Genomic DNA, 119,113 nt, shown 5'->3' on the forward strand with positions numbered 1-119,113 from the left:
AATAGCACTGCATAGAACAACGGATGGAATAATCTCCGCCAGCGGCGTAGCGTGGGTTGTCAGCACCCGGGGCAAGGCAAGTAATTTGCGCCCCCTAACCCGTGGATTTGCGCCCCCTAACCCGTGGATTTGCGCCCCCTAACCTGTGGATTTGCGCCCCCTAACCCGTGGATTTGCCCTAACCCCAGATGTTGCACCTGGTGCGGCCGGCACCCCCTGCACCCCCCACGCTACGCCACTGATCTCCGCCCACTTTTGCCATACCTGCAGAGTGTGCTTCAAGCAAGGGTTTAAAAACCAAGCTATCCAATTTAATATTTCCTTCTTTAAATGGTATGGCTCAAAGATGCATAAGGCCTTCACTTGCACATTCCATTAGTTTGCCTAAATAATTGCAAAGGCATATGATGCAGGCGGTTGAAAAAGCCCCATTTCTACATTTTTACATAGTTTATACACTGTGTGTATGCGCGCGCTTGCGTGCGCGCTTGTGTGTGTGTGTTGTTGTTGTTGTTTAGTCATTTAGTCGTGTCCAACTCTTCGTGACCCCATGGACCAGAGCACGCCAGGCACCTCTGTCCTCCACTACCTCCCGCAGTTTGGTCAAACTCATGCTGGTAACCTTGAAAACACTATCCAACCATCTCGTCCTCTGTCGCCCCCTTCTCCTTGTGCCCTCCATCTTTCCCAGCAACAGTGTCTTCTCCAGGGAGTCTTCTCTTCTCATGAGGTGGCCAAAGTACTGGAGCCTCAGCTTCACAATCTGTCCTTCCAGTGAGCACTCAGGGCTGATTTCCTTAAGAATGGATGCGTTTGATCTTCTTGCAGTCCATGGGACTCTCAAGAGTCTCCTCCAGCACCATAATTCAAAAGCATCAATTCTTCGGCGATCAGCCTTCTTTATGGTCCAGCTCTCACTTCCATACATCACTACTGGGAAAGTAGTGTGTGTGTAAGGTAAGTTAAACCTGGTGAGAGATTCATTTATATAGAGGCCAGGGTAGGTTTATTTTGCTCCATCTTTGTAAATCTTTTAAAATACCGTATTTTTCCCTCCTAAAAAGTAAGGGGAAATGTGTGTGCATCTTATGGAGCGAATACAGGCTGCGCAGCTATCACAGAAGCCAGAACACCAAGAGGGATTGCTGCTTTCACTGCGCAGTGATCCCTCTTGCTGTTCTGGCTTCTGAGATTCAGAATATTTTTTTTACAGTGGTGCCTCGCAAGACGAAATTAATTCGTTCTGCAAGTTTTTTCTTCTTGCGAGTTTTTCGTCTTGCGAAGCACGGTTTCCCATAGGAATGCATTGAAAATCAATTAATGCATTCCTATGGAAACCGCTTGCCAGGCTGGCGGTGCGGAGAAGGGCTTTTCTCCCCACCACAAGCCTTCAGGACAGGTACAGGAACAGAGGGGAAGGCGCGCAGCGCTTTTCCTCTGTTCCCGGGGCTTGCGTGGGAGGAGGGTTTTTCCTCCCCACCGCCAACATTCAGAACAGCATTCTGAATGTTGGCGGTGGGAAGGAAAACCCTTCTCCCACCCCAAGTCTTCAGGACAGGCTTCCGAAGCCAGGGGCGGGAGGTGGTGTCCCCGCCCCACTGCCCGGCTTCGGAGCATCCTTTCGAAGCCGGGCGGCGGGAGGCGGTGTCCCCGCCCCACCGCCCGGCTTCGGAGCATCCTTCCGAAGCCGGGCGGCGGGAGGAGGTCTTCCTGCCCCACCGCCCGGCTTCAGAGCATCCTTCCGAAGCCGGGCGGCGGGAGGAGGTGTCCCCCCCCCCCCGCCGCCCGGCTTCGGAGCATCCTTCTGAAGCCGGGCGGCGGGAGGAGGTGTCCCCGCCCCGCCGCCAGCCTTCGGAGGAGGTCCGAGGACAGTGGGGAAGATGCGCTGCGCTTCCCCGCTGTCCCGGAGATTTCCCTATGGGCTTTCGTCTTGCAAAGGAAGCCCATAGGGAAATTCGTTTTGCGAAGCGCCTCCAAAACGGAAAACCCTTTCGTCTAGCGGGTTTTCCGTCTTGCGAGGCATTCATCTTGCGGGGCACCACTGTATTGTTTTCCTCCTCCAAAAACTAGGTGCGTCTTGTGGTCTGGTGTGTCTTATATAGCGAAAAATACGGTACTCTTTAAAAAATGGTTTGTAATGAAGTTTTTTTAAAAAAATAATTATTTTTTTAGAGGACCACACCCAAATTTTTATATTTTGGGATGTGAATTGTAAAAGAACAGTAGAATGTATTTTAAAACGAGAAAAGAAAATCACATGGTGCAGCCTTTCCAGAGCTGGACCACGTCAAAGTACCACTGGGAGACAGATTAGGAGAGTATTCCATGTTAAAAAGATGCAGCACACAGGAAAACAGCATAATCAGGAAAACATTCAGACTTCTGTGACCTAAATCTGCATTCTAACAATTGCATCCATATTATGTGAATTTTATGAGAATGTCGGTTGGCTTTAAAAAGACATTTAAAAGGACTCTAGGAATATACTAAAAAGTAGAGAGATCACCTTGCCAACAAAGGTCCGTATAGTAAAAGATATGGTTTTCCCAGTAGTGATGTATGGAAGTGAGAGCTGGACCATAAAGAAGGCTGATCGCCGAAGAATTGATGCTTTTGAATTATGGTGCTGGAGGAGACAATTGAGAGTCCCATGGACTGCAAAAAGATGAAACCTATCCATTCTGATGGAAATCAGCCCTGCGTGCTCGCTGGAAGGACAGATCCTGAAGCTGAGGCTCCAATACTTTGGCCACCTCATGAGAAGAAAAGACTCCCTGGAGAAGACCCTGATATTGGGAAAGATTGAGGGCACAAGGAGAAGGGGACGACAGAGGACGAGATGGTTGGACAGTGTTCTCGAAGCTACCAGTATGAGTTTGACCAAAGTGTGGGAGGCAGTGGAAGACAGGAGTGCCTGGCGTGCTCTGGTCCATGGGGTTACAAAGAGTCGGACACGACTAAACGACTAAACAACAACAACAGGAATATACTAGCATAGTAATACCCAAGCTGTGTGTTGTGGGAGAACTGCCAGCGTACTGCAAGAAACAGACTAAATCACTGAAGTGTTCCTGTGAGTGCAAAGTACAGGCACACCTCATTTTATTGTGCTTCGCAGATATTGCTCCTCACAAGGAGCCCGGCTGCTTGCAGGGGAAGAAAGCCCCTCGCTGCCCCTGCCTCTCTTCTGGCCACGGGAGTGGATCTGGCTAGGGCTGCAGCCGGGTACAGTACAGTGTAAATATAACTTTTATATATGCGCTGGGAAACAAAACAAATAATTAAATAATGGTTGTGACATTCGCTTTACTGCAGTGGCCTGGAACTGAACCAGCAATATCTCCGAGGTAGGCCTGTACAGTGGTACCTCTGGATACGAACGGGATCCGTTCTGGAGCCCCGTTCGCATCCAGAAGCAAATGTGACTAGCAACGGCACGTCTGTGCATGCGCGCGTTGCTTTTCGCTGCTTCTGCGCATGTGCGTGACGTCATTTTGAGTGTCTGCGCATGCGCAAGCAGCAAAACCTGGAAGTAACGCATTCCGTTACTTCTGGGTTGCCGCTGAGCGCAACTTGAACGCGCTCAACCCGAAGCGCATTCAACCCGAGGTATGACTGTACTTGCATGCAGAGAAGAAGGTATCAGGCAATAACAGTGGTACCTCGGGTTGCATACGCTTCAGGTTACATACGCTTCAGGTTACACACTCCGCTAACCCAGAAATAGTGCTTCAGGTTAAGAACTTTGCTTCAGGATAAGAACAGAAATTGTGCTCTGGTGGCGCGGCAGCAGCAGGAGGCCCCATTAGCTAAAGTGCTGCTTCAGGTTAAGAACAGTTTCAGGTTAAGAACAAACCTCTGGAACAAATTAAGTACTTAACCTGAGGTACCACTGTATACCACATCTCTGCTTCGGGTCTGATGGGATGATTCAGTTACAGTGGTACCTCGCAAGACGAATGCCTCGCAAGACAAAAAACTCGCTAGACGAAAGGGTTCTTTGTTTTTTGAGCTGCTTCGCAAGACGATTTTCCCTATGGGCTTGCTTCGCAAGACGGAAACGTCTTGCAAGTTTGTTTCCTTTTTTTTAACACCGTTAATACAGTTGCGACTTGACTCTTCGAGGAGCAACTCATAGCACGCGGTGTGGTAGCCTTTTTTGAGGTTTTTGAAGACTTTGGTGATTTTTGAAGCTTTTCCAAAACTTTCCCGACACCGTGCTCCGCAAGACGACAAAACTCGCGGAACGAATTAATTTCGTCTTGCGAGGCACCACTGTACTCTTAATGCTGAGGTGCAGCAAAAATTTCCACCACATTGAGAAGATGTATATTTTAAAGCATCCTGCATTTCTTCACGGGTCTCTGCATTGGGCTTGCCTTTCTCTGGTCGGGAGGGAAACTCAGAAAATCGACTCGCACTGAAACCCAGGGAGTCAGCTCCACTATGTGTGGGTAATTCTTATTCTCACACTGAAAGTAAACCTTTTTTATTTTTTATCCAAATAATATTTATTATTTTCAGTAAATAAACATAGTAAAGAAAGAAAAGATTAACAATAATAAAGACAAACAAAAAAGAAAAGAAAAAGGAAAAAAGAACAAAGATACATACAACATATTACCACTTAATTAATTAAAATTAAGTACCATCCATCTTCATAAACATAGTATTTGACTTCCTCGAATCTCTTCCATCCGAATTTCTTAGTAATTATATGTAGCAGTTTCCAATATCAGTGTTTCAAAAGACCACATCACAGTCCTAATCATATTACATGACTTTCCTTATCGTACATTTTCTTATTTATAAATTTAATTCCATTTTAATCCTTGGCCTAATTGTTTCTTTCAAGTGATTACATATCTATCTATCATCTATCTATCTATCTATCTATCTATCTATCTATCTATCTATCTATCTATCATCTATCTATATCTATCTATCTATCTATCTATCTATCTATCATCTATCTATCATCTATCATCTATCTCTATCTATCATCTATCTATCTATCTATCTATCTATCTATCTATCATCTATCTATTTATCTATCATCTATCTATCTATCTATCTATCTATCTATCTATCTATCTATCATCTATCTATCTATCTATCTATCTATCTATCTATCTATCTATCTATCTATTCATCTATATCTATCATCTATCTATCTATCTATCTATCTATCTATCTATCTATCTATCATCTATCTCTATCTATCTATCATCTATCTATCTATCTATCATCTATCTATCGATCATCTATCTATCTATCTATCTATCTATCTATCTATCTATCTATCTATCATCTATCTATCATCTATCTATCTATCTATCTATCATCTATCTATCTATCTATCTATCTATCTATCTATCTATCTATCATCTATCTCTATCATCTATCTATCTATCTATCTATCTATCTATCTATCTATCTATCTATCATCTATCTATCTATCTAACATATTTTTAATATGTAATATTTAATATTTATTTAATATTTATTCAAGTACTCTTTAAATTTCTTCCAGTCTTCTTGATGTTCCTCTTCTTTCTGGTCGCGGATTCTCCCGGTGAGATCAGCCAGCTCCATACATTCCACCATCTTCATCTGCCATTCTTCTACCATTGGTACCGTATTTTTCACTCCATAGGGCGCACCGCCCCATAGGACGCACCTTGTTTTTTTGGGGGGGGATATAATGAAAAACATTTTTTCCCCCCGCGAAGCCTGGGAATGCAGGCAGTTCTGCACAACCCTCGGGAGACTGGCGCGACTTCGCGCCGGGCTCCCGAGGGTTGCGCAGAGCTGCGCAAAGCCTGGGAATGCAGGCAGCTCTGCGCAACCCTTGGGAGACCAGTGCGAAGTTGCGCCGGTCTCCCAAGGGTTGCGCAGAGCTTCCTGAAGCCTGGAGAGTGAGAGGGGTCGGTGCGCACCAATCCCTCTTGCTCTCCAGGCTTCAGCGAAAGCCTGCATTCACCCCATAGGACGCACACATATTTCCCCTTCATTTTTAGAGGGGGGAAAGTGCGTCCTATAGGGCGAAAAATACGGTAGTTCTTGTGTTTTCCATTTTTTTTGCTAATAAAATCCTTGCAGCAGTTGTGGCATACGAAAGTAAACCTTTTTTAGGTATGAAGTGGGCCTCTAATTTTAATCCATTAAAAATAAAACGGCTACCTGTCGGAAGCTTGGGAGCCCCTGGGCTAAAGCGTTTCTGAGGTGTCTCAGGTCTGACAACACGAACAGGTTAATGCTAAAATATTGATCACGACACAACACATGGCTTGGAATTAAGGATTCTTCTTCTGAGTATTCGTCCGAATTAATTAGGCCAAATGGGCAAAGAGAGGAGTTTGCTTTTCCAAGCCCTTCTTCCTAGCAATCCTAAAGCAACAGCAGGAAACTGTCTCAACAAAACGATGGCTGCCTTCCATCTCGGGGTCACATTCTTCTCTTCCTCTGGGACCAAACTGAGGCCTCCTGCTGCTACTGTTTCACTGACCCCCTAATACTGAGAACTAGCGTTGCCTGTTTTGTGCATGACATCAGTCGACACAAGGGAGCTGCGGAGAAATTATCAAATTTGGCTTCTTGTGCAAAATGGAATAGGGAAATAAGGAAGTTGAAACATCTTGCAATTCTTTAGCTGTGTCTAATCCCTGGGTTTTTTCCTAATGGGATTATGTTTAACTTCCGCTGTTAAATTCTGATGGCCCTTAGAGTGATTCAAGCTAAAAATCCAAAATGCAACCATGGCTTTACATATTCAGTTCAGGGGAAATTGACATGGTCATATTTGCTATCACCTTAGGGACGCGGATGGCGCTGTGTATTAAACCACAGAGCCTAGGGCTTGCCGATCAGAAGGTCGGCAGTTCGAATCCCCGTGACAGGGTGAGCTCCCGTTGCTTGGTCCCTGCTCCTGCCCACCTAGCAGTTTGAAAGCACGTCAAAGTGCAAGTAGATAAATAGGTACCACTGTGGCGGGAAGGTAAACAGTGTTTCCATGTGCTGCTCTGGTTCGCCAGAAGCGGCTTAGTCATGCTGGCCACATGACCCGGAAGCTCCCTCGGCCAGTAAAGCGAGATGAGCACCGCAACCCCAGAGTCGATCACGACTGGACCTAATGGTCAGGGGTCCCTTTACCTGTAGTGACCACAGCTAGATGGTTCAAATAGATTGATTATCAGCACCAGATGAGTTCTTTTTAATTGATAGATTTATTAGATTTATAGCTGGTTTTTTTAAGAGGCATATCATGGTAAAGTAACAAACATTACACAGGGATAAAAACAAAAGAAAAATGTAAACTTTTCAATCTCTCAAAAAAATTAAAATCAAATTATCATATTTGTGAGCATCCTTTTTCCCTAAACACATATGAAGATGTGAAGCTCTCTGGCTTCACATGATCATTTTTGAGCTTCAGTGGGTGATCAAAGCATTTTTTAAAGCAAATATATGCTGTATGTTTGCATGCGAAAAAGGGATTTGAACAGCTTTCAGCCCAAAGCAATAAGAGAGGTTATAAGAAGCCCCCCACCCCACAGTAGCCATATTTGAAGGGCAATTTATAACGGCATCATGTTTGTGTGCAGTGCTGAAACAAATAAGCTGCCTTGTCTATTCCAGACGCCCTTCTTAGGCAACTGGTATCTGTTTACACGTAGTCTTACAAATGAAGCAAAACAATTATATTAATATAATGCATATTAATATGCATATTATTTGCATATTGTATTATGCATATTGTCTTATTTATATGATGTTAGCCACTCTGAGCCTGGCTTTGGCTGGGGAGAGCAGGATACAAATAAAATTTATTATTATTATTATTATTATTATTATTATTATTATTATTATTATTAGGGATTTTCTTCCTGGTGGGATATTTGAAATTTCTTTCTGCTTGGATTCCACAATCCTGCCATCATATCCATCCATATCATTATATTATCATTATATTAATATTATATTATTTAAAGTATTATTGTTGCTGTTGTTGGGCCAGTCTTGACAGACTCTAGGGTTGTGTGCCCATCTCACTCTATAGGCCGGGAGCCAGCGCTGTCCGCAGACACTTCCGGGTCACGTGGCCAGTGTGACAAAGCCGCATCTGGTGAGCCAGCACAGCACACGGAAACGCCGTTTACCTTCCCGCTAGTAAGCCGTCCCTATTTATCTACTTGCACCCGAGGGTGCTTTCGAACTGCTAGGTTGGCAGGCGCTGGGACCGAGCAACGGGAGCGCACCCCGCCGCGGGGATTCGAACCGCCGACCATGTGATCGGCAAGTCCTAGGCACTGAGGTTTTACCCACAGCGCCACCCGCGTGCCTAAAACATACCTACATTACTCTATATAATACCTACCTATACTATACATATCAACATACCTACACACCTACCCCACACGGACACCCACCAAGTGACTTGACTTTCCGCTGTTCTTGTTACGCTACTTTATTTTTCCAACTAGCTTAAATGCATTTTATTATTTCTTTAATCTCTTCTTTTATCTTAACTTTACTCTTCTTTCACTCTAATCATTTTCTGGATTCACTCAGTATTTGTCAGAAATTCTACTTTTCCCACATAAATTTTGATGTATTCCTTAAAGGTAGCCCACCGCTTATTCACTTTTTGTACCATATCTCATCTTATCCTCCCTGTTAGTTCGGCAATATGGAAGTATTCCATCATTTTAGATAACCAGTCTGTTTTAGTTGGAACACTGCTGCTGTTCCAATTTTTGGCAATCAATAACCTTGCTGCCATAGTTGCATACATAAATATTGGTCTGACCGTAACTAAGTGAAAGGACCTAGAGAAGGGACAGAAACTTAAGTGTAGTGGCTGATTCCTGAGTAACTGAAGTTTAAGAAAAGCTGTGCTGTACATACTACTGTGTTTAAGCCCGCGACCTCTTTATATTTGGTTTAAGTAATAAGTTAACTTCTACCTGAAAGAACGCACCTCCTGACCCAACGTTGTTTCACCAACCTCTTTTTGTAAATAAAACCTTTATTGTTCAACTCCTGCCTGAGACTCCCTGAATCAAAGTTTCCCTCACACATGACCCCCACCAGATAGACTGTGGTAAATTGTGAGCATTCCTTTAACTGGCGCACCATGAGGTGGATCCGCTATACAGTGGTGCCCCGCAAGACGAATGCCTCGCAAGACGGAAAACCCGCTAGACGAAAGGGTTTTCCGTTTTGGAGGTGCTTCGCAAGACGAATTTCCCTATGGGCTTGCTTCGCAAGACGAAAATGTCTTGCGAGTCTTGTCATTTTTTCCCCGCTCCCCCCCCTTTCTAAGCCGCTAAGCTGCTAATAGCCTTTTAGCAGCTCAGCCGCTAAGCCTTTAATAGTCGCTAAGCCGCTAAACCGCTAATAGCGCTAATCCGCTTAGCCGCTAATGGGGTTGCTTCGCAAGACGAAAAAACCGCTAGACGAAGAGAATGGCGGATTCTTTTCGTCTTGCGAGGCACCACTGTATATTTTTAATTGGGAACAGTTAGCGGGGTGAGTCCGCTGCACCCACCTTGGAAAGTTGACCAAAAGGGAATGCTGCCCTCAGGCTGAAAAGGTTCCTCACTCTGATACAAAGCCGGTCAGGACTTATTGATGAGTCTTTATAGATGAGCCGCATTTTCTGCTTATGGCATATCAAGTTCCAGCTTTCAGGGTCTTTTTGCTGGAGCACATATCCTCAAAAACAAGTTCAGGTTTAGTCTCCCATGGCCCCAGCTTCTCTGAGGAGTGATGCAAGTGATCCATTATGTCCCACTGCATTTAGCATGCCTATCAATTGGGTGGCGCAAGGTGGTGCTGTGGTCTCAACCACTGAGCCTCTTGGGTTTGCCGATCAGAAGGTCGGCGGTTCGAATCCCTGCGATGGGGTGAGCTCCCATTGCTCGGTCCCTGCTCCTGCCAACCTAGCAGTCTGAAAGCATGCCAGTGCAAGTAGATAAATAGGTACGGCTCCGGTGGGAAGGTAAACGGCGTTTCCATGCACTGCTCTGGTTTGCTAGAAGCGGCTTAGTCATGCTGGCCACATGACCCGGAAGCTGTACACTGGCTCCCTCGGCCAGTAAAGCGAGATGAGCACCGCAATCCCAGAGTCATCCACGACTGGACTTAATGATCAGGGATCCCTTTACCTTTACCTTTACTATTGGGGTATCAATTTGTAGCAGAGAAGGCTGGAAGCACTGGCATTTCATGAGAAAAAAAAGGATTCACATTTGCAGCTTCAGGCTACAATCCTATACGCACCTCCCTGAGAGTACCGTAAGTCCCATTACTCTTCTGAGGGGCTTTCTTCTGAGTAGACATCTACATATGTTAACAGCTGTGACTACTTTGCTACAATGCATTTCAAAATAAGAAAGGGAAAGCCAGCTTTGTTTCCTGTTAACGGGAAAAAGAAAATCCCAAAATAACTATTATGGAAAGTCCATTCAATTAAGACAGCTGTGTGTGCATCAGAGGACCAATACTATTTTCTACTGTTATTTGTTACAAATGTTCATGACTCATGTGCTGGGCTTTGCTAGTTGTGAGCTATGCATCACTATCTTATGCTTGTTGCGTTTAATACCCTGCAGAACTCGACAGCCCTTTCCCATTCCTTCATAAGATGCTAACCTCAGTTACTATTCTGCTCTTCATTATGCTGGATAAAGAAATTAATTTCTTTTTCTTTCTTTCTTTCTTTTCCCATTCTTTATGATCACACTTTCATCCAGGGATGTCAAATAACTTACAAACAAACAAAAATCATTCAGTCAAAAATCTAACAATAACATGCATCAAAATCCTCCTCCTATTAGTTATATATAACAATATATACTTTTGTCCCTACTCATTTATACTCCCCCCCACTTCCTCCCTCCTCTTTAAGCCCTCCCCCCAAAACTTGTTCTCTCTTCAGATCTTTAACCATGTGCACAGATTATTCATTCTAATTTGGACGCTTGGGTTGGCTCCCCCCCCCCATGCTATCCAGTTCCTATAACTTGTCCATTTATTCAAAATCTTTTGACATTTGTTTTCCCATGTATCTTCCATCATTACCTGTTCAAATATATCAGATTGTATATATTCAAAAACATAGTCATTCCATTGTTCCATTGTCCGTTTTTCCTTTCCTTTCCATCCTAATGCAATAACAAGCATACCAGCTAAGATCATAATTTTATACCAATCTTGCTCTTTTCTTTCTATTTTACTATTCCTCAGTATTCCTGAGATAAGCATTTCTCTATTGACTTCTATCTTAATCTTCTATCTACATCAGAGATAACCTTTATAATCTTTTGCCAATATTCCTTTACACAAATACACTCCCACCACATATGTGCAGATACCCCTAACTCTTTACCACAATGCCAGCACTTAGGGCTCAGGATAAAGAAATTAAATAAGCTCACCCAACATGCTCAAAACAGGGGAAACAGTTCCAGGGTATAGAGAAGGGTGAAGCAGTGCATTGTTAAATATGAAAATCTAGCAGAAGATGCCTATGAACAGTATCAATATGAGATTTTGTGGAATCCTTGGTAGCGAGTTGTGACATTTGAGGATAAAGTTGATGTCATGATTTGGGCTCCATAGTTAGTCCATGGAGTCAGTGTCAGCTCCCTGGGTTCCACAAAATTCCCCATGAAGGCGCCCGGCACCATTTAAGCGAGGGCCATACATTGCTGAATGGCACCCACAGCCTTGGGCAGCCATGGCTGCGGAGCCAAGCTGGCCCTCCTGCATGGAGTCCAGCTTTGTTGATTTTGTGTGACTTGTGTTCTTCACTTTTGCCTGTCATGACTTAAATCTAGTGGGGAAGGGACATTTGGTTGGGTGCAGGATGGCCACAGATTTCTGTAAAGGAATTATAAAATTGACTACTCCTGAAGAAACATAACCTGGACAACCATAATCTTAACCATAGATCTATTGCCAATAGATCTGGGCTAGATATTCAAAAGAGTGTTGGTCGGACCATGGTCAACTCCACTTTTAAGGAGGAAACAGATTTTGATCAAGTTGCAGGCTTGGTTTTGGGATCAAAGCTGCCTAGGGAAGGTTTTTGATGAAAGAGAGATGGAAAGATGTGAGCCTGCTGATTCCAGAGGACCTCTCAGCAGCTTTCAGTACCATTAACCACCATATTCCCTTGAATATGCACTCTGATGGAGATGTGGGAGGCAACACTTGGAGGGTCAGCTTCAGAAGGTGATGCTGTGGGCTACTGCTGGACTGTAATCCAGTAACAGCCTGGATGAGGGTGAACAAACTTGACATTCAAGCCAGACCAGCTGGGAATACAATTGGTGGGTGATTCAATCAACTGGTGCCATAACCCCTAACCCTGGAAACCACAGTGTGCAACCACAGGAAGCAACTTCCTCAGGGGCACAACCATTGATTCAGAGGATCCACCACCCTCAGATTTGGAGGATGAGTCCTTCCACCTCCTCAGCCTTGAAGAAACCTCACATTGCAAAATCATGTCAAAACCATTTAATAACCCAGCTAGCGCTTCCAGGGAAGTGAAGCTGGAGTCAACCACACTACGGGTCTCGTCAGCCTATGTGCAGCTTCAGTTGGCTTTACTTGGAGCTGTCCAAGGTCTTGTTCTTGCCTGACCTCTGCCTAAGGCAGCATCTGATTGGACTTGCCTTGATTTGCCTTCACTTGCCATGACTTGACTGTGTTCCCTGTGACCTGGCTGTATGTGCCTTGCCTTGCCTTGCTTTCACTGGACAAAACCTGCTTCTCCTGAGCCTCAACTGTCCAAAGTTGAGTGGTATTCAACCTGTTATAAAAGGGCCAAATGGAGGTCCAAGTGGCTCCTGTGGCTTAAAGTGCCCTTTTGCATACAGCTTTTGCTGATACTGGGACGCGGGGTGGCACTGGGACGCAGGGTGGCGCTGTGGGTTAAACCACAGAGCCTAGGACTTGCCGATCAGAAGGTCAGCGGTTCGAATCCCTGCGACGGGGTGAGCTCCCGTTGCTCGGTCCCTGCTCCTCCCAACCTAGCAGTTCGAAAGCACGTCAAAGTGCAAGCAGATAAATAGGTACCGCTCCGGCGGGAAGGTAAACGGCGTTTCCATGCGCTGCTCTGGTTCACCAGAAGCGGCTTAGTCATGCTGGCCACATGACCCGGAAGCTGTACGCCGGCTCCCTCGGCCAGTAAAGTGAGATGAGCGCCGCAACCCCAGAGTCGGTCACGACTGGACCTAATGCTCAGGGGTCCCTTTACCTTTACCTTTGCTGATACACCAGCTGTGCCCATACCGGGGTGGCTATTGTTTGGCCTTAGTTGTCCGTGGCACTTAGCATATGGCAACTTATTGTCCATGCGACTGCTTTTAAGGAGGTCTGGACTACAGATGTACCAAAACAGGAATGAATAATTGACTGGGGCCCTTTCTGGCCACAATTTGAAAGTGCTGATTTTAACCTTTAATGCCTGTAATGTCTGGGGCCAGTTTTCCAAAAATATTGCCTTCTCCCATATATATCCTACTGTCCCAACCAAGTGTAATAAGGAAATTGAAAGTTGCATGCTGCATATTGTTGTTTTTGTTAATGCATTTAATTATTAAAGGTACCCCTGACCATTAGGTCCAGTCATGACCGACTCTGGGGTTGTGGCACTCATCTCGCTTTATTGGCCAAGGGAGCTGGCGTACAGCTTCTGGGTCATGTGGCCAGCATGACTAAGTGGCTTCTGGCAAACCAGGGCAGCGCACGGAAACGCCGTTTACCTTCCCGCCGGAGCGGTACCTATTTATCTACTTGAACTTTGACGTGCTTTTGAATTGCTAGGTTGGCCGGAGCAGGGACCGAGCAACAGGAGCTCACCCCGTCACGGGGATTCGAACTGCCAGCCTTCTGATTGGCAAGTCCTAGGCTCTGTGGTTGAACCCACAGTGCCACCCGCGTCCCTTGCATTAATATCCTGTTCCCTGTAAGCCACTCAGTGGTCAAACATGGCCTGCAGGGGGACGGGCAGGTAATGATCTGGCCCACCAGCTGCCTTCTGCCCCACACAGTATTCAGTATTCAACATGTATCTCTCTTTGGCTGAAACCAGATATGACACCAGCCGCCTTTGGCATTCAAAACACATGATTGTGCGAGGCAGGAGAGAGGGACTGCATACACTCAAATGTAAGGTTCTACCCTTAGGCAGGAAGAACCTTCTGCAAAAATATAAGATGGGGGACACCTGGCTTTCCAGTAGTACATATGAAAAGGATCAAGGGATCTTAGTAGACCACAAGTTTAACATGAGTCAATAGTGTGATGCAGCAGCAAAAAAAGCTAATGCTATTCTAGGCTGCATCAACAGAACTATAGTGTTCAGATGAAGGGAACTGATAGCACTGCTCTATTCTGCCTTCGTCAGACCCCATCTGGAGTACTGCATCCAGTTCTGGGCACCACAATTTAAGGAACGTCTCGCCAGAGTGGTGCATGCTCTAGTTATCTTCTTCTTGGACTAGTGCAATGCGCTCTACGTGGGGCTACCTTTGAAGGTGACCCAGAAACTAATCCAGAATGTGGCAGCTAGACAGGTGACTGGGAGTAGCCACCGAGATCATATAACACCGGTCCTGAAAGATTTTCATTGGCTCCCAGTATGTTTCCGAACACAATTCAAAGTGTTGGTGCTGACCTTTAAATCCCTAAACGGCCTCGGTCCTGTATACCTGAAGGAGCGTCTCCACCCCCATCATCCAGCCCGGACACTAAGGTCCAGCACCGAGGGCCTTCTGGCAGTTCCCTCGCTGCAAGAAGTGAGGTTACAGGGAACCAGGCAGAGGGCTTTCTCAGTAGTGGCACCTGCCCTGTGGAGCGCCCTTCCAGCAGATATCAAGGCAATAAACAACTATTTTAATTTTAAAAGACACCTGAAGGTGGCCCTGTTTAGGGAAGTTTTTAATGTCTGACGCTGTACTGTTTTTGATATTTGGTTGGAAGCTGCCCAGAGTGTCTGGGGAGACCCAGTCAGATGGGCAGGGTATAAATAAATTATTATTATTATTATTATTATTATTATTATTATTATTATTATGTTGACAAGCTGGAACATGTACAGAGGAGGGCAACCAAAATGATCAAAGCTGTGGAAACAAAGCCTTATGAGGAACGGTTGAAAGTGCTGGCTATGTTTAGCTTGGAAAAGAGGAGACTGAGAGGAGATATGATCTCTATCTTGAAATATCTGAAGGGCTGTCACATGGAAGATGGAGCAAGCTTATTTTCTCCTGCTCTGGAGAGTTGGACCTATAGCAATGGCTTCAAGTTACAAGAAAGGAGATTCTGACTAAGAAGAATGAATCTTTATTTGCGTCAGCCATTGGCCATAGCAATAAAACAACAATACGATATACAAAGAATAAAAAGTCAATTATATAAAATAAATTTTAAGGTTTCGAATCAATAGTCAAATAGTAGATCTTATTCTGATTGCCCCAGCTATAAACCTTGCAAGATTCTGACTAAACATCAGGAAGAACTTTCTGACAGTAAGAGCTGTTTGACAGTGGAACAGACTCCCACAAGAGGTGGTGAATGTTAGTTTCTGTTTGCCACTGAGCAGCTGCTTTGGAGTCACAAGGCTCTGTTTACATTCCAGAGACATTCCAGGCTGTTGGAAGTCTCACGGAAGGAGGGAGACGGATGCGACGTTACTGTTTTCCTGTTCCCTTGTTCCTCAGTTGCTCTCTGCTCTCACAGGGAGAGAATGTATTTTCCTTTGCTGTCTGCGTAGCTTAGAAATAAAGCATAACATGTAGCCATAAATCTCATCACTTCCGCGTGCTGTTTTGGATTCTCTGCTGAATGGAATGTGCCTGAGGCCTCATCAAAGGCTCAGGTCGTTAATTATCGTTGGGAGGGCGATTCCGGAGGAAGATGAGCTTTATCAGCTTGGCCGAGCAGAGTGACAGTGGACTCTCCTTCCTTGGAGATTTTAAAGCAAAGGTTGGATGGCCACCTGCCATGGGTGATCTAGCTGAGATTCCTGCACTGCAGGGGGTTGGACTAGATCAGTGTTCCCCAACCTTGGGCCTCCAGCTGTTTTTGGACTACAGTTCCCATCATCCCTGACCACTGGTCTTGCTAGCTAGGGATTATGGGAGTTGTAGTCCAAAAACAGCTGGAGGCCCAAGGTTGGGGAACACTGGACTAGATGACCCTCAGGTTTCCTTCCAACTCCACAATTTTAGGATTCACCCTGCAGCAGCCACTTCCCAAGGCTGCCTACACATCTGGGAGCATGTCAGCAGTGGGGCAGCCTGCCTAGGTTGTCCCTGTGAGCTAGAGCGCTGAGGGGAGGGCCAGGCTAGGCATGTTGGTCGGCTGCCCTGCTGCAGATGGTGGTTGGGCAAGATTGGGGACGGGCTGCCATGAGGTGAGCAAGCATGGCCTGCTCTCCTGCCTCATGTGACAATTCTTGCAATTTTGAATGCCGAATAAAGCTACTGAGTTGTAACTTTCCTGCAGTGCTTTCCTATTTAAGCAAAAGGAGGTTTGGACCTTGTGGGTGGAAGAACAGCCAGGGTAGGAGTGCGAGAAAGCGAGTCGGCTGTAGCTGTCCTTGCTTGCCGTTTCCCCACGCAAAACAGCGTCTGCCCAAAGCTGCTTTCGGTGAGAAAATGGTCCGAGGGAAACAGCGAAGCACCCCTTCCCCCACCCTCTCAGTTGTTCTTCCACTCAAACTAGCGACTTTCTAAGGCTACTTTTGGAATCTGTTTGGGGTTCTTAAAAATAGCAACAAAACTGTGAGGGGGGGAAAGATGCATGTAACAGCATGCCATGTCCAGTTTGGTCCTAATTCAAGCTCTTAAAAATCCCAGCATTCCATCCAGGGATCAGATTCTTTTTGAGATTAAAAACTGGCAACCATAAATACGCCTCACCAACAGTGGTAAAACGGCAGGGAAACTGTTTTCCATATAATAACTTTAAACAGCTGGAAGAGCAGGGCATGGGCATGTTCTTGGCACCTGTAGGAATGTAGAAAGATGCCCGGCACTGAGTCAGGCCATTTATCCAACTGGTTCATGGACAGGTCTGTAGAGCATGAGACTCTTAATCTCACATTGGGCAAAAGATTTCTGCGTTGCAGGGGGTTGGACTAGACCAGGGGTCTGCAACCTTTAAGACAAAAAGAGCCACTTGGACCAGTTTCCGAAGGAAAAAAACTGGGAGCCGCAAAACTCGTCATTATAAAAATAATGTTTTTGTCACTTTTTTATTATTTCTTTGTTTGACCCCTCAGAATTACTCCTCCTCATAGAAATAAATGTTAAATTAACAAGTTACCTTTTTGTGTGTGTGTGTTCTTCACTCCCCTTTTGTATGTGTGTGTTCTTCACTCCCCTATGAATGCTAAGGGCTCTGAAATTGAAATGAAGGGGTTTCTAGCGATTAAGATAAATAGATTACAAAGGGAAGGACAAAGGTTGAAACACGAATAATTAATGATCTTGCTGAACTAATCTCTAAAATAGAATACAAGAAGGGAAGGTGGGGGGAAGTAAAGAGAAGAAGGTACTGAAAGTTACTAATATGAAAGAGAGCTCTTTTTAATGCCAATTTTGTATTTTTCTTTTTTCTTTTTTGATGTTTGTTGTATGAATTTTTCTTTTTTCTGTTTTTCTGTTTGGATTTTTGATGTTGGTTGTTCGTTTTTCTTGATGATTGTTGATTTTTTTTTTGTTGGTTGTTAATTTTTGGAAAATTTCAATAAAATATTATTAAAAAAACAAAACAGTGACCAGCGTACATGCCCCCTTTCAATGCAGTGACCAGCGTACATGCCCCTTACAATGTAGCGGGTGGGCGAGCGGGAAGGTGACGTTGGGATGGTGTGTGACTAACACACGCACCACCCCCATGCGACATCACAGCCAGTACAGCGCCCGCCACAGTGGGGAGTGTCGGGGCGCACAATGCGCCTCCTCCCCTCGCTAGTATCCGCCCCGGAGCCACGGCAAAGGTGTAAAAGAGCCACATGCGGCTCTGGAGCCACGGGTTGCAGACCCCTGGACTAGATGGCCCTCATGGTCCCTTCCAACTCGCTTTCCAGAGTTTCAGAGAGTGGCCTCTCCAGCTATATCTGCCCCACAGCCCTTCCCTTGCAGCTACAGCTCTTTTTGTTGTTATTCCCCAATAAACTTATTTTTAGCCGGTTACCTGTAAATGATCTTGGAGAATGGCTTACCTTCCTGGGAAACTCTGTCTGCTGAGTAAATGAACTTTGTCTAACTAGCTTCCTGATAGGAGATAAATTCATGCATATACCACTACTTCTAACATGGAGATTAATTGTTGTGCCAGGAAAATAAGTGGCCTAATTTTCTTGCTGCTTGAAATTGGGATCCTCGGCTCTTTGAATCATATGATATTTTTAGGCCCATTGATAAACTTGCTCTTTCCGCTGTATGCACTTTTCAAGGCAGCGAAAGCAGCTATCTCTTAACAGGGAGACTGAGTGAGCAGGGAGAGCTCAGAGTTTTTACCAATCTTCAGGGGTGTGATTGAACTGGCAGACACCACAACTGAGGATCTCAGATTTGGATTATTATTGAATGCAAGTGCCAAGAACCTCAAATCTATTTCTTAGGCAGAATGCAGCTAATTTGGGATTTGAGGGGATGTATCCATCCCTACTGAGTTAAAGTAGTGGAAAGTTCAAACCCTGTATTTGTTTTCAGTACTAAGATTCCACACTGCAACGTATGTAATAAGAATGCATGAAAACATCCCTGAACAAATGCAAAGTACATTTGCCTCGCCACTAAATAATCACGAAAAAAAAGATGAGAAAGGTCTCTTAGGTTAGAGGATTAGAGTTCCTAGGCAGACTTGACCCAGGTATATCTTCAACTAAAAATTAACCATGGAATGTGGTTGGATACCTCCATGGAGCAATTATCCCTGGTTAATATTCAAAGACCAACAAAGGTCCGTATAGTTAAAGCCATGGTTTTCCCAGTAGTGATGTATGGAAGTGAGAGCTGGACCATAAAGAAGGCTGATCGCCGAAGAATTGATGCTTTTGAATTATGGTGCTGGAGGAGACTCTTGAGAGTCACATGGACTGCAAGAAGATCAAATGCATCCATTCTTAAGGAAATCAGACCTGAGTGCTCACTGGAAGGACAGATCGTGAAGTTGAGGCTCCAATACTTTGGCCACCTCATGAGAAGAGAAGACTCCCTGGAAAAGACCCTGATGTTGGGAAAGATGGAGGGCACAAGGAGAAGGGGACGACAGAGGACGAGATGGTTGGATAGTGTTCTCGAAGCTACAAACATGAGTTTGACCAAACTGCAGGAGGCAGTGGAAGACAGGAGTGCCTGGCGTGCTCTGGTCCATGGGGTCACGAAGAGTCGGACACGACTAAACGACTAAACAACAACAACAATATTCAAAGGTTCATCGCTAACTTACTATTTTTCATTTTTTACTTTTAAGCTTCTGCAACGGTTTCTATTTCTTCTGTCAGTGTTTGAGAGCCATCCTTCAAACTGATGATGATTGAAGAGCCAAAAAACTGTTCCTGAACTATTCTCTGCTCCTCTCCTCTCCTTCCCCAATCAGTCACAATCATCACACTTTTCTCCTGTTTGTTCATCATTCAGCAGCCCCCTTCTCATGAAAGAATTTCCATTGCAGCTGTTTTGCCTGCTTGTCTGTATCGGTGCCAACCGCCATGGAAACACAACAGACTTGTTTAACTTGTACTCATAACATGCTCACAACACCCAGATCGTTCCCCACTTTTCAGTTTCTATGCAATATTTCAACCACAAAGCGGTGCTATTGTGAAAGCTAACAATTACCAAAAAGAGAATTGTGATTAGTCTTGTAAGCATCAGGGCTACGTATATATGAACCCAAATAGTTTCATTCTAGCCAACCATTCACCACCTCAACACTTCAGACACCTAGTGTTACATTGCGACATTGCCACATCACATTATTTCGACAACGTTTAATTACCAATTAATTTAAATACTTGGTGGTGTCCATTTTCCTAACCTCAAATTCTCACTATCTGATCCTCTGTCATTCGGAAGCCATGCTGTTTATATTTCCAGCTGGTTCCATATCAGGGAGAATCTCTGGCAACTGCCCTCAAGATTTATATTTATACTATTTCTCCTGTATGTCCTCATCTTAAGCCATAGGATTTATATATATATATATAGGATACACAATCAGATGACAGTGTACCAAAATCAATGGCTATAACAGAAGATGTGGAAGATATTTCTTTCAATTCACTATCCAGGAAAAAAATTGAAATGCAAACAAAAGCCCACTAAATTTCAGGGAAAGAAGAATGGAGAGATGGCAAGTTTTTGTCGTTTTCTTAAAGCAACTCCCCACCTACATTAAATCCACCAACTCTTATCTGCCCTCAGAAGGGGAAAGATGAACACTGCTTTGTACATCAGTTTCATGGTCATTGGAGGCTAGGTCACCTATTATGAGGAGTTGTGGGCAATTATTGCTCTCACTGCAGCAGCGCCAAGACTAGCACTTTACTCTTCCCCCCAGAAGTCAACGACAACTATTCAATTTTATGGGTGAATTTGAAACAGGTGCATCTAGGGACTCCATGTGTGGAAGCAATGATTCTTCACCATCAACTTTGTTGGACTGGTCATGTTGTGAGGATGCCTGATCATTGTCTTCCAAAGCAGTTACTCTATTCTGAACTTAAAAATGGAAAGCGTAATGCTGGTGGTCAACAAAAGAGGTTTAAAGACTGCCTCGAGGCAAATCTTAAAAAATGTAGTATAAACACCCACAACGGGGAAGCACTGGCCTGCGAGAGCTCCAGTTGGAGAACAGCCTTTACCAAAGGCATCATGGACTTTGAAGAAAACTCGAACTCAGAACGCAAGGGAGAAACGTGCTAAGAGGAAGGCACACTTGGCACATCCACACCGTGATCGACTCCCGCCCGGAAACCAATGTCCCCACTGTGGAAGGATGTGTGGGTCCAGAATTTGGCCTCCACAGTCACTTACGGACTCATTGTTAAAACCGTGTTTATGGAAGACAATCTTATTCGGCTACGAGTGATCACCAAAGAAGAAGCAGCAGCATACTAAACAAGCAGCCTGCCCTGAGTTACCCAAACAGTGGAGTCTGCTCCTATCTTTAGATCCCTGTCCTGCCCACCCCCCCAAATTCTTGCAATTGATTTTTTTAGCATCTTATTAAAATGTTGGTCTTGCTTCAAATATTTCTGCAGCTTGCAAAGCAATCTTTCAAAATGCTGTAGACCCACACCTTTCAAAACTGTTTGTAAAACAAAATAACACGAAAGATTCTTAGTGAGAGGAACTTTTGGGAGGAACCCAAGCAGTAAGGCATTTCTTTTCATTTATAGCCCAGGAAACAGGAAACACGGGTTGTCTCCCTTTTGCAGAGTTGTGAAGAGAGACCCTGCCTCCCCCACCCCCACCCAGGGATGCATATTTGGCAAGATTAGGTGTTGCGTCTCAAATTACAAGGCGTTGATCGCAGGAGGCCACAGGCACCAGTGGAGAATGGCAGGAACCTTTCCAGTTGCGAACAATGCAAGTTGCTGGGAGCCAGCCTCTCTGCAGGCTCATTGATTTGGGGGCTTCTCTTTACTGCCTTCCCTTATGCTTGGACTGAGATTGCACAGGTGGCCACAGTTTCCCAGGCTGTGAGCACGTGCCGAATGGCTAACCCTTTGGCTGTTCATATTTCCCAGGACAAGAGCTGCTTTTAATTCTAGCATTTTCTGCAGGAGTGAGCTGTTGCGAGCATTACATTTTTGCTCCAAGCGAACCATATATATTTTTTTAAAAAAAGTTGTTATTAATATTATTATTATTATGACTACATTCTGGATGGAAGATGCAAAGTGTTGAGTGGATAAATTTCCGTACAGACTGGAGGATAAGCAGAGAACGACAGAAGAATAAGTTTACTTAAGAAGCATCGGCGAAGGAAGATTTCCTCCTCCGTGAAAGTCAACCCAAGCGGTGAAAATGATGATGATGATGAGGCAGGTACAATGTGTAAAAATATGGAGCGTAAACATTAATTCATTAATAGGGGAATATATATATATATATATATACTAGATATATGCATGATTTATTATATGTGTGTGCAATTTCTGATTGATATATGAATTATATTCAGTGTGTGTTTTGCAAAGTCTCAAAGATGGTGATTGTCAGAGTGTGACCTTCATTTTCAAAGGACATTTGTCACACCTTGGGCTGTAGAAATGAGAAATAACTCTTGTGACAGAGTCATTTCTGACACTGGGCATCCTAAAACCTTAAGGATGAACCAACATTCACCTGTTTGATATCCATCTGAGGGGGGGGGGGGTGCTGAGAAGCTGGGGCTGCACATGAAGCAGACTGGACTGATATAATGCTCAGCAGTAGAATGAGCTACGGTGTCATGCTACAGATTTGGGGTGGCATTTTCAAATGTTCCCTATATAAAAAATTTCCCTGACAATAGAAAACTGGCATAAAGCTTTTAGCCCAGATGTTTGCCTGCTGTGCTGGTGTTTGTTTCCATGGTGTTTGTAGCATAGGGAAACAATAATAATAATTAAAAAAAGTCCTCCATCTGAACTGGTGGAGTCCTTTTTACCATCTCATAATCCCCTGCATGTGCAGATGTGAACAACCACCTAAGCGAAACTATTTTAAGCCTAAACAAAAAAATTCCTTCCAGTAGCACCTTAAAGACCAACTAAGTTAGGTCTTTAAGGTGCTACTGGAAGGAATTTTTTTGTTTTGACTATCGCAGACCAACACGGCTACCTATCTGTATTTTAAGCCTGTTGCTTATGAAAAGTGCAAAAGTATAGGCAAGGAAATTAAACGGAAGGGGAGACAGAAAAGATCTACTGACAGTTTGCTTAGACAATATATTATTGCAATAGCCATAGCACTCTCAGTGTACTTGAAAGGGTAGAGATAAGACTAAAAGACTGATCTCTCTCATGAGGAGTCTACAATCTAAATGGTAAAGAAATGGATAAAAGTTTTTCATGGAAGAAGGAAGGAAAGTATGCTGATCCACATTATTCTGTAAGGATGCAAAGCGCACAAACTTTCTGTAGCATCAACATTTGGGTGGGAAAGTTTGCTCAGAACAAATCGTCCTCTGTGACCTCAAAGATGTTGGTTGTAACTTGCTCTTCACGTTCTATTTTAATCTGGCTGAGGAAAGAGCACGCGCACACACACACACACTCACACTCTCATACCCGATGATTTAAGCATGTATAAATTTAGAGGGAGAATTAAAGAGGCATGCAAGCTAAAATTACCATCTCCATTCTTAGTGAGCTAGTGAGATAAATTCAAGGGAAAATGAGGTGCAAAGTGGCCTTTGCTATTGATGCTGAGGAATTCACTCCTTTTGCACACACCATTTTCATAATGGGTTCACCTACATATGAAACCTTGAACATTTGCCTAGTTTTGGTGAAATATGTATTAGTAGAATTCATTTGACTTATAGGCATTAACAAAAGGAGAAAAAGCAAGCCACCAGAAGCTGAAATCTGATTTGTAAGAGAGAGTGAGAAATTTCCAGTATTCCTCTCACCCCTCACCCCCAATATTTTGAATGCCTTTATATGATATGTACAGAATCTACCAATTTGCAGCCTCCCTGTGCATTTTTGTAGATGCAGGTAAGTCACTGTCAATATAGAGATGTTAAGGCTGCAATCCTATACCCACTAAAATGGACCCAAACTCCATTTAATCTGATGGGACCGTTTTGAGTAGACGTGGTATAGGACTGTTAGTGGCATCTCTTCTGAAAATTAACAGTGCAAATCTAAGCATGCCTACTGAGAATTCGGTAGGGCTTTCTGCCAGGTAAACGGGCTCAGGATTGCAGCCTCAACGCTTGAAAGCCATGCTAATAATTCCAGGCTGCAGTGCAAGTCAGTTCCGGGTAGCCTTGCACGCGCGGGAGATGGGCCTCTAGGCTGCCATCCTGCACGCACTTACCTAGGTGCAAGTCTCCTGGGACACAGTGGGGATTGCTTCCGAGGAAACGCACCGCACGTTTTCCCCCCGGCTCATGCCAACTCCACTTCCCATCCTTGTAAAACATGCCAGTCGAGGGCTTGAAATTACTTTTAATGCCCGGGAGCGCAAGAGGAGCATCCAAATGCTGCCCCTCCCTCCCTCCGTCCCCAAAAGCAGCCTGAGAAAGAAAACTTCGCCCCGAGAGTTTCTTGCTAGGGGCCGGCGCCGGAGGAGTGCGCGGCAGCCAAGGGGTTAAGGCGGCGAGCCATCTGGCGGAGCGGGTTTCTTATAGCCGCGCAGATTCAGGTTCGCGGGCGCAGAGGTTGCAGCTCGTCTCTCGGCTCGGAGCCGTGCAAGTTGCGGGGGGGCCCCTGCTGCTGCTGCTGCTGCTGCTGCCGGCGGGCGAGCGAGCACGCCTCTCCAAGGGCCGGATCCTGCGCAGCCAGCTCGCTCTCTTCATGTCGGCTTCCCTGCAAACGGCCCCGCGGATGCCATGCTCACTTCTGCCACGGTAAGGGGACGGGGGTCGCGGGAGGGAGGGAGGGAGGCGAGGAGGGGGTCGAAACACCCCCCCCCATCCCATCCCCTCGGCCCGATGAGGTTGGGCCTCCCTCGGGCACGGGGCTTGCCTACTCGCGAGTAAAAGCCACGCCGGACTCGCAGTGTCCGCGCGCGGGGCTGCCCAGGTTGGGGAGCTGGGTCCTCTTCCGAGGGAAAGCGGGATGTACGCGAGGAAGTCTGGGGGGGGGTCCCCTGGATTCCCCCCCCCCCAGCTTTGGAGGAGACCTCGAGCAAGCTCGGTTCCTAACAAAAGCAGGCGGGGAAGGAAGACGCGCGCGGGGGATTCCCCCCCCGGCCACCCCCCTCCCCGTCTCTGTTACTCCAGGTAACTCCGATTCCCGCGGCCCCTTCCAGGTGTGGGTCGTCTCCTCCCTCCCCTTTCTCGAAGGCGGGGACACCCCCCCCCAAAAAAAAAACAGTCCCGCGTGGCGCAAATCATTCTCCTCTCCGGGAAATCAAAGGCAGGCTTTGCGCGGCCGCGGGTCGGCGGAGTGCGCCCCGTCCTGTGCGCGGGTGCGGAGGGGGAAGAGCCCCCCGTCGGGGCGCCCAAGGGAAAGCGCGCGAGAGGAGCCTCCGCCTTCCTCCTCCTCCTCCTCCTGCAAAGTCGTCGAGTTTCTCGGGAGCTTCTTCGGGAGACGCTCAGCCCGATGGCTTGCGGGCAGGGAGAGGCGGCGAGAGGCGAGCGCAATCCTGACATGGTTTGGATACTTTTCAGATCCAGCCCTTTAATCCTCCCCGTTAAAATAAAACTAGGAAAGGGCGAAAGTTGGTCTGGATCTCGAAATAGCCGCGAGATGGAGAGAAGAGCGGGGAGACTGGGGGGGACGGGACGGACAGACGGACGGCAGGATTTGGGTTTGAATGAAGTTTGCTGGCGGGCGGCTTCCTCGGTCACTTTGCGCGCAGCTATTTGGAGAGGCGAGCAGGATTCCCCGCGCCTGCGAAGCGGAGCCTGCGCGCTGCGCCCGCGAGCTCCCTCGCGGTATAGCAGGGGCGAGGCGCGTGCGGGAGAGTCGGACTCGATGGAGGATCTTAGGTAGGCTGTATCTCCAGAGAAGTCTTTCACACACCCCCCACCGCCCCCAGCATCCAGGCAGTTGGGGAGACCACGTGCGTGCAAGAAAATGCAAGCTTTGCGAAAACAATTTTTTAAAACAAACACACACATTCCAGGGATCCAGCTGCATTGTTGCAAAACCACAATAATGCAACGTAATCTGCAATCTCTAAACACGCCTCTTAGGGAAGAAGCGGCAATTTGGAAGGGCAGTAAACCCTTTTATAGCCTGAAGTATTTCAGGATATGTGTGTATGTGTTTCTGTATGTTGAATCTCTTCCCCGCCCCCCCTAGAAATAAAATCAAAATTCTCTGCGCATTAAAAAAAAATGGCACACCTGGGAAAAGATTAGGCTGAATCCTGTTCCCTCACCTGCTCCTTTTCTCTCTCTCTCCCACACACGTTTTTGTGTGTGTACAGGTCTGGTTTTCTTGTTTCTGGCAAGCTTTTGCTTCCTGTCTGGAGCGGTGCTGTCCCGACTCCTGGAGTCTACTGACCTCATTATCATTATACTACCTGCAGAAAGTAAATAAGGTTGGGTTGTGGTGTCTGCCCCAGCTGATGGTAGCCTAAAGTCAGGAAGACAGTGGCAGGAAACTACAGGTGGAACCCAGATTCTTGCTGTAGTTGGGGCTGGCATGGAAGCAAAGTGAAATTGGAGAGGTATGGTGCAAATCTGGTCTAGAGCATAGCTGTCAACTTACAGATTTGAAAATATGGGACCAGCAGCCTCGAAAATAAGGGACCAGCAGCCAAAATAAGGGATCAACAATTTGATAAAATACATATTTTGTTGCATGCAAATGGCTTTAGATACCTATTAGGTCCATAAATCACCATATAGCATATATTCAACACAAAAAAACCAGCAACAATTTGTTGTTGACAAAGGACAGCTGGACATAGAAAGGGCCCCATTACCTTCTGTAGCTTATTTAAGGGACATCATCAATAAGGGACAGCAGCGGGACATGGCGCTGGGATAAGGGACTGTCCCGCCAAATAAGGGACGCTTGACAGCTATGGTCTGGAGGTTAAAGTGAGCAGGTGTGCTCACTGGCATCCAACATACAGGAGGGACACACTTTCAGACTCGAATGTTTTGACACTGCTGAGAATGCTACCAAGGGAGGTTGTGGCACTTCCAAGAGGTTCTTGCGCGGAGCGTATCTTAATGTCCCTCCTTAATGTTCAGTGCGAAGACAAGCCACAGTTGTGTGCTAATGAGGGACAGCTTTCCCTGGGCATTAGTTCTGAGAGCAGGAGGGAAGGTGGGGGTGTGGGAAGGCTAGGATACGGAGGAAGGGTGGTCTTCTTTGTAGTAAAAGCACTTAAAAGATCTGTGCAAATTTCCCTTAGGCGTGGGGAACGAACAATGAAAGGAATGGTCCACACTTGTAAGTGGAAGAAAACATTGAATGGAAAGAGAAGGTAAAGGCAACTGGGGAACAAAGGTTGCTCGCGTGATATATAGTGTTAGGTTCTAGTACTGAAAAGACCTTTTTTTATTTATAAACACTTACTCGCTAATCCTTTGTTCCCCACTAATATGCAGAATAATCTCCCCTTGTTCCTTGAGTATGCTCTGGAAGCATATAAACCGGTTATTATCCTGATTGCATTTCAACAGTGTGGTTAAAGCAGGTATGAGTTAATACTTTCTGTGGCTGCATACGCATAGTAACATTTAGATATTAACTTGAATTTTAAGTTTCTTGGGTGTATGTAGCTATATATGCACACAATAATATAAATATGCAAATAATAAAAGTTATTTATTACTATGTAAATAATATGACAGCTTTTAGTAGCCACCAAAAAGAAAGCCTTCAAGACCCGATTTATGCTTACAGAAAAGCCCAGTGTAGCCTTCTGGGACTGCAGCACTCTCTCTCTCTCTCTCTCTCTCTCTCTCTGTGTGTGTGTGTTTGTAGCCCCAACTCCACACAAAGCTAGTAAAAAAGAAAAAGACTGCACTAGATAAATTGACAGACTGTCATGTCTCCCTGACATACCATTAGTTTTCCAGAAGCAGGACATTATTTTGGACGTAGGGAAACGTTCATTCTTGTGATTCTCTCACTTAAGTTCTGAAGTGGCATAGTCTTGGGAGGATCTGGAATTCTGAAGTGGCATAGTCTTTTTCCTGAAGATCTGGAAAACCCTGGGGGAAAAGTGTCATGGTACCTTGGAAAATAGCAGGCATATTGTGTTCTTTCATGCAGTGACCTATTTCATCAGGTAATCCCATTATATTGAAATTGCAGTGAATTGATTTGCAGACTTGCGTTGGGGTTTGCTGGAGGATAAAACCAGGCAAGGAATAATATTGAAGTTAGAGGCCTGCAATGCACCTCACTGCTAATCCTAATGGCAACATTGCTATATCAGTCTGAGAGCCCTTGTAGTATGGTGTCTAAAGACTTGAATGGCAGAGACCTGGGTCCAAATTTCCAGTTGGCTACCAAGCTTACTGGATGACCGTAGGTAGGTTGCTATTTCTCAGGCTAACCTACCTCATGAAGGGACGCGGGTGGCACTGTGGGTAAAAGCCTCAGCGCCTAGGGCTTGCCGATCGAAAGGTCGGCGGTTCGAATCCCCGCGGCGGGGTGCGCTCCCATTGTTCGGTCCCAGCGCCTGCCAACCTAGCAGTTCGAAAGCACCCCCGGGTGCAAGTAGATAAATAGGGACCGCTTACTAGCGAGAAGGTAAACGGTGTTCCGTGTGCGGCTCTGGCTCGCCAGAGCAGCGATGTCACGCTGGCCACGTGACCCGGAAGTGTCTCCAGACAGCACTGGCCCCCGGCCTCTTGAGTGAGATGGGCGCACAACCCTAGAGTCTGTCAAGACTGGCCCGTACGGGCAGGGGTACCTTTACCTTTACCTTTAACCTACCTCATAATATTGTTATACAGTCATACCTCAGGTTACAAACACTCTGGGTTGCACGTTTTTGGGTTGTGGACCGCGCCAAACCTGGAAGTACCGGAAGGGGTTACTTCCAGGTTTTGGCGCATGCGCAGAAGCGCCGAATTGCATCACGCGCATGCGCAGACGCGGCGCTTCAGGCTGCGAACGCTGTGGGTTGCGAACGCGCCTCCCGCATGGATCACGTTTGCAACCAGAGGTATGATTGTAATGGATTCTCTGGAGAAATGATGGACAAGAGGCTGTTTGCAGGTGACCTGTGTTCAGAGGGACACACAAGGCTGCAAATGGCATTGTGTTGTAAGATGCTTGTGGTAATAATACAGGGCATAAGAAAAGTATATGGTGGTACCGTAGTTGATATCTGAGGATATAGGCCAGCTGCAGTTGCTTGTAGAGATGGTGAATTCTGGCAAAGTGTGGCAATAGAACAAGGAATAATGTATTGCTTCACCATGGAAGTATCTTTTAATATATTTGCGAAGGAAGTTTGTTTGGTGATAAACAATCACTAGTACTGGAGAAGAACAAAGGGCCAAATGGAAACTTGGACTGGTATTTAATAAGGGAGAAAACATGAGGTAAACTGGCTATGATGTCAGAATATTTTCCCATCATAATGTGAAGGTAGAGAAAACTGTGATGTTTAAGTGCAAAGAACTGCCTTGAGGGAACAGACTGTCCATGTAGTTGAGCATTCTGTTTCTAACACTGACCAGTCAGATGCTTCAAGGAAGATGATTGCCATTTTACCCCCTGCATTTGGTACTCAAAAGAAGGCCACTGCTTCTCAACATGGAGATTCAGAGTTAGGTATCAGAGTTGTCAATGAAAGTTGCATCTTCCGTGAATTTTGTCCAGTTCTTTTTGTAAAGCCATTCAAAGCAGAAGTCATCTGTCTGACAGTTAAGATGGCAAGGAACCATGTTCCCAACAGGATCACTAGTGTGGGAAGAAGCCATCGTCGTAGATCATCATAGAATTGTAGAGTTGCAAGGGACCCTGAGAGTCATCTAGTCCAACCTTCTGCATCTGGTCCACAGCAATTCCTTGGTGGGCTCAAGTTACCAAGTTTCTGGTTAACAGCCAGACACACTGACCCATTGCGCCACAGAGATCTGAATGGAAGCAGCTTGTACGCTGTTGTTGGTAACATATGAATTGCCCCAAATTTTTCATGACAGATTTGTGTGAGTGATAAAGTAGAATATTAAAATTTCACTGCAGTGTGCTTCATTGAGCATTTAACACATCTGACATCTGTATACAAAATAGCTCAAAGAAGTGATTTGTGTGTTGGACTAGGACTGGGGAGACACAGTTCAGATTTCCACTGGCCAGTGATGCTCACAGGGTGTGAGTATGAGTCTGTAACTCTCTCTGGCAGCTTCATCTAACTCACAGGGTTGTTGTGAAGATAAACTATAGAGGTAGGGACAACCATGTATGCTGCATACAAACATAATACAGTGGTACCTCGGGTTACATATGCTTCAGGTTACATACGCTTCAGGTTACAGACTCCACTAACCCAGAAATAGTGCTTCAGGTTAAGAACTTTGCTTCAGGATGAGAACAGAAATTGTGCTTCAGCGGTGCGGCGGCAGCAGCAGGAGGCCCCATTAGCTAAAGCGGTGCTTCAGGTTAAGAACAGTTTCAGGTTAAGTACGGACCTCCGGAACGAATTAAGTACTTAACCCGAGGTACCACTGTAAAAACAAATTAGGCATTTGGTAGCCTGGGTAGTAGATGGTGAACTAGAAGCTAATAGCTAGACATTATATTTACTATCTCAGCCAGCTGAAATTGGAGGGACAGGAATGTTTTGTAGGCAAAAGGAGTCAAATTTCATGGAAAGATGCACAAAGCCCACTTGAGAAGTTTTGCTCATCCTGTTAAAATGCTCCAGGCTCCCCTCAAAATCCCTTCAGTTGCTTTGCTTGAATCCAGCCCCTGCAGTTCATATCAGAACTTGCTTCATTGGCAGCCATAGTTTTCTATACAGGAGGAGCAGGTACTGGGTTTGAGGCACGAAGCTAAGGCAGTAATAACTGAAGGGTCTGGCCTAAAGGTCTGCCGCCATCTTGCATATATCCACTGTGCTGCTGGTCAGAATGGGGAGCCCCAGAACAGCATTGACCCTCACTCTCCTTGCAGTGATGTTGTCCCAAGGGAGCCATGGTATTCTGTGAGGCAGCTTGCGTTGCAGCTGACTGGTGCAGTGGAGTCCCAGAAGCATCCTCACTTTCCCAAAAGCGCTTGAGCTTGGATTGAATGGAAGAGAGAGCAGGACATTAAGAGACAGTATTACGTGAGCTGTCTTGAAGATGCAAGGAGAATGCCTGCCTATTTCCAGGGTGGGGTGAGGTTGGGGCAGAGCATAATACTGTAAGAGTTCACCATGTGTTATCAGGAACAAGAATCCAAACCACCCAAGTGAAAATGTGCAACTCTGTTTTCTTGATTTTGTTGTTTAGTCGTGTCCGACTCTTTGTGACCCCATGGACCAGAGCACACCAGGCACTCCTGTCTTCCACTGCCTCCCGCAGTTTAGTCAAACTCATGTTGGTAGCTTCGAGAACACTGTCCAACCATCTCGTCCTCTGTCGTCCCCTTCTCCTTGTGCCCTCCATCTTTCCCAACATCAGGTTCTTTTCCAGGGAGTCTTCTCTTCTCATGAGGTGGCCAAAGTATTGGAGCCTCAGCTTCAGGATCTGTCCTTCCAGTGAGCACTCAGGGCTGATTTCCTTCAAAATGGATAGGTTTGATCTTCTTGCAGTCCATGGGACTCTCAAGAGTCTCCTCCAGCACCAGAATTCAAAAGCATCAATTCTTTGGTGATCAGCCTTCTTTATGGTCCAATTAACCTGCAGATTTATGCTTGGAACCTGCTAGTTCAGACCAGCGTGGCGTTATTAACAACAGACCACTCAATAGGCTGCTGGGAGAGATTCACAATGTATTTTGAGGGCAAAATTCCCCAGATCTGTGCCAATCTGGAAGCCACAGCTAATTGATGTCCTTGGAGCACTGACTAGTTATAGTCTGTGGTATCAGTTTCGGTTGTTGCGGATGCTTGCAGAAGTAAGGTCATATAGAAGCCCTTTTGATCCCTTCCCATAATGGTAGATGAAATCTAGTAGGGATTGATTGATTGATTGATTGATTGAATGGATGGGTCTGTGGTTTAGTTCAGGCATAGCAAACTTGGCCCTTCAGATGTTTTGGGACTACAGTTCCCATCATCCCTGACCACTGGTCCTGGGCATGATGGGAGTTGTAGTCCCAAAACATCTTGGAGGGCCGAGTTTGCCTCTGCCTGGTTTAGTTAATGCCTTTCTACAGGAGGGATTTATGCCCACCCCTCCCTGGGCCCAGAGGTTTTAGAAAACTACTACCCAGTCTTTAATATTCCCTTTCTGGGTAAAATGAGGGGGTGAGTGGTGGGCAGCCAGCTGCAGGTGTGCATGGAGAAAACAGTTTATCCAGACTCATCATCACCTGGTTTCAGGCCTAGTTTTAGCACCAAAACAGCCTTGGTTACCCTAGTCGATGACCTTTATTGGAAGAGAGATGCAGGGAGTGGAATCCTGTTGGTTTCCCTTGATATCTCAGCAACTTTTGTCACCATTGACAGTGGAATGACGCAGGTGGTTGGGAGTTTTGAGGCATGATGCAATAGTGGTTCCACTCCTACCAGCCCCATCCCTACAGGAAAGTAGCTCAAGGGGCATGGCCAGATGATAATGGTTCCTTTGGAGGAATTCTACCAAAACCCACATCTGCAAGGGGCCCCAGATGCTTAGCTTTTTAAATATATAATTTAAGTCTCTAACACCACTTTGAGGTTTTTTACAATCACGTGAAAGAATAAATAACACCCCAGCCCCCAAATCATGTCCACTTGCTGTCATGGTTGGTAATGTCAACTTCTCCTGTAAGCAGGCAGGTGAGAGGACAAAGTAGTCTGTATAATGAAAGCTTCTTACTCCTTCCTTCCCACCCCACCACCCGCTTAAAGCAGGAGCCTGGAGCTGCTTCAGATAGCACTTTTGCCAAGCGCTTTCAGAGAGCCCCATTGCTCAGATGAGAGTGCGTAGATTGTCTTAAAGAGCTTTGCAGAAGCACTCTTTGAAGCAGCCTCCCTTCTTGAGCAATGTTTACAAACAGTGATTTTGCAAAGGGCTTTCAGACAGCCCCCTGCACTCCTGCTCGTGTTTGAAGCTCCAGAGGCTCACATAGGGGTGCGAGCCCTGTCTAACTTTGAAGGAACTGCAGGTTCACAAGCGCCCAAAAGCCAGCTGGAAAACCTGCACAAGGGATTTTGAGAGGTGGGCGGGGCCTCCCACCTGTCAAATTTGGCCTGAGAGGCCAGTCCTGATAAGGATCTGGTCTGTGGAGCCAAAAAGAATCCCCACCCCTGTTATAAAACAAAATGTGCAGGCAGCTATGTGATGAGTCAACCTGGCTGTTCCCCACCCACCTCTTTCGGTGCTTTCGGCCAATGAGTGAAAGCAGAGTTGTGATTGACAAGTGAGTTGTTTAGACACTGGGCTATAGGAATCCCTCCCTGGGGCGCTAGAGAGTTGCTCTTTCTTCCTTCCTTTTAGTGCATTCTTCTTTCCTGCTTCCAATTCCTTTTATTATACTTGGAAAATCTGTAGTTTGTCCTCCCTCCTTTGCTAGAAACCAAGATTTGCCTTTCCTGTGGTGGGCTTGTCTGAAATCAGGTGCTCACTAGAAGCTATTTTCTGCAGAAACTACTGCACATTAAGTACGGACGGATGTTAAAGAACCTCCCCACTCAAAAGCAAATCAAAGTGTAAACTATCTGCCAGAGGTTTATACATGTTCCCTGTTGTGCAGGAGCTAAAGTTCAGGCGCTCATTAAGAATTCAATGTGTAAAATAAAATAAAAACATTTTATAGCATTTAAAAATCCTGATAATGATCTCCCCTTAATGGTTTTGCTCCACAAGTACCCTTGCCTGGCAGGGATGTGTTCTTGAACGATGATAATGACTCTAACTTGCCCATATGGAGATGGGTAAATATGTCTGGTCTGGGTTTCAGAAACCTTTGAAACCTTTGTCCTTTATATATGTATATAAAGGTAACGGGACCCCTGGCAGTTAAGTCCAGTTGCAAACGACTCTGGGGTTGCGGCGCTCAACTTGTTTTACAGGCCGAGGGAGATGATGTTTGTCCGCTCTGCAGACAGTTTTTCCGGGTCATGTGGCCAGCATGACTAAGCTGCTTCTGGCAAACCAGAGCAGCGCACGGAAACGCCGTTTACCTTCCCGCCAAAGTGGTACCTATTAATCTACTTGCACTTTATAGCGTGCTTTTGAACTGCTAGGTTGGCAGGAGCAGGGACCGAGCAACGGGAGCTCACGCCGTCATGGGGATTCGAACTGCTGACCTTTTGATCGCCAAGCCCAAGGCTAAGTGGTTTAGACTAAGGTGCCACCTGCGTTCCAGTATAGGTATATAGGTACTGTACAAATGTAAGACTCACACCTGTTGCTCTGCCCAGTTTTGCCTTTGGTTCCACTTACCCCAGACACAGGTGGCGCTGTGGGTTAAACCACTGAGCCTAGGACTTGCCGATCAGAAGGCTGGCGGTTCGAATCCCCGTGATGGGGTGAGCTCCCGTTGCTCAGTCCCTGCTCCTGCCAACCTAGCAGTTCGAAAGAATGAAATGCAAGTAGATAAATAGGTACTGCTCCGGCGGGAAGGTAAACGGCATTTCCGTGCACTGCTCTGGTTTGCCAGAAGCAGCTTAGTCATGCTGGCCACATGACCCGGAAGCTGTATGCTAGCTCCCTCGGCCAATAAAGCGAGACGAGGGCCACAACTGGACCTAATGGTCAGGGGTCTCTTTACCTTTACCCCTGACACGTGATTCCCCTCAACTGGAAGGTTGGTCATGCAGGAATGCAGTCCTCAGGCAGAGAAAAATGTCCCATATCCCAGTAAGGTCTGGAGGTTCCATAAGGAACTACAGGACCGGGATAATATGGGGACATCTCTGCTAGTCCCAGACACTTCATCATCCCCACATGGATTTGGCCCTGAGAGATCGAGGGAAAGCTGGGCTCCTTTAGGGTAGAAGCATCTGCTTGGCTTCCAGTTTTCCAGCTTTGTGGAAAGAATTGGCTTGAGCCAACATGAGAGACGCTTAACGCTCATCTTAAATTGGCAGTGTTTTTTGTTCGTTGGGTTTCTTAGTTGTTTTTTAAGGAAATTTATGGAAATACTTGGCTTTGTTTAGTGTGTGGGGGGAGGAGCTTAGGTTAGGTGGGGTGTTTTGGGGTACAGATTTTATTGTGTAGTTTCCAAATTTGCTTGTATGCCTCAAATGTTTGGTGAGCCACTGCCCCGCCCCCCCCCCGGCTATCCTATTCCCAAAGGAGTAGGCATTGCACTCAGCATCCAATAAGTGCTCTCTCTCTCTCCCTCCAAAGATTGTAATCCTGGAGAAGAAGAAAAAATCAAATATTAATCTGTGATTGTGCCGCCTTATTTTGTCAATAGTTTCCACCCACCCTTGATAAGGTCTACAATGTGTATCACTTAGAAAGCTATTATTCTTCAGATTGTGCAGTAGGGTTGGGAAAGACTGGGTGGTAAACAAATCTCAAGTTCATATTTCTTTTGCCATGTGCTCACAAGGTGACATTGGAGGGACGCGGGTGGCGCTGTGGGTAAAAGCCTCAGCGCCTAGGGCTTGCCGATCGAAAGGTCAGCGGTTCGAATCCCCGCGGCGGGGTGCGCTCCCGTTGCTCGGTCCCAGCGCCTGCCAACCTAGCAGTTTGAAAGCACCCCCGGGTGCAAGTAGATAAATAGGGACCGCATACCAGCAGGAAGGTAAACGGCGTTCCGTGTGCTGCGCTGGCTCGCCAGATGCAGCTTGTCACGCTGGCCACGTGACCCGGAAGTGTCTCCGGACAGCGCTGGCCCCTGGCCTCTTAAGTGAGATGGGCGCACAACCCCAGAGTCTGTCAAGACTGGCCCGTACGGGCAGGGGTACCTTTACCTTTACACAAGGTGACATTAGGCATGTTACCACTCCTTCGGCCTCAGTCCTACATCTGCAGGGTTTTGTAAGTATTGACGCCGCCGTGTGAAGTGCTTTGGATGGTCTAGGGAAGTTTTTAATGGTTGATGTTGTAATGTATTTTTAGCCTTCTGCTGGAAGCCGCCCATAGTGGCTGGGGAAACCCAGCTAGATGGGCAGGGTAGAAATAATAAATTATTATTATTAAAATATTAGATATCATTATTGGTCTGGACAGTTGTTTTTTCTCCTTATGAGACGCTCTTCTTGGTTTTATTTCCTACCGGCAAAACAGCATTTTGGTTAGTCATTTTAGATCTGGAAATAGTTCAATGTGCCAAATAGCATACAGGATTGCATCCTGAAACTTCGCTGTAAATTAAATTCATTTGCTTGCCTGTTAATCAGAATTAACCACTTCCTTAGTGCCGTCAAAATACCTACCTTTGGTATGTGCTTTCGTCTTAAGTTTTTTTTAAATTTTTGGTAAGTCTTGGTCTATATTTTGTCAGCTCTGTCCAGTCATTAGGTCTCCTGATGCGCAGCAAATGCGTAGAGGGAATGCAGGGGCACAGATGCTGTCCTTGCCACAAACATTCCCACTGGCTCCACTTCAGATCTCTGCATCCTGAATGTGAAGACCTGAAGGGGTATTCTAATCACTGAAGATGTTCAGAATCCCTCCTTAGACCTTTGTGCTGAACATGCAAAGATCGGGAGTGGAGCAGGCAAGGCTGTGGCCTCTCCTGATTTATGTGATCTTTAAATACCGTATTTTTTGCTCTATAAGACTCACTTTTTCCCTCCTAAAAAGTAAGGGGAAATGTTTGTGCATCTTATGGAGCGAATGCAGGCTGCGCAGCTATCCCAGAAGCCAGAACAGCAAGAGGGATTGCTGCTTTCACTGCGCAGCGATCCCTCTTGCTGTTCTGGCTTCTGAGATTCAGAATATTTTTTTTCTTGTTTTCCCCCTCCAAAAACTAGGTGTGTCTTGTGGTCTGGTGCGTCTTATAGAGCGAAAAATATGGTACAAGTAGACCTAATGGCTAAGTAGGTCTTTTTCTCAGAGCAACAGAATTTAGTTTGACTTTCTTCTTTGTGGTGTACTAAAGGGCTCTATTTTTGAAGCAACCCACAATTCTAGGCTAGGTAAAATGGTCGGACTGTTCTTCCCTAGAGCACTTTAGTGTTGCTGGAGCATGCCTAGCCCATAATTTGACCAGGATGGTCTCCTCGTCTCCACCAGGAGCCGTGAGTTGAGTATTGTGGGCCAAGGTAAGGTTAAACAGGTGCCCTCACTACTACTGAAGGCTTAAAAAAATTTCCAGCAGGCATACTGATTTTAATAGTTTTATAAATAATTTTGTATTAGTTTTTACACATATTTTCCAGCATAACATCCTTTTAAACATCCTTTTGAATTTTTTGGCTATCACAGCCTGAGACTTTCTTCAACCTCGACTGATGGTTTTCTAAAGTCTTTCTAATTATGCGTTTTGTTACTACAGTTATTGCTATAAACTCAAATTTCCAATACATCTATTCTTAATTCTCTTCACAATAATTTATAAATTACTCCTTACAAAACTTCTTTTAACCCTACAAACGATGTCAATTGCTTACAATTGCTTTCCAGATATGTTGAAAACTTCTTCGATTCCTTTAGGAAAGTCTGGTCCTGCTGGTTCCGAATTTTCCCTGTTTTTAATAGTTTTAACTCATTTCTGTTTTCATTGCATTCTTGTGTACTACTTAGCAGTGTTAGATATAAGCTAGGTGCCAAATGGGTCCTTAAACCAGGGTTAAAGTCGCCAAAACGCAATGTCTAGTTGCCATTTTTGGGCAAGACGGCTTTAAGTTTTATTTTCCAAATGATGGACTGACTGATTATCAGACAGCATATATGTGGACTGTCACTGGATAAAGTGACTTTTCTTCTTGAAGTTCTCAAAGTTCTTAACCTAGCCCAAGGTTGTCACTTAAGCTAGATGTTTAGGTGATAACTTTGAGCTAGGTTAAGAACTTGGAGAACTTAAAGAAGAAAAAGTCACTTTATCAAGTAAAAGTCCACATATATACTGTCTGATTCCTGCCTCTTTTTCTTAATGCTTCTCCCACTGTGGTCTATGATTAAATGATTTTTGCAGGTTTTTGTGGTGCTTCAAATACATATATTGGGGGGTAATTATGACTCTAGCATACTACCTTGAACTCTTGTTGTCGTAAAGGTAAAGGGACCCCTGACCATTAGGTCCAGTCGTGACCAACTCTTGGGTTGCGGCGCTCACCTCGCTTTATTGGCCGAGGGAGCCGGCGTACAGCTTCTGGGTCATGTGGCCAGCATGACTAAGCCGCTTCTGGTGAACCAGAGCAGCGCACAGAAACGCCGTTTACCTTCCCGCTGGAGCGGTACCTATTTATCTACTTGCACTTTGATGTGCTTTCGAACTGCTAGGTTGGCAGGAGCAGGGACCGAGCAACGAGAGCTCACCCCGTCATGGGGATTCAAACCACCGACCTTCTGATCGGCAAGTCCTACGCTCTGTGGTTTAACCCACAGCGCCACCCACGCCCCTTGTTGTCTTACCCACCGACAAAACGTCGCATGTAAGCTGTTTTTAAAAAAATCGAATTTAAAGTTAGAAAGATAGATACTGCGCATATTAACAATTCTGTCTCCAGCCTTAGCTCTAATGTTAAAAAATGCTGTTACTGTTAATAGCTATTCCCTGGGGCAGGGGGCAGATGTTGAGAGAGTGGAGGGACGAGAATATTGCAAAATTCCTCAGGGGTCGTTCCACATCAAATCAACGCAAAAAACAAGGGTTTCGTCACCCGCCATCCTGAAGGGCACATCGCCCCTCCCTTGACTCCTGGCCCGTAGAGCCCCTAGACAGTGGAATTTGCTGAGAAGGAGACCCATAAAACTGCAAAGAAGTCTTCTTCTCATCCCAAGGCTGGGGTCACATGTATCACATTGCAGCAGAGGTGGGGGACCTATTGCAAGCCGAGGGCCACATTCTCTCTTGACCACTGGGGGAACCTGCCAATGGGAAGGTAGCCAAGACAAAAGTAAGACATGGTTAAAGGTAAAGGCACCCCTGACCATTAGGTCCAGTCGTGGCCGACACTGGGGTTGTGGCGCTCATCTCGCTTTACTGGCCGAGGGAGCCGGCGTACAGCTTCCGGGTCATGTGGCCAGCATGACTAAGCCACTTCTGGCGAACCAGAGCAGCGCACGGAAACGCCGTTTGCCTTCCCACTGGAGCGGTACCTATTTATCTACTTGCACTTTGACGTGCTTTCGAACTGCTAGGTTGGCAGGAGCAGGGCCCGAGCAACGGGAGCTCATTCCGTCGTGGGGATTCGAACCGCTGACCTTCTGATCAGCAAGCCCTAGGCTCAGTGGTTTAACCCACAGCACCACCTGCATCCCATAAGACATGGTTACCCACCCACAAACCATGTGCACCCACACATGTGCGCAAATGTGCACTCGCTCTCCCCACCCAGCACTTCGGGTTGAAAAACATATTTCACATTTTGAAGCCTACTTGCTCACGTGGTGGCATGTGATCTTCCTGGAGCTTGCAGCTGGGGAAGGAGGGTTATTCCTTCCCCCTCCAGCTGCACTTTCCAGGAAGAACATTCCACCCACCCCCACAATTAGGCGTGAACAAATTAGGCTCCGGGAACCAGCGGATGACTTCCCCCCCCAAGCCTAATTGCAGTATGAGGGCAGTTTCGGGGTGTGTGCACGCAGCGAAGCGGGAGGGGAAGGTGAACATTTGCTTCAATATCTTGAGGAGCAGATCATAGAATCATTGACCTGGAGAGCTGGAGGAATTTCAGCTAAAGCATCCATGAAAGATGACCATCCAACCTCTGCTTAAGAACCTCCAAGGAAGGAGAATCCACAATCTCTCGAGGGAGTCTGTTGCAATGTCAAAACAGCTCTTCCTCTCAGAAAGTTCTTCCTGATGTTTAGCCAGAATCTCCTTTCTTGTAACATGAATCCATTGATTCAGGTCCTAGCAGGAGAAAACAAGCTTGGTCCATCTTCTTGCTGTGAGCTAGACGGGAAGGTGTCATGGGCCACATTCAAGCTGTGGACCAGTGGTTTCTCTGCATTTCAATAAGCATGACAGTACTACATCTGCGGCTTGTACGTGTGGCAAATGTGTTTTGGTAGAAGGTAATTAATATATGCGTATTACTAAACATGCTCTTTTTTTTGCAACTCTTAATTATTTCAGCATTTGTTATTAGATTTCCACCCACTATCACTGCTGAAATCAATGAGCATTTGTTTAATCAACAGTGGTCTTGTTACTTCATGTAGCTTACTAGTTATCCTAAACAGTTTATTTCCTACATTGGTGTTTACTATTTTGCAACAGTTCTCCACTCTGGTTATCCATGTTTTTGGTTCCAAGTTATTCAGTAACCATCTATTTTTTCCTTATAAGCCATTCCGTCTTGGTTTCTCTTCTAGGAAATGCCTGCAATTTACATTTATAAAAAGTCAACATTTAAGCATTGCACTTACAATATCCCATCTTTATTGTGCATCAGCAATGGTCTGTTGAGCACATTGGGCAAAATCCATTTGGAAGTTGTTCTGTGCAAGATTTGTTGAAATGAACAGCAGCTGCACAAGAGGCCGGGTTCAGCAATATATATTTCTAGAATGTTTAAATTTTGTTGCTTTTGATTTTATGTCGTTTGGATATTGCTTAACTGATATAATGATAGACTGCTTTGAGAGCTTCCTAAAAAGCAGGGACAAAATCTTGCTAGGTAAATATGCAATGTTGGAGAACTTTGTGAGGGATCCAGTCTATTAAGATACTTTGAACAGTAAATAGATTTGCAACTTTCAGTTCAGATGGCACCTGTGCATTTATCATAACATACAGTTTGAGCCAGAGGTTTGTTCCCTCCAAACCATTTTCACATTACAAACTCATTTCTAGTATTCATTTCCCAGAATCATATCCAGGATGACTATTCACCACTACCCCCCCCCTTTTTTTGCCATACCGCCGTACAGATTTTGCCTGCTTGTGTTTTACATTATTTTCTCTCATATGTATTTGTTTGGAATTTTTTCCAGCCTAAAATGTTTGATTTTTAGCCATATTTTTTTAACCTTCCCTGATCCGTTTGTCTTGTTGTTCTTCTGGTTATTGCCCTATTGTTTACGGCGTGTCCCAGATTAATGCCGTCTGTAAGTTTTAGCTATGTTCCATTGACCCTCGTCACATTGAAATAATTCAGGATCTTGTTAAAACAAATACCAGTGGAACTTCTGATACTTGTGGTAGACCCCCAACCACTCTCCCTGCCTTGGTACCTTATTGTTTTTCATTACTGTGAATGCTTTAGTGCTGCCCATCATTTGAGTGCTGAGTGGGTGGGTGGATGGGTGCCTTGCAGCATTAGAGAAATTGTGTCTGCTGTTGCATTTGTCTGAAAGCTGCATTTTATTACTTTAACAGCTTCTATGCACCCACATTGCCTCCTCTTCCCTCCAGACAAACGCTGTTGTAAACTGAGATCATTTTTTCTTGCCTTTGGGTATGGTCATGTCATTTCCCCCTTTTTGAATTCCTCCACCAGCTCCCAGTTCCCCTCTACTGCCTCAGACCTCATGCCACAAGCTTGTAATAGTTCAGGCTTCTATGCTTGGCGCAGATGTTAACACCTCTGTATCTTTGTAAGCCTTTAGAAATGGCTGTCCCCTTTGTTGCTCTGTTGCCCATGTGTGCAGTGGGTCTGTTCTATAAAATGTCCTCTTTCAGTTTCGGAAAGTATGTTTTGAAAGGTGGTGTATAAGTAAATAACTTTACCTTTTTTTTTTTTTTAATTTTTCAAACTTAGTACTTTGCCATCATGACCTAGTGGGCTTTGAGTAGATTTCTTGCCTAGAAAGGTGGTGTGTGTGTGTGTGTGTGTGTGTGTGTGTGTGTGTGTGTATGTACACACGTACGGTGGCTCACAACACTTCATCCCTATATAGCATTATCAAGAGACTCAAGATAGGATGAAACTGTAATTGTACTGCAGACATTGCATTGCAGAGGATTGGACTAAATGGTCCTGGAGGTCCCTTTCAACTCTACAGTTTTGTGATTCTGTAATTCTATGAACAGGATAACTTTTTGGATAACGCTAAATAGCTGGATCCACTTCAGTCTGGGTTCAGGATTGGTTTCAGGACTGAATCAGCCTTGGTGGCTCTGGTGAGTGTCCTTCATTCAGAGAGGGATGAGGAATTGTGACCTATTACTCTTTCTCATTCTCTCAATGGTCTTTGACCATGGAATAATAATAATAATAATAATAATAGTAATAAATGTTTATTTATACCCCACCCTTCCCGGTTTAAAAACTGGGCTCAGGGCGGCTAACAGCAAATATAAAACATTGATTAAAATGCAACTTTAAAACAGCATAAAACAGCATAAAATACAACATAAAATACAGCATCAATATCAATAAAATTCAAAAATTCAGGGGCCATTTTGGGGGAAAACCCCCAAATCCCAGTCTGTAGACATCAAATGATCACCAGGGCTAACTGGCCAATTTGGTCCTACTAGGGCCAGCAAGGAGACCAGGGAAGAATTTAAATGTGGGGTCCCAGAAAGGGTTTCGTCATAGAAGAGGGAAGGGAAAAGGGAATAGAGGACCAGGCTAATTCAAATAGCTCTGGAATAGCTCGGTCTTACAGGCCCTGCGGAAGGAGATCAAGTCCTGCAGGGCCCTAGTCTTGTGGGACAGAGCATTCCACCAGGTTGGAGCCGTCACTGAAAAAGCCCTGGCCCTGGTGGAGGATAGTCTGGCTTCCTTAGGGCCCGGGACCTTTAAGCTATTATTATTCATGGACCTTAGGGTCCTCTGCGGGACATACCAGGAGAGGTGGTCCCGTAAATACGAGGGTCCTAGGTGTTCTCCTGGATTGCCTGGGTGAAGGCTCAGCATTCTGGTGGTTCTGTTCTTACAATTGAATCTAGACAAGAGGACTAGTGGAGTGTTGTGTTCCCCATGGCATTTGTGCCATGATGTTCCACAAGCACCATTTCATCCCCAATGCCATAAAGCCCATTGGGAGTGGTCCTTAGGAGTTTTCTAGACTTAGGAGTCTGTTTCTCCATAACATCTGAACCAGGAGTGGTTGCAAGCTGTTGACCAGTGCCTCACTGCTGTGGCAAACCCTTATGCACCATATTGATCACCACGATTATCTGGAAGGGTGCTGCCAGCTGTCCCCCATGTCACAGCAGCCCAACTGGCCTCAACTGGAAGCCAGGCAGTTAGCATTGATGGTCCCATGTTGTGGAGCACTCTTCCAGCAGAGGTTTGGCAGGCTACTGACTTTCACATGTCTCTTGAAGACCTCTTATGTTGATGGGACTATGCAGCTCTTTAAATATTATTTTTGTTGGTGCTGTGTGCTTTTTTCTTTATGTGCTGTGAATGTGATATTTTACGTAAGTTAGTAGTATGTTAATACTTCTGTTGATAATAAAATTAACAAGTCTTTCCTAGAGTTGGAAGGGACCCTGAGAATCATCTAGCGCAATGCAGGAATATACAGCTGTCCCATATGGGGATTGAACCTGCAACCTTGGTGTTATTAGCACCATGTTCTAACCAACTGAGCTATCCAGGCTGAGCTTAGTTGATTGCATTCCTGCAAGTGTAGGGAAGCCCATGGTCCCTCAGACATTGCTGGAAAACAGCCCCCTTCCCCCCTGACTGAGGCTGATAGTACAATACAGTGGTACCTTGGGTTACATACGCTTCAGGTTACACTCTCTGCTAACCGAGAAATAGTGCTTCAGGTTAAGAACTTTGCTTCAGGATAAGAACAGAAATCGGGCACCGGTGGCACGGCGGCAGCAGGAAGCCCCATTAGCTAAAGTGGTGCTTCAGGTTAAGAACAGTTTCAGCTTAAGAACGGACCTCTGGAATGAATTAAGTACTTAACCCGAGGTACCACTGTAGTTACAGCCCAGCAGCTGGAGGGCTTTAATGTCTTCCTCACTTGTAAGCCACACTCGTGTTCAATATTCAACCTGCTATGTTGTTTTCGTTCCGCTTTTTAAAAGCTGGTGTCGGACTGGTGCTATTTTTGCGGAGGTGATTGCAGTGTGAACAATATGCCACGGTTACCTTTGAAAATGGGAGTGGTGGTGGTAGCTGGATGGACCAGTTTGGTGATGTTCCTTTTTGCCTTTAGGGGGAGAAGCAGCTCTGGGAAGCAGGCGACTTTCCCCCCCGTTTCTCAGCCGGCCATTTAAATGGTCAGCCCTTTATTTTGAAAACAGTCTTCCTTATTTCTGACCCTTGCATGTAAGCACTAAGGCGAGCAACTGCAAGGACTTGAAAAATGTGTGACGTGTGCATAGCCATGCAGAACTTTGGAGAAGGCTCAGGCGGGACTCTCAGAGATCAAGTTGTGCCATGGAGACACCGGGAGATGGTTTGTGTGTTTGGAGGACCCAGAAGAACAGAGTTCAAGAGCAAGCCCCAGACCTCAGTATCTCATGCCACTGCAGTATAAGGGGGAAGGGAGAGGCTGTTCCTGGGAGAGGCTGTAGTGACACCAACTTCACAATTCCCTGTGGAGGGAACCACCTGCACAGGTGTCCATGGTCACCTGTGTTTATATGAGGGAAGGAGAGAAGGTGTGGAACCACATCACCCTTCTTCAGCGTTCATGGTCAGCGTCGCCACATGGCATGGAATCATGCAGTGACTAGGAGGGATGCAGCACAATGCTAATTGCCAAATGGGCATGAGGGACAATTTCATTTAAAACAAATAGAGGTGCAGTGATGGAAGAGTTGGAAAGGACCCCTTGGCCATCTAGTCTAACCCACAGCAATGAAATCTCAACTGAAGTTACTATTCACTTCTATGTCACAAAGTAAAATACTTCACTTGGGGACACTGTTGCGGTTAGGGCCAAGTTTTCCCTGATGACAATTTTTCCCAGCTTGAGGGCTGTCATACTCTCAAGTTATCCTCGAAATATACAAAGTGGCCTTTGAGACCATATAACACCAGTTCTCCCAGTATGTTTCTGAGCACAATTCAAAGTGTTGGTGCTGACCTTTAAAGCCCTAAACGGCCTCAGCCCTGTATACCTGAAGGAGCGTCTCCACCCCCATCGTCCAGCCCAGACACTGAGGTCCAGCTCCGAGGGAATTCTGGCGGTTCCCTCCCTCCGAGAAGTGAGGTTACAGGGAACCAGGCAGAGGGCCTTCTCGGTGGTGGCCCTGTGGACTCCCTCCCATCAGATTTCAAGGAAATAAACAACTATCTGTCTTTTAGAAGACATCTGAATGCAGCCCTGTTTTTAATGTTTTATTGCTTTATTGTTATTAATATTCTGTTGGGAGCTGCCCAGAGTGGCTGGGGAAACCCAGCCAGATGGGCGGGGTATAAATAGTAAATTATTGTTATTATTATGCACAGGTCCTCCCTACAGAGAAACCTGGCCTGTTATAATGAGGGGAATTTAAGGAGCTTAAAACAGAATCATAAGATCTAGCAGTCAGCTTTGTGTCCCTGAAGTCCTCTGGAATTAAAAAAAAGGACTCTACTTTATTCCATGCAAACAGGCATGGTGAGACTTTCCTCTCTAGGCAGTGAGTCCCACAGAGTGGCTGCTACCAATTGGAAAATCCCTGCAGTCTCTGCACTGAACATTGTTTGATGCATTGGGGACTGAAAACATTTTACTGCTTACAGCATAACATGCATTATGCCCTCCTTAGTAAAAATATAACAATAAACCAAATATTTTGCATTTTGCTGCTCCTTAATTCTATCACAATATCCTCTGCCTGGGGTGAGTGGCCTTGCTTTGCCTAATTATAGTGCTGGCTCTGGTCTGATGAAGGGAAGTTGTTTCTTAAGGTATTCTCCACCCGGACTAAATGCTAAATGCTACCACTGAATGATCAGTATTTTGATTATTTAAAAATATTTATAATTTGTCAGATGTCAAATTGAGCTCGAGAATTTATTTAAAACAGTAATTTCATTCTCAACAATAAATAAACAACAGAAAACAAACAACAACAATATTAAAGCAAGGAGGAGCTGACTGCCATTTTATTGCATCGCAGAGTTAACAATTCATAAATCCCTAAGGAACATGACCAGGACTTACCTGGTGTTGAAAAGGAGTCAAGGTTGGTGTCAGATAAATATTTTAGGGGAGGGTATTTAGCATTTAGGGACGCGGGTGGCGCTGTGGGTAAAACCTCAGCGCCTAGGACTTGCCGATTGCATGGTCGGTGGTTCGAATCCCCGCGGCGGGGTGCGCTCCCGTTGCTCGGTCCCAGCGCCTGCCAACCTAGCAGTTCGAAAGCACCCCCAGGTGCAAGTAGATAAATAGGGACCGCTTACCAGCGGGAAGGTAAACGGCGTTCCGTGTGCTGCGCTGGCTCGCCAGATGCAGCTTGTCACGCTGGCCACGTGACCCGGAAGTGACTGCGGACAGCGCTGGCTCCCGGCCTATAGAGTGAGATGAGCGCACAACCCTAGAGTCTGGCAAGACTGGCCCGTATGGCCCGTATGGGCTTTACCTTTATTTAGCATTTAGGGCACCACCATAGAAATGGGTGTTTTTAATCTATATATCCCAGGGTTCTGTGCAAATAATTTTTTATTCACATTAATAGTTTGTCCTTGGATAGTGAATGCTGCATTGGAGTGTAATTTTTTTGGGGGGGGGGGGACGACAATCATTTTTTTCTCCTTTTCACATCCAGAATACTCTGCATGTGTGGGACTGTACATGCAAATTGCAGGGGCTGCCTTACAGAAGTCTGTGAAGACGGGGATTCCCTCCGAACTGTTGTTATCCGGAGCTGGGGAACGGTCACTTCATTGTGTCTGATAAAATACTGTGAATGGGGAATAGGTCTTGGAATGTTGGGGGCAGAGCGGATGCCATGGGAATGTGTATCCAATTATGTTCTATGGACTGCGCTGTGGTCTGGAATAGGGGTCCTTTCTTGTGATGCAAAACATCTGGCATCCATAAAGTGCTTTCTTTTCCTTTGTCACACATGCACATGCAGTCATGCTTCTCAGTACTATGGTGCAAAATAATCGGTCGGGAGTTTCTGTGAGAAATGGATTTGGGAGACGGGGAGGGGGAGGGGGGGGCGCCCCTTCTGCAGCCGGGAGCTAAGTTACCAAGGATTTCCGAGAACTGGAAAGGAGATGGGTTTCTGCTGGAGTTTAATATGAGCATACTTTAGAGCGTCTATGGATAAGCAGCTGAGTAGGGTGACTGGATGAAGGACAGAGGAGGAATGCTCTTACAGCTGGGGTCAGCAGGGGGCCGGTCCACTGTCCCTCAGACCTTGTGGGGGGGGGGCGGACTATTTTTTAAAAAAAATTCCTATGCCCCACAAATAACCCAGAGATGCATTTTAAATAAAAACACACATTCTCCTCATGTAAAAACACCAGGCAGGCCCCACAAATAACCCAGAGATGCATTGTAAATAAAAGGACACATTCTACTCATGTAAAAACACACTGATTCCCGGATGGTCCACAGGCCGGATTTAGAAGGCGATTGGGTCGCATCCGGCCCCCGGGCCTTAGTTTGCCTACCCATGTCTTAGAGGAAAGAGAGCAATGCAGGAAACTGGTTTGTCGTTTTCCACACTGTTTCACTGAGCAAAAATTCAACTGCTACAGCTCCCTGATGTTTTTGCATGGCTATGACACACACTAGCATCCTTCAGTTATTCTTCACGGACAGCAACAGTAAGTGGACATTTATTCCCATAGTCCCGGCCCCCTTTTCTTGCAATTATATTTCAATTTTTTTCTGTCATGGCTGAATCCAAGGTAACGTGCACATGGTTCCTGGGCAGTCATCCATCTAGACTTCAGACCATACCCTCACAGTGTTCAAAACTCCCACTGTTCTAGGCGCATTTTGCAACAGGGAATTTCATTAAGTCGAACAGTTTCTGTGCTCTGGGCGCAGTACTGTGCCTAAGATTTCAGATTAAAACTGCAGAGTGGAAGGACCATTTTTCTGCCTCCCCACTTCCAGCTACTCTCTGAAGACTGGAGAAGAGACCCCCTTAAGAATATTAGTGGGGTGGGCAGGGGAAGGACTAGACCATGTGAAAAATGAACATGATATTTTAGCTGCAGTTCGTTCATTTTCAGCTTTGTATTCTTGTCATAAAGAAGCATGCCTAGACATTCAGTTGTTGTGCCCCTAACTTAGGTTTCAAGGTGCTATTTAGCTCCTAACTCCTCTCATAGAATCATAGAGTTGGAATAGACCACAAGGGCCATCAAGTCCAACCCCCTGCCAAGCAGGAAACACCATCAGAGCACTCCTGACATATGGTTGTCAAGCCTCTGCTTAAAGACCTCCAAAGAAGGAGACTCCACCACACTCCTTGGCAGCAAATTCCACTGTCGAACAGCTCTTACTGTCAGGAAGTTCTTCCTAATGTTTAGGTGGAATCTTCTTTCTTGTAGTTTGGATCCATTGCTCCGTGTCCGCTTCTCTGGAGCAGCAGAAAACAACCTTTCTCCCTCCTCTATGTGACATCCTTTTATATATTTGAACATGGCTATCATATCACCCCTTAACCTCCTCTTCTCCAGGCTAAACATGCCCAGCTCCCTTAGCCGTTCCTCATAAGGCATCGTTTCCAGGCCTTTGACCATTTTGGTTGCCCCTCTTATGGCATTTATCTATAGCTCAGACTTGTAGGCAGGGTTCTGGTGTAGTGGGTGGAATTAGAGAAATCTGAAGAAGGGACTCTTCTTCCATTTTGTTCTCCTGCACATAGTCTTGAGCATCAGAAGTGGTAAGCAAGGAGCACATTTAGCCCAAGGCCCTGTCAAAGCTTTCTTTCCAATCTTTTTCAGTAGTTCAGAGGGTTGGGGCAAATAGAAGTGCCCTGGAAAGAGGCCAGTGGGGTGAGGGGAGAACTTTGGAGGTTTTTTTGTGGGGTGGGGGGCAATGCTTGCATTCTTAAATTTTATGAGGTGGCGGAGTGCTCTTTTTCTTCCTTTTTACAATGCTGAGAAACTCCCCAGACACGTTCGCTGTGGCACAAAGCATCACCTCACCGCTGTGCTTCTACAATGACCATGTGACTACACGATGTTGCCTGGCCATATAGTCATTACAGAAAGTGTAGAAAATGCTGCCAGCAGGTAATCTTTTGTGAGAAAAGCCCTGAACCACAGAGAGGTCGTGCAGTGAGTTTTTAAAAAGGGAAACATACAGTTCTTCCATCTGTATTTAAGAATAAAAGTACAACTTCCTTCTCCCTCCTGCAATTTCACCAAATTTTCTGTGGTCCCCTTGAAAGTGTGGAGAGCAAAGGTTTATTCTGAAAGTTGGGGATGGGGCTCTGCACTGTGTTAATATGGGGGCTGTAATTCTGCTGAATTATTGGGTGGGGGGGAGATAATTTGGCTTCTGAAAACTCAGCATTGTCTTGAGAAAAGAAGCCAGAAACTTTCTTGCATCTGTAGTTTTTAAAAAAATTATGTTTGATAACATTTCAGAAGCTAGAGGACTTGCTAAGTAAGATTTCCGTTTCCAGATTTCAGTGTCCCGCCTCTTTCCATGAGCAGCAAAACCAGAACAAAATATGCAAAAAGTAAGGTTTTTTTTTTAAAAAAAGGCATGCATATAAATGTGCATTAATTCATATAATCCAACTTTTCCTGCTGCAAGGTTGTTGCTCTTTTCTGTTTCTTTTATTGCTTTTTTTATTTGGATACAGTGTGCCCATACTATTGGTTACTTTTGAGCGCTCAATAAAAGGCAGAATTTATTTCTATCTATAGCAATAAGCCCTTGAGTGTTACAGAATTAATCTTATTGGCGATGCCCTCATATTAGTGGCAAGTAAGCCCTGCTTATTTTAAGCGCTTCCCACCAGTGTCGCTTACCCCGGGCGCGGTGAAAACACTTGATCCCACATGCAGTAGCAGCTGTTGTTAATATGCCTGTGTAGTTTTTGACTTTATAAACTGCCTAAAACTGGAACTTCTGTATATCAGCACTGTTAATATTCCTATTAAAAAAATGGAATGCAAGTTCCAATTGTTTTATCTTGTGCTACACTATCAAACATAGTTATGCTATGATTATTTCCCAAAAGAATACCAGCACAGTTGGCTGTGTGCGCGCTTAAGTCCACTGAAACTACTAAGGCACGCAGAACAGTCCTTAATATTATTAAAGCCTAGTTCCGAGGATGTAAGCCTGTGTGTTGGAGCTACATCTGTTCAGACGGCAGGTGGAGGCCGACATGTCTGCATCTCAGGTAGGGAATGAGAAAAAGCATGGATATTGGTCCATCTATGCCTTCTCCTGCATGGACAGATGGCTTCAGAGACCAATTGCAATGGGCATGGTATAATGGAGCCATGTTGTGCTCCAAGAGGAGACTTAATGCTCTTACAATTCACATTTATTACTTCTTAATTGCTGTGTTCTTCTGAAAAGAGAGCACCCTGTTAGGCTATTAGGGTACCGTATTTTCCCGTGCATAAGACGATATTTTTTCCTTAGAAATAATAGGCAAAAATTCTGGCTCGTCTTATACATGGATAGCAGAGGGGGGCGGGGCGGGCGATTGGTGACAGCAGCCAGCAGGAAATGCTCAGCGGCGAAGCATTCAACTTCCACTGGCATGCTGGTGATTGGCAGGGGTGACCCCCCCACTAAAAGCTCAACAACTCTGGGCAATCTCTCCCCCCCAAAAAAACCTCAACAACTTGGGGCAATTTCTACCCCAAAAATCTTTGTTGCGTTCCAAAAAATAGGGGGCATGTTATACACAGAAAAATATGCTATACAGTAGACCTTCGGGTTATGTTACTCTCGAGTAACGTAAACTTCGGGTTGCGAAAGTGGGTTTCGCCGCATGCGTAGAAGCAGGCCTCTGGGTACGGATTTTTTTGGGTGCACACGGACCCCCGGAATGAATTAAATTCGTATCCAGAGGGTCCACTGTATCGGATCCCTTCCAATATTTGCTATGGGCCCAGTAGTTTATCTAGGTTGTTCTTGGCTCCTAATTTCTTTTCCCCCTCTAGGGCTCCTTGATAACCCAATGAAAATTTCTGGATTGATGGGTTTTATCTCTTCTGCAGCCACAGATTTGTCTCTAGTTGGCACTCTGATATATAGTGACAGAAATGCTCAGCACGCAAGGCTCTCCTGTATGTGCCCTTTTGGGACTGAAATAACTTATTGGGGTCCAATAATAGTTTTTATGTTGGGCTGTCTTTTGGGAATGTTTTTAAATTAGTTTTTGTTACTTACATATTATGTCAAAATCAATCATATTCTTCCTTCTGAGCATGAGGACTGTGAGGTAGTGTGCACAGAAACCGGGGGAAAACCACCCTTATTTAAATTAAGAGGAATTGCATTTATTTGTTTGTTTGGAATATTTATATCTTGCCTTTCCAACAAAATATTGCTCAAGGTGGCTATAAAAACATCAGTTACAATATACCGTAAACATCACAGTCAAGGAAACAAACCAAAACCTGGCCACAGTGATCCATGCGACGGTCACCTCGTGGCTTAACTACTGTAATTCGCTCTACGCGGGGCTGCCCTTGAAGCTGTCCCAGAAACTCCAGCAGGTGCAGAATGCTGCAGCGAGGCTCCTCACGGGGTCTCTGCCATGGGAGCATATTCACCCAGTGCTTTTCCAGCTGCACTGGCTCCCGGTGGAGTACAGGGTCAGATTTAAGGTGCTGCTTTGGACCTTTAAAGCCCTTCACGGCCTAGGACCCTCGTACCTACGGGACCGCCTCTCCTGGTATGCCTCACGGAGAGCCTCAAGGTCCATAAATAGCAACACCCTAGTGGTCCCGGGCCCTAAGGAAGTTAGATTAGCTTCAACCAGAGCCAGAGCCTTTTCAGCACTGGCCCCGGCCTGGTGGAACTCTCTGCCTCATGAGACCAGGGCCCTGCAGGATCTGATTTCTTTCCGCAGGGCCTGTAAGACAGAGTTGTTCCGCCTGGCCTTTGGCTTGGAGCCAATTTGATTCCCTCCCTCTCTTTCTTTTTTCCTTTCCTTCTCTTCCTGCGATGAGGCTACATTTTAATATTTTAATGTTTCAATATTTTAATGTTGTGTTTTAATTTTGTTTTTAAGTTGTAATCATTCAACTTGTTTTTATTATTGCTTGTAAGCCGCTCTGAGCCCGGCCTTGGCTGGGGAGGGCGGGGCATAAATAAAAATTATTATTATTATTATTATTATTATTATTATTATTATTATTATTAAAATAAAGACAGCCCTTCACCATATCTTTAAGCAGCAGAAAAGATAGAATTAAAATCAGTCAGATACTTGAATGCCATCAAAAGGTGTGAGGCCAAGCAGCGAAGGTAAAGAATTCCAAAATCTGGGTGTGACCACTTCAAAAGGCTCTTTTGTGTTCCCACCAAACTCACTTTTGACATTTGCGGCACTCAGATAAATGACCTGTCTTCCTAACCAGTGCTTTTTTTTTTTAAAGAAAAAAAGGAGCTGGTACCGTGTACCTTTGAGTACCCCCCAAAAAACCACACTGCTCCCTTCCCATCAGAATGAGCTACACAGGACAGCTAGGTTTGTAAACTTCTGTCCGTAGCTCCTAGCAGGGACTTTTTAAAAATTGCAATCTCCATCTTGGAAATGGGTCTGTAAACGGACATCAGTTTACAGTTTTATAACTGTATAAAAATGCAGTTCTTGTACTTTTAAACATTTCCCCTTTGTCTCTTTTGCCCCCTGCTTTGTGATCGTTTGGATCCTATTATTGATATTGGAGAAATTGTCTTTTATAAATATTTGGGTAAAAAAAAAAAGGAAAGGGAGTGTTCTTCCACTATATGAGTTTTCGTAAACGTTGGCATATGTAGAAATCATAATAGTACATATGGGAAGACTGTATGTCTAGATGAAAGTGGGGTGTTTGTTCCTTTTTGTGTTCATCCAGTTTAGGAAACCAGTCAAATAAGGGCTGGGTAATCCAAGTGTTTCTCCTTTGATTTCTGGCCTGAATAAATTTCTTACTGCAATTGCACTTCCACCACAAATGACTTAACAGTCAACTTCCACTTCATAGGAGCTAAACGGCATTGAGTTCTACTTCGACCACATCAGCTAGCGCCTCATGCACCTTTGTATGTTCATTCTAGCGTGCAACTGTACAAAAAGAAAAGAAACAAAAGGAGAAAATATAAAAGTTTCCCTTTTAGTGCACTATATAATTTTCAAATATTACACACAATTGCTGACACTTACTTCCCCTTTTCAAAACGTCTCCTAGAAATCTTGGGCAAATTTTAAAGTTTAGTTGATCCATTACATTTTGACACAGTTGAAAGCGAGGTCAGCTATTACATTTCCTGCCTGAAAAGCCCAACATAGATACAGTGGAACCTTGGTTCTCAGACTTAATTCGTTTTGAAGGCCGTTGGACTTCAAACCAAGGCGCGGCTTCCGATTGGCTGCAGAAGCCGCGTTGGAAGTTTGGCTTCCGAAAAATGTTTGAAAACCAGAACACTTACTTCTGGGTTTTTGGCGTTCGGGTTCCGATTTGTTCAACAACTAAGCCGTTCGAGAACCAAGGTATGACTGTACGTCATCTGGAGCATGAAGGCACTCTGGGATGGAGGAGGGATGCAGGATGTCTCTGTGTGCAGGTGAGACATTGGGTTGTTGGGTTGTAAAGCACTTCAGGGTGCTTCAAGGGAGGAGACGTGTACATTAAATAATAAAATGGGTGATGGTTCCTAATGTGGGCTGGACTGCCAAATCACTGGGGTTAGGCAGTTGACTGTGTGGACAAGTGCAGTATTTTACTTCTCCACTCCCTTTCTTGGGAGACCTGTTCATTCCTGGACATCCCTAGGGCAGAAGCTGAACATGCTACCAATTAATACAGTGACTAGGTTCCTGTGAGGCCCAGAATATTTTGCTTAAAAGTCCTAATCTTGGAGTATCAGTCAGATACCTGGGGGGTGGGGAGATACAGTGGTACCTCGGGTTACGAACTTAATTCATTCTTAACCCAAAACTGTTCTTAACCTGAGGCGCGCTTTCGCTAATGGGGCCTCCTGCTGCCGCTGCGGCGCCATTGCGTGATTTCCGTTCTCATCCTGGGGCAAAGTTCTCAACCCGAGGTACTACTTCCGGGTTAGCGGATTTGTAACCCAAAGGGTTTGTAGCCCGAGGTACCACTGTACTTTTAAAATGGCCACATGCACTGTAACATTTGCCCTCCAGTTGAAGGCCCAATGAGGAATAGAGGTTCTCTTCTCATCTGTTATTTATTTATTTGCTTTTTATTACATGAATGTTCCACATTTTCTCCACAACTCTGTGGTGTAGACTATGCTGAGAGATGGTGAGTGACTGACCCAAGCTCACACAGGGAGCCTTGAACCCTGGTCGCTAAGGTCCTAGTCCACTACATCACACATTTCCATGAACAAATATTCCGATTTCTTCCCTTATTTGCTAACCTAAGTCTGTATTCCAAATATTAATGTTCCCTGTTGTGAGCATGTTCCATTAACAGCTGCTACAATTTTAGCACCATATTCTCTCTTAATTCCCCACACTGTCTTTTCTCTCAGAATAATTACTTGTTGAAATGTGTAATTTTTTTCAGTGAAAATACTGGAAGAGTTGCGGTCTCAGCCCTTGGCCCCCAAAGACTTCTATAGAAAGGTCTTCAACTTTTCCAGTTTAGGCTCTTGAGTCATGCTAGAGCGTGGACAAAAAAGTTTGTATGGTAAGGTTGCCATACATCCGGAATTTCCTGGACACATATGGGAAAAAGCTCGACTTAGGGCAAAATTTTAAAAAAACCCTCAACAACGTTGCCAAAACAACAACAACTTTTCACTATTTGAAATATGGCACCTCACCTGGGTTGTATGGAATATTGAAAACTGGCTTTTAGAAGGAATGTATTCCTGTACGCAGCAGCTGCGGCCAGAATATTAGTGACGAAAAATGGGAAAACAGACAAAATACCAGAATTACTAGAATGGAGAGCCAAAATTTTTGAATTTGCAGAAATGGCAAAGTTAATAGCATCAATTAGAGGGTGTCCTAATCAAAAAATCTATAACGAGGGGGAATGTGTAAAGGTTTACATGAAAAGAGTTGGTTTTGGAGCTTAAAAATTAATATGCAATAGCTTAAAGGGTGCAGGGAGATAGGATAATATCATAACAAAGATGGAACAACAAATATAAACAGCAGGTAACGCAACAACAGCAAAATTACAGTATGTAAAGAAGATCGCACCCGGGTGGAGGGAAGCAATGGGTCTTGGGGGAGGGTGGGAGATGAGAGTGCGAATTGAAAAATTGTCAAAGATATATATAGGATTGGATTGAAAATAAGGAATTAAAACAGGGAGACAAACATTAAGGAATATTAAAGTAATGGAATCTGAGAAGAGAGTAGTATAAATGAAAACATGAGACTCAAGGTTTTGCCATATATGATTTGATTTTGGATGTGAAGTCTTTTGTTGTCAAGATTGTACACTAAATGAAGAAATCAATAAAATGGGGGGGGGAGAGAAAACTAGCTTTTATATCTTGCATTAAATAATTGTGCAGTCGTGTCATCATGATGTAGTTTGCTTGGCCGCAGACAGGGGCTGCTGCTGCTGCTGAGCTCAGTGGGGTAAGAGGCAGTGGGTGGGCAGACTGGGCGAACTGTGGAGGGTCAGCCACAGCAGGCTGCAGAAACCCCAAGGGTAGCTGCTCCACTTCCAGTGCTGGACACCCCCATGCCCAGGATTTAGAGTACCAAGCCGACTGGTGCTGATTCTAGCCACTTTCCTCCTTCTTAGCCAGCCTGGAGCTCTGCCGCTGCCCAAGCAGATGCAGGAGGAGGAGGAGGGCAGTCCTGTTGCCACAACCCAGGATAAGGGAGCACGCTTTGGGAGTGGCGATTGGGCCCCAAACGACACCCCCAGAGTCCTTAGGCTGCGCTTCGCCCACTCCCCTTCCAAGTAGAGTGGTGCCTCGCAAGACGAAATTAATTCGTTCCGCGAGTTTTGTCGTCTTGCGATTTTTTTCGTCTTGCGAAGCACGGTGTCGGGTAAGTTTTGGAAAAGCTTCAAAAATCACCAAAGTCTTCAAAAACCTCAAAAAGGGCTACCACATCGTGTTCTATGAATCGCTCCTCGAAGTCAAGTCGCAACTGTATTAACGGTGTTAAGAAAAAGGAAACAAACTTGCAAGACGTTTCCGTCTTGCGAAGCAAGCCCATAGAGAAAATCGTCTTGCGAAGCAGCTCAAAAAACAAAAAACCCTTTCGTCTAGCGAGTTTTTTGTCTTGCGAGGCATTCGTCTTGCGACGTACCACTGTACGATGTGCTTGACAGGCTTTGTTCCCATAGGTTTATCATTTCAGGTGGTAGCAGGGGACATCTCCCCTGTGAGCTGCATCAAGTCCTCCGTGTGCCTCCTGATATGCCGTGCGCTCTGCAGCTTGGCCCCTGAAGTGACCTGCCCGTGCGGGAAAAGTCCTGGGTTTGCAGATCCATGGTTTTGCTTTCCGTGCCCTTTCTCGGCGCGGAAGGAAAAATACGTGACCCGTCCCTGTAAGATGTGTGTTAATGAGAAGTGTATGTGTGGCGACAAATTGTGTATGTAAGAATGTAGGTGGATGAGGGTGATTTGGCCCCCGGCCTGTTTGGGGCTGGCCTTGGCCACTTGGGGCTTGTGGTCCTGACTGCTTTCCTCTTGAAGGAATTCTGTCCTCAACGGGGAAAAGGTTCCCTGTTCTAAGAACTACCCATTTTTCACCCTGTAGCATCATTTCATTGCTCAGATTTCTTCTAAAAGACTTTATTGCATCTATTCAAGTTTGCATCGGATATGTTTGTTTCCTTCTTTTTCTTTCCTTCCTTGCATTGTTTACTCGTTCCCATTTCTTTCTTTTGCTCTGCATTTTTGAATTCCTTCTCATTTGTCCTCATGTGTTCCAAATTAATGCAATCCCCCCCCCTGACATTTCTGTCTTCAATATTTTTCTCATGTGGACTGAGTTTATTATTTTGCTTTCACAAATGTTGACCATAATCCTCAAACCACTTTGGTCTAATGTCACTGAAAATCAACGAAGCAAGCTGCCAATTTTAAAACAAACAAAACAGATATAAAATATGGCTTTGGTTGGCAGACCAGTTTCCTGTAGAATCCATTCTCACATGCAAGGATTACATTATTCTCTTTTTTCACATGTTCAGTGTTGAGGCTGAAGAGATCGGGGCTCCTGCATCTTTGAAAGTTATAAGGGATCTTCTGCAGGTATAGTTTGTCATACTTGCTGAAATGGCCTTCTCTACACACCTATTAAAAGTTCCTCTTGTAGATTTGACCTCCCTAAGTGTGAAAGACAGTTTGTTTTGAGTTCAGATATTGATTGATGGAGTTGCTGCTCTGCCTAGACAGGAATGGCAGGCTGGTTAAGGGCACAATTCTATATATCTCGATATATTCAGCAGTAAGTCCCATTGAGTTCAGTAGGAAGTTGCTCTTTCATTATCATTTTGGATGCCCTTATCTGAATCTTTTCCACCCCATCAATATCCTTCACAGGAGGCAACCACAGCTGTACACAGCATCCCAAGTGTGGTTACACCATAGATTTGTATCATGGCAGTACAATACTGACAGTTTTATTTTAAGTTCCTTTCCTAACGATCCCTAGCATGGAATTCGCCTTTTGGGTGGCTGCTAGATGCTGGGTAAAGCTCTTCATTAAGCTATCCATTATGACCCCAAGGTCTCGTTCCTTTGGGAGGGAAGGGAAACGAGGCAAAAAAAGAAGCAAGGAACAGGCAGTGGCTTGCACAAATGCAGCTACATATGCTTAGCCTTTCCTTTTCCGAGACACAGACCAGTAGGAGCATTCTTCTTCTTCTTCTCCTCCTCCTCCTCCTCCTCCTCCTCCTCCTCCTCCTCCTTCAATAGTTTAATGGTGATTTCATTTTCTACCAACCTAAGTCCTTTCCCCCTTTCATATTTTATTATAGAACAGGAAACTACAATCCTTTCTAACATCACAAACATTTGGGGCTGAATTAATGAGCATGAAATAGCGACTCTTCCCTGATTATAGACGTGTTCAACTCTTTCTGATAAGGATATCAAGGTTGCCCTAGAACAAGTCACTTAGAGCAGGTATCTTTAACCTTTTCAGATCCAGGATCCATTTTTTAACCCAAACCTGCATTTCTTAATCTTTTACCATATATTTGCATGGTGGCCATGCTTCTAATGACCCAGTTTGGATCAGGCCACAACCCACTAGTGAGTCCTGACCAACCAGTTGAAAACCAGTGACTTAGAGGTCATCCCTTATCACTCGGCGACTTCAATGAGTCAATAAGGCTGGGTTTTTAAAGAAAATTATTTGCATTATTTTCAGAATCATCACATATACATTCTGGAAATAAAGGTAACCCATAGCCAACAAAACCAATGAAATTTCCCCAGGGACCCCAGAAAATACACTTAACCACAACTTGTAACAGTAAATACATCAGTAAAACACATTCTTAGTAAGTGATTCACCTCTGGAACTGATACTTGGTTTTCTGGTGTATTTGTGAATGAAATAAAGCTCCACCATTCTCCTGCAAAGGTATACAATATCTTTGATATACGATATCTTTATCTTTATTGTCATTGTCCCATGTAGAACAATGAAATTGAAAAACTACATAAAAACTACATAAAACTACATTAAAACTACATTAAAACTACATTAAAACTACATTAAAACTATTTGTGCTGTGCTCCTCTTCCTAGTCTCAGTTTGTGCTTGTTCTTCTGTAAGGGCAATACACCATATTCTCTTGTACCAAGTGTTCAAGTTTGCACCTTTAAGTCTTTCCAGAGTATGTGTATAACTAAAATGCTGCCACTAGGAGAAATCCAAGTACAGTGGATGCTCGGGTTGCGGACGTGATCCTTGCAGGATGCACATTTGCAACCCGTAGCATTCGCAACCCGCGTCTGCACATGCACGGGTTGCGATTTGGCGCTTCTGCACATGCACAAAGCGCGATTTGGCGCTTCTGCGCATGCGCAATTGCTGAAACCTGGAAGTAACCCATTCCAGTACTTCCGGTTTTGGTGGTACACAACCCGAAAAAAACGCAACCTGAAGCGGCTGTAACCTGAGGTATAACTGTACAGTGGTACTTTGGTTTTTGAACAGAATGCATTTCAGGAGTCCGTTCGACTCCCGGAACCGTTTGAAAACCAAAGCGTGGCTTCTGATTGGCTGCAGGAGCGTCCTGCAGTCAATCGGAAGCCGTGCCGGATGTTCAGCTTCCGAAAATCGTTCGAAAACTGGAACACTCACTTCCGGCTTTTGATCGTTCGGAAGCCGATTTGTTTGGGAGCCAAGGCGTTCAGCTTCCAGGGTACGACTAGTGGTTCCCCCCCCCCCCCAAGTCCCATTTAAATACAGATTCAGTAATGCAAGCTCTGGAGGCTTTTTGGTATACTGATGAGTGATTTTACTTATCTCATTAAACATTTGTTCCCTCAAATCCCGTCAGTCATGTCCACCCCAAGTGCCTATAGATGCCTGTGTCCCACACCACTGGCAGTATGTTTATGCATATTTGAAAGTTTAACTGGGTTTAAGCACCATTTCTGCAGTTGTGAGAGCAGTGTTTAAGTTGGCGAGGCTGTTAGTTAATACCGCATACGAGACTAAAATTGCCTTTGAGCCTCTCTGGTGGTATTTACGTTATGTATGGTTTCCACAAGTAAGAAACCCATTGAGCAAACAGAAGCAGCCCAAAGCGAGTGGTGGAAGAGGCAAAGTGTGTGTGTGTGTGTGTGTGTGTGTGTGTGTGTGTGTGTGGCTGCTGCTTGAATTGAGTCACAGACCTAGCTGGGGTTGAGCCAGGAGCTACGCAAAACCTATCAGTAGCCTGCCACTGTCAGGCACAATAAAATCTTATTTTGCAGACTTTTCAGTACTCTCGTTTTGCCTAAAATCCTCTTTTTCCTCTTGTGTGTTTTCCAGAAATATGTCTAATGTGTGAAACTTCTGCCTTAGATTCAGGTAGTTAGCTGTGTTGATCTTCCGCAGTTTAAATATATAATTTTTTTTTAAAAAAATTGTCCTGTAGCACCTTAAAGGTAAAGGTAAAGGGACCCCTGACCGTTAGGTCTAGTTGCGGATGACTCTGGGGTTGTGGCACTCATCTCGCTTTACAGGCCGAGGGAGCCGGCGTACAGCTTCCGGGTCATGTGGCCAGCATGACAAAGCCACTTCTGGCAAACCAGAGCAGCGCACAGAAACGCTGGAGCGGTACCTATTTATCTACTTGCACTTTGACGTGCTTTCGAACTGCTAGGTTGGCAGGAGCAGGGACCGAGCAACAGGAGCTCACCCCGTCACAGGGATTCGAACCGCCGACCTTCTGATCAGCAAGTCCTAGGCTCTGTAGTTTAACCCACAGCGCCACCTACGTCCCTTAGAGACCAACTAGAGGCCAACAAAGTTTGTTCTTGGTATAAGCTTTCATGTGCATGCACACTTCTTCAGATACACCATGGGTTGGCAAGGTTTACCTCGCCTGGGCCGGTTCACTCCAGCGGAGATCCCTCCTTGGGCTGGATCGCGCACTCACCCGCGACTTCCGGCATCTGCATTTGCGCAGACGCAATTTCCGGCACCTGTTCATGTGCAGACACGATTTCCGGCGCCGCAGAAGCGAGTCGCTGCGCTGTGCCAGTTTAGTGCAGTGTGCGGGGACTCGCCAAGCGGGTGGCTCGGCTTGGGGGCCGGTTAAACAACTCCCGTGGGCCGGTTGTGGCCCATGGGCCTTAGGTTGCCAACCCCCTGTGATACACAGAAATCTTATACCAAGAACAAACTTACTTGGTCTCTAAGGTGCTACTGGACAATTTTTTTTTTGCCTTAGAGTTTGTGTCATTTGTAGTGTAGCACCACAGGCAGCTCCTTCAGTGCTGGTTTCAACAAGAGTATACAGTGGTACCTTGGGTTACATACGCTTCAGGTTACATACGCTTCAGGTTACAGACTCCGCTAACCCAGAAATAGTACCTCGGGTTAAGAACTTTGCTTCAGGATGAGAACAGAAATCGTGCCCTGGCGGCGCGGCGGCAGCAGGAGGCCCCATTAGCTAAAGTGGTGCTTCAGGTTAAGAACAGTTTCAGGTTAAGTACGGACCTCCGGAACGAATTAAGTACTTAACCTGAGGTACCACTGTATAGGCATATTCTTATTCTTCAACTGCTTTCTGTGTACAAAGGTATTTTAGGAAAAACTCTTGGTTTGCTTGCTCCATGGCCTTTTCTGCCTTTCGTCTGCGGTGCTGAGCTCCAGATGGTCGCTTTTTAATCAGCCGTAGCTCACTAGAAAAATGAATACATTTTCTAAATAAGATTAAGATGTGACTGTAAGATTTAAAATTAAGTGCATTTTCACTGGTGTGTGTGTGTGTGTGTGTGTCAGTCAATTCTACGGTCCATATTTCATATATGCATAAAAAACAAATCTAATGTATTAATTACTTCAAAATGATAAAATGATTCAAAATAATAAAAGCCAAATCTTATAACAAATTTATAAGACATAGCAAAGGATGGTAGGGCTGCTGGGACTATATTTGCTCTTATATGTCTCAGCAGGAAGGCATAATGGTTAAGGAGAAGTTTGGTCTGAAGGCAATATAGTATAAAATTAGGTGTGGCGCTCTGCCTGTTCCTGCTTGGTTTTCCACACTGCACGCTTTCTTACAGCCCTAATGTAAGGGGTGATATTCAATCTTATGGTATCAAGACAGTGATGATATATTTGATGAACACCCTTTGTCCAAGTCGTTTATAAAGACGTTGAACAACAACGGGACCAGCTGAGGTCAGACAGAAATTCCTTGTGGAATTCCCAGTGCTCACGGAAGATGTTTTTATCCTCCAAACCTTTTAAATGCAGCTTGGAGTTTTGTGGTTTTAACCAGTTTTTACCTTTCCTGCATCTTATTTCTTATACACCGCTTAGAGATTATAGTACTTAAGCCATGGATAAATTGTTTAAACAACAACAACTTCAAGGTTCTGGTATGAATGTGAGATCTGGTGATAAAAAGGGAGCAAGCAAGATCTTTCTCAGGCATTGCCAAGACGTCTCTACGGTTGCTGTCCCGTCACTCGTTGCATTGATGTGAATCTGCACGTGTTTCTGTTTTTCTTGGTTTCTGTCAAATACAATATCAGCTCGCTTGAGCACTGATCCTGCATGTTGGCAAAATCCTCAAATGTTTGCTTCTCTACCGGCCTTGTAAACCTTTATGTTGTAGAATGTCCCTGTCGGCCTGCATTGCTTTATTCATTATCTTCAGCAATTTCACTTTATTCAAGTTTCTGAGACTAAAAGCTGAAGGCTTCATTTCATTTGCTGACTTTAGTTTTTCCATCTTCTATCAACAGAAGGATTCCAATATAGAACTCTTCTTTGAGAAGAATCCTTCCTGTTAGTTTGTCTAGTTCTGCATAGTCCATTAATTTCATCCTCTATTCTTCTTTCGTCGGTAATTCTTCTTGCTTCCATTTTTGTGCCAATAATATTCTTGCTGCCGTCGTTGCATATAAAAACAGCTTATATTCTTTTCTATTTATATCACTTCCTACAATGCCCAGTAAAAATGCTTCTGGTTTCTTTATAAATGTATATTTCAACATTTTTTTCATCTCCTGGCAGCAGGAGTTCAATATGGGTATGTCTTTGAGTTAACATCTTACATCAAAAACCTGACAGTACCAAACTATTGAAGGCTTTTCACCAAAGCCAGACTAAACGTCTTTCCTTCTGCAGTGTTGGATGGCAGGTTGAGAGGAGTTCCCTACCAGGACAGACTTTGCTCGTGTGCTCAAGACATCGATTCCATAAATCATATTTTGTTACATTGTGCGAAGTATGAGCAGGCCAGGGCTGAACTGATACTACCCTTGCTGGTGCCTTTCCCAGGAAAGTCAGAGGCTCACTATGTCAGGTTCCTACTGGAAGACCGGACAAAAGCTAGAACGTTGGCAGTGGCAATGTTTTTATTGGTGGTTGCAAGAACAAATGAGCCCTATATTCCAAACAAAGTGCTTGATTAACCTGGAGGTAGGCTGTATGAACTCTGTATTGATTTGTAATGTTTTGTTGGTCTCTGGACCGTAATAAAGATTGTTGTTGTTATATATCATTTCCCAGAAGCTTTTCACTTTTTTACATTCCCACCACATGTGATAAAATGTTCTGTTGGTTGCTTCCAAATAGGTTCTGTGTAGCTATCATAGCTATTACTTGTTCATTGAGCCAGCCAACGCGAGGGAAGGAAGGATAATTGTGGTTGATGAGGGTATGGCTGCTTGCACGCCATGCTTCCCTCATCCACAGGCCTCTGGTTGCTATTCCACTGTGCCCCCTAAATTTTGTGGTATTGTTATTGAATGCAGCTTGGTCCACAATAAGGCCTCGATGGATGAGGGGGCCAACCTGGTGTGCATTACCTTCACAGAGCTGCAATTCTCAGTGGGTTAGCAATCTTCCCTCTTCCCAGGCAACTCTAAGAATTGAAGACCTCTCAGCACCCTTAAGAGACTACAGTTCCCAAGATTCCTTGGGGAAGCCATGACTGTGGCATGTGATACTTTTAAAAATGTATAATGCAGAAGGGGCGTCTCACAGATGCCTCAAATTGGTTTCGTTTCTCCACGAACCAAGGCTTTTAGTGTTATGGCCCCAGGAATTTGGAACACTGGAAATCAAACAAGCACTTAAAATCCTAAAAACTGCATTGCAAGAAGCAATCTGATTGGTCATTTATTCTGTATTTTATCATTGTATGGTTTAATGATTTTATTGTACACTGCCTCAATGTTTTTTTTAATGAGTTGGCAGTTGATATAAAAAATATTACAAGTCAAAATCATTTTTTTTTTCCTTCTATGGTCAATGACCAGCATTTATTCTTATAAGTAATTTGTCTGTGCTTCTTCTAGTAATTTAAACCAGTGGCCATCACCACTTGTCGTAACACTGAATTACAAAACTTAGCTATGTATTGCATGAGGAAATACTTTATTTTGTCTGTCCTGAACCCATTGCCATTGTGTTTAATTTGGTGACCCTGAGTTCAAGTGATTTCAGGAGAGGTAGTAAATTTATTTTTATACACTCTCCTTGCGACATTAATAATTTTATAAGCATATCCTTTTTCCACCGAAGAAGACACCATAGTCTCCTTTCCTCCGTCCCAAATTGAAAAGCCTGGAGCTGTGTTTCCTAGTAGGGAACAAGACACATTCCTGAATTTGGCATTGTGTTTCAAATCCAACATTTTCTGCCTGAAACGTAATGTGCACTGACATCCATGATTGATGGACAACAGTGCCGTGCATGGCATGGATTGGATCTTAATTCTGAATGAGACTTTGTGCTATCATTAGCCAGAGCTCTTGAAGCTGTGTATGAAGAGCAATAAAATAGGCTGAACTAGGTGGCCGGCCACAGAGAGAGAGGAAGAAGGGCTTACTTAGCAGCGGGTGAATGGAAAGTCCCAAGGAAATTTGAAGGGGCTTGCAGCGTTGAGAAGTCTTCTCTGCCCTGTGACAAGGTGTCTGTCCAGCCGGTCTGTGTATTTCCGCTTACCTAAGCAGATTGGATCTTAAAGCGCAGTCTGAGCTCAGACCTCTTCAGGTTTCAGTAATATGGTTGCAGGTTCAAAATCTGAATCCCCCAGAACCAAATGAAAAATGCGCAGTCTTGAAGCCTGGCTAGGAGCCAAATGTGGAAAGGGTGAATTATCCAGTTACTGAACTCTCACAGGAGCAGCTGTTCCTCTCGAGAGCTTTCGACTCAACATGGTGGGAATGTTTTGAATGCACAAACGTATAAAATAATCTGGCAAAATTTCAATCACTTTTCAAAGGCAGAATAAAAACTTGAAGGAAAGCCACAGTGCTTTGGAAGCGTGTAGAAGATTTATAGGCCCCTGACAAGCAAACAAGTCGGGGGGGGGGTGTCTCTAAATTCCAGTTGCTGTTTCTCTGTGGAGGCTGCAGCTAGGAATGGGGGATAAATTTGATTCAGTTTGCGTTTAAAGGCAAACATACCCAACTCACACTTTCAGAAACGATCTGCAAACCGTAACACAGCCAGCCGTCAAAATCCACACGTTTCCTAATTTTTCAGTGCAGTTTTCCAGCCTAGTAATGTGTACAAATATGCATGTAGCAGGGGGAAGAGTGCATATAAATATGTATATTAGTGGAAGTAAGAAAACAAAAATACACCGAATTTGAAAAACTGCATGCAAAATTGTGTATATTTAAAAGTTGCACTAAAATCTTGCTGAATTTTCGTGAGAAGTTTTTGATACCAGTTTGTGATGATGATGATTTTTTAATGTGGAGAAGAGAACTATGGAAAGACTAGAAAATGAGAAACCCTTTCTTAAAAAATAAATAAATAGCTGTTTATTTTTAATTAAAGGGGTAGAGATCTTTTTTAAAAGAATAAAATGCACATAAATAAGAAAGCAGATTTGGCAGATAATGCCCATCCCTAGTTGGAGTATGGTTGCAGCTGGAAGCATTGTTCTTGTAATAGGGTGTTGAAATAGGTGTTTCAGCTGTGCTGCCAAATGAGGTTGTATGCACCTTGCACACACAGAGTGCAGAATTGGAGTGTTTCCAAGAAATCTCAAGTTATACCTTCCCTCCCTCTGAAGCTGCTGCCACATGTGTTTGCCGCTGCTTCCTGAAGCCTGTGATCCAACACGGCCATCTGTCAGGGATATTTTAGCTGCGATTCTTGCATTACAGAAAGTGGACTACATGACTCTCAGGGTGCCTTCTATAAGATCAGGGGTCAGCAAACTTTTTCAGCAGGGGGCCGGTCCACTGTCCCTCAGACCTTGTTGGGGACCGGACTATATTTTGAAGAAAAAAACGAACAAATTCCTATGCCCCACAAATAACCCAGAGAGGCATTTTAAATAAAAGGACACATTCTACTCATGTAATAATAATAATAATAATAATAATAATAATAATAATAATAATTTATTTGTACCCCGCCCATCTGGCTGGGTTTCCCCAGCCACTCTGGGCGGCTTCCAACAAAGATGAAAAATACACTAAAATGTCACATATTAAAAACTTCCCTGAACAGGGCTGCCTTCAGCTGTCTTCTGAATGTCAGGTAGTTGTTTATCGCCTTGACATCTGATGGGAGGGCGTTCCACAGGGTGGGCGCCACTACCGAGAAGGCCCTCTGCCTGGTTCCCTGTAACTTGGCCTCTCGCAGTGAGGGAACCACCAGAAGGCCCTCGGAACTGGACCTCAGTGTCCGGGCAGAACGATGGGGGAGGAGACGCTCCTTCAGATATACTGGGCCGAGGCCGTTTAGGGCTTTAAAGGTCAGCACCAACACTTTGAATTGTGCTCGGAAACGTACTGGGAGCCAATGTAGGTCTTTCAAGACCGGTGTTATATGGTCTCGGCGGCCGCTCCCAGTCACCAGTCTAGCTGCCGCATTCTAAAACACGCGGGCCAGATTTAGAAGGCGATTGCACCAGATCCGGCCCCTGGGCCTTGGTTTGCCTACCCATGTATAAGATCTTCCTAAGCATTTTGATCAGGGGGATGAGATCATGTTTCCAGTGCTAAATTACTCATGGGTCCTGGCACCAGTGCCCACAATGTTTATGTGGAGTCGTCCGCTCCTTTGGAGGTTTCCAGCTTCACTGCTCTCTTTGATGTAAATAGTGACATCACCTCCAATAGGCCCTTCCAGTAGATTTTGTGTCCATAGACACAACTGTGTCTCACTGGTTTTCTGCGTTCCACCACATTCCCATTGTTCCCATTAGATGCCATCCTGTAAGACCAAGCACTCTAGTTCACCTATCATGGTTCAGAGGCTTTTAGCATTAGCGTATAAGCACTTGCGAGGGACGCGGGTGGCGCTGTGGGTTAAACCACAGAGCCTAGGACTTGCTGATCAGAAGGTCGGCGGTTCGAATCCCCGTGACAGGGTGAGCTCCCATTGTTCGGTCCCTGCTCCTGCCAACCTAGCAGTTCGAAAGCACATCAAAGTGCAAGTAGATAAATAGGTACCGCTCTGGCGGGAAGGTAAACGGTGTTTCCGTGTGCTGCTCTGGTTTGCCAGAAGCGGCTTAGTTTGCCAGAAGCTGTACGCCGGCTCCCTCGGCCAATAAAGCGAGATGAGCACCGCAACCCCAGAGTTGGCCACAACTGGACCTAATGGTCAGGGGTCCCTTTAAGGTAAAGGTAAAGGTACCCCTGCCCATACAGGCCAGTCTTGCCAGACTCTGGGGTTGTGCGCCCATCTCACTCAAGAGGCCGGGGGCCAGCGCTGTCCGGAGACACTTCCGGGTCACGTGGCCAGCGTGACAAAGCTGCATCTGGCGAGCCAGAGCCGCACACGGAAACACCGTTTACCTTCCCGCCAGTAAGCGGTTCCTATTTATCTACTTGCACCCGGGGATGCTTTCGAACTGCTAGGTTGGCAGGCGCTGGGACCGAGCAACAGGAGCGCACTCCGCCACGGGGATTCGAACCGCCGACCTTTCGATCGGCAAGCCCTAGGCACTGAGGCTTTTACCCACAGCGCCACCCGCGTCCCTGGGGGGGGGGGTCCCTTTACCTTTACCTTTTTATAAGCACTTGCATGCAGCACTTAGGTTTTTGCCTGCAGTTGTCTCTCAGTTGCTCTCCTGCGACCTTTTACTTGCAATGCCTAGTTCTGTGCCTCCTGTAATTAAGTGTACATCAGTTTTATCACCTTCACCCCCAGGGGAAGATTTGTTCTGACCCTTCTCAGCTCCTGTCGGATTTTCCCGCTCGATCACTGGAGAGCCAGCGTGGCATAACGGTTAGAAGGAACACGGGTGGCACTGTGGTCTATGTTATGGTAGAGGCCCGTAGAAGGAACTTCATATTCTGCTCTCAAAGTGCACAGAAATTTGGCCTTTTGTTTTTCCCATCCAAAGTAACAATTCATTATATATATTTCCCCCCCAATAATATTTATTGAGTTTCATACAAATACAACACATACTGCAAAACCAATGAAACAAAAATTAAAAAGAGAAATTGTCAGGGAACTGCCATCAGTGCCGGAGGGATCCCAGAGAGCGTCCCGGGAGTGGGAGAGGCAGCCCATCTTCTGGGGAAGGGAATCAGCTTAGCTCCAGTGGAGAAGGGGGCCAGATGGGGGAATCTGAGAGGGAGTCACATGACTCCTTGCCGGGGACCAGCGGGGAGAGGAAGGGTCCTCCGCTGCCTACGCCCTCCTTGCGCAGAAGGCTTCCGCGCAGGGAGAGTAGGAGGAGACTGGGCGTGAAAGAACTCCTTTGCTGGAAGAAGTTTAAGAAACACCCACTGACGGATTCTGCCAGCGATTGAGACAGTCACGGGTGAGTGGCTGTCCGGACAGAAAAGGTTCACTTAGGCAACCCAGCCAGGTGTGGGCACCGGCTTACGCACGAGCAACCCCTTGAACCATTACAGAAATAAAACAAATAAAACGAATAATAACAAAAGATATAACCACAGACATATAAACAATAAAAATTAATTAGTTAATTAAACTTCCAACCTCATAAACATATTGCTTGACTTCCTCTAGTCCCTTTCCATCTGAATTTCCTTGTAACTAAATGTAGCAGTTTTCCAATATCATTATTCAAAAAACAATATTCCAATTATAATCAAATCTCTTAACTTTTCTTAACATTCTATATCTCATTTATTTAATTAAACCCTAATTTATTCCTAGGCCTATTTAGTACTTTCAGGTAACTTCTAATGTTTGATATTACAAATAGTCTTTAAATTTCTTCCAATCTTCTTGATATTCCTCTTCTTTCTGATCGCGGATTCTTCCAGTGAGGTCAGCCGGCTCCATAAAGTCCATCATCTTCATCTGCAATTCTTCCACAGTTGGTAGTTCTTGTGTTTTCCACTTTTTGGCTATTAAAATTCGTAACAGTTCATTGTAATAGCTGCAGAAAAGATGTGAGATGTAGGGTTTTCAGAGCGAGTCCCCATGGCTGATGCAAATGACTCATAGAATCATAGAGTTGGAATAGACCACAAGGGCCATCGAGTCCAACCCCCTGCCAAGCAGGAAACACCATCAGAGCAATCCTGACATATGGTTGTCAAGCCTCTGCTTAAAGACCTCCAAAGAAGGAGACTCCACCACACTCCTTGGCAGCAAATTCCACTGTCAAACAGCTCTTACTGTCAGGAAGTTCTTCCTAATGTTTAGGTGGAATCTTCTTTCTTGTAGTTTGGATCCATTGCTCCGTGTCCGCTTCTCTGGAGCAGCAGAAAACAACCTTTCTCCCTCCTCTATATGACATCCTTTGATATATTTGAACATGGCTATCATATCACCCCTTAACCTCCTCTTCTCCAGGCTAAACATGCCCGGCTCCCTTAGCCGTTCCTCATAAGGCATCGTTTCCAGGCCTTTGACCATTTTGGTTGCCCTCCTCTGGACACGTTCGAGTTTGTCAGTGTCCTTCTTGAACTGTGGTGCCCAGAACTGGACACAGTACTCCAGGTGAGGTCTGACCAGAGCAGAATACAGTGGCACTATTACTTCCCTTGATCTAGATGCTATACTCCTATTGATGCAGCCCAGGATCTCCATAGTCTGATAATCGTACAAACATAATGAAGATGTTTCAGGTGAAGGGAGGCTTTCCCTGCTTGTAGGCAAGTCAAATCTGTCACCATTTTCGAAAGTTTTATCAACTCGGGCAATGTTAGATCTAGAAGGGGACAGATATATTCTGCTTAATGAAGAACGTGATGTTTAAGAAAATTAATCTCAAAATGGTGGCACGTTGCTGTGTTGCAAAATCAATGAACTGGCATAGTTTCCACCTTTTTAAAGAGCCTCATTTGTATTGTCTGCTCTTGTTATTAATTATATAGCATTTCACCAAACAAATATTATTCACCCCCCTTTAAAAATAGTTGCAGTGGGGTGAAGGGTACTCCTTAGCCCTAGTGATACACTAGGCACTAACCAATAGGTGTTAACAACAACAACTATTATTAATAATATAATATAATATAATATAATAATATAATATAATAATATAATATAATATAATATAATATAATATAATATAATATAATATAATATAATATAATATAATATAATATAATATAATAATATACAATACAATACAATCGACTGCCTTTCATCCAAGGATCACAGGGTGGTGTGTGTGTGTGTGTGTGTGTGTGTGTGTGTGTAAGTTTGGGGCTTATTTCCCCTTGGGGATGAATAGGGATGGGACTCAAGACTTTTCTTAACTGGGTTTGTGTTCCAAGTTTGTGTCACAGTTGCTCAGTCCACGATGACGCTAAGCTTGTCGCACCAGTATGGTCTCATTCCTCAGCCTGGAATGTCAACAGTGAACTCAATTCTGGTGTTGATTTTTACAATTCCAGCCAAAAAGATCTCCCTGCAAACGCGAATTGTGTGCCCCAAGGGCACACAAAAACAACTCCCATTCTTGGATCCTGTTTTTGGGTGCAAGCACCAAAAAACACAGCAAAACTTACTTCTGTGAGCAAACATATATAAGATGGGTGGCGCCTTTGTGATCCCTTGAGGCAGTTGATGTTCTGCCTTCTCCAGGGTTCCTGTCATCTGGGATTTCTCCCAAGCTTTCGAATACCTCCTACCACTTTCTAAAAGGTATGGTGCTTTCTGGGGCTCAGTCCACTCTTCAGTGGTGGGCAAAGGTTCTTGCACAAAATTATTTCACCCACTGCTGTTTCATGCTAGGATTGGTGGGGTGATATATCGTGTCCCAGAATTGACATTAGAAGCCTAGCAGAACTATTGAATTCAGTGACACTTGCTCTCAGCTAAGCAGAGTTTGGATTGTTGCAGAGTTCTGTTTTTTCCCGTGTATAAGGCGATTTTTTTATTGTGAGGAAATGTAAAAAATTGGGAGTCGTCTTATACACAGATAGTGCATGGGGGAACGGGCGATTGGTGGCAGCCATGAGCGGGAGATTGTCAGTGCCGATTGAGTGGGTGATTGGTGACTGCAGCAAGGCCTGCTGACGATTGGCTGCGGCGGCGGCAATTGGGCGGGCAGTTGGCGGTGAGCGGGCGGGTGATTGGTAGCTTCGGCGAGGCATGCGATTGGCAGCACTGAGCGATTGTTGGCACCCCCCCAAAAGTTCAACAACTCTGGGCAATCCCCCCCCCATTTCCCTAATTTGGTGTCCCCAAAAATAGGGGTTGTTTTATACACGGGGGTGTGTTAAACACAGAAGAATACGGTAAACAGCAATCCAAAGCCTATCCTAAAGCCAGATGTGCTGTCGATGTTTTTAAAATACTTTTTCATTAAAAGTGAAGTTAATGGGAAGGCTGTGAATGGGATGTGGCAAGCTATGTAGGATCCAGGGGGGGGGGGAGTTTTTGTGACTTTAATAGCTAAAGAGAAGACACCAAGTGCTGTTGCTAAGGATAATAATAATAATAATAATAATAATAATAATAATAATAATAATTTATTATTTATACCCTGCCCATCTGCCTGGGCCTCCCCAGCCACTCTGGGCGGCTTCCATAAAAACCAAAAATACAGTAAAATATCACACGTTAAAAACTTCCCTGAACAGGGCTGCCTTCAGATGTCTTCTGAATGTCAGGTAGTTGTTTATCGCTTTGACATCTGCTGGAAGGGCGTTCCACAGGGCGGGCGCCACTACCGAGAAGGCCCTCTGCCTGGTTCCCTGTAGCTTTGCTTCTCGCAATGAGGGAACCGCCAGAAGGCCCTCGGCGCTGGACCTCAGTGTCCGGGCAGAATGATGGGGGTGGAGACGCTCCTTCAGGTATACTGGACCGAGGCCATTTAGGGCTTTAAAGGTCAGCACCAACACTTTGAATTGTGCTCGGAAACGTACTGGGAGCCAATGTAGGTCTTTCAAGACTGGTGTTATATGGTCTCGGCGGCCGCCCCCAGTCACAACCATTAGTTGTAGTTTCCGAGTCACCTTCAAAGGTAGCCCCACGTAGAGTGCATTGCAGTAGTCCAAGCGGAAGATAACCAGAGCATGCACCACTCTGGCGAGACAGTCCGCAGGCAGATAGGGTCTCAGCCTACGTACCAGATGGAGCTGGTAAACAGCTGCCCTGGACACAGATTTGACCTGTGCCTCCATGGACAGCTGTGAGTCCAAAATGACTCCCAGGCTACGCACCTGGTCCTTCAGGGGCACAGTTACCCCATTCAGGACCAGGGAATCCTCCACACCTGCCCGCCTCCTGTCCCCCAAAAACAGTACTTCTGTCTTGTCAGGATTCAACCTCAATCTGTTAGCCGCCATCCATCCTCCAACCGGATAGATAGAGGTGTTGCACCTAGCTTGTATATCTGAGTTTCCAACACTGGCTGCAACCTCTGTTGCTGCTATTTGTTCTTTAATTTGTGTTTATGCAATTTCTGCCTTCCCTTCAAGGCTTTTTTTATTATTCATCCTCCGTTGATCTAATGTTTTGGATACTCAATAAAATTACCACAAATGTTCTGACACACTGGGGCACTGTCTTGTTCACCGATGTTTAATTAATTAAACAACATACTTTTATTTTGGTTTTGAACAAATGTGCAATTAATTGTTACTGTTCTGAAGTTTATTGTGTTATAATCTTCCTTAGTGGGTCAGGCAAACTACTGTTCAAAACAATGGGTTTTTTTAGGGTGGCGTGGGGGGAGAGTTTATGTAACCAAGCCAGGGTGGGGTAGGGGCTGAAAAAGTTTGGGAACCACTGGATTAGACCGTTGAGACATTCGGATGGCATGTAAAATTAATATGGCAAACGTTTTCATTTTTGTTTACAGCAATATAGAAAATATTTCTAAACTCCACATAAAAGTAAGACAAATTTCGTTTATTAAAACAGGTAAAACAACTTAAATCAGTGATGGCCAAACTCGGCCCTCCAGCTGTTTTGGGGACTCCCATCACCCCTAGCTAACAGGACCAGTGGTCAGGGATGATGGGAATTGTAGTCCCAAAACAGCTGGAGGGCCAGGTTTGGCCATCACTGACTTAAATGGTTTACCATATATAATAGAAATAAACTTGCTAAATCTAAATCGGCTCTCCTTATATGGTCAAGACCAGCACTTTGAATTCGGAACAGAAACTGATTGGCAGTAAGTGTAGTTGGGCGAGGATTGGTGTTACAGTGGTACCTCAGGTTACATACGCTTCAGGTTACAGACTCCGCTAACCCAGAAATAGTATCTCGGGTTAAGAACTTTGCTTCAGGATGAGAACAGAAATCGTGCTCCAGCGGCACGGCAGCAGCAGGAGGCCCCATTAGCTAAAGTGGTGCTTCAGGTTAAGAACAGTTTCAGGTTAAGAACGGACCTCCGGAATGCATTAAGTACTTAACCCGAGGCACCACTGTATATGCTCAAACCGTCTTCCCCAATGAGTAACCTGGCTTCCAAATCTTGCAGCAGCTGGAGTTTCTGAAATGTCTTCTGAGGCAGCCCCACGTCTAATATTTTGAAGTAATCTAACCTAGTGGTTACCAGAGCATAGACGGCAGACATTAGGCTATCCCTATCCAGCTAGGGGTTAAACCACAGAGCCTAGGGCTTGCTGATCAGAAGGTCGGCGGTTCGAATCCCTGCAACGGGGTGAGCTCCCGTTGCTCAGTCACTGCCCCTGCCAACCTAGCAGTTCGAAAGCACATCAAAGTGCAAGTAGATAAATAGGCACCGCTCCGGCGGGAAGGTAAACGATGTTTCCGTGCACTGCTCTGGTTTGCCAGAAGCGGCTTAGTCATGCTGGCCACAAGACCCGGAAGCTGTACGCTGGCTCCCTCAGCCAATAAAGCGAGATGAACGCCACAACCCCAGAGTCAGCCACGACTGGACCTAATGGTCAGGGGTCCCTTTACCTTTACCTTTATCCAGATAGGGGCACAGCTGGGCCACCCGCTGGAACTGATGGAAGGAACTCAGTGTCATGGAGGCCACCCAAGTTTCAAGAGCAGCCATGGATCCAGAAGAACCCTGAAGCTACATAATCACTCCTTCAGAGGAAGTGTAACCCCATCAAGAGCAGGCAACCTTCCAGCCATCCAGTCTAGAGAACTGCCCCCTATCAGTGCCCCAGTCTTAATCTGGATTGATCTTCAGTTTATTGACTCTCATCCAACCCATTACTGAGGCAAGACACTGGTCCAGCACTTCCGCTGCCTCACCTGCAGATGTAAAGAGAAGTAGAGTGGTGTGCCTTCAGCATACTGCTGACAATGTACTCCAGAATTATGGATAACCCCACTCAGCAGTTTCATGTAGATCAGAGGTCAGCAACCTAAGGCCCATGGGCTGGAAGCAGCTTGCGGAGGTCGTTTGACCGGCCCATGAACCGCTCCCAAACTGAGCTGCCTGCTCACGAGCTGCGCTAAACCGGTGCAGCGTGGCGAAGGGACTCGCTTCCACGGCGCAAAAAATCGTGTCTGTGTACATGCAGTTGCTGAAAATCGCAGGCAGCCACGCGATCCAGCCCACGGAGGGATCTCTGCGGAACCGATCTGGCCCAGGCAAGATACCGCATATACGCGAGTATTAGCCGACCCGAATATAAGCCGAGGCACATAATTTTCGCACAAAAAACTGGGGAAACTTATTCACTCGAGTATAAGCCGGTTCACCAAACCATTAACCTGGGGGTGGCGGCAGCGGTGGAGGAAGAACAAGCAGCCCAAAAGGGCTCCTTTTGGGCTGCTCGTCCCTCCGCCGCCACCGCCTGCCTCACTCGAGTATAAGCTGAGGGGGGCTTTCAGCATTAAAAATATGCTGAGGAAGTCAGCTTATACTCAAGTATATACGGTAAACCTTGGTGACCCGTGATGGAGATCCTGAACAGTATAGGGGATAAAAGAGGTACTCCTCAAGCATCATCCTTGGGAATGATCACCCAAGTAGAACCAGAACCACCACAAAGTGGTGCCACACACCCCTAACTCAGACATCTGCTCCAGAAGGATACCGTGGTTGATGGTATCAAAAGCCACTGAGAGGTCAAGGAGAATTAAGAGGGACACATTTCTTTCTCTCCTGGCAGAGGTCATCATACAGGGTAACCAAAGTAGTTTTGGTGCCAAAGCTGGGCCTAAACCCCAATTGAAATGGCCCATTAGTTGTGTCATTAGTTACAATGCGCAGGCTGCCTTTGGGATTTTGATAATTATGTATTGCTGTTTTTATCTTTTTCCTTTTTTGTATGCGCCCTCATTTTTCCCTAAATGGCAATTCACCTGTCAAGCATACTTTGTTTTTATTTTGATAGTCAAGCAGTATACACATTTTATGAAAAATATAATTCATTGTGTTTCCGTTTGCCTTTTGGATCTTCCCCCACATCTTGGGACCTGAGTTTACAACTCGAATGCCATATTGACCTCCACTGGCTGCAGTTGCTTGGCTGAATTTGAGTGATTTTCCCAGAGGACATTAACAGAGTTCTTGGGGGTCTCTATCCAGTTTCACACACACACTTGGCTGACTGTAGCCAGTCAAGTTGAGCTACTCAGTTTGGTCCATTCTGTGATGGTTTCCTCTCTTAGGGAGGGACTCCTATCCTCCTCTCTTGAAGGAGACAATTGTGTGTTTTCTACTTTAGAAGTTATCCTTAGATCCCCTGAATCTAACTAATCTGGTCAGTTTTATGGGCAAAGTTTATTTGTTTGTTTGTTAAATTTCTACCTTACCCTTCCTCTGAAAGGATGGGGTGGTAGCAGTTTGGCTCTGGGACATTCAGGAGGGAGATGATCATATAGATAGTTATCAATCTGACTTCAGGCTAAGTTTTGGTTGGCAACTGTGTTGGTTAACTGGTGGATCTATGCCATGGGTAGGCAAACTAAGGCCCGGGGGCCGGATCCGGCCCAATCATCTTCTCAATCCGGCCTGTGGATGGTGTTTTTACATGAGTAGAATGTGTCCTTTTATTTAAAATGCATCTCTGGGTTATTTGCGGGGCATAGGAATTCGTTCATATTTTTTTTTCTTTCAAAATATAGTCTGGCCCCCCACAAGGTCTGCGGGACAGTGGACCGGCCCCCTGCTGAAAAAGTTTGCTGACCCCTGATCTATGCAGTGCTTTTTTTCTGGGGGGACGCAGGGGTACGCATACCCGTAAACATTTTATGAATCTAAGTTTGGCCTCATTGAGGGCCAGTATTTCAATGAGTAGGAAAATGAGAGTTCCCCTAAACATTTTTTAAAAAAAACTGGATCTATGTCAAGAGATATATAGGGGCCTATCCAAGCAGGCTGATTTTCTTGGATCTCTGTTGCTACCATTGTGACCTTTTGAGGCATTGCAATGTGCAATCTCCTTGTTAGGAAGATCCCAGAAAGTAATCTTGATGCATTTATGCTTTGCACTGCTTTGTGGAACTTGTCTAGTGGAGCTCCTCAAGATCTGATCATGTCCACCACGTTCTTCAATATCTACATGAAACTTCTAGGAGCAGTGTATTTGGAGATCTGGCGTGATCTTACCACCACTTGGGTAGCAAAAAACTGCCTATAAATAAAATGGCACCAATAAGTTGATTACACCCAGCTCTACTTTTTTCTGCCAGGCCTGGGTGAGGAAGTGGTAATTGAGAACAGATGTCTGGTGGCAGGGGTAGACTACAGGAAGAAGAATAAAATGAAACCCATACGCTGAGGTCTTCAGAAGAATACCTGCTCCAAGTAAAAACCCTACATAAGTATGGGAGTGGCATGAAGGTGCAATGGGATCCGCTCTTCAGAATGCACTCCCTAGGGAAGCTTGCCATGCTGGTTCTCTTCTTATCCTCCAGCAACTTTTTGTTCCAAGTTGGTATTTGGGATGGGAGGCAGATGTTGCTTTACTGAGTGGGTGATATACAACTAGAAGTCATATTTGGAGCGGCCCCATTGAAATTTGCTGAGAATGATTAAATACTGCCCACTGTTTCTTCTGTAGTGCTTTGTTTCTTTCATTTATAAAAGTATTTATATGCCACCAGATCGTAAAACATCAGTGTGGTGTGCAACAATAAAACATAAAACTGCATTTGAAATAGTACAACATAATCGGAAAAATGACTTGCTAATTCAGAATGTTTTAAGCAGTTGCAGGCGGAATAAAAAAATAACTGAGAGACGCCTCAGCGTCAAAATCAAGAATGCCTGCCGAATTTCTGCTGGAAAAGTATTCTGTAGCAAGGGAGCAACAAAATTAAATACCTGGTATCTACTTGAAGTCAGTTTAGCTTCTGTGATATGGGGGACATCTGGATGCTCTCAGGGACTGAGCTGTGATGTAAGCGTTCAATTGGTCTTTAAGATATGTGGGACCCTAGTTCTTCAGGGCTTTATATACCAATCTGAGCCAGAAGCATATGGGAGCCGGTGCGTATATTCTAGCAGAGATGTCTCATACTGTGTTGGTTGTCTGCCCCCACCAGCAGTCAGTAGCTTGCTGAGACCCTTAAAGCCAGAACTATTCTATCATTTTCTGGCCAGATCCATAGTCTCCATTCCAAGAATCTTGGTCCCTACTCAGACTAAGACAGACAAATTTCATAACTTCATCCCACCCTCTTGCTGGTATGATTTGATCTCTCAAATGGCCAGTGATTTTCCGTAAATTAGCATTCATTCTTAATTGCAAAGTCATACAGTGTTAGAAGGAATTCAGGCATGGTAGCCCTTAACAGTATTTTGAAATCTACGCAGTCGCATAAATCAGGGTTGATATTGTTGCTATGCAGTACCATTTGTGCCGTTTTCCTAGTGGGAGACTCGATTCCTATTCACTAGCTAAGTTTTTCTTCCAGCCAGCTGCAGGTTAACAAGAGCCTTGCCATTGTGAACACCTCTGAATCTTGAGATAGGGTAAGAAATTCTGGTGTTTAAATATGTTAAGGTTGTGTTATTCATAGCTGTCAAGCGTCCCTTATTTGGCGGGACAGTCCCTTATTCCAGCGCCATGTCCCGCTGCTGTCCCTTATTGATGATGTCCCTTAAATAAGCTACTGAAGGTGATGGGGCCCTTTCTATTTCTAGCTGTCCTTTGCCAACAACAAATTGTTGCCTTTTTGTGTTGAATATGTGCGATATGGTAATTTATGGACCTAATAGGTATCTAAAGCCATTTGCACATAACAAAATATGTATTTTATCAAAGTAATTGTTGATCCCTTATTTTGGCTACTGATCCCTTATTTTCAAGGCTGCTGGACCCTTATTTTCAAATCTGTAAGTTGACAGCTATGGTGTTATTTTAATTCATTTAAAACATTTATATGCTGACTTTGAGAAAAGCCTTCCAAGAAGGCTTACCATAGAACCCGGTTTTATTTTCTTGATTGCTCACTGATTTTACACTCCATGATATGTCTGCATGAGCAGGAGATTGCTGCTGTTTGCAGGTTTCTCTGGCTTTCCACGGGCTTTTGCCTGGCCGCTGTGGGAACAGGATTCCCCTTAGTTTTCCAAAGGCATCAATATGATGACAAGGGAACCGTTATTGGAGCTAGTTGTAGGGCAATGCACTGTGCAACTACAGTAATCTCTGTTCAGCACTAATCCATGTGAAGGTGACAGGGATCCCCTCCGAAGTCTCTGCGGAGGAGAACATGCTGCAAAAATGTTGATAGGCACCGACTGTTTGATATGGAAACTGTTAAGTTGTGGGTAGACATAGCAGACGACACAGAGATTCTTCAAACAGCTCTTGTTTATTCACAGGCCAGAACAGAACTGAACTGAAGGGTTCAGTCAGCCTGCTTATATAGAGCTCCAGTACAACGTAACTGTAACAATTTTCTAAAACTATCCAATCACTGAACGTCACTTTCGATCCCTTATTTGCATAACTATCTACAGTATCCCCCTGCTGGCCCAGGGTGAGAACTTCAGTACATAACAGAAACAGATATTTAGGTAAACTGCTTCACATGGAGGGTCCCATTCAGCTGATAGTGAATAGTCTTCAATAGGACTTTCCTCCCAATTATTCTCTTTCCTACATGAATGAGTCTGATCTTTTAAAAAGAGTCGCCTACATTAAGGATCCCTGCAGTATGTCTTACGGCAGTGAATTCCATAACAATGGGTTGTTTGTAGCACTTTTGTCCTCCTTCAGCCTGTTGTCCATTAATTTCATTGGCCCAGTTTACAAATCATCTCAAGCCATAGTTAAACCATGGCATTTCACTAGTATTTGTGTGCCATGGCTCACAGTGAATATTGCATCTGTAAAGTATGGGCCAATGTTCATTTGTTAACTAAATTTCATGCAAAGCAAAGAATAAAGCAGAGCAGGAACATTTTGCGTACAATGCAATGGCTGGGTGGGAGATTTGATAGTTTCTATTTGGAAAGAAGGTTTTTCTAAAAAAAGACCTTACCCAAATAAGTCATTGGTCGTGTCTGGAAGCGTGCAGAGTGCTGTTTTCCTTTTGATAGCTGGGGCAGACTTTTTAGCAGTTACATATGAAGACGCATCATTCTTATACCCCCCAAAAAAGTTTGTTCTTGCTCAGTCAAAGAGTAAGAATTGTCTGCTTGCTTTGTATCCACCCAGTTCACTGATCTGACCATTCCTCTTGATTCGAAGGAGGTGATTCAAGCAGAGGTTACTAAATCCATTACTTTTGTAGTCTTTCCTGAAAATAGCAGCAGCTTCCTCTTAATGTGGGTCCTGCTGCATCTCTGCATTGGGAATCAATCAATCAATCAATCAATCAATCAATCACACCTGATGCAAGTGAATGATCACTCTCCAGAAGAGGTTGATTAGAAGGGGCCAAGTCCAGACAACGAATTATGCAAAAATATGGTAGGATAAGAACCCTCCCCCCCCCATGGATAAGAACCTTGGGTGTGTTTAATTACAGTGGTGCCTCGCAAGATGAAATTAATTCGTTCCGCAAGTTTTTTCTTCTTGCAAGTTTTTCGTCTTGCGAAGCACGGTTTCCCATCAATCAATGCGTTCCTATGGAGACTGTCCGGGGACAGAGGGGAAGCTGTTTTAAAGCAAGGGGCAGCGGGGGGAAGATTGCTTCTCCCCGTTGCCGCCCCTTGGTTCAAAAGGGGTCCGGGGACAGAGTGGAAGGCACACACGCTCTTTTGAAGCAAGGGGCGGCAACGGGGAGAAGATCGCTTCTCCCCATTGCCGCCCCTTGGTTCAAAAGGGGTCTGGGGAGAGGGGAAGGTGCGCGCGGACCTGTTTTAAAGCAAGGGAAGGGGCAGCGGGGAGAGTCGCTTCTCCCCGTTGCCACCCTTTGGTTCAAAAGGGGTCCGGGGAGAGAGGGGAAGGCGTGCACGCTCTTTTGAAGCAAGGGGTGGCAACGGGGAGAAGATCGCTTCTCCCCGTTGCTGCCCCTTGGTTCAAAAGGGGTCCGGGGACAGAGGGGAAGGCGCGCACGGAGATTGCGGGGCTGGCAACGGGGAGAAGCGATCTTCTCCCCGCCGCCCCTTGCTTCAAAAGAGGTCCGGGGCAAGCTTCGTTTTGCGAAGCAAGCCCATAGGGAAATGCGTCTTGCGAAGCGGCTAAGAAAACGAAAAACTCCTTCGTCTAGCGAGTTTTTCGTCTTCCGAGGCGTTCGTCTTGTGGGGTACCACTGTATTTGTTTCTTGTGTTCACACAGTTTGAGAATTGTTCATGGAGAGAGGAGAGCGCTTCCTATCTCTCTGTGTGCATTTCTGCATTTTGGACCATTTCCTGTTTCAGGTTCATATCCGTTTCCCACCCAATATATGTTTGTTTAACTTTAATAAAATGTGTGTAAGCAAAGGTTTTAGATCCCCAGGGGTCTGGTTAGATATCACTACTTCCTAACATTCTCCCTTCCTTTTAATATCTCAAGCTCAGGATAATGATTCTCCAGATGCATCAGCTTTCAGTGTTTACGTTGAATCTCACTTAGTAGACTCTCACTTTATTTTCTGCCAAAGGCCTTAGCCTTTTCCAGGCTCTTAATATTGTCTCACTCCGGACCTACTGGCCTGTGCAGATGGTCCTTAATCAGCTGCCAACTTGCAGTTTGGACGTTCTGCTCCTAAAGGAAGCATAAGAAATGCCTGGTGCTAAATCAAAATGGCGATACTGCAATCAGTAAGTGGCTTTTCCGACAGGCTTTTTACTTTCCTTATTGCAATTGGCGTTTGATTGGAAAACACTGGTTTGTTTTAATGATAAACCAAACTAGGGCTTACTGGGGCTGCACAAATGTAGCAGCTCCTGCAGAGGAGCTTTCAGCTGTAGTGTGAGCAGGAACTAAAGTGATTTAGAAATGGTTGTATTGAGGCGGGGAGGGAGGCAGGAATCAGTTCTGGGTGTCACCAGCAGGGAAAGAAAGCTAAGTTTGCTAGCAGCACACCACTAAGTCAAGTTTGTTCCTTCTAATCCAGTCTCTGCGGCTTCTTTGTAATCTTGCAAATGCTACAATCAGCCGTCCAGTGAGCTCCCCTCCCCCTGGATGCTGCTCAGCAGATTGGTGGAAGAAGTCCAGAAGAGTGGACAACCTTTTCTTTCTGGCCCTAAGGGCACCATTGGTGCTGGACAGCTTCTACTGGATTTGGCTCCATGGAAGGCAGAAGACCGTTACATCTACAGCTGCCCTTCTGCTTCTGGCAGACTCTTCTTATCAGTAGCAGAGGTGCTGCAACAGAAGCAGCCTCACTCAGTTTTTGTACTATGCAACCAATTCATAAACTTGCCTCTGCTCAAACTAGGCAGCTTCCTTAGAGGTTGGGAATGGGGATGCAATGGCTGTTCTTCCATGGAGGGAGGGGATAGGCGGAAAGGGGGAACTTTCTCTTGCCATGTCCTTCTTCCTTCTTTCTACAAAGAAGTAAGTGTCCATACTAGTTGGAAAGTAGCAGTAAAATTTTAATAACTTAATTTATAGTAGAAAAGAGAAGGTTACTAACACACACATCCCCAAAAGTAGTGAAACAGCAATAGCAGCATTTTCTCTGTAATAGGGGGGGACGGGACGATGACGAGAAAGTATCCTCCCAATATTTTGAGCCTGTGGTCAATCCAGCTAAGAGTGGAAAAGTCTGACCTCTACTACTGGACTATTAAGCTCATCCCTAATGAGTTATTTGCATTCACTTATCTGTGGAGCGCAAAGATTTGAGAAATATGAAGAGAGGCCACAGGCAGGGGTTGAAGCAGTAAAACTGACCCTGGACTTGACCGCATGGGGAAATGGTTCGCCACAGGGAAAAAGAAAAATTCCTGTACATAGAAAGCAACAGACTGCAGCTTGGGATAAGGAGAAACTTGGTCCACTTTGCATTTTACCTAATTCACGCTTCCTGAGGCAGACTGCACACTGAAATGCAGCTCCCCTTCAAAGTTTGCGCTTCTCCAAATTTTGTGACAGCCAAAAGCTGCACAAGAGCGTATATTTGGGGGGGAAAGCATTCATAAAAAGCATGTGCATAAATGCCTTTTTTTAAGGACTTTGTAAAAAGAAAAATGCAATCTGATAAATTTGATGTTGTATAGTTGAGGAACAGTTTTACTCCAACCAAAGCCTGGTCACCTGACCTTTTTCTACAACACTTGACATACCATATTTTTCACTCTATAACACGCACCTGACCATAACACGCACATCGTTTTTAGAGGAGGAAAACAAGGGAAAAAACATTCTGAATGAAACAGTGGATGTATCATTTTTGTGCTTCATGCTGTGGCCACAGACATGTGATCTGATGGTGAATTTGGGGTGACCCAATGCAAAAATCCTGAGAATTCCTGTGGATCCATGCTTTGTAACCACGTTTTTGCACCATTGCAGCCCCAGGCAACAGTGGGTGCGTGATTTTTTTGGTGCAGGCTGTAGCCATGGACATGCTATGTGATCTGATGGTGAATTTGGGGTGACCCAATGCAAAGATCCTGAGGATCCATGTTGATCTATGCTTTGTAACCACATTTTAAGTGGGGAGCGAAGGAAAAACAAAGAAGGGACATGAGAGGGGTGTGCAGAGAAGCAGCTGGCTAAGAATGCTGGAGAGGGATTTAACGGGTGGGAGGAAAGAAAGGCAAAAGTTCCCCCCCAAGCCAGCCATCTCTCTCTCTCTCTCTCTCTCTCTCTCTCTCTCTCTCTCTCTCTCCCTCCCTCCCCCCTCTCTCTCCCTCTCCCTCCCCCCCTCTCCCTCCCCCACTCTCTCTCCCTCTCCCCCAGCAGCACCGGAGCACAGAGAGGAATTAGAAAGAACGACACTCTGCTTGCCTGGAGGGGAGGGGCTTTCCCTGCTCTTTGTTCCGTTTCAGCAATCACAGCAACGAAACAGAGGAGGGTGGGCAGTAAGACCCTGAGGCAGAATGCAGGAAAGCTGCCACTTCCTCTTTTCAGGTTTCCCTTCTCCGTGACTCGCGATTTGACTTTTGCTTGATTTTTTGGCTCCAGGGACCACACATTCGCTCTATAACACGCACAGACATTTCCCCTTCCTTTTTAGGAGAAAAAATCTGCGTGTTATAGAGGGAAAAATACGGTAACTGTTGATATCTGATGGTTCCATGCCTTCTGTTGAACAAGCTTAGTTTGGTGGAGTACAGCAGATGGACAATTTTCATTCTCCAGTTGGTATCAGCCGTGCTAGAAGCTCTAACCACACTTTCCTCCCACCTTTGTGAGATCTGGGTTACCATTTCACAAGCAGCTTGCTTCAGCAAGAGTGCCGGTCCTTCCGTTCTAGTGATCTACTGTTAGAAACCCCAATGTTTTCTCCGCAGACTTCTCTTTTTACAGAACAGCAAGAAATTGTCATTTAAGTATTAAGGAAAACGTAGTCTAGACTTAGGTGAGCTCATTTCATAACAAAATATGGGAATGAGGAAAACACATTTCTTGACCATAAAAGGGCAGCCTGCACATTGACAGTCATTTCTCCCTCCCCCATCCAGAGCAGAAAGCAGAAATATAACTGGTCCAGAGATGCAAGTTGCAAAAAGCTAACACATTAAGGCTGAAATTCTCAAAGCACTTGGTAGGGAATAAGTTCTATGGAGCGCAGTATGACTGACATCTGAATAAGTATACTTAAAATTGCACTGTTACTATATTGTACAGTTTTGTGGACCAGAGTCTACAACTAAAAGTAGTGATGCTACGAAAAACAAGAGGGCAACTGTGGGCTAACAGGCTACTTCACCCCCCCTTTTTTCTTTTGCTAGAAAGAAAAATGAGTTTTATATTTACAGAGCAAAAGTGCATAGTCAGGGTCTCTGCATTATTAAGGCATAACTAATATGGGATATGGCATCTTGAGATGTTCCAGCTGTGTTGGAAGTGGTCAGTCTACTATTCTCTGACTTCTTTGCAAGATCCCAGCAACCAGCAGTCTCTAGCTGCTGGTCCACTGGTGTCCCACCAGTGGTTTTATCTTCTGCTCACTCCTGATATTGAAATACTTAATGCGTTATATAATCACACATGATTTTCCCACTCCACTCCATTGGCTGCTATTTGCAGGAGTGAGAAACTTGCATGATGTTACAAAGGCAGAGTGGAAGAAGATGGGGTGAGATTCTTGTTTTTAGTGGTAGTCATAAGTCTGCTGTAATATTTGATTCCGACCATACACTTAGTAATAAACACACACATCTTTGCTCTTCTCTGTGACCACCACGAGGGACACTGTGAATACACAGTGCATGGATTCAGTTTTGCCATGTAAAAATTCAGCTGGTATCAGTGGAATGTATGTGTGAATTAGAACCTTACAGCAAGAACTCCTGAGATCAGGGCGCAGGTCAGATTTTTCTGAGAGTTTAAAAAATAGGAATGATATGCTTGCCATTCATGTCTACATGCATGTTCCAAATTCAGTCCCTGGCCTCTCCAGTTAAATGAATCTCAGAGAGTAGGGGTATGAGAGATTTCCATGTGAAATTCTGGAGAGCTCCTGCCATTCATAGCAGACAATATGATCCTATTCAGTACAGTATAAGGCAGATTCATAGATTTTTTCCCCCTAGCTCAATCAGAAAGCAGGCAGAAAGCCCAGTGTTAATTCCTGGCACCTCCAGCTATAGGGGTCCAGAACAGCTGGGCTGGAAAGGGTTACGGCCAGTCACAGTAGATAATATTGAGCTTAAAGAGCCAATGGTTTGTCTAAAGAAGCTTCATATGACCATATGAATTTGGGGGAAAGCTTGCATGAATTTATTGGCCGTTTGGTATTGCACACACAGTTTGTAAAACTTTGCACCTGCAAAATATTGAAAAGAAAATGATGGAAAGAAAAACAACCACCACCAACCAGTTGACTATGTAAGCTCATTTGTTTGTCTCCAAGTTGACTCTTGGTTTTTTCCCCCCAGATCTTACACGTGAACAAGGTGATGTCCATCTTGTTTTATGTGATATTCCTTGCTTATCTCCGTGGCATCCAGTCTACCAACATGGACCAAGGGAGTTTACCAGAAGATTCAATAAATTCTCTCATTATAAAACTTATTCAAGCAGACATCTTGAGAAATAAGATCTCCAAGCAAATCACAGATATAAAGGATAGTGTTCAAGACACAATGAAGAAAACAGAGACTGCTGAGCCTGATATGGATGGCAATGAAAGTGTGAAACTGGATTTCCAACCGGTTATCTCAATGGATTCAGAACTACTAAAACACCAGAAACGCTACAGCTCCCCCAGGGTCCTCCTGAGTGACAATACTCCATTGGAACCCCCACCATTATACCTTACGGAGGATTACATTGGCAGTTCTGTGGCGGCAAACCAAACGTCTCGGCAGAAGAGGTTTGCTGAGAACAAGAGTCACCGTGGGGAGTATTCCGTGTGTGACAGTGAGAGCCGGTGGGTCACAGACAAATCTTCTGCTATTGACATTAGAGGACACCAGGTTACTGTGCTGGGAGAAATCAGAACAGGGCCTTCCCCAGTCAAGCAATATTTTTATGAAACAAAGTGTAAACAAGCCAAGCCTGCCAAAAGTGGCTGCCGTGGTATAGATGATAAGCACTGGAACTCCCAGTGCAAAACATCCCAAACATTTGTACGAGCATTGACTTCAGAAAACAATAAACTTGTAGCCTGGCGATGGATAAGAATAGACACTTCTTGTGTGTGTGCATTATCCAGAAAAATTGGACGAACATAGGTCTGTGCCTCTCCGTCGTATAAATTATTATGTCTAAATTATATGATATGCATGTAGCATATAAATGTTTATATTGTTTTATATATTATAAGTTGTCCTTATTTATTAAATTCCAGAAAACTGCCATGTGTGTATGTATATGTGTATGTATATATATACATATATATATATGCATGCACATAAACAACACCAATTAAAAAACAGTAAAGTATGGATATCTACAATTGGCTACACCAGTTTTCATGACTGCTTGTGACTTCTGTTCCTCTTCAGCCTTCCATAAGTTGCCTGTAAAATCTTTGTGTAACATTGGTATTTTTTCGCTCAGAACTGTCAATCCACTGACTTTCATGGAGTAAACCTGTTAAAAGAAATTAGATCAAGTTGCCGAGACTTCTGTACATGCTTTTCCATTCCTTGATGATAAGATTAAATATATAGTGTTTAACTGTATCCCTTCCTCCCAAAAACAAAATTAATCAATGTAGGCTATAGCCAGCATTGACTAGCAATAATATTCATTTTCTGTATGTTCTGCCAGCTTAACCATTAGAGTTTATCCCCCCCCCCATCCTGTCCCTGTGTCACTGTTCCAGACCCACTGCTAATAAGCCTGCAATTTAAGTTTAGGCTTGTTTTTCTTTTCTTTTTTAAAAAAATACATTTGTTTTGTAACTGTTTTTAGTGCTGCCAATTTGTCTTTTAGAAGGCTAGGAGAAATATCTAAAATATTTGTCCTAGAAACTTACCAAAGCCAAGAAACAATCCAAGTGGATCATTAATATAATATATAAAAGATGGGATTCCTCAAAATGAGCACTTTAAAAAAAATGTGAGCAGACTTCTTCCGTTTGGAATAAGCTGTTTTACTCCTGATGTTTCATTGCATTTATGTGTTTATTGGTACAGTAGGGGAAAATCCGGTTCAGATTTTAGTTGCTACAGTGTTCAGATATAGAAGACGATATATTTCTGGAATAGGCATCAAAGCCAGATCTGCTCAAAGCTGCTGAAATGGTTTTGGAGAACTTTTAATGGAAAAAGACATACTGAAAATTGAGCAAAACCCCTTTTGTGTGGAACCGAGCACTCGTAAGTCTTCCAAGTCTCAATGCAGTGCACCTTCAATTTTGCATAGCTGGTCATATGGAATAGCTAGTAGATCAGTCCCGATTCTGTCTGCCAATCTTTCTTTCTGGATTAATGTGCAGATGTGTCTGGACATGTGTGTTTGCAACACAGCTCCCACACTTCCTTTCACCCCCCTTCCAGCCCTTCCTGGGTTTTCATGTTTGTTTTTATTGTAACTATATTGGTTTAATAGCAATTCAGCAATAAGAAAGAAGGACTGTGAATGAAGAAACAGGTGCCTGTAGCTAGTCATTTCTATTTTATCGCTTAGTTTTAAATAGATTTCTATATCATTAAGAAAAAAAAATATCTTACGTTTTTCTGCACTCGGGTCAGATTCCCAGTTCTGCACACACCCTAAGAGGAGTTGCTCTTTCATTTTGAAATCTGTCTCTAGTTTCTCCTTCTGTTCCATCAGAATTCAGTGGCAAAATGTGTTTTACTGTGTTAGTCTGGAAACAGGACCAATGAAGAGATCCAGCGATGCTACCTTGCATAACCTTCTGTCCTTGCCCGTCATTATGTTCCTGAGAAAGAACATCTGAATGTTCATCTACTTCTAAGGAGGAGCTGCAGAGGCTGGGAAAATGGTTTAATTCAGTTTACAAACTAAAAGAAAAACTGCTATGTAGTTTGGAAACTTGTTTGTTCACTATGCAGTTGGGCATAACCAAAGAGATCATAACCAAATTTTGCATGGTGGTTCCTGAGGTCAAGGAGCAGGCTTTCATCTATGCTTGGATACAACCAGATGTCATTTTGAATCAATACGGGGTACTGAACCTTTAAAAACTGCACTGATTTAACCATTATTTTCAAAACTGCACTGATTTTGTTTGTTAGAATTCCCAAGCAATGCAGGGCTTGAGGCTGCTATTATTACATGATTTAGTAATTGTCAAGATAGGGATGCGGGTGGCGCTGTGGGTTAAACCACAGAGTCTAGGGCTTGCCGATCAGAAGGTTGGCGGTTCGAATTCCTGCGACGGGGTGAGCTCCTGTTGCTCGGTCCCTGCTCCTGCCAACCTAGCAGTTCAAAAGCACGCTCAAAAGTGCAAGTAGATGAATAGGTACCGCTCCGTCGGGATGGTAAATGGCGTTTCCGTGCGCTGCTCCGGTTCGCCAGAAACGGCTCAGTCATGCTGCCCACATGACCCGGAAGCTGTACACCGGCTCCCTCGGCCAGTAAAGCGAGATGAGTGCCGCAACCCGAGAGTCGTCTGCGACTGGACCTAATGGTCAGGGGTCCCTTTACCGTTAATTGTCAAGTATTTGTAGATGGTTCCATAAGACAAACATCCCCAAAGGGAAGGCAAACAGAAGAGCTAAGAGACAAGCTGACACATAATATTTAATGCTACTTAAGGATTGATGTATGGGACGCAGGTAGCGCTGTGGTCTAAACCACAGAGCCTACGGATTGCTGATCAGAAGGCCGGCGGTTTGAATCCCCTCGACGGGGTGAGCTCCCGTTGCTCGGTCCCAGCTCCTGCCAACCTAGCAGTTCGAAAGCACGTCAGAGTGCAAGTACAGTGGTGCTTTGGGTTACAGACGCTTCAGGTTACAGACTCCGCTAACCCAGAAATAGTACCTTGGGTTAAGAACTTTGCTTCAGGACGAGAACAGAATTCGTGTGGTGGCGGCGTGGCAGCAGTGGGAGGCCCCATTAGCTAAAGTGGTGCTTCAGGTTAAGAACAGTTTCAGGTTAAGAATGGACCTCCAGAACGAATTAAGTTCTTAACCCGAGGCACCACTGTAGATAAATAGGTACCGCTCTGGCGGGAAGGTAAATGGTGTTTCCGTTCGCTGCTCTGGTTTCACCAGAAGCGGCTTAGCCATGCTGGGCACATGACCCGGAAAAACTGCGGACAAACGTCGGCTCCCTCGGCCAGTAAAGCAAGATGAGCGCCACAACCCCAGAGTCGTCTGTGACTGGACTTAACTGTCAGGGGTCCTTTACCTTTACCTTTTTAAGGACTGATGTAAACGCACATTCCTTAATTTTAACCATGATTGCATGTTTGTGTTCAGTATGCAATCTGAATGCATCTCTGGTATTCTACCATACTCATTATTGGCTAAAGTTGCAGTAAAGCAAAAGGTGAACTACTAGGCATAACAAATCAATCAGGAAAACATATGTGAAGGACAAAATGGTCTTAGTTCTAGCATTTTGCATTGAATAGCCCCAAAGTATTAATTCACAATAGCCAATTGGTATGGAATGTAGCTCTGAAGTACTGTGAAACGAAGCAGACAAGGTGCGTAACAGTTCATCCAAGGAGAAGTCAACAGGTAAGTAAGTTGAATTTTCAAACAACCCCACAGAAAATTTCAGTAACCCATAATACTCACTTCAAATGCTGTTTTAACACTTCAACAACAACAACAACAACCTTCTCTTGTAGCTTTCTAGTGCTGGAAGAAATGGACCACTCAACTACATTACGTGCTTAAAATCTTTAGAATCTAGTGCTCTTTGGGATCATTCTTCATATTAAATTCACATATTCAAATCAATGGCTGGGGTTTTTTTCCCCTTGTGGGGGGCATACCTTGAATTCTATAGCATACACCTTCCTTAGAAATTAACACTTCAAGCTAACCCAGAAGGAGAATGTATGCTGGTCATTCCTTCAACATACTCCTCATATCCTATATATTTCTTAACTGTTTCATTATTTCTTTGCATTTTCTGTGGTTCTTTATGTGAAATTGCCTTTCCAAGAGGAACTTGGTAGAGTTTCTGATATGCAAAGATAACAGACCTGCTGGAACGGACCAAAGCTTTATATCAGGCATAGGCAAACTCCGGCCCTCCAGATGTTTGGGACTACAATTCCCATCATCCCTGGCCACTGGTCCTGTTAGCTAGGGATGATGGGAATTGTAGTCCCAAACATCTGGAGGGCCGGAGTTTGCCTATGCCTGCTCTATATAGTCTAGCATTTTCTCGCATTGTCACCATCTGGCTAGATGTCTATAGGAAGCTCACACGAGATATTCAAAGACTGGGTGCCTCTGATCTTGGAGGTAGCATATAGCCATCATGGTGAGTAGATATTGATACTGTCTGTTTTGGGTCTGTGGACCGCATTAGAGCTATATGTGTGTGTGATATTGATACTCTTTATCTTCCATTAATTTATCTAACAGGTCTGTAGATAAATGTTTCCTTTGTGCTGACCTGTGCTTCCTAGGGCATCTTGCTAGACATCGCTGGAAACTATTTGGACTCTTGGTCTGATCCAGCAAGACTCTTCTGTTGTGCGTCTCCACCCCCATCGTTCTGCCCGGACACTGAGGTCCAGCGTCGAGGGCCTTCTGGCGGTTCCCTCATTGCGAGAAGTGAGGCTACAGGGAACCAGACAGAGGGCCTTCTCAGTAGTGGCGCCCGCCCTGTGGAACGCCCTCCCATCAGATGTCAAAAAGATAAATAATTACCTGACTTTCAGAAGACATCTTAAGGCAGCCCTGTTCTGGGAAGTTTTTAATATGTAACGCTGTACTGTTTTTAACACTGATTGGGAGCCGCCCAGAGTGGCTGGGGAAACTCAGCCAGATGGGCGGGGTATAAATAATAAATTATTATTATTATTATTATTATTATTATTATTATGCGCAGCCAGGTGGAGGCTAGTTGCTTTGAACAAGTACAAAAAGTAAGCCGCTTCTTTCAATCAGCTAACAGTTCTGAAATTGCACCTATGGCATCATCAAGTCGTACATATTGCTGACAAACAACTCATGAATTGCTGCAGCCAATAAGGCTAAGCAACAGTATAAACAAAGGAGGTAAACTGAGGGATGGTAAGAAGGAAGATGGGACTGAGGAGCAACAGGACTTGAGAAATAACACAATTGCCCCAATTCACCATAGGCAGGAGACACTTCTCGACACAGGAAATTGGTTTTATTTGAAGTTCCATTTATATCTTGACCTTTCAGTCCTGTTATTTATATCGTGACCTTTCAGCAAATTTATTTTTTAACGATAGCCCGAAATATATAGAACCATCCATTTTATTTATTAGAAACATTTTGGAGCAAAATAAAATCAATGGGATCCTGTGTTCTTTCTGCGCACTTTGCAAATGCAATTCATCACGGATGTGGCAGGGAGAGCGAAAGAGCACGGGAATCGGTCCTTGAGCCTGAGAAATGAGGAGGAAAGGGTAAAGAGCTAGTTGTGAGGGAATTTGTTTTCTGAAATACTTTGCCTGTATTTGGTTAATGCGGATGGCAGGAGGTTGAAGGAAGCCCAGATGCCTGGACAATAGTAAACAAACACAAGGGTTTCCAAAAAGTCTTCTGAGAACTGGGCATTCTATAAGCCTGGTGTTCTGAGCCTTGTATTCTTAAACAGTTAATCCCTTTTAAGCAGAGTTGCAACCATGAATCATCTTAATTGGAAGATTAATCAACTGCAGCTGTGGGGAGGACCATCATCTTCTAATTCCTTCAGTATCTCCACAAGGCGCCACATCTTTGACAGCCACTCTGAACAGGCCAGCTACGCAAGTGGAGAAGGGCCAGCACAAGGCTAATCTGAATTCTCTTTCCTCTTGGCACCAACATGGAATGGTTAATGCAAGTTCAGTCATTGCTCCCTTTGTCAGGGCTGGGGCCTCAGAGTCATGTCATAGTGGGACAGCTTAGTCCGTAGAGCATGAGACTCTTAATCTCCGGATTTGAGCCCCATGTTGCGTGAAATATTCCTGCATTGTAGGGTAAGGTTACCAGATTTTTTTCAAAGAATCCGGGGACACTTTTCTTTTTTAAGAGAAAAAAAAGTTATTAAAAAAAGTTATTGTTTTATAAAAAAGAAGTAATCTCTTCTGTAGTCTCCTCTGTTGTGCAGCCTTCTTCTGGGCCCCAGCCTGCTTTCTTGGAGCGCTAGCTGCCATGGAGTATGCTTGCTTCGGGCCTGGACTTTGCTACGTGTCCTTGCCCTCCCGGTGCTCTCCTACCTCTCCTCCTCAGTGGCAGAGGCGACAGTGGTGCGGCAAGGTCGGGGCTCCCCTCTTTTTTCCTCCTTCCTCTTTCTCTCTCTTCCTTCTCCTTCTCCTCTCTCCTCCCTGCGTCGGCTCCGGGGTTGATGCGCCGGGCGTCCCCTGTTCCCCCTCAGCAGCGGCATTCTCAGCAGCCCAGAGCCAGCCTGGTAGCGCAGTTGGCTCTGGCTGGCTTCAGGAGCTGCTCACTGCCGTGGCGCCCACCATTTTGCCTCACCGGAAGTCCCCATATGATGTGTCTTGTGCCGTTGAACCCATCATGCAACATTCATTTCCTACTAATAAATCTACAACACTTAAAATATATATCCGGGGACATTAAATGAAATCCGAGGATGGATTTTATCCGGGGACAGATTTGTGAATCCGGGGACTGTCCCCGGGAAACAGGGACGTCTGGTAAAACCATAATGTAGGGGTTGGACTTGATGCGCCTTATGGACCCTTCCATCTACAATTCCACAATCTATGCCTCCCCAGCCATTGTAATTGCTTCTTATATATATGTAGATCCTATAGCTAGCTATCCATAAGAGAGCTGAAAATGATGCCAATATATTTCACATCTGGCAAGCAATGTGTGGCTTTGGTTTCAGTACATGGGCAGATGAGTTGACTCTGGATTTGTATAGTCAATTCTGAGGCATGATTTAAAGCACTTGCGCCAAGGGAACCGGATCCCTTGGTTTACGGTGGGAGACTCTGAATGACAGGAGGGAGGGTGTGTGAGGGGAAGACTAGCTGAAGAGAGATCCTGCCCATGATATAGCATGAGGGGAATGGAGCAGGCAAACTAAATAAGGAAAGGTGGTTGCCCACAGCCTGGTACAGAGAGGCATGGCAGAGAGCCACGGGGACCCAGTGAAGGCAAGGGATCCCATCAGGGATAAAATAATGATTCCATTCTGTATCGAAAACACTCCACAAAAATGGGGGGGGGGCAGCAATGCTACTAGCCCTCTCATCTGCCTCCACCCCCCCCCCCATTTCCCACACAGTCACACATTTACCAAGTTGGAGAGGAGGGATAATGGCAGCCAAGGCCATTATCACTAAGGGCCTCTTTCTAATCCAGGCATAGGCAAACTCGGCCCTCCAGATGTTTTGGGACTACAACTCCCACCATTCCTAGCTAACAGGACCAGTGGTCAGGGATTATGGGAGTTGTAGTCCCAAAACATCTGGAGGGCCGAGTTTGCCCAAGCCTGTTCTAATCTGTTCCACTGCTGTCAGTTCTGCAAGTTTGCTGCTGCTGCCGTTGTTGAGTCCACCTGACTCATTGACCAGGCAAAACAAAAACAAAAACAGCTGTTGTTCTCAGTTGCAGGTGGGTGGAAGTCTAGGAAAAGATTTTACCACCAACCCTCTCAGCTGCTCCCCTCGCTCCCACCCCCTGCTTGATGTCTTGGCACCTTTAGGCATGTGTGGGAAGGAAGAGAAGAGGGAAGCTGGTAAACAAGATGAGCTTGTTGGGAAGTTGTGGGGTGTTCTCAGAATTTCCAGCACCTAGCCAGAAATTCCCAACCTCCAAGAAGAAAGTTACTGCATATGCGAGTGAACACCAGGGGGGAGGGGGCAGAAGTATATCCCTTCACTACTGACATCCCCCCAAAACTCTCCAAAGCCATGAGGAAAAGGACTATGAATGTGTGTTACTGAATCCTGAATCTGTTATTGAGAGCGTGGGACACAAACTCTCTTCCAGGAATCTTAAACTGAAGTGACAGAGAAGAGCATGAGATCTCTTGGATCTCATACCCAGCCTCAGAAACAACTCATCACCTTCCAAGCCAGTCCAAGGGTGGTTGCAAGATCTGGAAGGTTTAGCTCAGGTTGGAACTAAGAAAGTAACCTAGCCCAAATCATCCCTCCTCAAAGAAAAGCAACGTTGTGTTTTGTGTGCTGTTCCAGGGCAAGCGCAGCTGTATACATGAGAATAAGCCTAGCCCTTCTCTCACTCCCAGCCAGGTGCACATGCTAAACATTAGCCAGAGTGGGACTGCCCATTTCGTAGAATCACAAAACTGAAGAGTTGGAAGGGACCCCAGGAGGCACCTAGTCCAATCCCCTGCAATGCAGGAATCTCAACTAAAGCATTGAAAACCTCAAGTGAAGGAGAGTCCACCACCTTCTGAGGGAGTCTGTTCCTCTGTTGAAAATCTTTCTGTCAGAAAGTTCTTTGTGATGTTTTGTCAGAATCTCATTTCTTGTAACTTGAATCCATTGGCTTGGGTCCTACCCTCCAGAGCAGGAGAAAGCAAGCTTGCTTTAAAGCCCTATACGGCCTAGGACCCTCGTACCTACGGGACCGCCTCTCCTGGTATGTCCCACGGAGGACCTTACGGTCTTCAAATAAAAACATCTTGGAGACCCCGGGCCACAGAGAGGTTAGGCTGGCTTCAACCAGAGCCAGGGCTTTTTCGGCTGTGGCTCTGATCTGGTGGAACGCTCTGTCACAAGAGACATGGGCCCTGCGGGACTTGACATCTTTCCGCAGGGCCTGCAAGACAGAGCTGTTCCACCAGGCCATTGGTCAGGGCACAGCCTGACTCCCTCCTTTGGCAATCTTCACCGAACTCTAGCCCAATGGTTGCCATCAATTTGATTTGAATTAATTTTATAATGAAATGATTTTAGAATGTTGTATTATTTTATTGTTGTTAGCTGCCCTGAGCCCGGCTTCGGCTGGGGAGGGCAGGATATAAACTATTATTATTATTATTATTATTATTATTATTATTATTATTATTATTATTATTATTATCCTCCATGGGACAGTCCACCCTTTATATATCTGAAGATGTCTATCCTATCTCCTCAAATATTTAAAGGGTTGTCATGTTTCTTCAACTGGCCAGTGATTTGGACTGAGCAAATGCCTATGAGCACTGGCCTGGTAATATCACATCACGGCATCACCATATTATGGCATCACCTTTCACGGACTATGAAGGCCACACCACCATCAGAGGCATGAAGCCTAATCTTCAATTGCAGAGTCTATGCACATGTTTGCAAAGGGTGAGAAGAATTGTTAGGAGTAGAATTGGGGAAATGAAATGGGGATCATTTATCAGGTGAAGTGGACTTTAGTCCATGAGATCTCAAGCATAACAAATTGTTCAGTTTTTGAATGTGCCACAAAATTTATTGCTGCTTTCCCCCCCTGAAATAGGTGAATGCAGGTGCCCCTTTGGTACTGTACAATATTGTCCAAATTAATTATTTTGTTAAATTTGTGCAAAAATAAATAAATGTCAGGGGAAAATACTGTATTTCTAGCTCTATAAGACTCCCTTTTTCCCTCTTAAAAAGTAAGGGGAAATGTGTGTGCATCTTATGGAGTGAATGCAGGCTGCGCAGCTATCTCAGAAGCCAGAACAGCAAGAGGGATGGCTGCTTTCACTGCGCAGCGATCCCTCTTGCTGTTCTGGCTTCTGAGATTCAGAATTTTTTTTTTTCTTGCTTTCCTCCTCCAAAAACTAGGTGCGTCTTGTGGTCTGGTGTGTCTTATAGAGCAAAAAATACGGTACTTTGTCCTTGAACTTAAGGTGCAATGCTATACAAGTCCAATTGAGTTCAGTGGAGGTTACTCTAGAGTGAGTGAGTGTAAAATTTACATGGAACATTTTGTCAGCTCAGTCTGATCCATACAGATGTGAAAGGCAGGTTCCACTGGGCAGGAGAATTAGGAAGTGTGAATTGCTTTTGAAAGCTCAGCAGAAATCACCACCCACTCTAAGGAGCCCCAGGCAAAGGTGAAGGTCAGCCATGGGAAGCCTTTCATCTTTTTAAAGTAGTCTGATATTTGCAGTCTTTTTATTTGGCTTTTGTCAACAGGCTTTACCCTTCCCAGATTATGGACCTGTTAAACCTGTTACCTTGCTGTGCAAGAGAAGGAGTAATAATTACTCTAACCAGTGATTCTACTGGTGGTGAGATTTGCATGCATATGATGCTATGTAGGTCTCTGTCTACGATCAGGACAACACCTTTCCTAGCAAATTCCTCACGCAAACCTGTATTCCCACTCAGTCCAGCCAAGTGTGAGGGGGTGGGTTTAGAAGATAGCTCTTCAGGAAAACGTATTCGGGGTGGGTTCGATTTAACATATTATTAAGGCTAATGTGCAAAGAATTGTGTTTACTCACGTGTCTTCCCTGCTGTCAAAAGCAGAACTTGGGCCATTCAGAATCCTTAAACACATACCGTATTTTTTGCCCTGTAAGACGCACCAGACCACAAGATGCACCTAGTTTTTGGAGGAGGAAAACAAGAAAAAAAATATTGTGAATCCCAGAAGCCAGAACAGCAAGAGGGATTGCTGCGCAGCGAAAGCAGCGATCCCTCTTGCTGTTCTGGCTTCTGGGATAGCTGCGCAGCCTGCATTCGCTCCATAAGACGCATACATATTTCCCCTTACTTTTTAGGAGGGAAAATGTGAGTCTTATAGAGCAAAAAGTACGGTAATTCTCCTGCAAGTGAAGAGTTGCTCTACTGAAATCAGTGGGTGACATTCTCTTGCACAAGCTCCACTCCCTCCCTCAGCGTAAAGTTTGGTACAGCCCGAAGGGAGGCATATCATAATATAATGTTCAGACTGTATGTTTCTGTCAGTTTGTGTGTGTGTTTGTATTCCCCTAATAATTAATTCCGAACATTCAAAATGCATACAGAAGGCTGGAGGTTCGTGGTTGGTTTTTTGTTTTACAGATGTTGTGATAAGCACAATTCTCCGTCGGCATGGGGTTGAGTTCCGCCCTGACAGGAATCCAGGCTGGAACCGCAGGTTGCAGGTGGGGCGGAAATATTTCTGGAATCGATCCAGGGTTTGCTCCTTTCCAGCTTCTTTCCTTCATCTATCACCATCTCCCTGCTTCTCAGGGAAAGGACCGTTTTCTTGCTTATGCTGTTATTGGTATTGTGCAAGAGGCCATCCATATCTGTGCTACTTTGCAGACTGCAATAGGACAGGCCTTCCCTAGGAAGGTTACCTGGTTTTGTGTGGAGGGTTGGTGATAGAAGAAGGACAGAGGCTGGGAATTTGACACGGGTGGATGACAGAGGAAAAGGAGGCACAAGGGAAAACGGGAGCAGTATGTGTTCGTTTCTCTGCTCACAGTTGTTGTTGTTGTTTAGTCATTTAGTTGTGTCCGACTCTTTGTGACCCCCTGGACCAGAGCACGCCAGGCACTTCTGTCTTCCACTGCCTCCCGCAGTTTGGTCAAACTCATAGCTTCGAGAACACTGTCCAACCATCTTGTCCTCTGTCTTCCCATTCTCCTTGTGCCCTCAATCTTTCCCAACATCAGGGTCTTTTCCAGGGAGTCTTCCCTTCTCATGAGGTGGCCAAAGTCTTGGAGCCTCAGCTTCAGGATCTGTCCTTCCAGTGAGCACTCAGGGCTGATTTCCTTCAGAATGGAGAGGTTTGATCTTCTTGCAGTCCATGGGACTCTCAAGAGTCTCCTCCAGCACCATAATTCAAAAGCATCAATTCTTGATCAGCCTTCTTTATGGTCCAGCTCTCACTTCCATACATCACTACTGGGAAAACCATAGCTTTAACTATACGGACCTTTGTTGGCAACGTGATGTCTCTACTTTTTAAGATGCTGTCTAGGTTTGTCATTGCTTTCTGCTCACACTTAGGCTTAGTGAAATGCACTCTTGCAGGCAATCACACAGATGATGGTGGCAGATAGTAGGATCACACATAGAGGTGCCTCTCTGCCACCTTTTCTCAGCAGAGAGGAGCACTGCCAGTGAGGGTCTGCTTGCTTTCCCTCCCACCCAGACTTGGTGGGATTGGATTCACCAGATTCAAAGACTCTGGGTCTCACAAGAAGCCCACACCTTGGAACTCTCAGGCACAACAGCCTAGAACTGATGTTGTGAGAAAACAGAACCACAGAAACAGCGTGTAGGATGTGGTGGTAGATGCACTGCTCTTCTCCTCCCACCCCTACTTAGGATTCCTTTGTCAGTTGCCATATGGCAAAGGAATGAATGGGTTGTGCTTTGCAGCAAAGGTAGCTTTGGGGATGGGATTTGAATGAAGGCACCACAGTTTAAGAAGGATATTGACAAGCCAAAATGTGTACAAAGCCAGGATGATCAAGGGTCTGAAAACCAAGCCTTGTGAGGAACGGTTGAAGGAGCTGGGTGTGTTTAACCTGAAAAAGAGGAGACTAAGAGGAGATATGATAGCCATCTTCAAATATCTCAAGGGTGTCACAGGGAAGATGGAGCAAACTTGCCTTCTCCTGCTCCGGTGGGTAGGACTCGAACCAATGGATTCAAGTTACAGGAGAGGAGATTCCGACTCAACATCAGGAGGAACTTTCTGACAGTAAGAGTTGTTTGACAGTGGAACGGTCTCCCTCTGAAAGCCAGTGTGGTGTAGTGGTTAAGAGCAGTGGACTCGTAATCTGGTGAACCGGGTTCGCTGCCCTGCTCCTCCACATGCAGCTGCTGGGTGACCTTGGGATAGTCACACTTCTCTGAAGTCTCTCAGCCTCACTCACCTCACAGAGTGTTTGTTGTGGGGGAGGAAGAGAAAGGAGATTGTTAGCCGCTTTGAGACTCCTTAAAGGTAAAGGTAAAGGGACCCCTGACCATTAGGTCCAGTCGTGACCGACTCTGGGGTTGCGGCACTCATCTCGCTTTATTGGCCGAGGGAGCTGGCGTACAGCTTCTGGGTCATGTGGCCAGCATAACTAAGCCACTTCTGGTGAACCAAAGCAGCACACGGAAACGCCGTTTACCTTCCCGCCGGAGTGGTACCTATTTATCTACTTACACTTTGACGTGCTTTCGAAGTGCTAGGTTGGCAGGAGCTGGGACAGAGCAACGGGCACTCACCCCATCCCGTGGATTCGAATCGCCGACCTTCTGATCGGCAAGCCCTAGGCTCTGTGGTTTAACCCACAGCGCCACCCGCGTCCCCTTTGAGACTCCTTAGGGTAGTGATAAAGTGGGATATCAAATCCAATCGCTTCTTCAGAAGATGGTGGACCCTCCTTCACTGGAGGCTTTTAAGCAGAGTTTGGACATGGAAGCTATAGCTATGATCCCTGCGTTACAGGGGATTGGACTAGATGACCCTTGGGGTCCCTTCCAAGTTCTATGATTCCATGCAGGTGTTATTTTATGAAGCCATGTGTACATTGATGCAATGACAATGAAAGTGCATCCAAGTATTTTTCATCTGTTGCCCTTGAGATGCTGGGTCACTGCTGCTATTATTCCGACTCCATGGCTTTAGGCTGCGCGGGTGGCGCTGTGAGTAAAACCTCAGCGCCTAGGACTTGCCGATCGTCAGGTCGGTGGTTCGAATCCCCGCGGTGGGGTGAGCTCCTGTCGTTTGGTCCCAGCGCCTGCCAACCTAGCAGTTCGAAAGCACCTCCGGGTGCAAGTAGATAAATAGGGACCGCTTACCAGCGGGAAGGTAAACGGCGTTCCGTGTGCTGCGCTGGCTCGCCAGATGCAGCTTGTCACGCTGGCCACGTGACCCGGAAGTGTCTGCGGACAGCACTGGCCCCCGGCCTATAGAGTGAGATGAGCGCACAACCCTAGAGTCTGGCAAGACTGGCCCGTACGGGCAGGGGTACCTTTACCTTTACCTAACATGTAAATTTATAAGCCAGCCTTATAAAGAGGAAAGAGATATAAATGCTCTTTAATAATAAATTTACAAAAAACAATTGTTAGATATAACAATTGTTAGATATATCCGCTGCAGCAATTTGCAAATGGATATGATCATTGAAGTGAAAATGTGTGATGGGACCATATATATATAATTTTTTTTAGAAACAGTGAACGACCAGGGCAGCAGGTTAAAATGAACTGAAGCAGGAAGAGGAGTTCTCAGTATATAAATAAGTTATTATTTTATTAATAATTCTCCTGAGCAGGGATGAACCACTACTTCTTTGATGTCATAGAGCTGGGATGAACATGTGGTTTTAAGACCCAGATACTGACCCTTTCTAAACACCTGAAGGCCTGCTCCGGTCAGATTCTGGAAATCGTGGGGCGGGGTAAGTAAAACATAATCTATAGAGCCAGACATAAAGAAATAGTTGGCCGAGCTTTGTATTTCTCCCCACCTCTAGCCAGGCCCACACCTGCTTTTCTGAACAGCCCAAAGACCTTTTAAAATGGCAATTTGATACCATACGGCTGACGGCTGCTGGACATCAATCTGCATAAACTGCTCAGCAGATGGAATTTTCAAAGCCAACATCAAATCGACCACCAGTGTAGATGAAGCGGAGAGAAACGGTGATGGAAAATGCGTTTGTTAGTCAAAAATATAACAAATGCATTAGTCTAAGCAAGGGGAGGAGGAGATGTAAATGAACGAGGTGAGTTTGTAAACGAAGGCTGGAGCCCTGTACACATTGCTACTGAAGAGGAGCCTTGTTTTCAAGCCAACAAGAAACTTCAACTTACACATTTCTCTCTTGAAAAAAATGTTACTCCAGCAGCCTTCAGTCAGGATTTTTGAAGATAAGCTCAATGCCAAGAGAATAATAATAATAATAATCTGAAAAAAGAAAGTTTGTCTGTTCACTTCATAGTAACCCAAATTATCCACCTCTGAAGCTGCTAGTTATATATCTCTCTCCTTCCTACGTCTTTTCTCTCCAAAATTTCACTCCTTTTTCAGACTCTCCCCTCTTTATTACTCCAGTTAGCAATGCAATGAGCTGGTGGAATCCTAAAGTGATGGAGAGAATTGTACCAGTTCAGATACAGGTAGAGATACCATTAACAAACAAACAAACCACCAAATCAATCAAAAACTCATCACAAGCAGAAAACAATTCCCTGCTGTAATTTTCTATTTGCAGGGAGTTTTGTAGGGAAGAATTCAAGATGTGACCTTCGACCTTGAAATAATATATTTCATTCTACTGCCTCCAGATTCTACTGCTGCATGTGTATACCAATGGTTAGGTCAGGCTTCCTCAACCTCGGCCCTCCAGATGCTTTGAGACTACAATTCCCATCATCCCTGACCACTGGTCCTGCTAGCTAGGGATCATGGGAGTTGTAGGCCAAAAACATCTGGAGGGCCGAGGTTGAGGAAACCTGGGTTAGATGATGGAGTGGTTGAGAGGACTACCACATATAAAATAAAGCCAAAATGAAATTTTGCCAGCCATGCAGCTGATAGAGTCATGAATACAAATGTGCTTGACATCTCTCTATATAATAAAAATTGAAGGCAAAGTTGCACAATATCAGTGGATGTGGCATGGAAGGGAGGCACACTGATAGGGGAAAGTGGTGGTTTGAAAGACTGGCAGAAGTTTTAGTAAAGTGGGGTGGAGAGACACTGAGAGAAAACACTATTTTAATACTTTGTTGGAAGCCGCCCAGAGTGGCTGGGGAAACCCAGCCAGATGGGCGGGGTAGAAATAATAAATTATTATTATTATTTTAAACAAATGCCATAGGTTGAAATAAAGCAGGGGTGGAGTAACACTGAGAGGGGGGAAGGTGGTGATTTTAAAACAATGGCAGAGGTTTGAGTACAGCAAGCAGAGGGCGACACTGAGGGGGTGGGAACCCAAGTCTCAGCTCAAAGCAGTGGTTTTGCTGAGCGACAGCTTGACAGCAACCTGGGAAGCTGCTTCTTTTTGGAATGAAGTGGATGGGAGGAGAAATGGGTGATGAGGAGCACTTTGCTGGGCTGCTTCTGCCAAGAGGATGAGGGGGCTGGAACAGGAAGTAGAAGCACGCAGTAGCATGTAAGTAGGATGTCCCTGCCCCTATCCTACCCCAAGTTGGCTTTTAGTACTGGTTTATGTCTGTTTGCTCAGCAGCAAAGCTCACAGACTTACTGCTGCTCCTCACACCTTCAACAACAACAACAATAATAATTTATTTGTATCCCGCCCATCTGACCGGGTTTCCTCAGCCACTCTGGGCGGCTTCCACAAAGACCAAAAATACACTAAGATGTCACACATTAAAAACTTCCCTGAAGTATGCTGCCTTAAGATGTCTTCTGAATGTCAGGTAGTTGTTTATCTCTTTGACATCTGATGGGAGGGCGTTCCATAGGGCAGGCGCCACTACCGAGAAGGCCCTCTGCCTGGTTCCCTGTAGCTTTGCTTCTTGCAATGAGGGAGCCGCCAGAAGGCCCTCGGCGCTGGACCTCAGCGTCCGGGCAGAATGATGGGAGTGAAGATGCTCCTTCAGGTATACTGGGCCGAGGCCATTTAGGGCTATAAAGGTCAACACCAACACTTTGAATTGTGCTTGGAAACGTACTGGGAGTCAGTGTAGGTCTTTCAAGACCAGCGTTATGTGGTCTCAGCAGCTGCCCCCAGTCACCAATCTAGCTGCCGCATTCTACCTGCCTACAAAGCCTACCTGCCTCCAGACATTGTGCAGCAGGACACAACATTTTCAGAAGGTCCAGGGTTATCATCACCATCATTTTCAAAGTTACGTATATGCTGCCTATCCTTCCAGGTGAGTCCAGGATGGTAAACACACAAACAGCAGAATGTTAAAAAGAAAATACTGTACAGTGGTACCTCTGGTTACGTACTTAATTCGTTCCAGAGGCCCTTTCTTAACCTGAAACTGTTCTTAACCTGAAGCACCACTTTAGCTAATGGGGCCTCCTGCTGCTGCCGCGCAGCCCGAGGACGGTTTCTGTTCTCATCCTGAAGCAAAGTTCTTAACCTGAGGTACTATTTCTGGGTTACCTGAAGCGTATGTAACCAGAGGTACCACTGTATAGTACAAATGCAGACTGGGAAAGATCTGAATTTGAAAAGCTCATTGAAAGACGAGGCACCAAAAATGACAACAGGAGGCACCAAAATGACAACAGCAACAACTCCTGTCTAATATTTAAAGGGTGGGTGCTGCAAGACTGAAGTCCTGATTCCTATTCTATGTGGACAGACCAAACAGCAGCAAATGCCACTGGGCTGATTTCTATTCCTGACATGGGACAAATAAGTAAAGGCCGGCAATTTCTGCTCCCCTTTCCATCAGAATTCGCTGATATCCCTATTTTTAAGTTCCAGGTGGAACTTTGTTGTTTACCCAGCCTCTGCAAATATAAAATTATGCCAAGGTGAAGAGTACAGTATAGGCTTTTTTTCGACATGTTATTTTTCTGTGTCAGGGAGGTTCCCCCATCCTAGGAAGCATTCAAACATGCAGCAAAACAGCTGTTTGCACCAGCATGCAGCATTTCCTGAATACAGAGCCTTGCTGGCCTGCTCTTTGTCCTATAACAAAGAAAAAACACTTTAACAGTGTTTAATCTCACCATGCGTGGAGCTGGGGTCAGGAAAGGGACGTGAGTGGACTGCAGGTTAATTGAGGGAGAATTGATTTGAGGCACGATCTAAGTGGGTAATGAATTTGAGAAAATATATCGTCTGTGCAGAACATTAATTTGGAGAAATAAATTAATTTAAGAGGAATTCGTTTAGATGGAATGAGTTGTCGTGAACACTGTGGAATTTCTGAATAAAGACGGCAAGACCAGGAATAATTGTGCAGGTCGTATTTGAGGTAAGTAGTAGGGACTCCATAAGATTGTCGAGTTCACGGTCTAAAATTACTTAGCTGCACCAGTAGACAAGACAACAAGGATCAAAACAGCTGTAAAATTTGCAGGGGTTGGGAGATGATGATGATGATAAACTGTTACGCTTTATTTTTGATGCATTTCAAATGAAAATGATTTTCAAGGGAAATGACTCTTAAAACAGTTGTTTAAGCCTGTCACCATGCTCTTAAACAAAGGTTTGAGGTAGCCTTTCTTTCAGAGACTTAGCAATGGAAAAAAAGGGGGGGGGATGAATGTTGCAAATGTGAGTGGATAGCATAGTTTATTATTACGGTCGGAGACCAGCTTGTAAAACGCAAATAGAACTACAATCCCAAAAGCGAAACAAACATTTAAAACAATATACAACAGTGGATTTTAAATTTTAAAATGCGGTAAGCATATAATCACATAAAAACTTTAAGATAGACTGCCATAGAGTAATGACCCAGAGTCACCTGTGAATCCGAGTTTGGGAATTTTCTTAACAATCTAGTTTGAATCAGAGGATGGTTTGTGCCTACAGATCTGTGTGCAGAATCTGGCCACCATCCGGGTCTTCTTGTGATCTTTGCCTAACAGAAGAAAATCGAATTTTTGCTTTACTGGGAGGTCAGCAAGCCTCACCAGCAGGGGGTCAATGGTTTCTCTACATGCCTCGTGGTAAAAGGGATATCTAAAAAAAATGTTTTCGGAGCTTCTATTTCCCCCAGTGGGCAGGCACAAAGTCTCTGGGCATATGGGACTTTTTAAAAGGATCCCTCCAAGACCAGCGAGGGCAGAGGTGAGCTTCTGGCAAGTGTAAAAGCCCTTCTTGCATTTTTGGATACGAGAAAGAAGAGATATGCTGCCGGTGCAGCTATATATCTCTCGATTTCTACAATTTTGGTGAGTGGATGTAATTACCCTACTTGTTTGTAAAGACCATTTCCTATGAAAATAAGTTTTAATTGAAATATATGGCACTTCCTTTTCTTACACAGTTCTTTTTCCTTCTTGAAGTTATTCCATTTCGTCCTCTCAGCAACTAGGTAAAGGTAAAGGTACCCCTGCCCGTACGAGCCAGTCTTGTCAGACTCTAGGGTTGTGCGCTCATCTCACTCTAGAGGCCGGGAGCCAGCGCCGTCCGCAGACACTTCCGGGTCACGTGGCCAGCGTGACATCGCTGCTCTGGCGAGCCTACACCAGCGCAGCACACGGAACGCCATTTACCTTCCCGCTATAAAGCGGTACCTATTTATCTACTTGCACTTTTAAGGGTGCTTTCGAACTGCTAGGTGGGCAGGAGCTGGGACTGAAAGACGGGAACTCACCCCGCCGCGGGGATTCGAACCGCCAACCATGCGATCGGCAAGTCCTAGGCACTGAGGTTTTACCCACAGCGCCACCTGCGTCCCTCTCAGCAACTACATGGAGTATTTAACTCTCAGCGTGACTTGCCCAGAATGAGCAAACATGGAACACTCTGCCCCAGGAGATTCTTCTGACTCCCACTTTGCCAGTAGGCTTTTTTTTTTTTTTTACATAAACTGGTGGTGCTGTGGTTTAACCACAGACTTGCCGATCAGAAGGTCAGTGGTTGAAATCCCCGCGACCGGGTGAGCTCCCGTTGCTCGGTCCCTGCTCCTGCCAACCTAGCAGTTCGAAAGCACAAAGTGCAAGTAGATAAATAGGTACCACTACAGCGGGAAGGTAAATGGCATTTCCATGTGCTGCTCTGGTTCGCCAGAAGGGGCTTAGTCATGCTGGCCACATGACCCGGAAGCTGTGCGCCGGCTCCCTCAGCCAATAAAGTGAGATGAGCGCCGCAACCCCAGAGTCGGTCACGACTGGACCTAATGGTCAGGGGTCCCTTTACCTTTATTCTGCTTTCTTCTTCTCCTCATCCCATTTTAATCAGAGTCTGGACTAGCACAGCCTCTTCCACAACTTTCCAAACTTTACGTGTATATTGGCATTCGCTACATCCTGTCACTATTTGAATGTCACGATTTTGTACATGCAGAGTCCTTCCCCTTTCTTATTTTTCTTGTGGCACTCCTGCTGTCCGCTTTGTGCTGCCATGCAAACAAATATTAAATAAGGTGCTCTAAATAATCAAAATATCTGTGACGGCTGCTGAGCGGCTCCTGGATTTTTGTCCCACCCCCAACTGATATTTGTTATCAAGGGTCTCCTGCCGCTGCCATTGCAACCACTGCTTCTTTTTAGTGGTTGTCAGTCCAGGTGAAAGCAACAGGCAGACTTTTATGGCTGCTCCCTAATTGAAGTGGTCTGCTGTGCTGTACCAAAATGGAACAGGTGAGTTGAAACAGGGAAAAATATTTCATACAGAACTACGAAGGCGAAAGTAGGCCAGACCAGTGGTTGCAAACATAAATGAAAATTAAACGAAGGATCAACATCGGAATGGTTTATTGACTAACTAAGAAATACAATGTGATATTAGATGATCAGCACTCCGCGAAATTCAGAGCATGGAAAGTCACCCAAAGATATATAATTAGGCTTTTATATTTGGCTATTTTGATTGTATTGTAATTTGGAATGTTTTAATGTGGTTTTTACTGGATTATTAAAATGGAAAACTTAATTAATTTTTTTTTTAAAGGAACAGGCGAGTTGGAATGGGATAACACACCCACAACAAGAAGCTTCACTTTAAGATGCCAGACAAGTAACGACTCCAAATATTGAATGGTTTTGTTTGAAACTATTTTAAAACAAACACGTTTCATGCCTCTACTGTGCCTATCAGGGTTGGTTTCCCCCCCAGCTAGGGGAAACTTGAATAATCTAAGGGAGGAGCTGGAGAAATGCTCAAATCCAGCACAATGCCATATGGATATGGACCCAAAAATGAGTGCCTGGAACACTTCCAGAACACTGCAAATGTGGAAGCAGCCTCTGTTGTTGATTTCCTAATGTTTTCATTGTTTAATTGGCTTCCTGGGTGTAAAGTGTTTGGGGCATTTCCTTCTGGAACTAGAAAGAGGGCTTTGCATCTACAAATAAAACATTATGCATGTCTGGGGAATGGCACTGTGTTCTGTCTGCTTACGCAGTCCCCATGACATCCCCATCATGCTCCAAATCCCTTGCTGCTGGCAGGGGGAGGTACAAGGAAATAACATGGCACAGGATTGCCCTTTCCCTCCATGGCGTGCATCTCATGTAGTCCCAGCCTGAGTGGAAATTTAAAGTATCTCCAGTCTGAGTCTAACACTCTGATTTGCCACACCTGAGCAGTCTCCAGAAAGGTGTAGCCTTTACACGCACGCACGCACACACACGCAGAGCTGCTGATGAATTTTGACACAGACCTCGAGGCTAGTCTATCAAGGAAATATATTTAGCATTACTGCGCAAAATAATAAAAACAATACCTTCCCCAACACAAGCAGCTGAACTGCAAAAAGGCATCAGGAGAAAGAATGTTTTCCAGTTGTTCTCAGAAAATGAGAACACTTAGTTTTCTTTGGCAAGCGCATTAGTTAATAAGAGCCAGATTTTTAAAAATCCTCTTATCCTCTCAGACATGTCGTGCTATTAGAATTTCTCAAAAGTAACTGTGAAGTATAAATTGGGTACCATTACTCAGATTAGAAAAGATTTAAAGGAAGTATGTTTCTGGAGGCAGTGGTTTCCAAACTTTCTACTCCCCAAAAAAACTCCCCTCCCCATATTGACTTATCTGTCAAAAGGCATTGTCACTGTAAAAAGGTAAAGGACCCCTGACAGTTAAGTCCAATCGTGGACGACTCTGGGGTTGCGGTGCTCATCTCGCTTTACTGGCCAAGGGAGCCCACGTTTGTCTGCAGGCAGTTTTTCCGGGTCATGTGACCAGCATGACTAAGCCGCTTCTGGCGAAACCAAAGCAGCACACAGAAACACCATTTACCTTCCTGCCGGAGTGGTAGCTACCATATATATATAATAAACATAGCTGTCAACGTTTCCCTTTTTTAAAGGGAAATTCCCTTATTCCGAATAGGATTCCTCTCAAGAAAAGGGAAAAGTTGACAGCTATGGTAATAAATAGGTTTGAAATAGATGTGAGTGATTGTTCCAATGGCCATAATTTCTGGTGGTTCTCATAGCACTTTGCTGGTCAAAGATAGGCTTCCACTGCTATTATATGTTTGGTAGCATAGTTTCTTAAATCATTATGGTGTTTGGTATACTCATATAAGTTCATTAGTTTCAGAATTCATAGCCTAACCTGTTCCGTGCAATGATATATGACACTGAAGAGGATATTCAGAGTCATTTTCTTGTGAACATCTTTTTGTCATTCTGCATACAACTGATCTGCAAGGATGCTTTTTTAAACATGCTGATGCCTGAAACTCATTTTCTAATGGACTTCCTAGGGGGCCTCCTCATCCTCCTTCTCCCCATGGTAACATGGAGGTGGGCTTTTCCCCTTGTTGGCACTAGTAGTGTAGAATGCCCCTCCCTGCTGAAACAAAAGAGGAGGCCCCATTAGTGTTGGCACCCTACTGGCTCCTTAATACACAATTATTCAGACAAGCATTCCGCTGAATTGAATTTGTGGTTTTATTTTTAAAACTATGTTTAACACTTATTTTTTTAAAAAAATTGTTTGTTTTATTATATATTTTAAGGATGTTTTAATGTTGTGTATTTTAATTACGGGGTGATTTTATAGTGGTTAGCTGCCTAGGAGCCATTTCGGCAGTGGTATATTAATTAGCTATTAATTACTTAATTAATAATACTTGTGGTGGTGGTTAATAATATTAGCTGGATTTCTTACCCATCTGTCACCTTAAGGCTCCAGGGAAGCAGGATACAAGCACATATAAAAATGCAATACTGAAACCATTTAAAACCATTTATAATAATAATAATAATAATTTATTATTTGTACCCCGCCCATCTGGCTGGGTTTCCTCAGCCACTCTGGGCGGCTTCCAACAAGATGAAAGATACACAAAAATGTCACATATTAAAAACTTCCCTGAACAGGGCTGCCTTCAGATGTCTTCTGAATGTCAGGTAGTTGTTTATCGCTTTGACATCTGTTGGGAGGGCGTTCCACAGGGAGGGCGCCACTACCGAGAAGGCCCTCTGCCTGGTTCCCTGTAACTTGGCCTCTCGCAGTGAGGGAACCGCCAGAAGGCCCTCGGAACTGGACCTCAGTGTCCGGGCAGAACGATGGGGGAGGAGATGCTCCTTCAGATATACTGGACTGAAGCCGTTTAGGGCTTTAAAGGTTAGCACCAACACTTTGTGCTCGGAAACGTACTGGGAGCCAATGTAGGTCAATTTACAATCAGAAGAATAGGGTTGCCCAGAGCAAAGAGGCTCTAGGTTATATTAACCTACTATAAACACGTGTAGAAGAATGAAGTAAAAATTATAAAGTAGGGTTCTGAGCCTGAGGTCATGCATGCATGATAACATATATGCCCGTGCCTTTCTGAATTGTACCCTGTGTTTTAAGAAAGCAGGAAAGGGCAAGCAGCAAACTAACGCAGCATCCTGGGTACCAGTTTTCCTACCTGAACAGAAATGGCTAAAACCATCCTAGAGTTTGCTTTGGGGGGGGGGGGTATTCAGTGGCCACTGCAAGCCGTACAAATTAGCTGTAGCTCCTAGTTTAAAAGACTGTCTTTTCACCTTCACCTTTTTAGCTGGGATTTTGATGCTTTGGAAATTAATACCAGGAAAATGTCACCGTCCTAAATGATTTAACAGAAGCAATTTATTCCTCTTTCAACTGGAAACAGTTTAAATAAAGGATTCTGTCCAAAGCTGTTCTACACACACACACACACACACACACACACACACACACACTGCCTTCACAAGGCAGATTACAGAGGGGGAATTCTAAAACACCAAAACACAAAAAATTTATGAAATAAATTTCAAAATTAAAAACTTCCACCATAGGCCACAATAAATACAGTATAGACTATAATCAATGTATACACGGTATTTACACATACATACATACAGATACAGGATGCATGGACCCACATTCCCTGAAAAATGTTAGCAATTGAAATGTTTTATTCGCTTCAAATCTCTCTCCCGCCCCCCCTGGCATAAAGCTCCTAGAAAAACCCCTGAATTTTCACTTGACATGGAATCCGATGGCAACCCAGGCCTTATCAACTCCACTTGATAATCCAGCACAATTTCTCCCGCAGCCCCAAACTCTGAACCAGAGCGCAGCAAACAGGGAGAATTCCACCCCCATTGGAATCTGAGCCGGAATCACTGTTTCCGGTGGGGGTGGAGGCATTTAGGGAATGGCTGCAAAGCCTGCTTGCTCTCCAGAGGGGTCTGAGCCAGTCTCAAAATACAGTCAGGACTCCACTGCAACGGAGGGAGGTGGTTCTGTTTTGTTTTGTTTTGTTCTGTTTTGTTGTTTGTCTGCCTTGGATATCCTGGCATGCGAAAGTAAAAAAACAACAAAAACAAAGTCTCTCGTGGGATTGCTTCTTTACGGAAGCAAAGAAACAATTTCATAAGGGCAAAGGGTTTTTATTTTATTTTTTAGTTTTCGTTTTTAAAACTGTCAACATCATCCCAGACTGTGATGGGAGGAGGGGGCAAGTCTAGCTGAGCCAGGAGGCTCACTTACAGTGAGGGGGGGAAGTATTTGACCCCCTGCTAAATTTGCCGGTTTGCCCTCTGACGAAGAAATGACCAGTCCATAATTTTAATGGTAGGTTTATTGTAGCTGTGAGAGACAGAATAACGACAGGAAAACCCCCCAGAAACCCAGAAGACAAAATCAGAGATTGATGTGCATTATAATGAGTGATAGGGGCTGGTTGATGGCTGATAGGGAATCAAATACTTATTTCACTCATTATAATCTCTGACTTTTGTCTTCTGGGTTTCTGGGGTTTTTCCTGTTGTTATTCTGTCTCTCACAGCTACAACAAAGGTAAAGGTAAAGGGACCCCTGACCATTAGGTCCAGTCGTGGCCGACTCTGGGGTTGCAGCGCTCATCTCGCTTTACTGGCCGAGGGAGCCGGCGTACAGCTTCCGGGTCTTGTGGCCAGCATGACTAAGCCACTTCTGGCGAACCAGAGCAGCGCACGGAAACGCCGTTTACCTTCCCGCCAGAGCGGTACCTATTTATCTACTTGCACTTTGACGGGCTTTCAAACTGCTAAGCAAGTCCTAGGCTCTGTGGTTTAACCCACAGCACCACCCGTGTCCCTATTACGGACTGGTCATTTCTTCGTCAGAGGGCAAAGCAGCAAATTTAGCAGGGGATCAAATACTCCCCCCCCCCTCACTGTAGACTCCCTACCACTACCTCTGATCATCCGAGATGCAGGCAGAGGTGCTTGTTTGTACAGTATATTTAGGTTAATTTGTGTCACTGGAATATTTCTCAGCTGCTCTGCTAAATACTGTTAACAATGAATGAATGAATGGATAAATAAACGAAGGAATGAATGAAGCATGCGGCTGCCTATCTCACAGACTGCCAGGTGCCTAGGGAGTGTGTAGTATTCCTTCTCCCTTTAAAAGAATAGGTAAACAAAAGACTTCCTTCCTCTCTGCTGCTCCTTCAGAGAAGCCCAGGGAAATGTACCTGGCGAAACTTACCAGGTTAGTCTCAGTGGAAATCTCCCAGAGCCTGGAGAAACTGTCATCAGTTATAATACTGCTTTTAAAAGATATATTATTGCGCGCTCCGGCTTGGTTTCTGCATTGAACAGAAAGACAGACAGATTCATATGGACCTTCTATAGAATTCAGCCGGCATTTCTCCAATGAGAAAATTCATCTCAAATATTGGGTTAGTGAAAGGCGTCCTAAATCCCTCTTACAGATGTGGATGGATGAAGGCTTGCCCATAAGTGATAGAGGCAGCAACTCCCACCCCCACCCCACCCCACCTTTTTCTTTCTTTTAAAACGTTAGCTTCCTGTCGACAGAGCTGCTGTTTGTGGTTACCTCACAAAAGGACCTCTTTCCCTCCACCCTGCCTTATAAGTCATGGCACCCCAGGCTTCTTCCAAATGGCTGCAGAAGTTGCGGGTGAGGGGAGGAAATCCTTGTTTTTTTCAGCTTAAAAATATATATATTGTGTGTTAAGTTGTGGGTGAACATACCATACGACACAGCGATTCTTCCAAAGCAGCTATTTATTTGTAAGCTGGAACAGAACTGAACTGAAGAGCTCAGTCAGCCTGCTTATATAGAGCTCCAGAACAACGTAACTGTAGCAACTTTCTAAAACTATCCAATCACTGAACGTCACTTTCGATCCTTCATTTGCATAACTATCTACAGTATCGCCCTGCTGGCGCAGGGTGAGAACTTCAGTACATAACACCGTGCAATCTAGTTTTAGTCTGCAGAAGTCTTGTACCTATTTTAAATAAATAAATAAAACCCTTCTCTGCCTTCAGAGATGGTCCATTTGTTGACCAGCTCCATCCCATCTAATAGTCTGAGATGCAGCTAGGCTGGTGGTTGGTTAAGCTTCACTGCATCTGCTTTCCTAAGCAGGGTAGCAACCCCCCCCCCACCTACACCTAAGACGAAAGGGACCCTTCACCGTTAGGTCCAGTCGCGGACGACTCTGGAGTTGCGGCACTCATCTCGCTTTATTGGCTGAGGGAGCCGGCGTACAGCTTCCTGGTCATGTGGCCAGCATGACTAAGCCGCTTCTGGCGAACCAGAGCAGCGCACGGAAACGCTGTTTACCTTCCCGCCAGAGCAGTACCTATTTATCTACTTGCACTTTGACGTGCTTTCGAACTGCTAGGTTGGCAGGAGCTGGGACCGAGCACATGGCAACAGGAACATACCACTCTCTATCGTGCATCTGAATATGTGCCGTTTCTGCATTTTCTTAAAGAACAACAAAAATCTCAGCTTAGCTCCTGTTATTGCATGACTTATTTTTAATTATGAACAAAGGAGCTGCTTATCTTGTAAGGGGTACATGGGGCCATCAGAAAGTAACAAAGTTTGTAGCAAAATAAACGTCTGGGCTGAAAGGAAAAATTCCAGCAGCGTTGAGGAATAACAAAAGGGTGTTTATTGCTAGCAATAAAGGCTCAATGGGATCACTCTCCAAAAGCTGAGCAAAGCACCGAAAGGGTGGGGCCTCCTTATATACATTTGTTGTTGTTTACTCGTGTCCGACTCTTTGTGACCCCCTGGACCAGAGCACGCCAGGCACTCCTGTCTTCCTCTGCCTCCCGCAGTTTGGTCAAACTCATGCTGGTAGCTTCGAGAACACTGTCGCACCATCTCGTCCTCTGTCGTCCCCTTCTCCTTGTGCCCTCCATCTTTCCCAACATCAGGGTCTTTTCCAGGGAGTCTTCTCTTCTCATGAGGTGGCCAAAGTACTGGAGCCTCAGCTTCAGGATATGTCCTTCCAGTGAGCACTCAGGGCTGATTTCCTTCAGAATGGATAGGTGGGTCCTCTTGCAGTCCATGGGACTCTCAAGAGTCTCCTCCAGAACCTTATATACATAGCTGTTGTCTATTAAAGCAATACATATGCATAAACATCCTCCAATCTAAAGTTACAACACAATACTAACTATACCATGTATGGTCTTTCCTTCATTACCTATTCATTGAGCAAGAGAACAAAGAACTCTCTCTCTAAGCAGCCTCCGCTGCACGTGATCTCTTTCCATTCCTTTCTACCTGAGAGGGTTAGAACACATGAAGGTACATCTCAGAACAGCAAAGACACGTCTCCTTTCATATGTAGATGATTCGGAATGTGTTTACAGCCTTGGGAGTAAAGCTGTTCCTAGGGTGGCGCTGTGGGTGAAACCACAGAGCCTAGGGCTTGTTGATCAGTAGGTTGGCAGTTCGAATCCCCATGAAGGGGTGAGCTCCCGTTGCTTGGTCCCTGCTCCTGCCAACCTAGCAGTTCGAAAGCACATCAAAGTGCAAGTAGATAAATAGGTACCGCTCTGGCGGGAAGGTAAATGGCGTTTCCGTTTGCTGCTCTGGTTCGCCAGAAGCGGCTTAGTCATGCTTGGCCACATGACCCGGAAGCTGTACGCCGGCTCCCTCGGCCAATAAAGCGAGATGAGCACCGCAACCCCAGAGTCGTCCGCGACTGGACCTAACGGTCAGGGGTCCCTTTAGTCTTAGGTGTAGGTGGGGGGGGGGTTGCTACCCTGCTTAGGAGAGCAGATGCAGTGAAGTTTAACCAACCACCAGCCTACCTGCATCTCAGACTATTAGATGGGATGAAGCTGGTCAACAAATGGACCATCTCTGAAGGCAGAGAAGGGTTTTATTTATTTAAAATAGGGAGAAGACTTCTGCAGACTAAAACCCCAGAGTTGGCCATGACTAGACCTAATGGCCAGGGGTCCCTTTACCTTTACCTAGCAAAAGATAAGGCACTTACAAAGAAACAACAGGCACAAGGCCTCTAGCCTAGCTGGTAAGCTGAGCTTATAGGTCTCTATGTGCATCAAGTTGACCAACATACTTTGCTCTCCCACAGGCGTTGTGGGGGACAAGCTACATTAGGTTTCAGACATACTTCCTGTAACTGAGCCCTGTGCCGTGAACTGTCTGGAATGTGGATCGCCAGCTATCTCTGATCAGGTGGGATGCTCCTTTAAAAAAAAGTTATGACAATTTTGCCCACAATGATACTCATATAAATCTGGATAAGACGGAGGAGCTCTTCATTGGCCAATATTTGAATACTGCACTGATATGCAATAAATTCAAAGAAGTGATTTTTAAAACAATACTAAAAGTTCTCACATTTTGACCCGCAATATAGGTAAAAGTAGACAAATTTGTCAGTTTTGGTTTTTCCTCAGTTTCTCCAATATTAAAAGTCCACCCCATTCTACAAAGTATTTGATTGTTGTTCTTTAAACACACAACAAAAATATGTATGCAGTTTCCTGGACATAGACAGTCTTTTGAGTACACATTTTGGGTAGCCAGGGCACCAATGTGAACACAATATTATTGGGGGGGGGCGGGGACGGACAGACTTACAAAGTCCTTTTACAAAGTGGTACCTCTGGATGCGAACGGGATCCGTTCCGGAGCCCCGTTCGCATCCAGAAGCGAACGAACCCACGTCCGCGCATCTGTGGGTCGCGATTCGGCGCTTCCGCGCATGCGTGTGACGTCGTTTTGAGCATCTGCGCATGTGCGAGTGGCGAAACCCGGAAGTAACATGCTCTGTTACTTCCGGGTCGCTGCGAAGCGCAACCCAAAAATATTCATCCCGAAGCTGCTTCAACCCGAGGCATGACTGTAATTGCATTATGATATTGGTGGTTTTATTTTCAATCCCTTTCCTTATGATCCCTAGCATGGAATTTGGCTTTTTCCCCTCAGCCACCACACGCAGTTTCAACTATGGATCCTACCTGTATCTAATCTGCTGAATGCCATAAACCTGGAATAAGAGGAAGAAGGCTCAGACCAGAGGAAGGCCTGAGATTTATGCAGGGACAAAACTGGGCTTTATTTCACCTGGGTCAATTGTGCCCCTCTAGAGGCTTCACCTGGGGCAAAAAACCCAGCTAGCCCCCTGCCCCCCCTAGCTACGGCACTGATGTAGTGCTCAAAAATGTACAGGGATGGGCATGAAGAAACAGCCTCAACTCTTCCCTTGCCCACGTAGATATGTCAACATTGCTGCGGAAGCAAAACTAAAGATCCCCTAATAAATCATACCACTGAGGAGGTCCAGAAATGTCCCCCCCCCAAAAATACCAATTTACTCAGCTGTCTCCTTTGGTTGCTAATTGGCCCCCAAGCAGGGGAGGTGGACCATGGAAATGACTAAAAAGGTCTCAACAGTCTTGGCAAGGAGGTTTGGGTCTAATACAGTGGTACCTTGGGTTACAGACGCTTCAGGTTACAGACTCTGCTAACCCAGAAATAGTACCTCGGGTTAAGAACTTTGCTTCAGGATGAGAACAGAAATCGCACGGCAGCGGCAGCGCGGCAGCAGCGGGAGGCCCCATTAGCTAAAGTGGTGCTTCAGGTTAAGAACAGTTTCAGGTTAAGAACAGACCTCCAGAACGAATTAAGTTCTTAACCTGAGGTACCACTGTATTTGTTTCAGCAAAATCCCTTTTCTGCAAGGATGGTGAAGTTATGTTTGGATTTTTTCACCCCATTTGTAAGAAGAGGTTCACCAAATGAGATGAGCTCTCCCAGGTGGTCTTTGCATGACTGCTGAAGATTATGCACACGGCTGTCTTCTCACATCACCTTCTCCTCTTTATGTATTTTCCGCAATGCCTTCATGGCAAGTTACCCAGTGCTTCTAGGAATTCATATTCCAATTCATTCCTTATGGTGCTTGTGTAGTTTATGTCCCATTGTTAGGGTGAATACAAAGCCTGTCTCATCAAAATGTTACTCGGAAATCTTTCCTTCCAAGAAGAAACCACAAGCTTGTATTTCATGCAGAAGAAATACATCCATTCCACTGTCGAACAGCTCTTACTGTCAGAAAGTTCCTCCTGATGTTTAGTTGGAATCTCCTTTACTGTAACTTGAACCCATTGGTTCAAGTCCTACCCTCCAGAGCAAGAGAAACAAGCTTGTTCCATCTTGCCCTTGAGATATTTGACGATGGCTATCTTATCAGTGTGGAAGCCGCCCAGAATGGCTGGGGTAACCCAGTCAGTTGGGCAGCAAATAAATAAATCATCATCATCATCATCATCATCATCTCCTCTTCTTCTAAGCCTCCTCTTTTCCAGGCTAAACATACCCAGCTTCCTCAACTGTTTCTTGTAAGGTTTGGTTACCCGACCCTTGATCATCTTGGCTGCCCTCCTCTGCACACATTCCAGCTCGTCAATTGTTGTTGTTCTTGTAGTTTAGTCATTTAGTCATGTCCGACTCTTCGTGACCCCATGGATGAGAGCACGTCAGGCACTCCTGTCTTCCACTGCCTCCCGCAGTTTGAATCTCCTTTCTTGGAGCTTGAAGCCATTGGTTCGGGTCCTAGCCTCTGGAGCACGTGAAAACAAGCTTCCTCCATCTTCCCTTTGACAGCCCTTGAGATACTTGAAGATGGCCTCATCTCTTCCCTCAGTCTCCTCTTTTTCAGGCTAAACATGCCCAACTCCCTCAACTGTTCTACATAAGGATTGATTTCCAGACCCTTGATCATCTTGGTTGCCCTCCTCTGCACACATTCTAGCTAATCCTTCTTAAATTGTGGTGCCCAGAACTGGCCACAGTATTCCAGGTGTGGTCTGACCAAGGCAGAATAGAGTGAGACGATTACTTCCCTTAATCGGGACACTAGACTTCTGCTGATGTAGCCTAGAATAGCATTAGCTTGTTTGCTGCTGTATCACACTGTTGACTCATGTTCAGCTTGTGGTCTACTAAGACTCCTAGATCTTTTCCACATGTACTCAATCAATCAATAGACTTTATTTGCGTAGCCGACAGGCCATAGCAATTCCACATGTACTACTGGTAAGTCAGGTCTCTCCAATCATATATTAGTGCAGTTGATTATTCCTGCCTAACTGTAGAAGTATGTTTGTCCCTATAGAAATTCATTTTTTAGCTTGGGCCCAGTTCTCCGATCTGTGAAGGTCATTTTGAATCCAATTCTGTCTTCTAGGGCATTAGCTACCCCTCCCAGTTTGGTGGCATCTGCAGATTTGATAAGCATCCCCTCAGTTCCCTCATCCAGGTTGTTTATAAAGATGTTGAACAACAACAGGCCCAGGACAATATCAGACTACACTGAAGGGTTGTTGTAAGCTGCTTTCAATTTGGACCAAGCCCATGACAGTAAGGCAGGAATATAGTAGATTTCCAAACTGGAGGATATGATCTCTGACGGTTCATTATGCTAATACCCTGCAGATGTACTATTAATTCTTTTAAAATTATACTTTGATGATGATTGTAATTGCCATCTGACTTCCAAAACACACACCATTAATCAAGAGATGGTCAGCTGATGCTTTGACTCACATCTGCACTGCAGCCTTAAAACAATTTAATTGCCAAGGAGTCGTGGAAATTGTGGCTGAGTGACACAGAATCCTCTCCTAAAAGGATCATTTCTTTAACTCTTTCAGGAACACCATAAAAAAAAACCTGTTCTAAAATTGATTTACGATTGTAGTGCAAATCTTTCCAAGCATATGTCAATACAAGAGCGATACAAGGATGGCAACTAATTGATTGATGGGTTATTTGATTTCTATTCTGTTTAATATTTAAAAATATCTCTAAAAGCGGTGTATGGAAAACTGAAGCAACAACTGACAAAACAAAAATATTACAACAATACACAGTTACATATAAAAATGTTACATGAATACAAAGTTATCAATATCAGTTCATTTCCCTTCTGACATAACCTTCCTCTGAGTTTACGGGTTCTCAACCAGAGTCCAAACAAACTCTCAGCTCACAATGAGAAGAGTCTCTCTAAACAGCGGACGTCACTCTAGTCTCTCCCTCTAGACCTGCTTTTTATATGCAGGTGGATGGTCCATCCTCAGGCTGCCCACAGCTGTGTCCCATTCAGCTTCACTCTCCACACCCTGTTCCAGGTGCAGCAGATATGTTGGGTTTCCCCGGGGGTCCAAAGAATGGGGAAAGCGGCCCCCTGCACTCACAGCTCTTTCTTCAGTCACTGTCCTCCCCTCCTTCAGCTCCAGAGACAACCAAAGATGCAATGCAAGATGCCACAAAGAACGAGGCTGAGCACTTAGCAGATAGTCATTGTTACAAATATTCAACTGATGAACTAGTTTGTAAGTGAAATCGTGTCCTCCTTAAAAGAGGGCACGTGTTGCGGTGAGACCTGGAGACTGACCTCCTGTGTTGTGGGTGGGTTGGATTGGTTAGCCACCACACCCAATTGGTAGGCCCCTCAATGTTGGGTTCAATCTGGCCAATGGGGTGCAGTCTAAACGGGTCGAGGGACCTATATATACCCATGCACGTGACCCAGAGCTGCTTCTTTCGGCGTGTGCATCGGAACACCCGCCCACCTCTCCCTAATTTTAGGGCATTGTGCGATTGACCTTGCTATGCCGTCGTGTGTCGTCTGTCATTGGGACAGGGGCACGGCAGGAATTTCCTCCACTTGGCTGATTGGCTGTTGCCATTTGGGTTTCGCCTGCCACGTAGCAAATCGTTACAACTTTTAAGGTTGTGGATAGGCACTGGTTCAAGGTGATGGGGATGGGAGAACACTCTCGCCATCCCTATGTGAAGGGTATTTTGTTAAAGGAATCCAGGGACTCATTGGTTTGGTCAACCCCTGAGAGGGGGTTGAGCCCGTGCCTGAGTCCAGGGGGACATTTGGGTAGTGGAGTTTGCCTATTCCAACTTTCCGGTTAT

At 44.9% G+C, this 119,113-nt stretch overlaps 1 protein-coding gene across 3 annotated transcripts; it reads left to right on the forward strand.

Moving 5' to 3' along the window:
• Window positions 1-24,311: 24,311 nt before the first annotated feature.
• NTF3 (neurotrophin 3) lies at window positions 24,312-86,405 on the forward strand. Of its 3 annotated transcripts, XM_077930741.1 has the most exons (3): window positions 24,312-24,600; window positions 77,714-77,771; window positions 85,231-86,405. In XM_077930741.1, the coding sequence occupies exon 3, from the start codon at window positions 85,252-85,254 to the stop codon at window positions 86,026-86,028; it is 777 nt and encodes a 258-aa protein (XP_077786867.1). In that variant the 5' UTR covers window positions 24,312-24,600; window positions 77,714-77,771; window positions 85,231-85,251; the 3' UTR covers window positions 86,029-86,405. The 3 variants fall into 3 exon arrangements, with proteins under 3 accessions (XP_077786867.1, XP_077786866.1, XP_028584612.2); XM_077930740.1 differs by lacking the exon at window positions 77,714-77,771 and having other exon boundaries at window positions 24,313-24,600; XM_028728779.2 differs by lacking the exons at window positions 24,312-24,600; window positions 77,714-77,771 and adding an exon at window positions 25,248-25,348.
• Window positions 86,406-119,113: the final 32,708 nt, after the last annotated feature.

The sequence above is a fragment of the Podarcis muralis genome, chromosome 6 (assembly GCF_964188315.1).
Source record: "Podarcis muralis chromosome 6, rPodMur119.hap1.1, whole genome shotgun sequence".
NCBI classification, from domain to species: Eukaryota; Metazoa; Chordata; class Lepidosauria; order Squamata; family Lacertidae; genus Podarcis; species Podarcis muralis.

Coding starts and splice junctions, on each gene's coding strand:
- NTF3 (XM_028728779.2), top strand. CDS start 25,298: ATGGCTTGCGGGCAGGGAGAGGCGGCGAGAGGCGAGCGCAATCCTGAC. Junction 25,349..85,230: donor GCGAGCGCAATCCTGACATG/GTTTGGATACTT, acceptor TTTTCCCCCCAG/ATCTTACACGTGAACAAGGT.